This window comes from Schistocerca americana, chromosome 5, assembly GCF_021461395.2.
Source record: "Schistocerca americana isolate TAMUIC-IGC-003095 chromosome 5, iqSchAmer2.1, whole genome shotgun sequence".
Taxonomy (NCBI): Eukaryota; Metazoa; Arthropoda; class Insecta; order Orthoptera; family Acrididae; genus Schistocerca; species Schistocerca americana.
The window spans coordinates 175,334,658-175,478,836 of record NC_060123.1 but is presented as its reverse complement, the minus strand read 5'-3'; the positions used below and the strand labels follow the sequence as shown (position 1 = coordinate 175,478,836).

The 144,179-nt window shown below is 44.0% G+C and overlaps 1 pseudogene; it reads right to left on the bottom strand.

The window, feature by feature from the left end:
• Window positions 1–23,061: 23,061 nt before the first annotated feature.
• LOC124616956 lies at window positions 23,062–23,179 on the bottom strand (annotated as a pseudogene).
• Between the last annotated feature and the right edge of the window lie 121,000 nt (window positions 23,180–144,179).

Sequence of the window (144,179 nt, the reverse complement as noted above, 5' to 3'; positions counted from 1 at the left end):
AACAAGAAAGGACACACAAATGAAATCCTATAAAGTTATGCTTGTACCTACTCTTGTATATGGTTCCGAACTGTGGGGCGGCCGTGGTGGCCGAGCGGTTCTAGAAGCTACAGTCTGGAACCGCGCGACCGCTACGGTCGCAGGTTCGAATCCTGCCTCGGGCATGGATGTGTGTGATGTCCTTAGGTTAGTTAGGTTTACGTAGTTCTAATTTCTAGGGGACTGATGACCTCAGAAGTTAAGTCCCGTAGTGCTCAGAGCCATTTGAACCGAATTGTGGACGGTCACAAAAAAAGAAAAATCATGTACACTGGCGCAGAGGTTAAATTCATGAGACATATAAGGGGCTGTAATGAAATGGATAAAATAAGAAACAAAACAATAAGAGCAGATTTAAAAATCTTTTCAGTTAATGACTAGACGGAAGAGAATAGAAGTGAAATGGGAGGCGAATGTTGGTAGAATGGCAGAAACTAGATTGCCAAAAAGATAATGAATTCTGGGCCGACTGGGGAGAGAACTAGATAGACCTCGTAAGAAGTCTATGGATGATATAGACCGAAACAGGTGACAGTAACACCTCATCCTTGGAAGGAGATGACGATGCTGAAGAGGAGCTGATCTGGCTGGCCTATTATTATTATTAACCTGAGTCTTTTTCATAAACACAATGCTGTCTGAATATTTTTTGTCTGTTACAGAGCCATAAAGCTCCAGAGAGCACTTTTGGGCCATTGTGCACAATATGACATCTGAACAAATCGTTGTAAATGAGTGATGAAAATGATTTTTCTATTTGATGATGCGTAGGTACAATACCCTAATAGTTGTCATACGCACTTCACTGTATTAAACATTTACGTGTTTTGTGACAAGTTTGCTATTATCTTTTAAATGAAAATATGGCTAAAATTTCTTGACGTATTCCACATCCTTGGAGTCCATTTCATTTGGGATCTGTGGAAGGTACTTCAGCACATCTGTGTAGCTTTGCAAAAATGTATTGTGTATTCTAATTTTCTGGTATGTTGTACATTCTGGAGGATCTCCTCATAATTTATCTGTTAGAACGAAAAATACATCTAATCTAACTATGTATACACAAATAGATCTTCTTTGAGGGCAATGATTACTGTTTAAATTAAAAAACTCAGTTACTGAAATTCTGAAACTGACCTTTTCTCTGGCGCAGCATCGCTTCTTAAGGTAACTTTTCTGTACAACGGTGTCAGTACCAATACGGGCTCTTGCACTTAATGTAAATCGCTCCAGTTATTTAGAACCCTGGAGGAAAAGGAGAACCAGCATGAAGTAACCAGACTACAAAAATGATGAAATTCTGTTCGTAATCTGGCCTTGGGTCTCCTCAGTCACTACGCGGTAAGGCGCTGTATTGTGACTGCGTACGTGACTCACCTCATCTCTTCGCAGAACATGGAAGAAATGCTTTTTAACGTTCCGTTTTGTTTGTCTACGACACACACACCCACCCACACACACACACACACACACACACACTGCTTAGTTTGTCAAGGTTCACTAAGTTTACCTACGTTTAGCAACTGTCACGTTGCCTCGTTTTTGAAGATGGCTGTGAGGTGATCTGTTAACGCGGGGATGGTTTCACACGTCTCATTATAAGTTTTCAATCTGAACAGCATTGGACATATTGTATTACAACAATCGCTGCTACCGCTGCGGATCTAGTATAGTAAGAGACGATTTGCAATAGGTTGGTTGGTTGGTTGGTTTGGGGAAGGAGACCAGACAGCGTGGTCATCGGTCTCATCGGATTAGGGAAGGATGGGGAAGGAAGTCGGCCGTGCCCTTTCAGAGGAACCATCCCGGCATTTGCCTGGAGTGATTTAGGGAAATCACGGAAAACCTAAATCAGGATGGCCGGACCCGGGATTGAACCGTCGTCCTTCCGAATGCGAGTCCAGTGTCTAACCACTGCGCCACCTCGCTCGGTTGCAATAGGTAATCGCACTGTTATCTATCAGTAAAGTTCACTATAGTCCAGCAATTTTACGAATACGTGTTGTAATAACTTTGATAGGGGACAATCAACAGCCGTTGAGAATTTTCTAATGGTCAAGGTTTAATCTCGCAGATATATGTCAAGAAAATCTTCGTTAACATTTTCAGCTCTGGAATGCACGATTAACCGGTACTACCAAACGTGTGTGATGAGTACTTACGAGGGAGATTGACGTAATTTTCAGAGCTTGACGGTTTCAGGAATATTCACAACTGTTGTTTGTTGGCGGCCGCGGTGGTCTAGCGGTTCTAGGCGCTCAGTCCGGAACCGCGCGACTGCTACGGTCGCAGGTTCGAATCCTGCCTCGGGCATGGATGTGTGTGATGTCCTTAGGTTAGTTACGTTTCAGTAGTTCTAAGTTCTAGGGGACTGATGACCACAGATGTTAAGTCCCATAGTGCTCAGAGCATTAGAACCATTTTTTTGTTTGTTAGACAGAATAATTATCTAAAAAAAAAAACAACCAAGCGAAACACTGATACTTAACATAAAACACAAACTTGAAGGAATCAAAAACGAAGTACGGAAGATCATCAGGAAAAATTTAGGAGCAACCTATACCCAAGACGATTACAGGCTATAATCGATCAAAACAACAGAAGAATTTCCGAACGTCGAAACTGACATTAAGAAAAGCTGAATAGAATTCTTTGTTCGTTTTAATAGACTACCAGAAAAGCGATTGTCAAAAAGGATAATAGACTAGGTGACATTACTTAAGAGCTTAACATCTTTTGGATGAACGAATTTCGAAAGGACCTTAAAAACACGATCATAAAACCAACTGACGTTTTAGAAAGAGACACCTTCACACAGAAAGTAAGCAAATGGGTAATTACATCAGAGCAACCAAAACAAAAATAGTAGATATCCAAGTGACGGGAAGAACGTAAAGAAGCCTTCTCGGAATGAAAGAAAAACCTATTGGAACAACAAGAAGAACCTGAAGAGAAGTTGATTGACTTATTTGCTTAACGTCTTTCATTTACTGGGAGAACAGGAAAACCTATCTCGTCATTGCTCGGTGACGATACAAAACAGAATAAAAATTCAGTATTTCAAGCATTACTGGTAACATTTGACTAAACTCTGCTGAAGCTGACTTAAAAAGAATGAATGAAAATGAATTGGGAGCTTGGTAACATGGACGGTGAGCAACAAAACTATCATAAAGCGATCCACAGTGTCAGAGGTCAGCTGCACCAATGGCGCTCTGACCTCGCCAAATCTCTGTGGAATTCTAAACGAAGAAACGAAAGAAATTTCAAACTTCAAACCTCCTCAATACCGGAGTCATTTAGAGTTGGTTTTTGCTCAGGGTCGTCGTTTTGGCATAGCAACCATACCGGTATTCTCAGCTTATATTCCTATCATAATAACCTAGTCTTGGACGAGGGTGGAAACTCAGAATCTTTGTTCCCTTCAGGAAGGCCTAACGAGATTTTTAAATTTGCTGTTCCCAATTACCAGTCCAATGCCTGAACCAAGGCGCAGCTCGCTCCGTTCTCATCGATATGAATTCCATGACATCGGCGCAGTGAATCTTAGAGTCTATGAGTTCTAAATTAAACATCGTTCAGTAGGAATGAACAACACTGAGGGATGTGCACGTGAATGCAATCTGTATACGACAAAAGCAAAAGAACTGACTATCGCGCATTGTACGGATCCATAACAAAAATTTGTCGGTAACGCCATTGGTTTTTACCGCAAGAAATAACAAAACAGCTACAGCCAGGATAATGTACTTATGTAAGAATAGACAAAAGAGAAGTATCGAAGAGTAGCATGTAGCTTACTTGCTGTAACAAAAAATCAGTAAAACCTCTTTGTGGAAAGTGTTGTGTAGTTCACGTCATCAAGTAAACACTTCTTCGGTGCTGATCTCTCTCGCATTCTGATAGTTCCAAATTTTGTTTATTACTCTATCGGGTGATGGTAGCAATCGACTACTGATCACAATTTAACTAAGATATTTTACAGCAAACATTAGAGTAGTTTTGGTTGTTTTATGTTATGTTCATTCAGTTTTAACAAACTAGAAAATTTAAATGTTCAGTCGTCCACGGCCGTGAGATTTTAGGGCATAAAATAATTTTCTATCCAACTGCTTTTACACAAAAACGCAACATCGGACTCATTTCTCAAATTTAAGCACATAACATCGTAACATTAACTGGTGTAACTATAATTCTTTTTATGTAAGTAATAACTTTATCTTCATTATGTTCGTCGTGCATAGCACTCTCCATGTTATATTAGTAAATAAATTTATTAAATTATGAAATGCCAAAATTCACGAAATGGTTGAGGCATCCAATTGTTTTGAAACATCAACGTTAGCACACCATACATTCTAACATGGAATGACGAAATTGTGTAAAACGTGTAGCAGAGCATTTAGTTAACAATGCGAAGTCGATAGTTGTGGTTTGCACGATTGGATGCAACCTCGTTCAGATGTTCGTTATTCAAGTAAAATAGAAACCTATTTCGACTTTTATCGTATCACTTTGATAAAATCGACGCTTAAGTTTCTTGTTTTGGCCAAGTCCTAATGACTACAACCACCACTTGGAGGGCTGGTCGTGAACGCATCATGTTCCGTATTCGCTGACCATGAAGTCTCGTAGATTCTCGCGGCTATTTCTCCAAATGCGGTATTCACAATAGACTGGGACGCTGTATCCTGTTGCGGACTGTTAACAGCAGAGACAAGAGCCGTAATGCACGCGAACATTCGCCAATCCAGTGCTGGGCTACAACAAACTGTGAGTAGGCGTTCACCCCGCGTCACAAGCCATAGAGGCGGGGCGGCAAGGACACGGCAACACCGTCATTGTGCTTCTCTAAGACCTTTTCTGTACCAGGAGCCCGATCCTGGAATAATCACCCTCACTACATCATTAAATAACATCTCCAGCTTAAAAATACAGCACAACATTAAAACAATAATGTGTGCCTTTGTCCTGTATCAAACCTATATCCCATTAACACTAAAAACCCTTCATTTCCCAAAGTCCCTAGATGATACACTCTATTTGAATATAGCAATGTATATATCTTCCTTCGACTCGTCGTGTAATAAAATTTCACTTTTCTATACCCACCCACATATATATTTTTTATGTTCTAGTGTCACAATTTTTATCTTTGCTATCTCTGCTATTAGTTGTTAGTCAGTTCTCTTCTTCCAAAGCACATAAATATAAATCTTGTTTCGAACCCTTTTTAGTTCTGTTACCGACACTTCATTACTGTGTATCACATTAAATTTAGCAAAATGTTCCACAGATTATTTGAACGACTGTTTTATCGAAATGATGTGGAGGATTCGTTTACAAGATACGTCTGCATGATAACTGTTTTTTAGTCCTACTCGTGCAACTACATTAAAAATTTTTTTTTTTCACACGCTACATGTTTCTGGGCATATGATCAACATTTTTTGTTGATGCATACCGAACTCCTTTCTGCGCCAATATAGCTTTAATACTGGGTAATAAAGGTCACTTTTCCCCTATAGTGTTGCAGGTATGGACAACACTGTTCTCCTCAAATTGTGGTGGATTCTTAATGACGAATTTCATTAGCGAATATATGTACTGAGACGGTGCCGAACTCCTCGAAGACGTACCTGCGACTACTGGTGAACACCTAACTGTTCGCTGTTGTGCAGTCTATACTTTACAAGTGGTGGGTTGCCCTAGAAAATTATTCCACAAAACATTACTGAGTGGAAATTTGCAAAATATTTCGGGAGGTTGACTGCTTTCACGACTAGCAATTATACGAAGGGCAAAAGTAGCTGAACTTAGTTTGTAATGGAGAACCTCAGTAACACGTTTCTACCAGTTTTAGGCGCCGTCAATATTACATCCAAAAATATGGAGCATTCTACCCTACTTACCGAGTTCTGTTCATGTGCTACGTCAAATGTTGTGGTGAATATTTGTTGTAAAGAACTGAATTTAATGTGTTTTCTCGGAATTTAGGGACAGTCCATATCCGGAAAACCTTTTATTAATTCTTTGGAGAACTTCATTAAGAATCTCTTATGTGGCTTCCTTTCTAATGGATTTTATTGTAACACTAGTATCAAATGCAAAAAGTACCAAGTCTACTTGTTGAATGTTAAGTAGGTCATTTCCATATATAAGAAGTAGGAGTGGAACGAAAACTGAACCCTGTGGGACTCCTTTTGTGATTTCGACCCGGTCACTAAAATTTTCCATCCTTCCAACATCGTTTTAACTACTCAGCACAGCTCTTTGCATTCTATTAGTTAAATGTGATTCAAACCATCTGTGTATAAATCCACCGATTCTATAAAATTTTAACTTTTCTGAGAGTGTAACATGACCTACAGGATTAAATGCCTTTGGAAGATCACAAGAAAATACCAAGTGGCGATATGTTACTATTTGAGATTGTAATATTAGATTCTGAGTCGAGCATCCTGCCTGGAATCGAAACTGTGGCAGGCTAAATAAATTTTTCTACTTAAATGTGAGACTATTCTTAAGTATTGTATTTTGAAAAAAAAAGACAATAAGGAATTTGGACGATAATTGTTTAAGTCTTTGTTGTCACCTTTCGTATTGAGGAGGTTTATCAGTTACACATTTTAATCCGTCTGGAAAAATTGCCTGTGTCAGTGATGCATTACATGTCATTTTTAAGCAACCGGGGTGCAAAAACTATTATGTGCGCCCGCGCGAGTATGTGTGTGTGTGTGTGTGTGTGTGTGTGTGTGTGTGTGTGTGTGTGTTTGAAACCAAGACCGATGTATGAGAGGGCCTGAAGACAATAACCAGATCAGGTGAAATAAATAAATGAGGCTATTTATCTCGCAACATTCAGACACGTGGGACGTTTACATGCGATGAAATGGAATTCGTGACACAACTGCAATCTTATATCGCCAGTGAATAAGACAGAAAGCTATGTCTGATCACGTGCATACTCGTCGCCCCCGAGACTCTGGATCGTTCCGCAATCCACCTGTACCTTCAGTGAGACGATGGTCCACACCCATCGCTCCAAATCTGTTTCTCGATGATTTTGCGCGGGCCTGGCTTCGGTGTTGCGTATGCCCTCTGCGTGTTAGCACTTGTAACGTGTGTATCTCAGCATCTCTGGAGGAAGGCAAGAACACTAAGTACGTGCTGTCTCCTCTGTAACAGCAATGAGATATTTCGTATAAATATTGTGCCAAGAAGACAACAATCTAGCAGAACTATCCGTGAGAATATCATACGTTGTCATCGCCGGGAGTTTATGAATGTCGCGTCTCGTATACTGCGTATGTATATGTTGTTGTTTTTTTGCGTCCGTAGTGTTTGGCAATGAAACAAAGGCAAATTGTGTTTCGTCTTTCTCCAAATTTTCCTGATTGAAAATATGATCTGACAGGAGTCGGTTACGTAGATGGAACTCAACAGAGTTGACTGATCGATCGAAAGAGGAGAAACGTAGAGAGACGTGGGGTTGGAATACTTGTGCGGAGAGACTGGTTATGAGTTGGCGATGGAAACGAAAGGGAAAGCAAAAATATGGTTACGGTGACAGACTGATCCGTATATTTGTAAAAGGTCTGCGTTAGCTCGGAAGGCGAGAGTTCAGTTGTGAGTTGCTGGAGCCAATGAATGTAAAAATTAAAACATTTCATAAAGTGTCTTAGGCTCCGCAGAAATGTCAACATATTCCAACGCCGCACAAGTGTCAGAAAACCCAGAGAGGTAGTTGATGCGTATCCGGATTGACTGTTTCAGAATGGCTGTTCCACAATGACAGAGTGGTACCTCTCTTGTCCACCGTACGATGGCTTATGGACGACATATTCTAGATATGTGAGACCTGAGTTTCTCTTGGCGTATACAACTTTCAAATAACTTCCGGGAATTCAGCAAGGTAACACTTTCAGTGACCGCCGATCTGTCTGATTCGTTGCGGTTAATTGAGGCCAGGTATGGTGCTGAATTAACTAATCTGTTTCGGCAGGTGTTGATATCCACTTACTTTTTATTCAATGACCAGTATTACGAGCAGACAGATGGAGTTGCGATGGGTAGTCCGTTGTCTCCTGAGATCGCAAATTTGTTTATGGAAGACTTCGAGGAACGTGCATTGGAGTCGGCGCCTTTGAAACCCGCCTGTTTCTCTAGATATGTTGACGATACCTTTGTTGTTTGGCCTCATGGTAGGGAGAATTTGAATACCTTTCTAGAACATCTGAACTCGAGCCACCCGAACATTCGTTTTACGATGGAGGTGGAAGAGGATGGTTGCCTTCCCTTTCTTGAAGTGTCGGTTAGGAGGAAGGATGATGGATCATTGGTACATGCAGTCTACAGAAAACGTACTCACACTGACTTGTACTTACAGGCTAATAGTTGTCACCATCCGGCTCAGCGTGAAGGGGTACTTCGTACCTTGGTACACAGGGCACATGTCGTTCCTGACGCTGAGACTTTGTCAGCTGAGCTGTCCCATCTTGAAGTTACATTTCGTCGAAATGGTTATAGTGATATACAGATTGAACGTGCGTTGCTCTATAGACCAACTGTACATCGGGTGATTGATGATAATTCTGAGTCAACACCTAAGTCTACTGCCTTTTTGCCTTAGGTAGGAAACACTTCCAACAAGATCGGTCGTATTTTACGGAAATACGATGTGAAATGTGTTTTCCGACCTCCATCTAAAATTAGAGCGCTTTTGAGTTCCGTTAAGGATGATCTTGGTCTGCGTAAGGCGGGTGTATATCGTATTCCTTGTAGCTGCGGCATGGCATATATCGGTCAAACTATCAGGATCGTGGAGGACCGATGTACTGAGCATAAACGGCACACACGATTACAGCAGCCAAGTAGATCTGCTATTGCCGAACATTGCTTGGATACTGGTCACCCCATGTTATACAGGGTGTTACAAATAGGTACGGCCAAACTTTCAGGAAACGTTCCTCACACACAAAGAAAGAAAATATGTTATGTGGGCATGTGTCCGGAAACGCTTACTTTCCATGTTAGAGCTCATTTTATTACTTCTCTTCAAATCACATTAATCATGGAATGGAAACACACAGCAACAGAACGTACCAGCGTGGCTTCAAACACTTTGTTACAGGAAATGTTAAAAATGTCCTCCGTTAGCGAGGACACATGCATCCACCCTTCGTCGCATGGAATCCCTGATGCGCTGATGCAGCCCTGGAGAATGGCGTATTGTATCACAGCCGTCCACAATACGAGCACGAAGAGTCTCTACGTTTGGTACCGGGGTTGCGTAGACAAGAGCTTTCTAATGCCCCCCATAAATGAAAGTCGAGAAGGTTGAGGTCAGGAGAGCGTGGAGGCCATGGAATTGGTCCGCCTCTACCAATCCATCGGTCACCGAATCAGTTGTTGAGAAGCGTACGAACACTTCGACTGAAATGTGCAGGAGCTCCATCGTGCGTGAACCACATGTTGTGTCGTACTTGTAAAGGCACATGTTCTAGCAGCACAGGTAGAGTATCCCGTATGAAATCATGACAACGTGCTCCATTGTGCGTAGGTGGAAGGACATGGGGCCCAGTCATGACATCACCAACAATGCCTGCACAAACGTTCACAGAAAATCTGTGTTGATGACGTGATTGCACAATTGCGTGCGGATTCTCGTCAGCCCACACATGTTGATTGTGAAAATTTACAATTTGATCACGTTGGAAAGAAGCCTCATCCGTAAAGAGAACATTTGCACTGAAACACATTGTTGGATGAACCATTCGCAGAAGTGTACCCGTGGAGGCCAAACAGCTGCTGATAGTGCCTGCACAGGCCGTACATGATACGGAAACAACTGGTTCTCCCGTAGCACTCTCCATACAGTGACGTGGTCAACGTTACCTTGTACAGCAGCAACTTCTCTGACGCTGACATTAGGGTTATCGTCAGCTGCACGAAGAATTGCCTCGTCCATTGCAGGTGTCCTCGTCGTTCTGGGTCTTCCCCAGTCGCGAGCCATAGGCTGGAATGTTCCGTGCTCCCTAAGACGCTGATCAATTGCTTCGAACGTCTTCCTGCCGGGACACCTTCGTTCTGGAAATCTGTCTCGATACAAACGTAACGCGCCACGGCTATTGCCCCGTGCTTATCCATACATAAAATGGGCATCTGCCAACTCCGCATTTGTAAACATTGCACTGATTGCAAAACCACGTTCGTGATGAACACTAACCTGTTGATGCTACGTACTGATGTGCTTGATGCTAGTACTGTAAAGCAATGAGTCGCATGTAAACACGAGCACCGAGGTCAACATTACCTTCCTCAAATTGGGCCAACTGGTGGTGAATCGAGGAAGTACAGTACATACTGACGAAACTAAAATGAGCTCTAACATGGAAATTAAGCGTTTCCAGACACATGTCCACATAACATATTTTCTTTATTTGTGTGTGAGGAATGTTTCCTGAAAGTTTGGCCGTACATTTCAGTAACACCCTGTATAATAACACCGAGATACTGGCATGCACGTCCAGCTATTGGGACAGTGTCATTAAGGAGGCAATATTAGATTAGCGGGCAACCTCGTTAACAGGGATGGAGGTTTTTGTTTAAACTCTGTTTGGAATCCAGCTCTCTCCCCTATCAAAAAAACAGAGGGACAGAGTCAATGCTACCTCACCTGCGAATTCGTAGTCTCACTATCGATAGCTCTGACTTTGGTCATCTTTGGTGGCACTAGTGTTTAGTGTATGTGTTATCTTTCCTGCTTCAGTCCGAGAACCGAGGTTTTAAATTTGCATGTACGCCGCCTGTCCGTTGCAGTTTGCCTTGAAAATGGCGGAGTGTTCTCCCGCCGAAATATCGGCGGTCGCTGAAAGTGTTACCTGGCTGAATTCCCGCAAGTTATTTGAAATATTCCAGACATACTTGTAAGCTGTATTAAAATCAAATACTCAGCGGTATCTTTCGCTAACCTACGTTTCTAGCATTTGTAGACTTAAGAAAGTTTTGACAATGTTGACTGGAATACTCTCTTTCAAATTCTGAAGGTGGCAGGGGTAAAATACAGGGAGCGAAAGGCTGTTTACAATTTGTACAAAAACAAGATGGCAGTTATAAGAGTCGAGGGACATGAAAGGGAAGCAGTGGTTGGGAAGGGAGTGAGACAGAGCTGTAGCCTATCCCCGATGCTATTCAATCTGTATATTGAGCAAGCAGTAAAGGAAACAAAAGAAAAGTTCGGAGTAGGTATTAAAATCCATGGAGAAGAAATAAAAACTTTGAGGTTCGCCGATGACATTGTAATTCTGTCAGAGACAGCAAAGGACTTGGAAGAGCAGTTGAACGGAATGGACAGTGTCTTGAAAGGAAGGTATAAGATGAATATCAACAAAAGCAAAACGAGGATAATGGAATGGGGTCGAATTAAGTCAGGTGATGCTGAGGGAATTAGATTAGGAAATGAGACACTTAAAAGTAGTAAAGTGTTGTGGACTGGCAAGACAGCCAATCCACAGTGACGGGTAACCGAAAGGCACGCGCTTAAACTCACGCAGGCTGGCGTGAGGTCTGAAACAGGATACGTAATGAATGCTATAAAGAAAAGTACGTAGCTGCAGGAATACTTAACTTTAATCCACAATTGGTGAACATTGGTCTTGTTACTGTACATGCTTCATTAGATACATAGCAAAGGATAAATGGCGCCTTGCTAGGTCGTAGCAATTGACTTAGCTGAAGGCTATGCTAACTATCGTCTCCGCAATTGAGAGCGTAATTCTCAGTGAACCTTTCCTAGCATAGTCGGCTGTACAACTGGGGCGAGTGCTAGTAAGTCTCTCTAGACCTGCCGTGTGGTGGCGCTCGATCTGCAATCACTGATAGTGGCGACACGCGGGTCCGACGTATACTAATGGACCGCGGCCGATTTAAAGGCTACCACCTAGCAAGTGTGGTGTCTGGCGGTGACACCACATAAAGGAGTTTTGCTATTTGGGGAGCAAAATAACTGATGATGGTCGAAGTAGAGAGGATATAAAATGTAGACTGGCAATGGCAAGGAAAGCGTTTCTGAAGAAGAAAAATCTGTTAACATCGAGTATAGATTTAAATGTCATGAAGTCGTTTCTGAAGGTATTTGTATGGAGTGCAGCCATTTATGGAAGTAAAACATGGGAGATAAATAGTTTGGACAAGAAGAGAATAGAAGCTTCCGAAATGTGGTGCTACAGAAGAATGCTGAAGATTAGATGGGTAGATCACATAACTTATGAGGAGGTATTTAATCGGACTGGGGAGAAGAGACGTTTGTGGCACAACTTGACCAGAAGAAGGAATCGATTGGTAGGACATGTTCTGAGGCATCAAGGGATCAGAAATTCAGCGTTGGAGGGCAGCGTGGAGGGTAAAAGTCGTAGAGAGAGACCTAGAGTTGAATAAACTAATCAGATTCAGAAGGATGTAGGCTGCAGTAGGTACTGGGAGATGAAGAAGCTTGCACAGGCTAGAGTAGCATGGAGAGCTGCATCAAACCAGTCTGTGGACTGAAGACCACAACAACAACAACAACGCCTTTCGCGAATGTGGTTGCAAACACTACCTTTGTGTGAAGTACTTGGTCACGTCGCTATTGTTGACTGCGCTTCGGGAACAAGTCTGACAGCTGGCTACTGCGCAGTTCTGTGTACGTGACTGGCACTTCTCGGTCTCACAGCAGTGCAGCCCAGAAGACGCGATGACGCGGGGAGCGAGCGGCAGCGGCGAGAGCGCAACCTGCAGAGTAATGCAGGGCGGAGAGCGCCGCCGCGGACGACCAGCTGCGAAAAACTGGCAGGAAAATCAGAGTCAAGGCGATCCGGTGCTGGCGGCGGCGCGCACAGACAGCTAATGAGCGGACGGACGCGGACGAGCGTCCCAGCTGCGCGCGGATGCCAACTGGAGCGGCCGGCGCGCGGGAAAGCGCAGCCGCGGCCCACAGCATTGTGTGTGATCGGCACAGCAGGAGCCGTGCACTAGCGGTGGGAAGGCAGACGCAAGCAACCACTAACATCAATCTAGTACGGGGGTCACCCGGAAAGTACTGCACCGCATTATTTTTCTTCTTTTCTCTCAGCCGAAAACAATGCTACGAGTGCGAAACGATCACATTAAAATTGCTACACCAAGAAGAAACGCAGATGATAAATGAGTATTCGTTGGACAAATAGATTATACTAGAATTGACATGTGATTACATTTGCACGCAATTTGGGTGCATAGATCCTGAGAAACCAGTATGCAGAACAACCACCTCTGGCCGTAATAACGGCCTTCATACGCCTGGGCATTGAGTCAAACAGAGCTTCGATCGCGTGTACAGGTACAGCTGCCAATGCAGCTTCAACACGATACCACAGTTCACCAAGAATAGTGACTGGCGTATTGTGACGAGCCAGTTGCTCGGCCACCATTGACCAGACTTTTTCAGTTGGTGAGAGATCTGGAGAATGTGCAGGCCAGGGCAGCAGTCGAACATTTTCTATATCCAGAAAGGCCCGTACAGGACCTGCAACATGCGGTCCTGCATTATCCTGCTGAAATGTAGGGTTTCGCTGGGATCGAATGGAGGGTAGAGCCACGGGTCGAAACACATCTGAAATGTAGCGTGCACTGTTCAAAGTGCCGTCAATGCGAACAAGAGGTGACCGAGACGTGTAACCAATGGCACGCTGTACCACCACGGCGGGTGATACGTCAGTATGGCGATGACGAATACACGCTTCCAATGTGCGTTCACCGTATTGTCGCCAAACACGGATGCGACCATCATCATGCTGTAAACAGAACCTGGATTCATCCGAGAAACTGACGTTTTGCCATTTGTGCACCCAGGTTCGTCGTTGAGTACACCATCGCAGGCGCTCCTGTCTGTGATGCAGCGTCAAGGCTAACCGCAGCCATGGTCTCCGAGCTGATAGTCCATGCTGCTGCAAACGTCGTCGAACTGTTTCTTGCAGATGGTTGTTGTCTTGCAAACGTCCCCATCTGTTGACTCAGGGATCGAGACGTGGTTGCACGATCCGTTACAGCCATGCAGATAAGATGCCTGTCATCTCGACTGCTAGTGATACGAGGGCGTTGGGATCCAGCACGGCGTTCCGTATTACCCTCCTGAACCCACCTATTTCATGTTCTGCTAACAGTCTTTGGATCTCGACCAACGCGAGCAGCAATGTGGCGATACGATAAACCGCAATCGTGACAGGCTACAATCCGACCTTTATTAAAGTCGGAAACGTGGTAGTACGCATTTCTCCTCCTTACACGAGGCATCACAACAACGTTTTACCAGGCAACGCCGGTAAATTGCTGCCTGTGTATGAGAAATCGGTTGGAAACTTTCCTCATGTCAGCACGTTGTAGGTGTCGCCACCGGCACACACCTTGTGTGAATGCTCTGGAAAGCTAATCATTTGCATATCACAGCATGTTCTTCCTGTCGGTTAAATTTCGCATCTGTAGGACGTCATCTCCGTGGTGTAGCAATTTTAATGGCCAGTAGCGTATATGCATTGATGTGTGCAGGGTGTGTGCAGATCGTGAAGGATAAGACAAATACACTTAAGGAGGAAACTAACCTTCATATGATGTGCCGCTGCCAAGCAACACAGCTCGATAAAACTTGGACCGTGCACAGCAAGAACTGTTGCAGTATAGTACAGGAGGTAACTGAAAGAGATGCGGTACTTGCATTAGTACGGTGTGAGATCACCGCAGACAGCAATGCACGACCTGCAGATTGCTGCCATGCTGGCCAAGAGGTTGGCAGAGAGTTCTCGTGGCAGGCCGTTCCATTCTTCCACCAGCGTGGTGTCCGCCTCCGTAGCGTAGCGGTAACGTACCGCCTACCCCGGGGGGCCGGGTTCGATACGCAGCAGGGGACTGGGTGTTGTGTGTCCATTATCATTGACTCGCAAGTCGCTGATGTGGCGTCACCTAAAAAGGACTTGCAATACGGCGGCCGCACTCCCCGAATGGGGCCTCTCGTCCAACAATGCCATACGATTATTTCATTTCACCAGTGCGGTGGACATGCGATGTGGGTGATCCTTTGTACATGTGGACGTGCTGCAATACGTTTCCCCAACGGATTCCGCACGTGCTCCACGGAATTTAAGTCGGTGGATCGAGCGGACTAGTCCACTCACTCCGAGAGCTGCTCCACCTGCGCTGCTCATTACGGTCGCGCATTGTCGCCCGTAAAAATGAAGTCAGCGACGAATGCACCCCTGGAAACACGTGTATGAGGAAGCAGTACAGCGTGTCCTGTTCCTCTGTTTTCGAGAAGAACTACAGAGTTTGACTATTCATTATTGCTGACGTCCTTCAGAAATATTTCAGTTCCAATTTTCTTATTTTCCAGGTTTTTATTTGTCAGCGCCAACCTTAACTCATTGTTGACGCCTTTGTGAATAGTGTGCAGTTTTTTTTTCACAGATTGTCCATTATTTTCTTGGGTACCTGCTGCACTGAATTATTTGAAAGTATAATTTCAGATGGAAATGCCGTGTGGCTAGGGCCTCCCGTTGGGTAGACCGTTCGCCTGGTGCAAGTCTTTCGAGTTGACGCCACTTCGGCGACTTACGTGTCGATGGCAACGAAACGACGATGATAAAGATAACACAACACCCAGTCCCTCAGAGGAGAAAATCTCCGACCAAGCCGGGAATCGAAACTGGGCCATTAGGTATGACAGTCCGTCGTGCTGACCATTCAGCTACCAGAGGCGGACAATTTCAGATCATATAGGTAAAAAAAAAGTGACACCAGTAACCACATAAATGGACGTAGTATATAACAACGCTACAGTGCGTACTGTTTAAACCCAGAAACCACCTACAGAAATGGTATGTGAATAAGGGTACCTCTCCTTACGTATGCAAGAAGTTTCGTGCAACTCCTGTGCTAGGCCCATGACAGGTTTCCAAACTCACTGAGTGTTGCCGCTCTTCCCTTGATAAATATATGTGGACGCCCATACTTGTAGCGTTGTTGCCTAGCATAGAATTTGGAATCTATAGTTAAAGATCAGAGATTGTAGAATGTGCTCTGAAATATGCGACGGCTCGAAAAATTAGAGTAATAAAACTAAGTACTTCGTTCTGTTTATTAAGAGTGCAACAAATATAAAAAGCGACGTTAACATACAGCTACACCTTTCGACAGTAATAGAATAAAGTCATTTGCGCAAAAAATGTTCATTTTACTTTAAATTCGCCAACCGGTGACACTCCATCCTACCGCTCGTTGTTTCTTTCGCAGCGCCTCCCGCCGCGACGACTTCTCTTGTCACACCAGCTGACTTCTCGTACAAAGGCATGGCCAACTGCTTCCTTCCATTCCAAAGATAACATATGGCTCTAACTAATTTAAATATAGTGTTCAGCCTGAGCGTATGCTGATATTTTGAAATGGGAGGGAACAGTTGGCCTAGCTGTTGTACTACAAGACATCTGGTTTGAAAACAAGTGGACGTGGTCGGAGACACAGCGGAAGAAGAAACACTCTGGCGAGCTAGTGGTACTGTGACGGGACGCAAAAGACGGACACAGGCTGGCACATTAAAGTAAGACAAACATTTTGACCAAAAGTCCAAATATAGTGTAAATGCGTTGATGGTACGCTGCTTGCCTCCATCGTCCCAAATGGTTCAAATGGGATTTAACTTCTGAGGTCATCAGTCCCTTAGAACTTAGAACTACTTAAACCTAACTAACCTAAGGACATCACACACATCCATGCCCGAGGCAGGATTCGAACCTGTGACCGTAGCGGCTGCGCGGTTCCAGACTGAAGCGCCTAGAACCGCTCGGCCACAACGGACGGCTCCATCGTCCCGATTAAGAGTCCAGACGTAAAGTATCGACACGACGTGTAATGAAGCGAGCACAAATCTACACAGGGTCAGTTGTAGTGGAGGCGAACGGTCGACTACGGTTAACTGCAAGAGTTCTAGTAACGTGTAGCGCACTCATAAAGAAGATAGCGAAGAGAAAGCTTGTGCAATCCATTCATCTTCATTATTCAAGTTTTTGGATCCTCACCTAGTCACGTTCACGCAAGACATCGAAGCAATTCAAAAGCATGATGCTAGATTTGCTACCTGTCGGTCAGATCGTGATGGGAGTGTTACCGATGTTACCTTGAGCTAACTGCAAGAGTTCACTAGCCCCAGGAAAATCAGTTCTCAAAAGTGTCGAAGCGAAATTTTATTAGGATTTTCGAGTGTGCAGCTTTTGCTACCGTAACAGGTGAAAGTCGTAGCAAGGTCACGTTACTTAGCAGACGCGACTTGGGACTGGTGAAGTAGCCGAGGAAAGTCACGATATTTAGAAAAAAATATGAAGTAGGGTCGCTACAAGTTAGTTAATTTTCAGATTCAAACACGCTCAGAAAGCACAACAATGTGGCTACTTTAAGCGACTCAGCATCATATTCTGTGAAGATACTTTAAGGGCCCTCTACACACTCAGGTACGTGCACCGACTTGTCTGTACAGACAAATCGGTATGAGTGAGCGAATCACCGACTGAAAAAATTGTCTGTGCCTGTCTGTACGAAATCTTGTGGCGATTGAATGGACACAGACCGCATGTACAGACCAGATGAAATGCTTTAATACTTCATATGTGGCACTACATGTTTCTGGAATGATTTGGCTCAACGATAAGGGTGACGAAACAGCAGAAATTTGCAGATCAGCATACAGTAGCTTCTGCCAGTTGCCAAGTACCATACGGTGTAACATACTGCAAGAACACAAAGGTAGTTAAACCAGTCGTCTTTTTCAATATTTAGCTCCTTCACAAGATTTAGGTACGAAAGCCTTACACGTATTACAAGCCAGTCGTTTGTCTATCTTCTCTGCGCTGAACTTTTTCTTTTTATAACTTCCAAAATATTTGCATTAAATAGAATAAATATCCAACAAGCCATGGTCAGAAAATACTATGCACACTCAGATCACTGATTCAGGACTGTGCGGACACGTGGTTGGCAGGTGTAAATGCGAAATGAGTACCGCGGACAATCGATGCGAACATGACCGAAAAAACCTGAATGCGCAAAGGGGCCTTTACTCGTGTCTTGTCACTTTCCACTCTGACTCGTTGGTACTGAATGAATAAGTTGCATAGGAGCAGGAGAGAGCCAGCAAGGCCGTGCAGAGAAGCTGCTGCCGTAAACAGCAGATACGGCCCGGCGGGCTCGCCACAAAAGAACCGCGACAGACGACGCTGTGGGGCTTCGCACTTCCTGTCGCCCTAGTGACGTTACTCTCTCTCATACCCTCTTTCTCTCTCTCTCTCTCTCTCTCTCTCTCTCTCTCTCTCTCTCTTTCTCTTTCTCTCTTCTCTCTTTGTTGCCGTTCGGCCGGGTGTAACTCCCGAGAACAACGCCATCTCTGCCCTCCGCTGTCCTAAGGAACGTACTTGCAGTACCCGCCATATTCTAACAGGAGGGCGGCACGGTAAGGCTATTTGCTTTACAGTTAAAAGGAACGAAAGCTTATGTGCGTATCCATAATCTGCAAGTCACTGAAGAGCGTTCGGCGGAGGGTACTTTCGGTACCATTTCGTTTTCCCCTCTTTCCTGTCCCATTCGCGAAAGACGCGTGGGAGAAATAATGGTAGGCTAATCTTTGTTTAAGCTATAACTTTTGTGATTCTATTGTAGTGGTTATGACAAAATAGACGTTTCCGACTAAATCTTCGGAGCAGTACGTCCCGTAATGTGTCTCGCGCTCCGCTTAACGCTAAGACTGCGTGAATTCTGTCTGCAGCCTCGGGTGTGTTTTCTTGCGATCCAGTGGAAGCTCCGAGGATGGATCAAAGGAAAGTTTCAAAGGGAAGAACCATCCAGGCACTTACCTTAAGCTGCCAAACAGCGGAAAATGTTAGACAGGGAGCTGGGCGTCTCAATTGCCGCCCTCCCGAATTTGAATCCAGTGTCTAAACCGCTGCGCCCACTTGTTCGGCGCGAAGCCATCAAAGACGGAGGAAGGGCTCAGAATGCTCAACTTCGGCTTGAGTAGGCAGACGCTCGGCGCGTACTGCGGGTCTGCTTCGTGTATACACTTAGGTGGATGCCTTTCACAAGTTAAATGAAATGATAATTAAATCAAGACCCTAGGCTTCTGACAGGCGTTCATATACATCAACGGGGACAGTTGAAAATGTGTGCCCCGACCGGGACTCGAAGCCGGGATCTCCTGCTTACATGGGAGACGCTCTACCCATCTGAGCCAGCGAGGGGACAGAGGATAGCGCGACTGCTGGGATTTATCCCTTGCACGCTCCCTGTGAGACCCACATTCCAAACTTAATGTCCACACATTACATTCATAGTGCCCCAGCCCATTACACTCATTACTCGAGGCAGACAATCTTATCGAGTCGCGTAATTGTTCCGGCAATGCGTCTACATCCGCACAGAAGGAGGAGGTCAATGGCCGGTTAGACTTAACTATATGAAGATGGTACCTGTTCTTTCGGACATGTCCGAAAGAACGTATACCATCTTCATATCCCCCAGTTAATGTCGCGTCGGACCTCCTTTTGCCCGGCGTAGTGCACGAACTCTTGTCATAGACTCAACAAGTCGTTGGATGTCCCCTGCAGACATACTGAGCCGTGCTGCCTCTATAGCCGTCCATAACTGCGAAAGTGTTGCCGCTGCAGAATTCTGTGCACGAACTGACCACTCGATTATGTCTTATAGATAATAGACGGGATTCATGTAGGGCGATTTGAGTGGTCAATTCATTCGCTCGAATTGTCCAGAATGTTCTTGAAAGCAACTGCAAACAACTGTGGCCGAGAGCCAAGACGCACAGTCTTCCAAAACAATTCATCGACATTTGGCTACATGAAATCTATGGATTGCTCAAAGTAATTATTTACAGTCAGTTACCGGTTCACGTGGACAAGAGGATCCAGTCCATTAAATACAGCCCACACCGTTATGGAGCCACCACCAGCTTGCACAGTGCCTTGCTGACTTCTTGGGTCCATCTCTTCGTGGGGACTGCGCCACACTCGAACCTTGCCACTAGCTCTTACCAGCTGAGTCAGGCACTCGCCCGTCCTATTCTCTAAGGTCCAACCGGTATGGTCGCGAGCCCAGGAAGTGCGTTGCAGGCGATGTCGTGCTATCAGCAAAGGCACTCGCGTCGGTCGTCTGCTGCCATAGCCCACTAACGCCAAATTTCACTGCATTGTCCCAACGGATATGCTCATCATACACGTTCCACATTGATTTCCGCGGTTATTCCGCGCAGTGTTTCTTGTCTGTTAGGACTGACAGCTCTAAGCGGAAGCGATTGCTGTCGGTCGTTAAGTGAAGGCCGTCGGACACTGCGTTGTCCGAGGTTGTTGTTGTTGTTGTGGTCTTCAGTCCACAGACTGGTTTGATGCAGCTCTCCACGCTACTCTATCCTGTGCAAGCTTCTTCATCTCCCAGTACCTATTGCAACCTACATCCTTCTGAATCTGTTTAGTGTACTCATCCCTTTGTCTCCCTATACGATTTTTACCCTCCACGCTGCCCTCCAATACTAAATTGGTGATCCCTTGATGCCTCAGAATATGCCCTACCAACCGATCCCTTCTTCTAGTCAAGTTGTGCCATAAATTTCCCTTCTCTCCAATTCTATTCAATACCTCCTCATTCGTTATGTGGCCTACCCATCTAATCTTCAGCATTCTTCTGTAGCACCACATTTCGAAAGCTTCTATTCTCTTCTTGTCTAAACTATTTATCGTCCACGTTTCACTTCCATACATGGCTACACTATATACAAATAGTTTCAGAAACCACTTCCTGACATTTAAAACTATAATCGATGTTACCAAATTTCTCTTCTTCAGAAACGCTTTCCTTGCCATTGCCAGTCTACATTTTATATCCTCTCTACTTCGACCATCATCAGTTATTTTGCTCCACAAATAGCAAAACTCCTTTACTACTCTAAGTGTCTCCTTTCTAATCTAATTCCGGCAGCATCACCCGATTTAATTCGACTACATTCCATCATCCTACTTTTCTTTTTGTTGATGTTCATCTTATATCCTCCTTTCAAGACACTGTTCATTCCGTTCAACTGCTCTTCCAAGTCCTTCGCTGTGTCTGACATAACAATAATATCATCGGTGAACCTCAAAGTTTTTATTTGTTCTCCATGGATTTTAATACCTACTCCGTATTTTTCTTTTGTTTCCTTTACTGCTTGCTCAATAAAGAAATTGAATAACATCGGGGATACGCTACAACCCTGTCTCACTCCCTTCCCAACCACTGCTTCCCTTTCATGTCCCTCGACTCTTATAACTGCATCTGGTTTCTGTACAAATTGTAAATAGCCTTTCGCTCCCTGTATTTTACCCCTGACACCTTCAGAATTTGAAAAAGAGTATTCCACTCTACATTGTCAAGAGCTTTCTCTAAGTCTACAAATGCTAGAAACGTAGGTTTGCCTTTCCTTAATCTATTTTCTAAGAGAAGTCGTAGGGTCAGTATTGCCTCACGTGTTTCAACATTTCTGCGGAATCCAAACTGACTTTTCGCGAGGTCGGCTTCTACCAGTTTTTCCATTCCCCAGTAAAGAATTCGTGTTAGTATTTTGCAGCCGTGGCTTATTAAACTGATAGTTCAGTAATTTTCACATCTGTCCGAGGTAATGCCTGAGATTTGATATTCTTGGCACATTCTTGACACTGTGGATCGAGGAATATTGAATTCCCAAACGATTTCCGAATCTGAATGGTGCCTGCGTCTAGGCCAACTACCATTCCGTGTGAAAAGTGTATTAATTTCCGTCGTGCGGCCATACTGACATCTGGAACCTTTTACACGTATCACCTGAGTACAAATGACAGCTCCGCCAATGCAGTGCCCTTTTACACCTTGTGTACGCGATACTGCCGTCATCTGCATATGTGCATATCGCTGGCCACCTCAGTGTAGAACTGGGCACGGCTCTCCTCAGTGCGTAGCGGTGACATGCCAGGGCCTCCTCCAGACAGTCCGGTCGGACTCCGGCACAGCCTCTGGGCGAGGAAGACACGGCCCAGCCGCCGCAGCAGGCCGGCCGCGAGTGGGAGGCGCCGTGGAATGCCGCCCCCCGCCCACTGACGGCGCTCGCGGCTATCCAGAGGCAATTTACCGCACGGCGCGTCCGTCTCGTACCTCGCCTGCGGCCGCCTCGCCGCTTCATTAGAATGCAGACGCTCTTGCTTGTAGCGAAACACGTACGCGGAGGGCTGGAACAGCACGCGGGGAAAGCATTCGGGCGACTGTGTTCACAACTTCGCAGTCGAAGTGCACTGACGCAACGCCTGCTACGTGGAATTACATACTGTCGGCGAGACCGTCAATTACACCCATCCCAACATTGAGGATATCGAAATGATCCGACTGACGTACGAGGGGCGTTCAATAAGTAATGCAAAACTTTTTTTTCTGGAAGCAGGTTGGTTTTATACGGGTTTCCAATAAACCATATTATTCTCAACTCTTTTGGCTACGAAAGCCTGTTTTTTATCATAATCTCCGTTCAAAGCGTTCAGTGCGACGGCGTTACCCCACCCTGCTGCGAGGGACTATATGCCGCATGGTCGGCGTCGGAGTCAATGTCTCGTTGCATCAATAACCTCCCTTCTTGTTGCATCAGTAACCTCCCCGTCATTAATGTTGTGCTTCCAGCGGAGAGCATCCTTCACTGGGCCAAACAGATGGATGTCGCAAGGTGCGATATACAGGCTGCATGGCGGATGAGGAAGAGAACAGCAGTCCGTCTTCAGGCCACAAGTGGCCCATCGGGACCATCCGACCGCCGTGTCATACTCAGCTGAGGATGCAGATAGGAGGTACGTGTGGTCAGCACACCGCTCTCCCGGTCGTTATGATGGTTTTCTGTGACCGGAGCTGCTACTATTCGGTCGAGTAGCTCCTCAATTGGTATCACGAGGCTGAGTGCACCCCGAAGAATGGCAACAGCGCATGGCGGCCCGGATGGTCACCCATCCAAGTGCTGACCACGCCCGACAGCGCTTAACTTCGGTGATCTGGCGGGAACCGGTGTACCCACTGCGGCAAGGCCGTTGCCGGATGAGGGAGAACAGTCCAATAAAGTTCTGTGGGCTCCTCTCGTGTCCGCAGACTTGTGTGAGGCCTTGCGTTGTCGTGGTGAAGAAGTTCATTTGCATTTTTGTGGCGACGAACACGCTGAAGTCGTTTCTTATATTTCCTGATGGTAGCACAATACACTTGAGAGTTGATTAATACACCATGAGGGAGAACGTCAAACAGAATAACCCTTTCAGAGTCCCAGAAGACCGGCTGGGGGAGAGGGTTTGAACTTTTTCTTCGGAGGAGAGATGGTGTGGCATCAACCAATGGATTACCGTCTTGTTTCCTCTTCGAAGTGATGAACCGATGTTTCGTAGCCCTTGACGTCACTCGACAAAAAATTGTCACGATCAGCCTTGTAACGCACAAGCAATTCCGCACAAATGGTCTTTCGTTGCTCTTAATGGCCTTCTGTTAGGCAGCGAGGAACCGAGCAGTCACACATGTCTGAGTAGCTCAACTGGTGGACAAGTGTGTCAGCAATGCCGACAGAGACGCCCAGCTGAACAGCGATATGTGTGTTTGTGACCCATCGATCACATTCGAACACAGGTGTGTGCGGCCAGCCAGCACGCCGAATATCTGACGGTTTACGTGATAGTTTTGCGACGATGACACGCGCATCGCCCAACGACTCACCATGCTTTTGTTCACTGCCAGGTCTCCGCACACATTGCGCAAGCGCATATGAATATCTGTGATGCTCTGGCCTTACATCGAGAGAAACTCAGTGACAGCTTTCGGCTCGGAAAGCATCTCCCTTACAGACGCAATTTTGAAGGATATGGATAGCGCCGCCACCTATCGGAACTTAAGGAAACTGTAGGGGCTGAAGCGAGAATATTCAACGATGCCCCACAACAAATTAAGCATTTTTCAATTCAACCGAAACTGGCCGAGAAGAAGAAAAATGTGTTGCATTACTTACTGAACGCCTCTCGTATATTGCTTCCTCCTGCGTATCTTTCGCGATTCCGCATTTTTTCCACCGACATTTGCCGAGGGAAAAAATGTGTTGCATTACTTACTGAATGCCTGTTGTAGAATGGACGTCATTTTTAAGTCAACATGCAAAGGCTGCGCACTACGATTTCAGAAATAAGCAAGCTTACTCTCCACAGATGAACGAAGACTATGGCCACTACTCGATGCTGCCTTCTGGGGTTGTGGGCAAGTAAGGCAGTAATGCCACTACATAAGGGAGCAGAGACGAATGTGGAATCATGCTAACGACAATACGGGCCGCAAGTGGAGAAGTCCACAGACATAAGCGACAAATTGGTACGGTCCGGGGCCTCGGAACAAAATCCTCGAGAACGGCAGAGATACTCCGCTGTCGCACGCTGCTGTCGTCAGGACCTTTGAAAGTAGTTGAGGGACGGTGAAACGACGAGTAGCAGACAAGATGGAGGACGTCCACAACTCATCACAGAATGTGGAGGTCGGAGCCTTGACCATTCCTGTAAAGGAGCATAGGCAGCAACCTGTGGCAGGGTCTGACGACAGAGTACCAGGCTGGTGCAAGCAGGAGTGTTTGGAAGTAGACCGTTCAGTGCACATTGTTGAACTTCAGGCTGTGTGTTTCCTTGTTGACGGAATTGTCATTTGCGATTCTAGTGGGCACGGCATCTTCGAGATTGGACCTTGCATCGACGGACAGCTGTCGCCGAGTCCGATGTATCACGGTTCTTGTTACACCAGGCAGATGGTTCTACCCGGATACGCCGTCATTCCGGTGAACTGCTGCAGGAAACAGGCACAGCCGGCCGCTCTGGCCGAGCGGATCTAGGCGCCTCAGTCAGGAACCGCGCTGCTGCTACGGTCGTAGGTTCGAATCCTGCCTCGGGCATGGATGTCTGTGATTTCCTTAGGTTAGTTAGGTTTAATTAGTTCTAAGTCTAGGGACCTACTAGGATGACCTCAGATGTTAAGTCCCATAGTGCTTAGAGTCATTTGAACCATTTTTTGAAACAGGCACCGCGCAGAGAACGCTGGCCAGTGGGGTCATTCACTTGAGCTTCCAAGGGACCTGCCGTAGTAACAGAAAGCACCACTACAGCGGACCACCTGCATCCCATTTTGCTTGACGGCTTCCCCGAGCGCGATAGTCGTTCCCATTTTCAAGAAGGGTCATAAATCAGATGCGAATAATTATAGGCCTATTTCGCTTACGTCAATCTGTTGTAGAATAATGGAACATGTTTTGTGTTCTCGTATTATGACGTTCTTAGATAATACAAATCTCCTTCATCATAACCAACATGGATTCCGCAAACAGAGATCATGTGAAACTGAGCTCGCCCTATTTGCCCAAGAAATTCACAGTGCCGTAGACACTGGCGAGCAGATTGATGCCGTATTCCTGGACTTCAGGAAGGCATTTGATACGGTTCCGCACTTACGTTTAGTGAAAAAAATACGAGCTTACGGAATATCGGACCAGGTTTGTGATTGGATTCAGGATTTCCTAGAAGAAAGAACACAACATGTCATTCTTAACGGTTCAAAATCTGCAGATGTAGAGGTAATTTCGGGAGTACCGCAGGGAAGCGTGATAGGACCTTTATTGTTTACAATATACATAAATGACTTAGTTGACAACATCGGTAGCTCCGTGAGGCTATTTGCAGATGACACGGTTGTCTACAAGAAAGTAGCAACATCAGAAGACTCGTACGTACTCCAGGAGGACCTGCAGAGGATTAATGCATGGTGCGACAGCTGGCAGCTTTCCCTAAACGTAGATAAATGTAATATAATGCGCATACGTAGGGGCAGAAATCCATTCCAGTACGATTATGCCATAGGTGGTAAATTATTGGAAGCGGTAACGACCGTAAAATACTTAGGAGTTACTATCCGGAGCGATCTGAAGTGGAATGATCACATAAAACAAATAGTGGGAAAAGCAGGCGCCAGGTTGAGATTCATAGGAAGAATTCTAAGAAAATGTGACTCATCGACGAAAGAAGTAGCTTACAAAACGCTTGTTCGTCCGATTCTTGAGTATTGCTCATCAGTATGGGACCCTTACCAGGTTGGATTAATAGAAGAGATAGACATGATCCAGCGAAAAGCAGCGCGATTCGTCATGGGGAAATTTAGTCAGCGCGAGAGCGTTACGGAGATGCTGAACAAGCTCCAGTGGCGGACACTTCAAGAAAGGCGTTACGCAATACGGAGAGGTTTATTATCGAAATTACGAGAGAGCACATTCCGGGAAGAGATGGGCAACATATTACTACCGCCCACATATATCTCGCGTAATGATCACAACGAAAAGATCCGAGAAATTAGAGCAAATACGGAGACTTACAAGCAGTCGTTCTTCCCACGCACAATTCGTGAATGGAACAGGGAAGGGGGGATCAGATAGTGGTACAAGAAGTACCCTCCGCCACACACCGTAAGGTGGCTCGCGGAGTATAGATGTAGATGTAGATGTAGATTGGACCTTGCATCGACGGACAGCTGTCGCCGAGTCCGATGTATCACGGTTCTTGTTACACCAGGCAGATGGTTCTACCCGGATACGCCGTCATTCCGGTGAACTGCTGCAGGAAACAGGCACAGCCGGCAGTTCTGCCCGAGCGGCTCTAGGCGCCTCAGTCAGGAACCGCGCTGCTACTACGGTCGTAGGTTCGAATCCTGCCTCGGGCATGGATGTCTGTGATGTCCTTAGGTTAGTTAGGTTTAATTAGTTCTAAGTCTAGGGACCTACTAGGATGACCTCAGATGTTAAGTCCCATAGTGCTTAGAGTCATTTGAACCATTTTTTGAAACAGGCACCGCGCAGAGAACGCTGGCCAGTGGGGTCATTCACTTGAGCTTCCAAGGGACCTGCTGTAGTAACAGAAAGCACCACTACAGCGGACCACCTGCATCCCATTTTGCTTGACGGCTTCCCCGAGCGCGATAGTCGTCGTTTATTACGGCGTCGTCCACTTCTCCGTCTACCTTTGAAGAATGTAGAGAAACGTGCTAGACGGCATTTGTGTATGGAACGACGTCACTGGGGACAGGAATGGCACCATATAGTGTTTCGGACTAATCCAGGTGCTGTTTGTTTGAAACTGATGGCCGCATTTTGGTTCGCCGCAGACAGGGGGAGCGGCATCACAGTGACTGCATTCGCGTAACAGATACAGCGCCATCTCAAGGCCTTATGATGTGGGGCGCTATTAGGTAAAACCACAAATAGCAGAATGAGATTTTCACTCTGCAGCGGAGTGTGCGCTGATATGAAACTTCCTGGCAGATTAAAACTGTGTGCCCGACCGAGACTCGAACTCGGGACCTTTGCCTTTCGCGGGCAAGTGCTCTACCATCTGAGCTACCGAAGCACGACTCACGCCCGGTACTCACAGCTTTACTTCTGCCAGCAGGTGGTGCATGTCCAGGGCACTGTGACTAGTGTGACCTACGTGAATGACATCCTGCGACCCGTAGCCATAACGTTTCTGCACAACACCCCAGATGCCATTTTTCAGCAAGACAATGCACGACCACATGTTGCTGCACGACACGTGTCTTCATGGTGTCACAGTACTACAGCCTTTTGCCCTGGCACACGAGATCATCAGACCTGTCGCCAATCGAAAACGTGTGGGGCATGGTGAAACGAGGGGTGCAGCGCGTGACTGAGTACCAACCCCCATAGATGAACTTTGGAACCAGGTGAATGCAGGATGGATGGCTATACCAGAGACTGCCATTTGCGCCTTATACGCGTCGATTCCATCACGCTCGCAACAAGTTATCAGGACCCTTGGCGTACCCTGGGCCTACTAGGAAACAGGACACAAGCTGAAACTAGGTGACTGAAATGATAATCATTTCTGCAGAACGTACTAATATTCACGTTATGTGAATATGAACGTCCCATATCTAGTAGTTCGTGTTCTGTTTTTTCTAAACATGAATGTAGTTCAGACTAGTGCAGCGAATGTTGCAGACTACATTGTCCCAGAGGGGGCACGGCTTCTAGCTGAGTCCGATGTTCACGTACAGTGTCTACTGGAAGAGCAGTATCCTCCAGACTTTTTGTGGAAGTGTGCCAAAGAAAGGAACTGAGGTGCCATTTTAAGCGTTCTGTGCTACATGCCGAGGAACAATCTATTACTGAAAGGTAGCTGCAGAAAGGCAGCATTTCAGGGTCCAAAACTTCCTTGATGTTGCTCAGAAACAAACTAATTTACTTCACCTGCCCCATCTGAAATTAAAGACCCAGTCCACCCTCTTCCTGCGCAATAAATTCTGCTCAAGTCCTAAATCCCTACATGGCAACAGTTCTTCCTTACTTCTTACAATATCTGGAGGTACGCTTTCCCTCTCAAAAGTCCACATCTAACAATGAGGAAAAGTCATCTGAAGGTCTCGCGTGTTGCGTGGTTTCATCTGTATATCCAATGGTACCTTAAATGACCAATCTAGGCATTCCCACATTACGATACTGATTAATTATTTGGGAGAAAGCTGTCGCAGCGATCACTATATTCCAGACAGAAGTGGTACGTATTACAGAAGGAAATTTTTTTATCCGTTAGCGCACCAAGTGCGGTCTGCGGTAGCTACAGTCTAGCGTCATCAGTACTGTGCACAAAGTACTACAAACAACCAGACCACGTCCGGTTACAGCGCACCTTCGCAACCATTCACAGATCAGCCCATAGCTACTCGCAACACAAACACATTATTCGTGTTCTTTGACCTTTCACGCTACTGCACGGCGGAGGCCATGAAAAAGTATACGACTGACGTTTATCTTACCGGCCTGAAGTCAACAAAAACTGGATGTCCAGAGTGAAAGAAAATTATCGCGTCAGATAAACGTGCTATTAAAACTGAAGAATTATGTTTACGCGGATTTATCCCACTTGAATAGCATACTTCTAGCAGGGATATGGTTACTTCCAACAGACACGGTTTACATTGTACTGTCCTTGGACCGAGGACAGGAAATTCGATGAGATTTCAAAACAATGCATTATCCGTAGGTCCGTTATTCCCCATTTTGGCTCTAATATTGGGGCGTTACACACTATTTCACGGGCGTTAATTATTTTGGGGCATTGTACAAACGAAATCCCATATTACTTTTACGGAATATTACTTTAACGAATTTCCCACTGTATTTCCAGAAGAAGAGACTAGACGCAGTTCGCGTCCACATCTGTCGGTTGTACATTTGCAGCAATATTTACTGCATTTCTCTGTGGTGGAGGAAATGGGGATGTGACGTAGCTGTCTTTTAGAGGTTTACAGAAGACAAGGAAACAAGCATTTTTGAGGTTACTGCGCCTGTAAAACAATAACACGAAACCAACGAATAGTAGGCTCCTACATCGTAGTTGTCCACAATGTAGCTTCGTCAATAGAAGTATTCTGTGTCTCTAGCTATGTGTCGGAGATGTTCTTGTGTTTTGCCGACGGAAAGCACAGTTTTGTACTGGCTGTAATGACCTGCTGTATGAGCGAATGTCTACAAATATGTCGTTTGTGTGTGTCTGAGTGAGTGTGTGTGTGTGTGTGTGTGTGTGTGTGTGTGTGTGTGTGTGTGTGTGTGTGTGTGCGTGTGTCGACGGAAAACAGTGCTGCACGTAGAAACGCCACAATAACATGCATCAAACAAATTATAAAACAAAGGCTATAGAAAATGTGTATGTGATAATGTAGCATTAAAGGTCAAAACGCGTTGTAATGAAGACACTGCAATTTATACTGTTGTGGTACAACTAACAACGTTATATAATTAGAAGCGCGTCCTGATTTCCGTTCTAGATTTATGAAACGTACTTATCCTGGTGAATCAATGATAATAGTAAAGTTATGAAGTCGAACAATGATCCTTCAAAGGCTTGAGGCGAAAGGCGCCTGGTTCTGAAATCAAAGCTCAGTTTCGCTGTCGAGTGAGAAGAAACACCGGCAGAGCCTTCGGAAATACCTGAAACTATCAGGAACATTGCTGTAGGGAGCATCGGGTGCCTTCTAAATGCTAAGGTCCACGGCTGCACGAGGCAGGCAGCTTGCCCTCACTGCACTTCGCCAGAAGCGCGGCTTGTGATTGCAGACAGTTTTGATGCTGGAACTTTGTAAACATTTCTCATCTTAAATTTATTTGCGAAAAATTTTACTTCATAATGAAGACCCAAAAAATCTACCTTTTCCGATCGTATGGGTACATACAGGTGTTCCACAATTCGTTACACACTTCTGTAAGTTGTAGAGGGGAGTCAATAGATCAAGTTTTACATAGGGACCCATGCCCGGGAACATCATGCAGCGACGCTACAGAGCGTCGAAGTTACAGGCGCCGGCGCCTGCAGTGTTTCAGAAGTGATGCTCAATAACCCACACTTGGAAAGTACAGGCCAAATATAGCTAAAAAACTCCAATAAAAATGAGTCCCGCAAATCAACCGTTGCCGAGGTATCGCACTAATTCCAGTTGGGAACCAACTGTAAACGTCCCTGGATATCTTGGTATTTACGTTGGTATCTCAAGGTTTGGGATCGACTATCTGTTTGTTTCCACATGCGCAACTGCTTCCCTTCCCCCTCCGTTCACTGTGCCGTACCGACCTCACAATCAGTTACGAACGTGAAGGCACCACGGACGGAGGTCAAACCAATGAAGAGAACATTGACGTGCACTTCATGTGTGACAAAGCGAATGGCAGTGCCTTTGAAGTTGCACGGTTGTATGAAGAAGCTTTTCCTCTCCGCAGGCAGCCCGACAGGCGTAGGTTTAGCCAGGGACATCAGAGCCTTAGAGAAACCGGGAGTTTCGCAAGCCATGTACGAGAAGGTCGACCCAGATCCATTAACATCGGTTGTTGAAGAAAGGATGTTACGCTTTGTACACGAACGTCCGAGTACTTCAATAAGGAGGATTGCTACCCAAGAGCGTGTTCTAGGCTAGGACACGCTCTTGGGTATCCTCCTTACTGAAGAAATGCGTAAGATAAGTCGTGGAACACCCGGGGGAAGACATCTGCGATGAGAGTTAAGCTAAAACCTCACGAAAGGGTAACCGAAATGAAGTCACGCTTCCACCACATGTATGGGCATCTCTCAGGCATATGGGCGGCTGCTGCATTGTCGCGGCCAGGTAGGTGAAGACACCGGGTCTGGAAATTGTAATTTACTGGTTGATGGTCTGACCAGATAACAGAAGTTTGAGTGAAGAGGGTGCGTAAGCTCCTCCGATAAGGTTGTAGTTTTGTCAGAGACTGCAAAAGACTTCGTGAATCAGTTGAACAGGTTGGACAATGTCCTGAAAATGCGTCGGTCGTAAGATGAACGCCAAGAAAAGTAAAATAAAGAGCAGTGGCGTGAAGTCGAATCTAATTAGGCGTTGCGGGGGTAATTAGATTAGGAAATGCGACACTAGAAGCCCCTGACGAAATATGCTATTTTGGCAGCTAAGTAATGGAAGATAGCTGAAGTACATGGGATTTAAGTGTCAGCAGAGTATTTGTCTGAAGTGTGACCTTGTATGAAATCGAAACTTGGGCGATTAATAGTTCAAGACAAGACGAGAATAGCAGCGTTTGAAATTAGGAGCTAAAGCAGAATGTTTAAGATTAGATGGTTGACTGGATTAAGAAGTACTAAATCGAACTGGGGAAAAAAGTAATTTATGCACAACTACACAAAAGATAGGATCGGTTGATCAGACAGTTTCCGAGGCATCAAGGATCGGTAAGATTGTAGAGGGAGACGAAGGTCTGATTACAGCAAGCAGCTTCAATGGACAACTTTTGTGAATTTTTTTCTTTTTCATTCAAGTATCTGCCTAAGATATACCGGATTAAATTTGGGTTAGTGGGACATACAACAGTTCGTACACAGCACTAATTAACACCTCGTTGGTCGTAGTGTCGTATCTGTTCAGCTCCTTAGTGTCATATGTGTTTAGTTTCTCAGTTTGAATGTCAGTAATAATAAGGCTAAGCTATTGATGTAAGTTTAAGAAATCTAATTTCGTTTAAATAGTCCCTGTACTGAAAACAATCAAGCAAGGCAGTTACAATCCTAGTCTGCTTTCAATCACATAAGACCATTACGAGATTATATATACTCAAATACAAAAATGCTTCGCAACAGATATTCTTTTACTGTTCACAAATAGGTAAAATTTAATGGTCGCACTAAAGTCAATTTAACAGAGTCAAATTATTATAACAACATTCGCTGGTTAGTGAACATGCCCACCGCTTAACTACGGTCAGTTAACGTTATTTTCTATCTAGTTCGTTAATATCGGGATCGTTTAACTGGCGAGAGAGCGTTACGGAGATGCAAAACAAGCTCCACTGGCAGATGCTACAAGAGAGGCATTGTGCATCACGGAGACAGTTACTATTGAAGTTTCGGGACAGGAGGAGTCGGACAAGATATTACTTCCCCCCACGTACATCTCGCGTATTGACCACGAGGAGAAAATTCGAGAAATGAGACCCAATACAGATGCTTCCCACGCACTATTCGTGAGTGAAACGGAGTTGGAGGGATTAGATAGTGGTACCGCCACACCATTAGGTGGCTTCCGGAGTATGATGCAGATGTAGATCCATATAACTAGCACGAAATTTAAAGAACAGTTAAATATTCTCGGTATAATTTTATATCCATCCAACAGTTCCAAGCAAACATCTTTAGTAAATTCTCCTTTGTTCTGAGAGCAGCAGCGTGCTCCAGACATCCACCGTTCGAGTTCACCAACTTTTTCTTTCAGTGTGTTATCCAAGCGGACTTACTCGCAAGTGTCGCTCAGTATAAGGACCACGGACTGCGGCTCGGGATAAGAGGTTTTCATATATTCGTTATCTGCAAGTATGAAAAGATACAAACATCGTTAGTACACCAGTTCGTAGCTCCCGCCTATGGAAGTGTAATGTTGCACCGCCATCAGAGTCATACATGCGTACTAAACTATAATTTCATCAGATAATATGTTTCATATAATTACTTTATATTGCAAGGAAAACGTTTCTGAAGAAGAGAGTATAGATTTAAGTGTCAGGAAGTCGTTTCTGAAAGTATTTGCATGGAGTGTAGCCATGTATGGAAGTGAAACATGGACGATAAATAGTTTAGACACGAAGAGAATAGAAGCTTTCGAAATGTGTTGCTACAGAATAATGCTGAAGATTAGATGGGTAGATCACATAGATAATGAGGAGGTATTGAATAGAATTGGGGAGAAGAGGAATTTGTGGCACAACTTGACTAGAAGAAGGGATCGGTTGGTAGGACATGTTCTGAGGCATCAAGGGATCACCAATTTAGCACTGGAGGGCAGCATGGAGGGTAAAAATCGTAGAGGGAGAGCAAGAGATGAATACACTAAGCAGATTCAGAAGGATGTAGGCTGTAGCAGGTACTGGGATATGCTGAGGCTTGCACAGGATAGAGTAGCATGGAGAGCTGCATCAAACCAGTCCCTGGACTGAAGACCACAACAACAACAACAACAACAACAACTGTTCATAAGAATCAGCCATATACAATAACTTGCAGACTGGTGAAGCTAACTGATGTTTGTAAAAAATAACAGGGAAACGTGATAACTTTCCATAAGGGGAGAGGGGGGGGGGGGAGGGAGAAAAGATCCAAAAAAGTGTTACAGCGTCTGCGGTACTTGTTGTCTGAAAGGCGAATATTTCGTAAACGTCGAGAGATGTACGTAACTGAAAAGCGAACACGGGATAGGAATAAATGAAAGAACTGTTCATGACGTTATTCTGGAAAAGTATACTCTGGCAGAAAGCTTAAAATCAGTGAGCATTCCACTGCGGAGTGAAAATTCATTCTACAAACCATCCCCTTGGCTGTGGCTAACCCGTGTCCCCGCCATATCGTTTCTTCCGGGAGTGCTAGTTCCGCAAGGTGTACAGGAGAACTGCGGAGACTGGAAGCTAGAAGAAGAGGTACTGGAGGATATAAGGCTGTGAGGACAGGTCGTGAGTAGTGTTTGGATATCTAAGTCGGGAGAGCAATCGCTCATGAAAGGCAAAGGTCCCAGCTTCGAGTGTCAGTCCGCCATACAGTTGTGATCTACCAGGCAGTTCGAAGTGTAGAAAGTTTAGCTTGTCGTACTCAAGATTCCCTTCTCTCTGTCACATTAGACCCAATTATCTACATCTACATACATACGTAACATGACTTGGATGGGCAGCCATTGCCTCTGAGCATTGGGTATAACTCAGTCTACCCGAACCCCAATTACAGACATCGAATATGTGTGCACTCCACAAGAGTTTTTTTAAATCAAATTTCAGACCTAGCTATTTGAACGTGTTGCACCAGGGGATGCCTCTACCGTCGATATAGATTTGACAGTTTGGAGGTCTCGTGATTGTGAACATTATGGCATTGCACTTGGTCGGATTGATTTTAATTTTGTAGAAATTACATCACTGTGTAATCTAGTCGAGATATCGTTTGATACTCACGACTATGTAACTGGGGTTCCGAACGCTGTCTCGTATCTCGTAGAATGTCGTTCGTAAAGAATGCTGTACAGGGTGGACCCAGAACAGATCCCTGGGGGTTTTACAACTCAATTAACTTAACACTACTCTTAAGTCTATCTAGGTTAACATAAAATTTCCTATTGCGTGAAAATGAGTTCACCATATTCAAGAGATGTTGTGGGCAGTCGTACTGGTGGACACTGTAAATTAGTCAGTCGTGCCAGACACCGTCAAATGCGTTTTCTATGTCTGAAGACCGAAGTCCACCATTCGCCTTTCCCACTGCCGACCTTACGTGCCAATTCCAGTTCAAGTCGCTTTACAGCGTTACGCCTCGATATTTAACTGGTGTGACTTTGTCAAGCAGAACACCGCCATTACCGTATTCGAATATTGCAGGAATGTTTCTGCTACTCATCCGCATTAACTTCCAGTTTTCTACATTTAGAGCAATCTGTCATTCATCACATCAAACAGAAATCCCCCTGCAGTCACTCAGCTACCCCACTTCTTCCTACACTGCAGTGAAAGATACCCTTTACGGTACATTACAGAAAGTTTTTTCTGACTGTTAGCTGAAACGGCAAGAACTTGGATACAAGCATCGAAACACGCGTCCAACGCCCTATGAAAACAGGATTGGCGACCTACAAAATTACGGCGTATACGCTTTACAAATTGCCCGCTGATTTATATTGGAGAAAAGTCCACACAATAGCGCTTCGTGAATGAGAATAATTCCAGGGAGTAATTAATTGTGGCGAACAGCACAAAAGGTATTTACAGCGTACGCAAGCTTACGTCACGCGCAACGTGAGCGTTTTGGTTCCCCTATACATATATATGTTCCTGCAGCAGGCCGCGCTCCTTTCCCTCGCGTGGCGTGGGGAATAATTTTTCGACGGTAACGACTGTAGTTGTCAGCCGTTTGTGGCGGGCGATTACCGGCTGCCATAAAGTAGGAGAAAGCCCCGGCAGGGCAGCCTTCGAGGGATCGCCGCTCTAGCGAGTCACGGGCCGCAGGTGGCTCGGGCTTTCGACGGCGCACGGCGCACCGTGATCACGAGGGGCCTGCTTTGATTTGCCTGTCCAGCTGCCACGGGCCGAGGTCGCTCCGCGATACCAGTCACCTCGCCCTACAAGGGCCTACTGCCCGCTCCTTGCTGCTGCTGCTGCGTCTTTGCGTCTCGCCGGCGAGCGAGAGGTTCCTTTCGCCTCGCCTGGGCGTGAATGGTGCTCGCTTTGTGTACCTGTCGACCGCTACGCCTTCGGCTGTGGAATTCTCTCTGACAAGGCTGCAACCATTTCTGGAATCGCGATATGAACAGCGTGAAATTCGCTGTCACGTCAGATCATTATGACCGCGTCCGAGACACACACACACACACACACACACACACACACACACACACAAAATGTCTGCCGTGAGGAAGTGTTCCAACGAAGTGAGTATTGGGTTGGTGCATAAGTTTTTCCACATTTTAATAAACACGATAAACAAACATAACAGAAACTTTACAGTGAGAAGGGTACAAAGGTACATGTTACTAAGATCTGTGGGGGCTTATAGAACATCCCCAGGGGGAACCCTGTTAGTCATAATAGGACTCTGTCCGCTGGACATAAAAATAAGAGAGCAGGCCGCATGGTACTGGGCTAAGAAAGACAACATTACAAAAATAGAAGAAATTATGGGAGCACCAGTTAGGGATAAGGGTGAGATAAGGAGGAGGGGTGAAGATTTATGGCAGGAGTTATGGGAGATGGACGAAACTGGCACAAGGACTTTTCAGTTCCTACCAAATGTAAGGGAAAGAATGGGAATTAAATATTTTGAGCCGACCCGGGGATTGTTCACTTCCTCACTGGTCATGGCCCCTATCCGACATATCTATGTCGGTTTGGGAAGAGGGCGTCGCCCACGTGTGACTGTGGCGCATCAGAGGGTACTCCTGACCATGTGGTTTACGAGTGCCCTCTTTTCGTTGATGTAGCAGCTGCACTACAACAACTGCCGAGTAACAATACTTACTACGTACTGAGACAAGAAGAGACCTTTCAAACACTGAATACACTAGCCAACGAGGTATCACGAAAAGTATTGACAATATTCTTGAGAGACTTTCGTGACTAGTTGCTAATCACCAATCGAGCCCGGCACTCCGATTCCGTACCGCCTGTTCGTGGATAGGTCGACTAAACAGTTGGAATCCGCCACGTGCAGGACTAGGGGGACTGGGGTGATCTATTTCACGGACTTGACATATGCAACCATTATGACGTAGATTAGTTAGTAGTTTTAGTAGAATAGAATAGGATAGTAGATTAGGAAACTGCAGCGACAATAAACTCCTTTCCTGCCTCGTGCCAGGGGCACGCTCATAGGGTTTAGCTATATGAGCCAGGCACTCAAGTAGGTTTATACTGACACTGGCACACATGTAACGCTGCAGGCAGTTAACACAAATCACCAGTAGTTATTAGACAGTAATGCTAACACTAGAAATAGTCTGCCCATTAACCCAAGTAATACTGTCTGTAGTCTTGCAAATTTAATATGTAGTAGCTGCAATTATAAATAACACTGTAGAATATTAAGACCCACTAATCACTAAGGTGGTGGGTTATTCTTGTATAATTATTATGAATGGAAATAAAGAATTTAAAAGAAATTAAAATAAAAAAACTTCAGTCATCAATAACCTATTCTTCCTGTAATATTTCTGGCTTAGTCAGCCATCATATTAGGCTCCAAGAAGCTGTTCCCAGAGCATTGGAGATGCAAGAAGTATATAGATGACGAAATGTGGTGTGAGGTACCTCTGACAGATTCGGTACCATTCCCGTGAGAAAGACCGCCTGCATAATGCTACTGCTCTGTGATTGGCTGCTGTGTTCGGAGCAAGGGCGCCAAAACGTTAAAGTATAGTTATTATTATTAGTTAAACTACTCATTGGAATGACTTCACTTCTTAATATAAATATCTCTCAACAGCTGACTATCAATCAGTCATTTTAGAATTATTAAAAACAATTTAAATCAAAAACAAAAGACTGACGAAATTGCAGACGAAGCACTTCGGAAGCGTTCGGGTCACGCCTTTTCTGATATTGCGCGCGAAGTGTTTCGGGCTGTTCGTCACTCTGGATTAGGCAGTCGTGAAGAACAGACATGTTGTCTGTCGTAGGATGTGTTTCCAGTTTTTATTTAAGTTCCTGTTCGTCACTCTGAATTAGGCTGTCGAGATGTACAGTCATGTTGTCTGTGGCAGGATGTGTTTGCCAGTATTCAGTATTAAAAGATTCACTCCGGTAGTCATGAGGCACAGACACGTGCCACAAATAATGTAAAGATGCAGCCGACCGGAGTGGCCGTGCGGTTCTAGGCGCTACAGTCTGGAGCCGCGCAACCGCTACGGTCGCAGGTTCGAATCCTGCCTTAGGTTAGCTAGGTTTAAATAGTTCTAAGTCTAGGGGACTGATGACCTCAGCAGTTAAGTCCCATAGTGCTCAGAGCCATTTGAACCATTTGATCATAGTTCATCACCTTTGTCAGTTGTAGAGTACATTGTCGTGGATCTTTGTGCACTGATACGTTTAAACAATCTTCATCAAACACCGAATGTCTTCCTGAACGTGGAGAGTCATTAATGTCAAAACGATCCTCCTTAAAACGAGAAAACCATCTTCTTGTCGTGCTCCGTCCAGTGCCATCAAATGGTTCAAATGGCTCTGAGCACTATGGGACTTAACAGCTGTGGTCATCAGTCCCCTAGACTCAGAACTACTTAAACCTAACTAACCTAAGGACATCACACACATCCATGCCCGAGGCAGAATTCGAACCTGTGACCTTAGCGGTCTCGTGTCTCCAAACTGTAGCGCCTAGAACCGCACGGCCACGCCGGCCGGCCCAGTGGAATCATCCCCATGCATGTCGCAGATGTGTTTGGCTGTCTCTGCTGCTGTCACCGCTCTATTGGAATGAAACAGAAGAATATGTAGGAAATGTTCCGATGTCTCGACTTCGTTCTCATTCTATCGTCCACAGCTCCACTCACAATTTCCAAATGACAAAATGACAATATGTAAACTCAAGTAGCAACAGAGGGCTACAAATAAAAATTGCAATCTATAAATAAACCCGTAGCAACCTGAATAGCAACATGCAAAACAAGGACACTACTAACTTATGCACCAACCTAATAGACTGGATAGGCGGCAGGTTGTTTCGGGGTTGGGAGGTGTGGCGTGAGACTTCTGCGAGGAAACATTTTTGCAAAGCCGGCGGCTCATTCTGGCATAACCAGCTACTCGCTACAGTTACACAAAGAATTTGAGGAAGCTTGTTGTTATGGTTCCACATCGGTCATTGGTTACAGGTACTTACTCTATTTAATTTCGCACAGCTGGCCAATTTCGGAATTACAGGCCATTCTCAAGTGCTGTAGGCGCCAAGAGTTCCTGGATAAGAGGACGCAGCATGACGTTCTAAATGGAGAAAAGTCTTCCGAAGTAAGAGTGATTTCAGGTGCGCCGCAGGGGAGTGTCGTAGGACCGTTGCTATTCACTATATACAGAAATAACCTTGTGGATGACATCGGAAGTTCACTGAGGCTTTTTGCGGATGATGCTGTAGTATATCGAGAGGTTGTAACAATGGAAAATTGTACTGAAATGCAGGAGGATCTGCAACGAATTGACGCATGGTGCAGGGAATGGCAATTGAATCTCAATGTAGACAAGACTAATGTGCTGCGAATACATAGAAAGAAAGGTCCTTTATCATTTAGCTACAATATAGCAGGTCAGCAACTGGAAGCAGTTAATTCCATAAATTATCTGGGAGTACGCATTAGGAGTGATTTAAAATGGAATGAACATATAAAGTTGATCGTCGGTAAAGCAGATGCCAGACTAAGATTCATTGGAAGAATCCAGGGTAAATGCAATCCGAAAACAAAGGAAGTAGGTTACAGTACACTTATTCGCCCACTGCTTGAATATTGCTCAGCAGTGTGGGATCCGTACCACATAGGGTTGATAGATGAGATAGAGAATATCCAACGGAGAGCAGCGCGCTTCGTTACAGGATCATTTAGTAATCGCGAAAGCGTTACGGAGTTGATAGATAAACTCCAGTGGAAGACTCTGTAGGAGAGACGCTCAGTAGCTCGGTACGGGCTTTTGTTGAAGTTTTGAGAACATACATTCACCGAGGAGTCAAGCAGTATATTGCTCCCTCCTACGTATATCTTGCGAAGAGACCATGAGGATAAAATCAGAGAGATTAGAGCCCACACAGAAGCATACCGACAATCTTTCTTTCCACGAACAATACGAGACTGGAATAGAAGGGAGAACCGATAGAGGTACTCAAAGTACCCACCGCCACACACCGTCATGTGGCTTGCGGAGTATGGATGTAGATGTAGAATATGTAGTAATGTACCCGACTATTTAGCAGCTGACATAACAGCGAGCACGTATACGTGCATGCGTCAAATTTAAAACGGTATCCAGAACTAATTTTCACTCTGCAGCGGGATGTGCGCTGACGGTGTGCGGTGATATGAAACTTCTTGGCAGATTAAAACTAAGAGCCGGACAGGGACTCGAATCAAGGACCTTTGCCTTTCGAGGGCACGTGCTCCACCTCATGACTCCCGACCCGTCCTCACAGCTCTACTTCCACTAGCACGTCGTCTCCTATGTTCCAAACTTGAAGGAGGTTCTGCGAAACTAGGACTAGCACTCCTGGAAGAAAGAATATCGCGAATACTTGCCTTGGCCACCGCACAGTGGATTGTTTCCAGAATGAATTTTCACTCTACAGCGGAGTGTGTGCTGATATGAAATTTCCTACAAGACAAAGGTCTTGGGTTCGAGTCCCGGTCCAGCATACAGTTATAAGCTGCCAGAAAGTTTTAAAAAATGTTTACTGAATGCAGTAATAGATGTTGTAAATTTGCCCAATCATGTGAAATTAAATAAAGCAAATAGTTGTAAACAACAACCGATGTGGGACCGTTACAGTGTCCTTCAACACATATACGGTTTTGGTACCGCACATGAAGAAAAAGATGGCACAAAGAATTTGTTTCCTATCGAGCAGTGTAGCTCAGCGTGCTGTAGTGTACGACACGGGTTGCTGGGAATTATTTTTGATAAACTTTGAAAAGTTGAAAAAACTGCGTCCAATCACTCTTTTAAAGATAATTTATTTTGTCTTCGCCATCCTCAGGTTGGTCTACTCGTGCTTCATACGTGTTGTCTGGAATGTGACAGTCTATTTGTGAGTTAGTGGAGACGACGAATGTGAAAGTAAAAAGCGTTGTTGTTGTGAGACTGATCTGTAGCTTAGCTCGATGTCCAGGTTGCTGGACTAAGTTTGGTTGTGAGATGTTGAAGCCAACGGATATGAAAGCGAAAAACTGCCTCAAGTGTCTCGGCTTCCGCAGAAATATTTGCACCAGAAGTCACCTGCCACTGCTGTCATCGGGCAAAGGAATCGCTTTATAGGTAGTACGAAAAGGCTTGGATCGCTCTGGTTCAAATGGCTCTGAGCACAATGGGACTTAACTTCTGAGGTCATCAGTCCCCTAGAACTTAGAACTACTTAAACCTAACTAACCTAAGGACATCACACACGTCCATGCCCGAGGCAGGATTCGAACCTGCTACCGTAGCAGTCGCTCGGTTCCAGACTGTAGCGCCTAGAACCGCTCGGCCACTCCAGGCTTGGATGATCGTATTCTAAAAACGGGGGAGGGAGAGGTGGCGGTGGGGGGCGTCAACTGCTCACGTGGGTTTGTGGCCCATCGACTTGTCATTGACGTCGTATGTGGATGAAGATAATGGTGTTGCGAGCAGGCCAAGGTGAATCATGCCACTGAACAATTTAATCAAAACGGCGAAAAGACTATTGTCTCCGGAATGATTCTTTCGATCAGTAGCGTAGTGCCTGCTGTTTTGAAACTTGCTGGCAGATTAAAACTGTGTACTGGACCGATAGGAGAGCTCGTCTAGCAGAAGTAAAGCTGTGAAGTAGGGTGACAAGTCGTTCCCGGGTAGTTCAGTCAGAAGGGCATCGACCATGAAAAGGCAAGGTCCCGAGTTCGAGTTCTTGTCCGGCATGCAGCTTAAATCTGCTAGGAGGTTTCACAGCAGTGTCTGTCAGAATAATTCGTTGTTTAAAGTCTTCTTCAATGCAGTCACACCCGTGCACTACATGCTCGCAGACCTGACAAAAAAGGAGTACATATAATCAAGGAGCTTAATTGTCGCGGCATATTAGCGGCAGTAGACGAGCAGTTTACTTTCGACATATTCTGGTGGCCCATATTAAGACAAAATGGCGGAGTCTCTACCGGAAACAAAATGCAATAATATTTGTAGCAGTAGAAGAAACCGGTCCAAATGTGTGCAGATTCCAATGGATCCTACATTAAGACAACATGTGTATTTCGTAACTACTTAAATTGGCACCCTCTTTTTGCTTTGGGATCGGACTTTCTACATGACGTCTTACGGCGACATCCAAGAACTCTCGTCTGTAGCGCCCACGACCAAACATTACACTGATTTTGATAAAACTTGTTACTGTATGAGAACACTAATGCGCCGCAACAAATAATTTGTCAGTAACGTAAATCAGTCTTGTTTCTTTTGAGTCATGGTTGTACACACCATACAACTAGTGTGCGATTGTGACTGTAATAACGAAGACTTTGGTAAACGGTCTCTCGCGGTTTAACAAGTTGTGCTGTTTTGGTAACGATACATACCAGCTGATAGCAACAGTTCAATATTTTATTATCAAATCAGAAATGGCCTAATTCGGCCGAAACAATAAATAACAGTCAAGAAAATGTGATCCAACCTGTTTCGCTCATTAGAATGTGCTACAGTATTTGAAGCACCCTACCAAGAGGATGGCGCTTGCATTCATACGAAAACTCGGTGCTGTGAGGGGTAAGATTTGAATTTCCTTGGCAATGGAGAAAATGGCTGATATGATTGGCAAAGGATAGCGTTTCCAGGTTTTTCGATTCATATGACAGATGGGCGTTAGCGTGACTGGAGACAGAATAAGGACACCAGGGAAGACTGCTGGCTGAAACAAAGGCAGTGGCGTGGCGACTGCGTAATGGTCCAAGGACTGTTGTATATATCATTCGCTAGGAACATTAATCCGCATGCCGGCCGGTGTGGCCGAGCGGTTCTAGGCGCTTCAGTCTGGAACCGTGCGACCACTCCGGTCGCAGGTTCGTATCCTGCCTGGGGCGTAGATGTGTGTGATGTCCTTCGGTTAGCTAGGTTCAAGTAGTTCTAAGTTCTAGGGGACCGATGACCTCAGAAGTTCAGTCCCATAGTGCTCACAGCCATTTGAACCATTAATCAACATGGAAGGTATTCTTCACTGATCTGGTTACGATTTCAGCCTCAAAGGTCACACGAGTCCCTTACATTATGATATCTACTCGAAGTCGTGCTATTTCACCAAGATTATCTGGAAGAGCACGATCAGGTTTTCGAAGTACTGTTTGCCCCCCCTCTCTCATCCACAGCCCGCAGAATCGTTCTTAAATCTATTCCAGATATAACGGAGCACTTAGATAGTCCTTTTCGCTTTGTCAATTATCCACCACGCGCTCGACTACAGCTGTTGGAACCTCTGCTAATAGTATGGCCTCACAGACCCGAAAAAGCTACCAAAGCCAGACTGCTTCAGTTCCACAAGATGTAGCTGCAGTTTAGCCATCAACCTGGGATGCAGGGATCCCAATGGAGTGTAGGACTCTTTGTTTTGCTAAAGAGCATTTCTTTAGAATAAACATTACATGAAAAACGTTAACTGTCACAATGTTAAGTAGTACCGATGAGGGTTTGCACCCTCATTTTTAGATACATACTGTGCCCACAGTTCACGTGTATCAACTTTACAGTCAAAGAGTCCACAATTACGCATAATAAGTGCTATAGTTTGTAAGGCCAAATCATTTCGTACAAATGGGCAGGATACAAATTAATAATAAGCAGTCTGTCCCGGAGCCAAAGCTACTTAAGGAAGTGATGAGCAAGTGGGCAATACAGTTTCTGAGACTATTTGACGCTTTACCACACGCCATGATGCAACACCGATCCTGTCTCGTAGGTACAGCAAATTTTGCATGGCCAGTCGAAATTCCACCTCTACAAAATCACGATATAAAATGTCTGCTTTTGTCTGTGTTGTAGCAATAATAAGCGATCTACGCACGTATACATTTGGACTGTACTGCGGATAAACAAGTAACTCCACAAAACACTCTATTGCCCTAACTTTGCTATTTTGAGCAGTTTGTTGTCCCACGCTTTTCGTAGACTACGGCACATCGAAAAGGGAGTTTCTAATGAAATGGATCCACAGTCCACATTGCCGAGGATACAACGCAAGTCATAAGATGGATATTTGATCCCACATTCCGACGTTTTTTCTCGGCCCCCTATATTCAGCAGATTTTTCAGTACATTATATGGATTAGCTCACAAATCATGTACAGTAGAAGACAGCCGTTTGCGAATAAACTGTCAGGATAAACGCTGAGGGGGTCACTGTGGAGCTTTTACCTCCACTCTGACGTGAGTAGGAGATACCAGGGACTTACAAAAACCTCTCTCTTCCTTCGTAAACATAATTACAGGTATCGCCGTATACAGTGCGTTCTCTCCAAGAGATGTTCTCTTCCGCAGTTTTGGGTGACGTCAGCGTTTTTCTGTGGCCGGCTCGGATCGGCTGTAGCGGCAGAATGCGGGGGTTTAACGACCTTGGAGGGGCAAGACGCTTCTGGTAACGGCACGCTATACCACGCCCGAGTCCGCGAATTCACGGAACCAACTGCTGGGAGATGTTTGCTGGGAGCGCATTGGACAGGGAGAGGATTGTCGGACGAGGCGCTCGGGACTCAAACGAAAGACAAGGTGACGGTTGCTCTGGCGTTCTAACGGCGTGCCCTGAAGGCTGTGCACTCTACGAAATAGTCACTACGTTCGTGGAAAGTCGCGTAATATTGTGCCCCAAGTTGGGCGCCAAAATGCCGTGCCTTGCTTGATACCGAGCCCACGCTCGATGCTAAAGTGTGGTGAATGGGAATTTTTAACGGTTTTATAGGGAAAAATTAATTGAATTTTTTGTTTGTTGGCTGCCAGACATGATCATAGGTAATCAAACAGAATGTCACATCTTCTCTGCTTGTGTGCAAACCATTGGAATGACAGAGGTGAATACACGATTATGTTTATTTTCCTTCAATATGCATCACATTTACTTCAACAGTCATTTCTTTGTGGTGACTAGTTTTGGACAAACACGTCCCTATGCAGACCATGGCCTTAGACGTAAAGAAACTGCACGTGATTGTCCAAAACTTGTCACCCCAATGATTGAATTTTCTCATTTTAAGAAGACCGAAGGAGCGATCTGGTTTACTTGGTAAACACATTCAACAGCCAGGATCCCATAAAAATATCTTTATTTAAAGACAACCGGTTTAGACAGGCTTTACTGTCATCATCAGGTCCTAATAAGTCTTTTGTTATGAAACATGTTTATTTTACGTTTGACTATACGCCATTTGCACAAGATGCTTTATGTTTTCAAGTACTTCATTTATGACACAGCTTTTATAATGTGTTGATTTTTATCCACATCACAACCTGGCGTGAGGTTCAAAGTAAAATGAACACGTTCCATACCAAAGAATTTTTTTAAGACCTGAAGATGACAGCATAATCTGTCGAAGCTTGTTGTTTTATGTAAAGAAATATTTACGCGGTCTTAGCTGTGGAATGATTTTAGTTACCACAGAGAAATGGCTATTGTCGCAACTATGACGGATATTGAGGGAAAATAAAGATTTTAGTAACCCAAGTTTCTGGTCCTATCCTCCATGAGCATGTTAGAATACTGATAATCAAAACAGTTTATTAAAACAATAAAAAGCCGGCCGCTATGACCGAGCGGTTCTAGGCGCTTCAGTCTAGAATCGCGTGACCGCTACGGTCGCAGGTTCGAATCCTGCCTCGGGCTTGGATGTGTGTGATGTCTTTAGGTTAGTTAGGTTTAAGTAGTTCTAGTGGACTGATGACCTCAGATGTTAAGTCCCATAGCGCTCAGAGCCAAACCAATGAAAAACAAGAACCCTCGTTAAATAATCTCAGGGCGTTTGGACTGGACAGACAAGGCACAAGTGGGTGCACTGGGAGGAGATGGCGCTGGCGTGTTCGTCAGGTCTCACCAATGACTTGAACCGGCAAGCGGTAAACGGTTCATGGGATAAAGTATTTTTTCATTGCAGTTATTTTGTGAAGAAGGAGAGTTAAGTGAAACTAGGTCCATACTTTCAACATGTGAGTGCTCTTGTTGCTGTCTTCTGCTTCTGGAACACTGACGTTAAGATTTACCGAAATATTTTTTTGTAGTTTGTAGTACAAATTGTACAGAATATTTGTCTTTGCGAATAGTCTGGCTTGCTACAAATTAAGTGTATAATTCGTATTTAAATGATTATTTAGCGAGACGTAAAACGTGAAGTGCGGAAATCATGGTACCGTAACAGCAATGTCTGTTCTCTACTTTTGCACGAAGTTCATTATTACTCACTGTTTGGTGCGATCTTCGTCTGGACCGCTAAATTTACGAAAGTGCTAACGATTCGAACGGAGCTAAATGTTTCTGACAAGAAAGAATATAAATGTCACTGATGCGCGTTTCAGTCGCAGCATTTTAAGTTGTACAAATAAAACAGTATGTGCGTCAGTCAAAATGTTCGAATGTGTGTGAAATCTTATGGGACTTAACTGCTAAGGTCATCAGTCCCTAAGCTTACACACTACTTAACCTTAATTATCCTATGGACAAACACACACACCCATGCCGGAGGCAGGACTCGAACCTCCGCCGGGACCAGCCGCACAGTCCATGACTGCAGCTCCTCAGACCGCTCGGCTAATCCCGCGCAGCTGCGTCAGTCACTTGTTTGTTTTGCCACTACGCGTTTCGATGATTCACACCATCATCTTCAGGTGCAGAATTGTTTATTTACATGGCAGGTGTAGGTGAAGTGTACAGAGATCTTTTCACAAGCAAACCGAGGGCAGTGTTGGTTATTTTGTGTCTTTTGCTAATGATAAAAGTTTTAACTTCTTAAGTGCCATTTCTAAATCAATAATTTTTATCATTAGCGAAAGACGCAAAATAACCTGTACTGCTCTTGGTGTGCTACTGTGAAAAGATGTCTGTACTCTTCACCACCACCTGCCATGTGAATAAGCAATTCTCTACTTGAAGATGATTGTGTGAACCGTCGACAAGCCTGGTGACAAGTTAAACAAGTGACTGACGCAGAAACTGTTTTATTTGTATTGATCAAAAGTAGCAGCCCTCAAAATCCCGTTCCTTATGGACCAAATATCAATTTAAGCTGTGATCTTACGTTCCTTTCCAATCTTCCCCCCCTCCCCCGCCCCCCTCTGAGAACTTCCTACGATGCACTCAGAAAAAAGCATCAAGGAATTCGCACCGTTACGATCCTCAAAAAAGCGCAGGGTTACTGAAAGCATGTTTTCCTAGCGCAGAAAGACAGCTGGCATTGAGTCCCCTCGGTCAATCATAAGCCTTTTCACTGTAAGTCATCTCCACACATCCCCTTTGTTCGTCGCTCGCCCTTCGAGAAAGAATTTTCACGGAGCACCAACAAGCTGTTAGCGGTGCCTTCTGCGTGTTTGTGCAAGGCCGCTGCATCGCAGTCACATTCTCTCCGTTTTACTTTCGCATTCACTACAGTAAGTAACAGAAGATGGATCAGTGGCACACGTGCTTGAATAAATAACTAGGTATCTTCTCATCACTTCTGACGTATATTACGATAGCTACTGTCCTTTTAAAGAAAAGGAATTGAATAAGTATTACGATACCAAATACGGAGGCACTTTTTTCTATCGTCTGTATGACATGAAAAGTCACTGTTCTCCTTGATATATAAAGGAAATGGCTCTACTGATACATATCCATATTAAAAATAAATAAATTCAAACTGCATGTCAAGAAGTACTGCGAGGGAAAGAATTATAAGTTACCTCCTCCTTGTGTTTTGGAGTCCAGTGTGAACTGTCAGTGATCCTGTGAATTGTGAGGTCGTACTTAAGTTGGGTCAGTCGATTCAGAACAAACGGCACGGCGTTGTGTATGTGGGAATTTGTTTACTGCACACTACACATGAATCGTCGAGGTCTTCCAAGCTAGAATTTTCGCTACATCCATCGTGCAATACTGATCTCGGTCCAAGTGGTTCATTTGTTCAGCAACTTGATGGTCAGTAGAAGTTTCTAGACGGTGTGGTTTTCGAGAGGCATTAGTTAAAGCGGCGAACGTAACAGTTCTATTAGGCTTAAATAGAAATGGAAAAAAACAAGGTCAGAAAAGATAAGAAAAAGGTAGTGGAAAATGACACGATGCACAAGTATATGCGCAGCGGTAAGGATGAATCGAGGCGTGTGTGGACACAACACATTAACCAAGTACACAGATTTACAGCAGCAATCTCGAGTGAGTGAGTGTGTGTGTGTGTGTGTGTGTGTGTGTGTGTGTGTGTGTGTGTGTGCGCGCGCGCGTGTGTTTTTTTATCAAGAAAATACGCGAATGTCATGATGTCATGCACCCGAAATATGTTGTTTGGTTTGTGACTCCGACATTTGTTGATGCTGAGAAAAACTGTAAACATGATATTTATTTGCAATTGCGAACACGAACAACCATCAGCTGTGTAACGGAAAGGCGACAGTGAAGTTCTATGCCGGACCGGTACTCGAACCCGAGTTTCTATCTTTACGCAAAACTGTATGGATTTCTGATCTTACATTTATTTACGAAAAATTTTACTTCCCTGATGCAGACGCACCCATCCGTCTTTTTCTATTGTATTAGTAATCAGATCCTTTCTATCTGTACGGGTTTATCGATATCTATGATGAGCATCTTGGGAATAGCCCATGAAACAGTAACTAAATTGTAGGCACATTTTCATCTCATGTAGGCACATTCCTCATTGTTTGTATTCATTGCAAGCTCGGTTGCAGTAACATATTAAGGGCTACACGGCAAAAGATATCCTCGATAATTTCAGCCGAATCCTCCGGGCTTGTAAAATGAGGGCGAGTATCGATCTGTGTATTTGTGGTATGGCGCGAAGTTGGTGCTCCAAGAGAATACATTAATAGGCGGTCTGGGTTCTATGGACGCAAGTCTGTGAGTTTCGTTTTTAACTGTATAAAATCATTCCCCTGGTAATCATGGAGACAGATGTTTCTTTGTATTGTCACGCTTTGTGTTTCCTAGGGGACTGTTTTTCAGCGGTGGACTATAAGAGGCCTGCCCTCATACAGAACACTAACAGCATCGAAATCTTCTCACGAGAATTGGGACTATGTTCTAATTTTTCCCTCCGCAAGTCCAGGGCAGTTTTCGAAAACAACATTCGAAAAGTGTTCCCATAAATTTAAGACAATTCGGGCGAAAAGACACGATATTGTTTGATGTCATCATCTGCTATTAGTCAATGGATCCAGTAACGACTGTGAAATATCTAGGACTGATCACTCGGAAGTGGAACGACCACCTACTCCATTCAACGATTCTTTCTTAAAAACATCAACTTATTAGTCTATCGCTGCCTCTTTAACAAGATTAATCTTAACGTTTGCGTCATCTGCAAAAAGTACCAAACCTGCTTCATATTTTTCACCAGCGGTCATTCACATATACAAGGAATAAGAGAAGACCGTAAATTGAAATGTTTTTCACATCGTTGACTAATATTTTTCCCTTCCAGCACTATTTGAACACTACGTTTTGAAATAATTTTTTAAGCGTGTTTCAGACCAGTGGCTTATAATACCATAAATTCCATAAATCTTTAAGTTTTTGTAGCTTAGTACCATAATCTAAACAATCAAATGCTTGTAATAGACCAGAAAAAATATTAACCGATGAAATTTTGTTATTTAAAACTTATTACAAATTATTGGACTTTTATAAACAATCCTTTATTGGTTAATATTGCAAAACACAATTGTTTATAAGAATTTAACAACTTTTAAAATTCATAAGTCGCTTATCTCCAACCTGATTATGTCAGGAAGCAATATTAAAAATTACTGCTTTGTAAGTGTATAAATGGCATTTTGAATTGTTCTGTCCTCTTTTAACACCAGCTGTACAAAGTGTATTGTTACCACTTAAATGTGACACAAATAATGACTAAATCGTTTACGGATATAGAGTTTCAGTTCCTTACTGACGAAAATTATTGTAACTTGCTTGGTCACTGAAGAGATGCGGCATTTCGTCACGTTTACATTTCGCAATGAACATGGACTGAGATGAACTGATTCTTTGAGTTCAATGAGACTTTTATTATCTACTTTTTACACTTAAGCAATGAAGTATCATAACTCCAAGCCGAAATTCCGTGCATTCCATACGTTGACCAATCGTGTTCGTCTTTTCGTCCGCTTGCAACAGCGGGCGCAACCTGGATGATCCATGAGACAGGGGCCTTGGATGTGTTTTCAATGCTTCACTTCGCGTAGAAGCTGGATAACTTTGATCATAGAATTCATGTGGCGTACGTGGTCGACAAATATCTAGAATGTCCAGTAACTCAGGCCAAGCCGAGCTTCCTACGCCAATATTTGCAGCTTGTCCCTTTGAGGGTCCTAATGAGTCACGTTATCTGGTAAATAGGAGTCAGTTTAAAAGAGTAACAGAGCATAATGATGCCTGATGACGATTTACGAAGGTGGAAACGGGCACAATATATGTGGAACCGTCGATCGATGTACATTGGTGTCAAAAATTAACGCAACAAATCGCTATTTCCCCTTGCTATGTCTAATTCACGGTATAACCATACAATCTGTCCGTACGATCCTGTTCTGCACGGAAGATGGCATTCCGGTCAACGGACAACCATGCAAACGTGACGTCAGGGCACCTGTGAAACGAGTTAGTGTTTGCCGGATAGCCCCACATCCACAATCGCTGTGTACACAGCCACAGACGGTGCAGTATTGCACAGAGAAGATGCCTGCCAGACTCTCTGTGGTGGAGGGCCATAGAAAGAATGGAAGTAGGACAGGCGCAAACTGATTTGACCCGATGGCTTAATGTGGATCGTTCTGCAGTTTCTCGGATGCGCCGACAGTTTATAGGGACCGAAACTGTATCCCGGAGATCGGGACAGCGCCAACCACGTGTGACATCAAAAGAGAGGACCGTCATTTGGCTGTAAGGGCACTATATTACAGCCTTAGTACTGCACGCCAACTGGCATGTGAGCTCGCAGCATCCACTGTACGTGTTGTAGCGAGGCCAAAGGGTGTACAGAAGTATTCGGCAAAGTGACCTTTATTGTCAGAGACATGCTGCATGTCTACCTCCGATGCATCTTCACAAAAGCGAGTGTCTAGAGTGGAGTCATCAAAATGCCACCTGAACGGTCCAACAGTGGGCAAATGTTGTTTTCACAGATGAGTCCCGATTTAGTCTGAAGAGTGATTCGCGATGGATTCGCATCTGGAGGGAACGTGGTACACAATTTCGGGACCCATACATTGTGGAAAGACACCGAGATCGAGGAAGATCCCAAATGGTGTGTGTAGGGATTATGTTTACCACTTGGGCCGCGCGGGATCAGCCGAGCGGTCTCAGGCGCTACAGTCATGGACTGTGCGGCTGATCCCGGCGGAGGTTCGATTCCTCCCTCGGGCATGGGTATGTGTGTTTGTCCTCAGGATAATTTAGGTTAAGTAGTGTGTAAGCTTCGGGACTGATGACCTTAGCAGTTAAGTCCCATAAGATTTCACACACTTTTTTTGTTTACCACTTGAACCCCTCTTCATGAAATTGTACGGGTGAATCGGGAAGGTTTAACTGCTGTCAGGTGTCGTGACGAGATCTAGGGACCTCTTTTGCGCCTGTTGCGAGGTGCTGTGGACCCAGAGGTCGCATTGAGGGACGATAATGCTCGACCTCATAGAGCACGGGTGGTTGATGTTTTCTTGGAAGATATTGCACGCATGACGTGGCCTGCTCGCTCTTCAGACTTGAATCTCAGAGAGCATGTCTGGGATGCACCAGGGAGACGGGTTGTATCCCGTCAGCATCCACTAACCACTCTCCAAGACTGCGAGCAGTTCTGTAGGAAGAATGGTCATTACTGCCTCAACATGAGACTGATGACACCATTCACAGCATGCCCCGTCGTTGTCAGGCCCGTATTGCTGCCGGAGGTGGTCACACTCCGTACTGAGCACATTAACCAGTTGTCAGAATGTATGTGCAAATCCGTTACGTTGGAGAAAAAGAAGAACTTTTTGTCTACCCTTATGCATGTTGCAATCGTTTGCGTTCTGTATTCTTTACATCGTGTATGCTTCACTATTACCTGCTTCTACTGTTTTGTAGCAAAATAAACGCAACCTTGCAAAATTTGATTTTGTTAATTTTGTACACCAATAAATTTCATAAGATATGAAGCCTAGATACATTACAAATTCTGTTATTTTACGCGAAATTGGCTTTCTTTTGGAATGCGTTTCGTAACAAAATTAGAGAGAAATAATACTATCGTAACAAATATGCTAAAAATTCTTTTTTTCCAAGTTTGCTTTTGTAATACAGGATTAGTTGCCAACAAGATTTTTTGTAAGAAGCCCTTGCACGCTCATGTTTCCTGGTTGTTGTCGGCCTTCGTTTGACTTAATTACAGAAACAAATTTGATGTAAGGAGACATCCGCATCAAAGTCTATACGAAATATTCTCGGCTCTCCTGTGTAATGGAATTAAAATAAAGTGGTGATATTTTCTGTGTTCTGCAAAATCTTGCAAGTACTACTTCTTGAAATAGCTCTTCAGTTTATGCTTACGACTCCTGGTAATATGTGAGGGTTCGAAGGCTCATCCTCCAAGTGGCAGTCGAACACCCTGACGGTTCACCCGTCCACAGAGGCCGCCGGCCTGCTATTGATTTCTTACGGCGGACACCAATAACACTAACCAACTGTTTGCCGTGCTACATCAAGATATCAATTATTTCACAGGCGTCCACTGTAAAGCATTCAAGACGTTTCTTACGGGCGCTATCTGTTTCTTCATCAAACTGAGCGGTAAATTTGTATTTGCCGTGTGCCCTAATCAATACCAAAAGAAAACAAGTCACGAAACAGCTTCTCAATGGACGTGTGCGTTACGCTTTCAGGCACTTCCACATATTACACTAGTCCTCGCTAACGGTTTCTGACCTTAAGCTGCCGCAGTGCGAAAGCTTCGGATCGACAACTATTCTACGCAAAGCTACCGCGAGGTAAAAACTTCTTGTTTTCTTGACTTCTGCGGAAGTTCCACCTTCCTTCTTCCTCCGTCGGTAAAGTGAACATAATTCCTCCCACGAAGTAGTATTGACTTACCAAGGAACGGTTCCGAAGTTGGACTACTTACTTCCTGCCGCTAGAGCCTGAAGATCCCGCACGTGAACTTTGTGAGCTCTGAGGAGCATGGGACATACCTGTAAAACAGAAGAAGAAGGAAATTAGCTTATTCATTAGTAACATGAAATGCCATACAGTACTAATTACTGGCCATTCTCCATTAACTACGTAATATATGTAAACAGTTACTGCACGCAGTAATTGTTTACATAGGAGTCAATCATCGGATTTCCCTCAGTGACTGCAACCATACGTATGTTTATCTTCCAGTACAAGTAGTACAGTACAGTACAGTACAGTAGTGGGAACAGAGTATCAGACATTTTATGTAAACAAGAGACTTGTAAATAACTAGTTATTGGTGTTCTACTGAGCTACTACTGCTAATTAATGAAGACATTCCGAACTTATAATCAGTCACCATTTTCTCTCTCTCTCTCTCTCTCTCTCTCTCTCTCTCTCTCTCTCTCTCTCTCTCTGCATATTTTCAATCTTTCCTCTTCTTCCCATTTGTTGAATGTTGAATCAGATATTCTTCTTCCTACCTTAAAGTGCTATTTAGGCCATGGTGTTCACGCTGGAAGTTGTCTAAGTCAATATGTGAGCGTCTGGGATGGAATGAGAAGAGAAACATTCTTGCTCGGCCTTCTACTGAATTATATGTACCTTCTAGCTTGTTGGAACCACACGTCCAGTCTCCTGTATGCCGCGAAACACATGTCATTCCTACACTTAGGTGGAATTAGACGCAACTGAATACACAATACGACAGAAACAGCATATTAAATGCCGTTTACTTGACGTCTATCACGGCGCAACAACGACGAATATCGTCTAGATGCGGACACAGACTTTCAGGAACATGAAACAGATGCCTAGCTGACAAACAGGATGTCAAGGCGTCGAGGACTGAGGTCATAGACGTAAGTGGTAATCATCCGATGGAGGAACTTCTCGCGGCTGCTACGGTCGCAGGTTCGAATCCTGCCTCGGGTATGGATGTGTGTGATGTCCTTAGGTTAGTTAGGTTTAAGTAGTTCTAAGTTCTAGGGGACTGATGACCTAAGAAGTTAAGTCCCATAGTGCTCAGAGCCATTTGAACCATTTTTGAGGAACTTCTAGTGGAAGTTAGAATGATAATCAAACATTAAGACAATCACATGTCGAGGAAGAGTTCCCAGGGAATAATCTTGACAGACACAAGCTAACCAAACCCGTATTGCGCCATGCAGCTAACACCTAAGGAGAAAAAAAATGGTATAGGGAAACTGTGCCGGAACCCGACACCTGGTCCGCGACGGAAGTCGAACAAGTGTTCGTTAAACATCCCTTGAAGAATGTTTTACAAGTCGTTTGGATCACTGTTTTCAGTGGCACTGTCAGAGTCCGTTCTAACAGGGAAGTTACGCTCTATATTAGTAGGATGCAACTGCAGGAACACTTGTCTTTTAACTTCTGCCGGGAAGTACAGTAAGCTTCACGTATCGAAACGTCTCCTGCGAGGGCAGCAAATGATTCATCTTCTAACTTCCTTGACACACGGAAGAAAACAATGAACCCTTTCACAAAGTTCCTGGTTGTCCTGAAAACTCTGCCGTTTCTCCTCCATAAAGTGTCCTAGTACTCCATATTTGCTGCGAGCCTATCTGCGTTTCGTAATCGGACGATACTGCGTCCCCTCGTCCGTTCACATACAGTACTAAACGCATTAGGAACCTGCCAAATACTGTGATGTTTATTTACGCGTTTAATACTGTAGGCTGACAGATAATGCTGGTGGACGGGATGCCGAAGGGCAGAAAGTGAGACCTCCGAGGCAGCCACGTGTACTCGTGAGAAGCAACCTGTTTGCGTCTGTCTCGCTCAACAATCGACCGCGTACGCCGGCTCTTGGTAGGCCTGGTGCCGCGTAGCGAGCTAGGGCGCGCGTCCACGGTTTGCCTTCCGGCTCACCTCACAGGTCGATGACTTCCTGCGAGGACCCGGGCAGGTCGCCACTAAAGTGTCGCAATCGCCAATCGCTTCTCCACTACCCGCCGTCCCGCTACACTCGTGGCATCAAACTGCTTTCGTCATCTGGAAGTACGAACAACTCACTTTCTTCGCCCTCTATGAATCTGTCGATAAATCGAAATGGGAAGTGATTGTCTTACAGGGTTCTCGACTTTCTGCGCCACATAAAGACGAGGGACAACCACACTGAAGTTTATGTCAAGCTATGAATTTAATGCTTAAAACTTTTAAAACGTAAAGAACCGTCCTTAATGCAACAGATTCGATGCCGATCGAACAGAATGACGAGACAAGAAAAAGAAAAGCTATAACTTGTACATTAAGAACCTTTGACACCAGTGGCAATCGTTCCTCTTCATTATATTTCAGACTGATTCTCACAGGACCTGTATCAACAAATCTGTTTCTCCAGAATAATGACATAAGCTGGAGATCAAGTTACTAAGATCCGACCTTTGTCGGCCATCTTTTGTTGGAAATTACTCATACGATGTAGAACGTGAAGATATGCAATCTGTTAAGAAAAGTAGAAAGATGACACTACAAAACGTACGGAACTTCATCAAACAAAAGACGCAAATAAGTTTCCTTTAATTTACGTCTATGGTCACTAACTTTATGAAAACAGATTACCGGTTTCGGTCTTTAATGACCACCGTCAGATCTGTTTCATGATGATCAGTAAAGACCGAAAACGGTAATCTGTCAACAAAAAGTTTGTGACCATAGACGTAAATTAAAGGAAAGTTATTACATATACGAGTCACTGTTTATTTCGCGACGCTGTCGCAGCTTGTAAAAGACGCAAAATAGCAGCTTAGTATTAAATGACCATATTCAGTTTCCTTTTTCCTCTCTGAAAACCAAGTTTTAGTTACAAATACTAAATTAAAATTGTAAATTCAACTTTATTTTTCATCAGTTGTTAAAGGCGCATCCACGTAAAAAAGGGTTTCCTTTTTCAGTTAATGTAACTATATGTGAAAGTGAGGTAGCATTACAGGATCTGTTGAATGGAATGAACAGTCTAATGAATACAGAATATGGATTGTGCGTAAATAGAATAAAAACGAAAGTAATGAGAAGTAGGAAAAATGAGAGAAACTTAACATCAGGATTATTGATCACGAAGTAGATGAAGTTAAGGAATTCTGCTACCTAGGCAGTGAAATAACCCAAGACGGACGGAGCAAGGAGGACATAAAAAGCAGACTAGTACTAACAAAAACAACATTCGACCAAGAGCAGTCTATTAGTATCAATTATGGACCTTACTCTGAGGAAGAAATTTCGGAAAATGTACCTTTGGAATACAGCATTGTATGGTAATGAAACACAAGAGAATCGAAGCATCTGAGATGTAGTGCTACACAATAATGTTGAAAATTATGTGGACTGATAAAATAAGGAATGAGGAGGTTCTCCATAGAATCGGGGAGGAAAGGAATATGTGGAAAACACTGACAAGAAGAAGGGAGAGGACGTTAGCACACCTGTTAAGACAAGGGAATAACTTCGATGGTACGAGAGGGGGGGGGGGCTGAAGAGTGTAAGAACTGTAGAGGAAGACAGAAATTGGAATACAGCCAGCTAATAATTGAGGACGTAGGCTGCAAGTGCTGCTCTGAGATGAAGAGGTTGGCACAAGAGAGGAATTCGACGGGTGCAGCTCAAACCACTCAGAAAACTGATGCCCCCACTCCCCCCTCCCCCCCAAAAAAAAATTGTGCAGACAAAAAATGTAATGCTTTCCCTTGACATGACTCTACACGTCATTGTTTTTGTATCTTCTGTCTAAATAATAACTGTGTTACTTCATACGTCATTTTATCCGTGTTTGCCTCGGATGTTTTTGACATTCAGTGGTCGCCTGAAGATAGACTAAGAAGCTGACAGCCGGTTCGCGACCGAATAAATATAATTTTACTCAACATCAGGACGTGTTCCCTATTTAATATTATGATCATATCCTTCCAAGCACCGACGGAAAGTTCAGGCAAATAATTTTGCGTCTAAAATTTCTGTGAAGCACATGCTGAACAGTACCTGTATATTCTAACAGAAGGACACAAACGAGTGTCCCCGATATCGAAAATCCCTGACAAACCCTCTCCTCCCCCCCCCCCCTCTCCCACTCAAAAAAAGAGATAGCTTTCCTTTGGATGAAAGATGGTTCGTGCTCACTATGAAGTCCAAACGGAATTCCGTGTCATAAGAAATTCTTAAGTCATTGCTTTCAGCATAGCAAATGTTCATTAGTGTCCAAGGGACAACAGTGAGAAGCGGTTCGCTCGCCATAATTGTTATCTACTAGAAGATATTGCTTTGTCGGCGCTGCCACCTCATAGTGGTAATTAAGTTGGTCTGACTGTAGTTATAAAACTGAAACAGGTCACCAAATAGAAATAAATCGTGATGTCGGCAATTATAACGTAAATCATTATGAAAGTTCTGTTACCGACTGTGGAAACTATGACGCTGTTCTCTAGAACTGCAGGCGAAAGCCATTCTTACGCTCTAACTACAAATACTGGAACGAAATAGAAGAATACTAGTAGCAGACACACAGTGATTTGTGATAGGCATTTTAATAATACCAATGTAGTGCTACGGAATTTCAGCTATATCTGAGTTCAGTAATACTAAACATCCAAGTCCTGTGAAAAGGACATCACAGAGAAACGACCAGGTCCAATTCGAAAGTAAAAGCTGATACAAGTTATCTCACTGTGAGAGGAGCACACCGTAATTTCGTGAGTCACGAATAGATAAATAAATAATGCTAGTATAAGAATTTGAATTTTATCCCTGCCTGTTAAGTGGTAGCGATTGGTCATATCCCGCATCGCGGAAGGAAACCCGTATGTAGTGTAACCCTTTGTTCACAAATAATCATAAAAGACTCATACAAGTAGGACGTAAGTTTCCATCGTATTGGCTACGGAGATCCCCTCAATCAGAACCGGGTCTGAAGTACACTGAAAGCTTCCGCGACGCCTAAACAGGGTCCGAACAGGCCAGAGTTAGACGTACCCTACGCAACTAGGATATTGTCGGTACTCCTAGGTGTGACTGCGGAATAGGTCATGGAGCACATCGCCGAACGGAGCTGCTCGAAGAGGCATCCTGGAAGCTACGGTTCAAGTTGCTAACTGGATGTGTTAACACTGATATAAGCACTTTAATATGAAATGCCATGTCAAAATATCTTTTTTTCATTGTCTACCTTGTGATGAACTTTCAGATCTTATTTTGACAAATAATAAATAAAACACCTGTGTCATAAAATACTTTTCCGGGGTCTGCACGTCTAGGTAAACTGACGTCTAGTCTCTGTGGACTACAGGTACGGCCGCTTCCTCGCGAAGTCCAGGTTATGAGTTTGAGCTCCGCTTCGGGATGCGACGCGGAATTGCTAGAGTCGTAAAACTAGGCAACTGTAGACTATCGTAAGTGACTGTAGACTACCGTAGTTTTCCTAGCAGCTTTGATCAGTTGAGGTCGTAACCGCATTAGCTCTACGTTAGGTGTGATGCATATCTATCGGATGTTATCTAAAAATAATGGCTTTGAGCACTATGGGACTTAACTTCTCAGGTGATCAGTCCCCTAGAACTGAGAACTACTTAAACCTAACTAACCTAAGGACATCACACACATCCATGCCCGAGGCAGGATTCGAACCTGCGACCGTAGCGGTCGCGCGGTTCCAGACTGTGGCGCCTAGAACCGCTCGGTCACTCCGGGCGGCTGGATGTTATCTCATTTCGACTGCTTCGTTTGCGTATGTGACCAGTCTTTTAGTAGGTTCCCCTAGAAACCGAAATCTGTGAACCGTCTAGAAACTGAGTGAGGATATATACAGGGCCGCATAATCTACAGAACAGTTTTGTCTGCATAGTCATCCTGTTGTCTGTTGCTTAAAAATAAACATTATTTATAACAAAATTGAATTTATCAATGTTTAAGTCAGTTTCTATTAGAAAATTGTTGATTTTTAACGTGAAGCAGAGAGATGTTGTAGTAAAAATAGAAAAAAAATACAGATTTATCATATAGCGCCAGAAAACGCTGTTTCCAGAAAGGAAGGAAAAATTAAAAAAAAAAAACGCGAAAGAAAAACATATCACTCATAGCTTCAATACTTCGTCGAGTTCATATAAACATGTTTCTGTCAGAAGGAAGTTTCATGTTTCTGTGATTCATAAACAACCTTCGCACTTATCAATGGAAATGAGCGTTTGGCGCCATTGGCCGGGAGGCCCCTTACGGGGCAGGTCCGGCCGCCTTGGCGCAGGTCTTACTACATTCGACGCCACATTGGGCGACCTGCGCGCCGGATGGGGATGAAATGATGATGAAGACAACACCAGTCCCCGAGCGAAGAAAAGCCCCGACCCAGCCGGGAATCGAACCCGGGTCCGTAGGACGGCAATCCGTCACGCTTACCACTCAGCTATCGCCCAGTAGTAACAAGAAACTCTTGCCCTTGATTATAATGAACAACGTTCTGTTGCGTACAAAATAACAATTATATAGACATTTTTATGTCTGCGTATGTAAACTGTACCTGCAGGAAAGATAATTGCTTTTGTTACATAAAAGCCTACGTGATCAACTAATTTTTATTACTTACAAAATGCAATTTATATTTTGTAGGGATATAAAATACTCAATAGACTAACTCCAACAATATGCGGTTCTAATTATGTGCAAAACAAACAAATAAAAAACAAAGGGAAGTCGTCGGAAACCAATTTCCCTCTCGCACATTCATTCATGTTTCTTTCCCAACCAATATAAATAGTACCGGTGATCCTACCGTTTACTACATCATTTACGCACTGTACCAAAACTGCAGAACCACAGTTTTGGCAGAGTGGCACTCTAGAAATTACCGTTACTGTTGACAAACTAAATGAGGTATATGCTTTTGGCGCCTGACAACATCTCACTACTCGGGAGCGCCTCGCGCATTATATGATCCAGGAAGCAATCAAAATTACTTCGATGATACTACATCACTAGAGACGTCGTGGTCTTTTCTGACCTCCAAACTTTCACGCCGAGGCATGGCTGTCCCGAAAGGGAGACTGTTCCTGTGGGAGGTTACATGGCAGTGCGGAAGACTTACCACGGGGAGGTTACTGCGCCTGCGCACCGCAGAAGAGAAAACGTGGTTACCCACCGCCCAGCCGTACAATTTGCCAGTGACGCCCTCTGACCTCGACCCCGCTTCAAATTACGACAAGACCACGTCGCTCGTTACGCACGCCTGCTGACTGCTAAATCAACCGCAAAGACGCATGTCCCAGCTTATTACGTCTTGCGTATTGAGTCTGAGATGACGAAATAGCGGTAGCCAATCAGTCACTGTATGACCACACTGCTTTTACAATAAACCACGTATTTCGTACTAGTCAAGTGACTCATTGGAATGGATTTACTCCGTCTGAACGCCAAAAAGACGAGGAAATGAGCAACGTGCCGCATCAGCAGTGGGTGGGAACGGTAAACACGCACCACATCACTATCTCCCGTTTCGTAGCCTTTTGTTGCATTGCTGTTCAGGAGGAAGTCCGTGAGCCACTGGTGGAACGTGACTGACAGCTCAAAATAATAAAAAGTTAAAGCAGTTTATGGGAATGGTTCTAGCACGGCGTCATGGCTTCACTGACATAATGACATCGCCTTAAATAAGATTGCTCTGTGACATACGGCACCTCTCGCTGCGAGGGGTCGAGACATCAGTTTCTAGTCCTAAGCAGAAGGAAGGAAGCACAGTCATCACAGACGGAGCACAAGCTCCGATTATGGAAGGATGGTGAATGAAATTATCTGTGCCCTTTTCAAATGAACCATCGTGCCATTTGCCGGGAGAGATTTAGGGAAACCACGGGAAACCTAAATGTGAATGGCCAGTGCGACGGTTCATCTGAATACGACGAGTTACAGCTGTCCAGTTGAAACAGCGTTCAGGGAAGCACACGGCAGAAGTTCGCAGCGAAAAAGTTTACAGCCACAGGTTTCAGTTCCGTTCACTGCCTGAATATTTTGGTATCGTTCACTCTTCCTTCGTCCGTGATCTACAACGCGTCCCTCTCTTCATTTCCAGTTTTAGCACGTGGTTACTTATACCATTTCCTTTTAACGTAAATATCACACTAAGACAGTATCATTTTAGAAGCGCCGAAGTACATGCACGTGTGCCCTTGTCTGAAATTATTTACTTTTAATGTCCGATCATAGGTACATAACCCTGTAACAACATTCGCCTCTTATTTAGATGAGGACTAACTTCCGAGGTGTGGCCATGAAATTAAAAAATATTCTCGCAAAGAAGTAGTGAAACCAAGAGACGATTGTCAGAAATTGAAGTCTGAAAACCATAATTATTATAAGGGAACAATGGAATAAGTAAGACTAGATAAGTTGTTAAGATTATCTCCTTCTCGATGGAATAAGAGCAACGTTGGTAAAGAGTGGGAGAAGGAAATACAGGGCTATTACAAATGATTGAAGCGATTTCATTAATTCACTGTAGCTCCATTCATTGACATATGGTCACAACACACTACAGATACGTAGAAAAACTCATAAAGTTTTGTTCGGCTGAAGCCGCACTTCAGTTTTCTGCCGTCAGAGCGCTCGAGAGAGCAGTGAGACAAAATGGCGACAGGAGCCGAGAAAGCGTATTCGTGCTTGAAATGCACCCACATCAGTCAGTCATAACAGTGCAACGACACTTCAGGACGAAGTTCAACAAAGATCCACCAACTACTAACTACATTCGGCGATGGTATGCGCAGTTTAAAGCTTCTGGGTGCCTCAGTAAGGGGAAATCAACGGGTCGGCCTGCAGTGAGCGAAGAAACGATTGAACGCGTGCGGGCAAGTTTCACGCGTAGCCCGCGGAAGTCGACGAATAAAGCAAGCAGGGAGCTAAACGTACCACAGCCGACGGTTTGGAAAATCTTACGGAAAAGGCTAAAGCAGAAGCCTTACCGTTTACAATTGCTACAAGCCCTGACACCCGATGACAAAGTCAAACGCTTTGAATTTTCGACGCGGTTGCAACAGCTCATGGAAGATGATGCGTTCAGTGCGAAACTTGTTTTCAGTGATGAAGCAACATTTTTTCTTAATGGTGAAGTGAACAGACACAATGTGCGAATCTGGGCGGTAGAGAATCCTCACGCATTCGTGCAGCAAATTCGCAATTCACCAAAAGTTAACGTGTTTTGTGCAATCTCACGGTTTAAAGTTTACGGCCCCTTTTTCTTCTGCGAAAAAAACGTTACAGGACATGTGTATCTGGACATGCTGGAAAATTGGCTCATGCCACAACTGGAGACCGACAGCGCCGACTTCATCTTTCAACAGGATGGTGCTCCACCGCTCTTCCATCACGATGTTCGGCATTTCTTATACAGGAGATTGGAAAACCGATGGATCGGTCGTGGTGCAGATCACGATCAGCAATTCGTGTCATGGCCTCCACGCTCTCCCGACTTAACCCCATGCGATTTCTTTCTGTGGGGTTATGTGAAAGATTCAGTGTTTAAACCTCCTCTACCAAGAAACGTGCCAGAACTGCGAGCTCGCATTAACGATGCTTTCGAACTCATTGATGGGGACATGCTGCGCCGAGTGTGGGAGGAACTTGATTATCGGCTTGATGTCTGCTGAATCACTAAAGGGGCACATATCGAACATTTGTGAATGCCTAAAAAAACTTTTTGAGTTTTTGTATGTGTGTGCAAAGCATTGTGAAAATATCTCAGATAATAAAGTTATTGCAGAGCTGTGAAATCGCTTCAATCATTTGTAATAACCCTGAATATAATCTCCTTCTCCCACTCTTTAACAACGTTGCTCTTAACATCGTTGCTCTTTAACAACGTTGATCTTATTCCATCGTTCCCTTACAATAATTCTGGTTTTCAGACTTCATTTCTGACAATCGTCTCTTGGTTTCACTACTTATTTGCAAGAATATTTTTTTAATTTCATGGCCACACCTCGGTCGTTAGTCGGGTGTGTGTGTGTGTGTGTGTGTGTGTGTGTGTGTGTGTGTGTGTGTGGTGTCTGTTATTTCGAACATGTCCGAAAGATCTTCGGACATGTTCGGAATAACAGACACCATTTTCGATCCTACAGCCGCTTTCATTCCTTTTGTATCTTGATGACAAGAAAGTTGGAAGAGCGGCAGAGGATACGTAAACAACAAACTACACCGAATAGAAGTGGACTCTTCGGTCTTAATCGGCTGAACGAAGCCAATGACAGCGACAATAGTAGTAACCAAACATTAGTAACTTGCCGTGGCACGTGACTCGGATTAAGCGAGACGTTGGATTGGTTGTTGGAGTGACAGCCGCCCGTAGTGTGGGCAAACCGCTTGATGTCAGCGCAGTAGATCGCAAAAACATTGCTTCTGCTCGACGCGCGGCACATTCTATATCGGGGGTCATACAAACACTGCACCCGTCACGTGCCAGGACGTCGAAGGTGTAGCGTGAGTATTCAGATTCGCATAGAACCATCGCTGCCACAGTCAACTGTCGTGGACATACACATTCTGAAGACACACTGGAGTCGCCGTCGACCGTGGTTTATTGTTGACAGCGGATGCGTAAAAATCACTTGCCAGTTCAGGAAGCTGGACAACAGTCGATTAGTGGTCGTGTTGTTAATGTTCTCGCTGCTGAGGATGTTGCTGTTGCTGCTGCTACTACTGTTGTTGTCGTTATCAGTTCAACGACTGGCTCGACAAAAATATGGAAACACGATGATAAAACCATGCTTGAACATAAATGCAGATTCTGGCCAAGCCTGCTGGTTGCAGTCGCCTCTGCAATGTCCGCGATATGTCGGAAGTGTCAGTCGTGTTCAGAACAGTGTTCTGTTGAGCTGTGAATGCATTATTTCGGAGCTCAGCGAACTCGAGCTTGGGCAAATTGTTGGTGCTCGCAAAGTGCGTGCTGCCATAATCAAGAGAGCCGATGTGTTTCGTGTTTTCAAGGGGGACCGCATCGAAGATTTAAACCGCATACAGGGAAAGCGAGAAAACATCATCCGCTAAGTCACAATGCGGACGAAACTGTGAGTTGAGCGATCGAGACAGACGGTCATTGAAGAAGATTGTGTCGATAAATAAAAGAACGACAGCTGTAAAAGTCATCGCAGAACTAAACGTCTCTCTTTAGGTAGGATGTATCACAAAGCTCTCCCCCCCCCCCCTCCCCGACTCGATTCAGTACCTCTTCATTGCTTATCTTCTCTTCAGTACTCTTCTATTAAATAACATTTCAAAATCTCCTCTTGTCTGTACTAGTTGTCGTCCGTGTTGCACTTCCGTATAAGGCTACACTGCAGACAAATACTTTAAGAAAATACTTCCTGACAAATTTATTGCATTTCTCTTGTTCAGACGCTTCGGAAATAGCAAAACCGTTCTTCTGCTACCGTCCCCATTTCCTGATCTAATTTCCTCAGCATCATCTCATCTAGTTCGACTACTCTCTACCATCGCCGTTTTATTTTGGTTGATATCCATCTACTTCCTGTTATTTAATGTCTCCTTTTTTCGTCTGTTGATGACCAGAACGAAATTTTCACTCTGCAACGGAGTGTGCGCAGTTGCTGAATTTCTGGTCGGATTAAAACTGTGTGGCGGACCGAGACTCGAGTTCGAGTCTCGGTCCGGCATACCGTTTTAACCTTGCGACCTTGGAAGCCTACGGTGCATACGGTGGACCCATCGGTGACGCCGTGCCCTCCATAAAATCACGCGGCACAGTTGTAAATGAATCGCACGCGCTGAAAACCCCTTTTGTTGATATGTTGCCGTCATCCCGACACGACGCTCACTGGCTAATTAACGAGCGAGGGAGACCCCTAGCGACAACCACGTGAACCGGCAGGTTACAGCTGATGCCAAGATGAAATGTTAGTTACGATGCGTAGATTAAAATCTACCCCGAGTTACTCTCTCTACTCATATAGGCAAGGCCGGTTCGAGACTATTTTTCAGCACACAGCACAAGCGACATATCATTTTCCTTCTGTGCCACCACAGACCATAGCCTGCCTCTTCTTGGACTCTTAGTAAGACTTTCAAAAATAAATCTAAATCTGCTGAGACCTAGTAGATAGTGTCGGAAGTTCCATGCGGCTTTTCGCGGATGATGCTGTAGTATACTGAGAAGTTGCAGCATTAGAAAATTGTAGCGAAATGCAGGAAGATCTGCAGCGGATAGGCACTTGGTGCAGGGAGTGGCAACTGACCCTTAACATAGACAAATGTAATGTATTGCGAATACATAGAAAGAAGGATCCTTTATTGTATGATTATATGATAGCGGAACAAACACTGGTAGCAGTTACTTCTGTAAAATATCTGGGAGTATGCGTGCGGAACGATTTGAAGTGGAATGATCATATAAAATTAATTGTTGGTAAGGCGGGTACCAGGTTGAGATTCATTGGGAGAGTGCTTAGAAAATGTAGTCCATCAACAAAGGAGGTGGCTTACAAAACACTCGTTCGACCTATACTTGAGTATTGCTCATCAGTGTGGGATCCGTACCAGATCGGTCTGACGGAGGAGATAGAGAAGATCCAAAGAAGAGCGGCGCGTTTCGTCACAGGGTTATTTGGTAACCGAGATAGCGTTACGGAGACGTTTAATAAACTCAAGTGGCAGACTCTGCAAGAGAGGCGCTCTGCATCGCGGTGTAGCTTGCTGTCCAGGTTTCGAGAGGGTGCGTTTCTGGATGAGGTATCGAATATATTGCTTCCCCCTACTTATACCTCCCGAGGAGATCACGAATGTAAAATTAGAGAGATTAGAGCGCGCACGGAGGCTTTCAGACAGTCGTTCTTCCCCCGAACCATACGCGACTGGAACAGGAAAGGGAGGTAATGACAGTGGCACGTAAAGTGCCCTCCGCCACACACCGTTGGGTGGCTTGCGGAGTATAAATGAAGATGTAGATGAGTGTGGAAACGGGTTCCTTTGCTTTAAAATAATCACCATAGAGACGCTGCTATAAAACAGAAATAAATTTCCAAACCTTAATCGGCTGACAAATATGAAAAAAGCAATACAACTCCATTTAAGGTAATTCCTGAGATCTTTAGAAGTTTTTAGTGTAGTCAGAAAGAACTAAACCTTTTGTGCTGTTCTACCTCCAATAAAAACGTGCAAACTGTGGAACTGACACCCAAACCTCCGGATGTCAAGACACTCAGATCTGTACCAAACGTTGTATGTCGATAGAGTAGCAACCAAAACTCCGACATAGTTCGTGCTGTGTGCTGTCGACCAGCAGAACGGGCGTAAGCGTCGAGTAAAGGTAACACCGGAGTACGGAGCAGAGGAAAAGCATAACTGTGAGTAGCTAAAATACACAGCTTCTGCGGGGAAATTGGTAGAGCGTTGCATCTTTGTACAGAGAATCTTCGGTTCGAACCCAATGACGACCATTTTTTACTGCATTATGCATGAAAGTGTTACACGCGACAACATGTTTATACGCGTAAACGGGCTGCTTGGAGTTTACAGAAATTTTCTCTTGCCAGTCTGTTTTCGCTTCATTTCTTTGATAGTAGCAAACCTATACATTACATCTGCAGTTTCATAGAATATACAACCAGAAGAGAAAAATACAGAAACAACTGCATCACACATTCGGAAGTCATAATAATAACAGTAATAGAACTAGCAGTAGTAATAAATAAACAAATTAATAAGATCAATAATAAATACATAACGTTCAACTAACGAAGCAAAAGCAGACGCCAAAAGAACATTGCTACCAAACTCCGAAAAGTCCTTTTACATGTCAGGAACACGTTCTCCCATACAAGAGTTTCACGCGTAAACAGTTAAAAAAAATTGAACTCACGGGACATGATAAGAATTATGTTCCTGTAGATACGCATCATCTTATGGCAGCTTACGACACTGTGTTGAGGGAGGATCGATGTTGAAGTTCACTGAAATCATCGAACGCCAAAAGCTGGTACGACGACCCCACGCTCTACCTAATCACCCACGAGAGATTCATGAAACAGGCACTGACAGATACGGGTTTCATGTGCTCCGTACTTCCGGTGTTGCTTTTAATTACCTTTTATGTACGTTCTACTGAACAACAGTAAATAGCAGGAACTAAATCAGTAGGCGTTTTGGTTGATAAAACGTCTGGTACTGATCTCACTGTCTCACATTTGGGGGTTTCGGTAGAAACAACTAAAATATGAAATGTCTTATTTAGTTTAATAATGGAGCTGTTTAATTCTAAAATATCCAAATTATTTCATTTCCCTTCGAGAAAAGTGGGACAGAAATTAAAAAAATATAATCTAATTTTCTGCTGACATCCTAAACATAGAACACTGTTTAACTGCGTGAGATGAGTGTTGCACGTGACGAAATCTCACAAGTAACTAATTCAGTATCAGGGAAAGTAGTAGAAAATTGATAAACAAGATCAAAATTATTCAGATGTGCAACTGAAAGGAAACGCAAAAGCTTGTATGTGGTACGAAATAGAAGTGTTATTCAGTATATGTACTGACAATTTTCCCAGTGCACGAAAACCTTAGAGTGACATTTTCCTAGCCTTCAACTTAGCAAAGTCTTTCGAAACACACTCTGCACCTGATGACCCCAAGGTGTCCCTTTCGATGGCTAAAATTGACAGTGCATACAATGGCTCCTGAGTAACTGTTGCCCTAAAATATGCCTTGAGTTTTCAAACTCTCATTTTTTATCACTAGCTACAGATGTAAGTAAAGTCAAGGGGATTCAGAAGCTTACAAAAGTTCTGTGAAACGTGTCAATAAAATTGCTTTTTAATATAAAATGATAAGCTTTGCAGAGATCTTCCAGCAGGGAGAACGGGCACTAAGACCGAAACTTTTGCGTTCGGTGAAATTAAAGCCCAGTTAGATGGGGCCTTAATCGAAAAGTTTGCGTTTCAATTACATTTATAGTAACTAGTAGAGTAATTGATAGTGAAGTCAGTGGCGGCCCGGAAACGTCTCGCTAACGGCCCGTTTGCAGACCAGTGTTTTGTGAAACATTCTTGCTCTTCTCATAGTGTACTTGTCAGTTTTCGCCACTAACTGCGATACATCCCGAACGCAAATGTTGCCTCTCGCGTCCCCACCAGCTCGGCGCCCCAAGAGGTCGCTTGTGTCGCTTGGGCCTTAAACCGGTCCCGCGTATACACTGAAGCGCCAAAAAAACTGATATAGACATGCGTATTCAAATAGAGAGATATATATATAAACAGGCAGAACAAGGCGCCGCGGTCGGCAACGCCTATATAAAAGACAAGTGTATGTCGCAGTTGTTACATCGGTTACTGCTGCTACAACGGCGGTTTATCAAGATTTAAGTGAGTTTGAACGTGGTGTTGTATGGTTCAAATGGCTCTGAGCACTATGGGACTTAACATCTGAGGTCATCAATCCTCTAGACTTAGAACTACTTAAACCTAACTAACCTAAGGACATCACGCACATCCACGCCCGAGGCAGGATTCGAACCTGCGACCGTAGCAGCAGCGTGGTTCCGGACTGAAGCGCCTAGAATCGCTCGGCCACAGCCGTCAGCTACGTGGTATTATACTCGGTGCACGAGTGATGGAACGCCACATCTCCGAGGTACCGATGAAGTGGAAATTTTCCCGTACGACCATTTCACGAGTGTACCGTGAATATCAGGAATCCGGTAAAACATCAAATCTCCGACTTGTCTGAGGCTGGAAAAAGATCCTGCAAGAACGGGACATACGACGACTGAAGAGAATCGTTCAACGTGACAGAAGTGCAACCCGTCCGCAAATTGCTGCCGATTTCAATGCTGAGCCATTAACAAGAGCCAGCGTGCGAACCAGTCAACGAAACATCATCGATATGGGCTTTAGGAGCCGAAGGCCCACTGGTGTACCCTGGATGACTGCAAGACACAAAGCTTTACGCCTCAATTGGGCCCATCAACACTGACATTGGTCTGTTGATGAGTGGAAATATGTTACCTGGTCGGACGAGTCTCGTTTCAAATTGTATCGAGCGATGAACGTGTGTGCGTATGGAGACAACCTCATGAATCCGTGGACCCTGCATGTCAGCGGGGGACTGTTTAATCTGATGGAGGCTTTGTAATGGTGTAGGGCGTGTGCAGCTGGAGTAAGATGGGACCATTGATACGTCTAGATACGACTGTGACAGGTAAGCATCCTGTGTGATCACCTGCATTCATTCATGTCCATTGTGCATTCCTACGGGCTTGGGCAATTCCAGCAGAACAATGCGGCACCACACACGACCAGAATTGCTACAGAGTGGTTCCAGGAACACTCTTCTAAGTTTAAACACTACCGCTGGCTACCAAACTCCCCAGACATGAACATTATTGGGCATATCTGTGATGCCTTGCAAGAGATCTCCATCTACTCTTACGGATTTATGGACAGCCCTGCAGGATTCATGGTGTCACTTCCGCCAGCACTGCTCCCGGGAGCCCTACCTGATAATAGGCAGGTGTACCAGTTTCTTTGACTATTCAGTGTAGAAGTAACAATCTTGTGAAATCGCCCTGCATGTATCGTTATGTAGCGAGTTCCATTAAAAAATCCTGAGAGTGCGTGCATTTAAGACTGTAAAGTCTGGATTGAAAGATCCAGTGCCTACGCTGGCAGCAACAGATGTCCGTCTCCGCGTCGCCTCCTGACGTGACGTGGAGTAGGGCAGGTGTTTCCGCGACGTCTGCGCTGGGGGAAGAAACCAGGTAAACGACTGGCCGCTCTGTTAAGGCAGCGACCTCACGCAGCGAGACCGCTCCGCTCAGGCCAAAGACGGCGGCGGCGGCGAGGGAAAGGAGAGGCGCGACACAGATAACTTCTGCGGAAAGCCGGGCCGAGTCTCAGTCTCTGTCCGGAGTCTGCAGTCTCGAGTCTGGAGTACACCTACCGGTTTCTCGCGGCTGCCCGGCCGGCAGGTTTCACTCGCGTGGAACGCTTTTGCTGTTGCGGTTTGGCGGTGACCACTACGTCTGCTTCTTTTCCTTTCTTTCTATAGCCGCTGCCCTCCCCCCTTCACCCCATCACCCAAAAAAAAAAAACAAAAAAAAAACTCCCTCCTCGGTCGCTTGTCGAAAGTGCTCTTGTGGTGTCCGAAACGGGCCTCACCAGCTAGAAAAAAAAAGACCTTCAAATTTTATACGTGGTTGTCCACGTCTGAAACTCTTAAGGCGGGATTCTCAGAGCGGTCGGGAGGTGAATGTAATTAAATCCGATCGTCCAGAAAAAGTCAAAATTTCGTCTGCAACCTAGTTCTTGCTTAAAATTTGTGTTATTCGAATCAAGACAGGTATTGAGCGGTACTACTGGGAACAACAGATAATCACCTAGAATCTACAGGCCAATAACTGTAGCATGCTTTATAACTGTACAGCTTATTGGTTCCAGAACTCGAGTAATATTTCTGTGGCTATACTACTTGACATTTTCCACAGCCTATGAAATGAATCTTGGCTTAAGACTGCGTCATAATGTGTTGAGCTTCATCAAACATGCGAGTCCGTCCACCTACAGCACAGTCGATGGAATCAGTACTACAAGTAACAAGGAGGCAAAAGAAAAATTAAGAGTAGGTATTAAAATCCATGGAGAAGAAATAAAAACTTTGAGGTTCGCCGAGGACATTGTAATTCTGTCAGAGACAGCAAAGGACCTGGAAGAGCAGTTGAACGGAATGGACAGTGTCTCTAAAGGAGGATATAAGATGATCATCAACAAAAGCAAAACGAGGATAATGGAATGTAGTCGAATTAAATCGGATGATGCTGAGGGAATTAGATAAGGAAATGAGACAAAGTAGTATATGAGTTTTGCTAGTGGGGGAGCAAAGTAACTGATGATGGTCGAAGTAGAGAGGATATAAAATGTAGACTGACAACGGCAAGGAAAGCGTTTCTGAAGAAGAGAAATTTGTTAACATCGAGTATATATTTAAGTGTCACGAAGTCGTTTCTGAAAGTATTTGTATGGAGTGTAGCCATGTATGGAAATGAAACATGGACGATAAATAGTTTGGACAAGAAGAGAATAGAAGCTTTCGAAATGTGGTGCTACAGAAGAATGCTGAAGATTATATGGGTAGATCACATAACTAATGAGGTATTGAATAGAATTGGGGAGAAGAGGAGTTTGTGGCACAACTTGACAAGAAGTAGGGACCGGTTGGTAGGACATGTTCTGAGCCATCAAGGGATCACAAATTTAGCATTGGAGGGCAGCGTGGTGGGTAAAAATCGTAGAGGGAGACCAAGAGATGAATACACTAAGCAAATTCAGAAGGATGTAGGCTGCCGTACGAACTGGGAAATGAAGCAGCTTGCACAGGATAGAGTAGCATGGAGAGCTGCATCAAACCAGTCTCAGGACTGAAGACCACAACAACAACAACAACAACGAGTAACAATAATCTTCTCAGAGTTTTAAAGTCACTTGCTTTGGTCTAGAAAAGTGTCCACTATTCAATAAAACGTATTTTCAATAATTTCACAGCAACCAACAAAACTTTAGCTGGTTGTAAATTTTAGTTAAATGGGACCATATAGGATTTATTGATGGCCAACCTCTATCTCGTTGATGAATTCTTTAATAGAGCCGACTGATGTGTGTATGTCTGTGTGTATATTATTAATAATATCAAATAATGTATTATGTTAAATCCGATTTCAGTAGATCTTCAGTGCACCTATGCGGTCAATGTAAATGTGTTGTAAACTGATTTTGTCTTTGATGATGGGCAGCTACAACAACATAATTCTTATCACCCCGCGGGTCCAAAATGTATAGAGAATGGTTTTAATGCCTCAGGTGCTTTACACAGTCTCCTCCCACTTGACTTGAGTACAACGCACAGAAGGTCCATACAACCGTGTGAGACAGAGAAGTCCCGCTCTGGAATATTGTTCAACTAGCGCGTCACAGTAGCCCCAGTGTGAATTACACCGTCAAAGCGTTGATCCTTTATGTCAATTTTTGTGCTTTGTCATTTTGTGGCAGGTTCGTATTGATTGCACAAAGTCTCCTCACCCACGATTATTTTTTCCAGAAAAGAAGTGTCCACGTTTGTATTTTAAATTGCAACAGGTGTCTACACCTCGCTATTTTTGTCCGTGAGTAAAGGTGTGCGGGCGAAACTCTGCACACAATTTTCTCTCCTTCAAAACATTGTAGAGACTGTCTTAAAGGCTCGGTTGAGGTATGTTGCTATATTGCGATTTGACGCACTGTGGCCGCACGTCCACTACTCTTTTTTAATACTGCCCGCTCAAAACTCATAAGTCGAAAGCATAATTGTTGGTTGAAGCTGTTACCGTAGTTATCGAACTAACGTGGTTTGTACGCAAGGGATAAAATAAATGAGGAAAGTTGATGGACGGGTGATGTATGCTCGTTAAGGGGCTCCGGAAAGGCTCAAAATCATGAAAAGTTCAATTTTTACTTTTTTGCGTTTTCTGAATCTGCAGACAATTAACTTTTAATAGATATATAATTTATTCAGTTCCGAAGACTACAACTATTTTTAAATTTTTTTTGAAATGTGTTCTACATGGGCGTGACCCACTGTGGCGCTGTTAAACTGCTGTCAAATGGTGTTATTATTAACGTCCGTGTTCATCAGGTACATTTTAGTGATGTGAGATAAAGTATGTGTTTTGGCTAACCTGTGATGGTTCAGTATATATCGCTGGTGTGATTGTCGATTGTTTCATGTTTATTTACTCTGTCGTTATCTCGAAAATATTCGTAATTAATTCTGTTTCTTGAGTCTCTGTTTTGTTGAAGTATAATAATGAGTAAAAGTAAAGTTATTAGAAATCCTCTGAAGGCTTGTAAGAAAAGGAGAAATGTTGGAAAGCCAAAGGTATGTATTATTACTGTAAACAATAAAGACGATAACCAAGTGAGTGAACCTAACCTCTCAAGTACACCTGCCCATAGCAGTCAAAGTGGGAAAGAAAATACTTCACAGAAGAAGCTTGGTTCAATGAGTGAAAACTATGAATGTTTTATGGGCGAATCGGATGTGAATGAAATATTTGATATGTCGGTTCTCAAAGGAATTTTTTCAAACTGTGTAAGATGTATTCATTGTAGTGAAGTTGGTCTGGAACTCTCCATAATAAAGCACGTAGGACTTGCTAGTGAAATACAACTGAAATGTGATAAGTGTTCATACATGACCACCTTTTGGAACAGTGTTGCAGTAACTGCAACTGAAGAAAATGGTAGCAAAATCTACGAACACAACAACGAGCGATGCTTGCTTTAGACAAGGAACGCCTTCGGGCTGCAGACAGGGCTGTAAAGAGTCTAGAAATACAAGCAAGAGTAAACAGGAGGAGGAACAAGAGGAAGCTGGAGGAGGAGTTTGCAGAGGATGAAGATAATCATTCCTATGGACCTGGAAAGCACTAAAAAGTTAATCCAATCTTTGTCGCTCTATTCCCAAAACTTTTATTTTCTCATACTAATTACATGTTTTCTAAGGATCTTCCAAACATATTTGTTTCAAACTTTCAGTAAATGTTACACAGTACCTTCTGCATAATTTAACACAGCCTTTTTCCAAAAAACTGTATATTTTTGAATATATAAATAAAAAATTGCAAAAAAATGTTGTGAATTTTCATTACAATTGAAAAAAAATCATCTTTAATAACTGAACTAAAATTTTGTAAAATCCCTGTGTTAAGTTGTAGGCCATATTCCAATAAATAATCTGTAAAAAGTTCAACTTCCTACCTCAAATACTTTGTGAGGAAAGATGTAATTTATAAGCGTTATTTTAACATTGCAAGTATAGGGCGTTCCGGAGCCCCTTAAGAGTATTGTACATTGACAAATTTTGTGATATTTCTGTTATTATCTCCGAAATGTTTAATATTTTTTCACTTGTTCCTCATGCATGAGGACCATTTCACTTCCTGGATGTCAAATAAACACCTTCCACTCGTCAAACTTCCAACCTTATTCTATTTGACGACCAGTCTCAGCGTTTTACTACGCCGTCATCTAGCCCCTGACCGACGTGTAGGAAGAATCTACCTCTGTTGTGATCAAAATAGGGGCCACTGTAGTAAATATCTACTAATACCAGTGTTTAATTTGACATCCTCTATCGAACAGCTGATTCCCGCAACCATCTCTAAAAAGATGGACGTACAGAAATTCCATTTCCTGTCTGTGGCAGGTATAATACCATATCTCTGCTTATATGGAAATATGAGCGTTGGAACTTAAATAGTGGCAACTATTTATTCAAAACCGATACAAAAGAGTTACATGTTTGCACCTGTTGCTGTCCTCCAAAGTAGTCACCAGCGTTGTGTAGAACCGTTGCCAGCGATGTGGAAGGCGTATTTCGTCTCCTACCTTCTAAACTTTACAGAAGCTCTTCTGCGAACCTTGCAGAACTAGCACTCCTGAAAGAAAGGATATTGCGGAGCCACAGCCTGGGGGATGCTTCCAGAATGAGATTTTCACTCTGCGCTGATATGAACCTTCCTGGCAGATTAAAACTGTGTGCCGCATCGAGACTCGAACTCGTGACCTTTGCCTTTCACGGGCAAGTGCTCTACCATCTGACCTACCCAAAGCTATGAGGACGGGGCGTGAGTCGTGCTTGGGTAGCTCAGATTGCAGAGCACTTGCCCGCGAAAGGCAAAGGTCCCGAGTTCGATTCTCGGTCCGGCACACAGTTTTAATCTGCCAGGAAGTTTCAGACACTGTGTTGTCGGCCCTCACCGGTGGAGGTTCGAGTCCTCACTCGGGCAAGGGTGTGTGTTGTCCTTAGCGCTTAATTAAAGTAGTGTGTAAGTCTAGAGACCGATGACCTCAGCAGTTTGGTTCCTTAGGAGTTCACACACACACAAACAAACATTGTGTTGCACCTCTTTTCACTCTGAAATATTGCTAAGAAAAAAAGAAAATATTAAGTATCCTAGTAAGTAATAGCACGGAAGCAGTTAATACAGTATCTGAACTAACCAATCAAAGCGTAAATTCTAGGTAGCAGATTAAGCAACGACTAGTGAAAAATAAAATCCACAAACGCACGCGCGATCAAACGCTACTATATTCTGTCAGTATTTTTAAAGACAAATCGTAGAGAACTTAAATTTTATGCAACAGAATCACAAACAAAATTAAGTGTTCGCGAGAATCACGCGTTTAGCCTCTCAGGTCAACGTCGTACAAGTACGTGGTCTTCGGCGGCCGTAGTCAACAACACAAACTTCTTCTGGCTGTACGGCCGCGTCCTGTTTGTTGCTGGTCTTCAGTCGTCTTTCGATACATTGACGTGTTCTCACTGATTACCGCAGCCTCTTAGAACGCATGCAAAAGTACGGTTTGAGGTGTAAATCTGTATACAGACGACTACGTGCGGAATATGCTCTGGTACAGCAGTGTGCCCCTGCCTCCACTTCAGACAGTGCTGCGCGATGCCTTCTCGCAGGCTGCCCTGGTCTCGTGTCGCAACCGCAGGCTGTCCGCACACACGACGACACCGGCCAGCCTTGGAGACGCCAACAAGCCCGGCGTTCCTTCCACATACTTCCTCCAGCGGCGAGCAAACACACAACGCTCCAGCGGCATTCCGCGTTTCGTAACACATACGCCGCTGCACTTTCTAAAAAAAAGGAAAAAAACGAATAAGGCCGGTATTTTTTCTTCACATTACGGTTCTGATGCGAGAACGGCTTACTGGCCTTCGGTCAGGAGGCTGTCCATATCCGAAATATGTGCTGTACAGTGCGACGCTGCAAGGGTACTCAGAGGTACTGTCGTGCTGCATTGCTAATTTATGCTCGAACGAGCTTGCACGGTGTTCCTCGGTTGCTCATTTAAAATTTTTATTTCATGGAAAGATAATCAATTATATCTGTAATCCAAAATCAAGGGAATTTTATTTGCACGATTTTAATAGTATAACGTAGTATGCAAATTATAACAACTCCCTTTTCTTCCAACCCTCCGAAATGAATGCTAAAATATGTGTACAGCAGTATGAACGATTGTACGCAACAAAAGCTAGCACCCTTATTTCTTTGCGAAAGATTCTACAAAGTTTCACCGAATCATAAGCAACTGACGTCGGATTTAAACATATTCATAACTATCGGAAATAAGAAGTTTCCAAACAGAATTTTCCGGGTGGAGTAAGACAACGTATACATCCCACGAAATGATCAGGATGAGAAAATTCGAGAGATTATAGCTAAAAACAGAGGACTGCCGACAATTACTCTTCCCACGCTCCTTTCGAGAATGGAACAGGGAAGGGAGGGGGGGGGGGATTAGTTAATGGTACCAGAATTATAAGAAAGCACGTTTTAAGAAGAGTCAAGCGACACATTGGACACATTTACTTCCTGTCACTATATCTCGTGCAATAACCATGAGTGAAAAATAAGAGATATTACAATCATACGGACGGCTTACTGGCACGCACCATCCCATACTCGGACAGGGAAAGGGTGGGGGGGGGGGGGGGGTATCAGTGCCGTCCATCATTGTATTGTACGGATCTGGGGACCTAGAAATACCGTAGCCCGCAGTGGACCCACAACCCGACGATAGGTTACAGCAGTCCACTCACCCCACCGCCGCCCCCCACCGAATCCCGGGTTATTGTGCGGTTCGGTCCCCAGTGGACAGGTCAGGGTCAAAGACGCATACCTAAACAGACACAGTTTTTGCGCAGAGGAACTAATAGCAATATGGACATTCACAATGATACTGCGTCTGTTTTATTTAACAGTCATAATAGTAATACGTGAGCATCGAAAACTGAAGAACCCATTTTTAAAATTAATTGTACAAGAAGGCCAATGAAACTTATATAATCAGAAAGGAATTTTGCCATAGATGTGTACAAAAGAAAAAAAAAAACATGTATATACATAGCCATTAGGAGAGGTAAAAGGAAATAGACACACACATCAGAAACGTTTTCCTTCGTCTCTGACTTTGCTATCAACTTCTACCACGCTTAACGATCGGGTGCGCTATATTAGAAACGACACACGAAACTAACAACGTTTCGTGAAGTTGCATTCTAGGGACGTTCATGTTTAAATGTTGCAGATAGTTCATTTGCAGTAACAAACGCATACCGGGCAGCTACAATCCCGCAACTGCTACGTCGTTCATGTTGTCAACATCGGAAAACGAAACGTCGTAACGAAGCCGTCGGGGACAACAAACGTCATTTTTTCACTTACTTTGGTAATAACTCTATGTTCGTTTGCCAGCGTCACCACAAAATTTAGAGTGTTTATAATTTTCAGTATCTTCATTTTGAGTAGCTTCAGCATCCCTTATTATAAGGAAGCTATATTTGTTTTAGGCTATGCCTCAAAAACGAACATTAACGGGTCGGACTGAAAAACGAAGAACTAGAGAGAGACAATTTTTTTGTAGACAAAGTAATAGGAATAATGCAGATGTTGAGAAAGATAATTTTATTGTCGATCTGAAAGATACATTTAAATGTGTACTGAACCTAATACCAAATAACTTTGAGAACTGTAACTGTAGATTTCGTAATGCAGATCATTTCGCGTCTGAGGCGACTTCACGCCATACAACGGCATCCACACATTGTGTTGTCAGAAGGGAAACGTTAATTTGCTCCCTTTAACACAAAATTTATTTTTCAACGCAGTGTATCAAAGACTCCCTTCAAATGATCGAGCAATTAAAGAGAAATCAAAGAATTGTTTCAAGAATACCCGTAGCTACAATGCAGCATTTGCCACGGACAAGTTCCGCGGCTAAAATTTCAGGCACTTCAAGTTAAATCACATTTGCTGTCACAGATCAGGTCCACTGATGCAACTGATCGAATCTCGAACACAGGCGATAGTAGTTATCATTATTGTCTGATTTTACGTTGTCTGTCCACGTGGGCGCCCAGCTATGCTATGACTCAGGATCGACCGCATTTTTCGGTAAACGAGATAAGGAAATGCATTAGCTTGGTATGCATGCCTAATGAGCTATCCGTAACGACGTAGTCATCAGCCTCCGCTTTCCTGGAAAGACCCATAAGATACTGACAACAGAAGAGTCTGGTCCTAGGGATAGGTGCTTTACGAGAAGCTTGAATTCACAATTCATATTGCAATCTTCAGCGCATGTCATAGTCAGACGGAGGTGACGAACGTTCATTTGGAGAAGGATATGAGAACGTACTTTATATGAGCGATTGTTATCTTAACGCCCTAGACGGTAGCGTCGCTTCTTATTTCCGATGATGTCAACAGTTGGATTCCAGGGAAGTATTTTGAATTTTCAGGGTAATCTGTCCACGCGAGGTCAGTCGAATGGCTATTGGAATACCCGAGTTAGGTGTAGCTGACATTGAAACGAAAGACTTATAGCAGACAAGGAGCTACATAGAGCACTTTTTTCTGTCTTTACAGGAATCTAAAACAGTGCGCGCCGGTGAACGACATACTATATCATTTACCTAAACCAAATGATTGAATAGGTTACACACGCCAGAGTTCATATACACTACTGGCCATTAAAATTGCTACACCAAGAAGAAGTGCAGGTGATAAACGGGTATTCACTGGAAAAATACATTACACTAGAACTGACATGTGATTACATTTTCGCGCAATTTGGGTGCATAGATCCTGAGAAATCAGTACCCAGAACAACCACCTCTGGCCGTAATAACGGCATTGATACGCCTGGGCATCGAGTCAAACATAGCTTGGATGGCGTCTACAGGTACAGCTGCCAATGCAGCTTCAACACTATACCACAGCTCATCAAGAGTAGTGACTGGCGTATTGTGACAAGCCAGTTGCTCGGCCACCATTGACCAGACATTTTCAGTTGGAAAGAGATCTGGAGAATGTGCTGGCCAGGCCAGCAGTCGAACATTTTCTGTATCCAGAAAGGCCCGTACAGGACCTGCAACATGCGGTCGTGCATTATCCTGCTGAAATATAGTGTTTCGCAGGGATCGAATGAGGGGTAGAGCCACGGGTCGTAACACGTCTGAAATGTAACGTCCACTGTTCAAAGTGCCGTCAATGCGAACAAGAGGTGACCGAGACGTGTAACCAATGGCATCCCGTACCATCACGCCGGGTGATACGTCAGTATGGCGATAACGAATATACGCTTCCAATGTGCATTCACCGCGATGTCGCCAAATACGGATGCGACCATCATGATGCTGTAAACAGAACCTAGATTCATCCAAAAAAATGACGTTTTGCCATACGTGTACCCAGGTTCGTCGTTGAGTACACCATCACAGGCGCTCCTGTCTGTGATGCAGCGTCAAGGGTAACCGCAGCCATGGTCTCCGAGCTGATAGTCCATGCTGCTGCAAACGTCGGCGAACTGTTCGTGCAGATGGTTGTTGTCTTGCAGACGTCGCCATCTGTTAACTCAGGGATCGAGACGTGGCTGCACTATCCGTTAGAGCCATGCGGATAAGATGCCTGTCATCTCGACTGCTAGTGATACGAGACAGTTGGGATCCAGCACGGCGTTCCGTATTACCCTCCTGAACCCACTGATTCCTTATTCTGCTAACAGTCATTGGATCTCGACCAACGCGAACAGCAGTGGCGCGATACGATAAACCGCAATCGCGATAAGCTACGATCCCACCATTATTGAAGTCGTAAACGTGACGGTACGCATTTCTCCTCCTTACACGAGGCATCACAACAACGTTTCACCAGGCAATGCCGGCCAACTGCTGTTTGTGTATGAGAAATCGGTTGGAAACTTTCCTCATGTCAGCATGTTATAAATGTCGCCACCGGCGCCAAACCTTGTGTGAATGCACTGAAAAGCTAATCAGTTGTATATGACAGCATCTTCTTCCTGTCGGTTAAATTTCGCGTCTGTAGCACGACAGCTTCTTGGTGTAGCAATTTTAATGGCCAGTAGTGTATTTACCAGTCTACGCAATCATTCGCTACGGTTTTGCACAGTTATTAATCGGCTGTCTTCCCGTCAACGAAATCATCAGTTCGCCTAACCGAATGACCACCAAGCTGTCATTCACTTCACCTACGGACGTGTGTTGGCAGCACTGAACGTCCCTTTTTGGGACGACGCTAATTATCCAGATTCAGTAAGATCGCCTTGGAAACCGAGGTGCTCCTCAGACTAGACTGGAAAGTAAGATTTCCGCATTCTCTAAGTGGAAGAAATTTTCAGCACCTGCATCTGATCAGCAGGATGAAGAGCGGTGGCAATGTAATTACAGTGTCTGATGGCCACGCTATGCGTGAACACCCAGTGTTAAAAAAAGTTTCCAGCCATGTTACTCCTGAACTGAAGTCCGTATATCTTCATAGGTCACACGAAGTGACGCCATGCGGCACTATTGAAAATGCTAAGCCGATCACTGAGAGTAGCTTTCTCATCAACGGATTAATCAATCCGTTGATGAGAAAGCTACTCTCGGTGATCGGCTTAGCATTATTCAAGAAGAATTAGATACTTGCATCGGGTTTCATTCGCTTCCTTCTCTCATAATAACCGACTACACACTACACTGGGCACGTACTGTCCCAGTCGTAATGTGCGCTATAGAACAAGCTTGTCTTATTAGCTCAGAGAACAACCGCTCGGCGTCTTCCATCCATCAATGCCGTACGTCTCTTGCTTCTGTGTAGGAAAAACCTGCCTCCGACATTTCTCGAAATCTGGGAACGGTGCGCTGAGGATGAGGCGGATCATTGAAAGTTTCACATGTGGTCTCGGCATATAAGCCAAACGTTCTACCAGCTTAGGCTATTTAGAAAGGGGAATCAAGGACATTCGGGTGTTCTTTCTGAAATGCTACAGTGTGCCCTGCAAACACAGTGAGATAGTGGACGATGGGGACCGGAATACAGTAGACACTCCAGCAAAAGGGTGATTATTATTATGTCTGCTGAAGGAAAGGCTGCAAAGTTCCGCGCAGCTCATCTCAGTATCAGCGACACGGCTACAAAGAATGTCGGTAAGCAGAAGTTCTCCTAGCAGCTTCATGGGATGGAAAATTCTTGTTTTATCAACTAACTAAAAACTTCACGATGAGAAGTGTCTTTCAATTTGCGATAGGAAATCGCAGCCAGCGTTATAACCACTACATCATTACGTTCTTAGAAAGCATGCCAGTCAAGTTTCAAGCCCTTCGAACGTGTTGCCGGCAGCTGTGGCCGAGCGGTTCTAGGCGCTTCAGTCCGTAATCGCGCTGCTGCTTCGGTCACAGGTTCGAATCCTACCTCGGGCATGGATGTGTGACGTCCTTAGGTTAGTTAGGTTTAAGTAGTTCTAAGTCAAGCGGACTCATGACCTCAGATGTTAAGCCCCGTAGTGCTCAGAGCCATTTGAACCATTTCGAACGTGATGTTTCAAGTCGCACCTAACCACACATTTTGTGGAATTCAATTGCAATACACAAATAACTTTAATAAGTCTCTTCTTGTAGATTTCCACAACGCGTTTTGGAACTGATATTCTTCACAGTCACTTTTAGCCTTGACCTAAAACGTACGTATTCAGTGTTAATCAGCTCAGTCAGGCAATGACGGATACTTTAGAATATAAACACTCTTTAACACATATATTATATTAATTTCATATAAACCCACTTGATAAGGGAAGCATAATACTTCGACAGGTGTAGAGCAAACGTAAATAGTCACTGGTTACAGTTATGTGTGTGTCAAAATTCAAGAAAAATGGTTCAGATGGCTCTAAGCACTATGGGATTTAACATCTGAGGTCATTAGTCCCCTAGACTTAGAACTACTTTAAGCTAACTAACCTAAGGATATCACATACATCCATGCCCGAGGCAGGATTCGAACCTGCTACGTTCCGTACTAGAATCGGTCGATCACCACGGCCGGCTGTTGAAATTCATTTAAAACTATTATTTTTGCTAACTGATGTATGTATAGTTTTCTTATTCGGGTCTTGCGTGACATTTTCTCTTTCTCTTCAAAGCATTCTGTCGTTCTCTTTAACTGACATCGCCGGCTCGTACACTTTGCTGAGAGCTCGATTCCGCATCGACGCGTGGATCTAACTGATTCAATTGATTCATTTAACTGGAACGTTCTTTTCGTCTTCCTTCCTGTAAAGTCTTAAATGGATACTTTCCATTCAGCTAGTAAAAAAATTGCATTTTAGATAGAGAGCATTGAAAGAAAGGAAAGCAATGCGTATATTTCATCACAACAATGTATTTTTTTATACAGATAACTGCAATACAGCGTTTTTTCCAAGCAGAAAATAATGCTGTTTCATTCTGTTACAGCTTAAGATTTGTCATTTCAGTGGTTTTAACATGTCACTATGACCGAAGTGTTCTCACAATACGGATGCCTTTCTGCTTTCGTGGCTCCAGCATACCACACCGTGTCTTGTACGGTTCTACTTAGACGTCCACGGTACCTTGTCTGGGGGCAGGGCTGTGGTTTTGGACTTTCGCCGGCCAAGTCTTTTCCAGATTCCCAGTCTACCAAACTGAAAGTAAAGTCTACACCAGGTAACAGCCCACCATTCATCTTGAACACTATGCACATATTGTGTAGTATTGCACCAAACATGTAGCTTAGAACCTTCTGCGTAATCCATTTTCGCATTTCCTCGCACCATTTTCTAGCTTCTAAGCCTGCCACCACTCTTTTCCAACAACTCCGGGGCCGGCTGGAGTGGCCGTGCGGTTCTAGGCGCTACAGTCTGGAACCGAGCGACCGCTACGGTCGCACGTTCGAACCCTGCCTCGGGCATGGAAGTGTGTGATATCCTTAGGTTAGTTAGGTTTAATTAGTTCTAAGTTCTAGGCGACTGATGACCTCAGAAGTTAAGTCGCATAGTGCTCTGAGCCGTTTTTTGAACAACTCCGGCATGCCTTTAGTCTAACACGAGCATTCGCTTAGTATTCTGGCTTTTCTTTCACTCAACTCTACCATGACCTCACAAAATGCTTTCACCATTAGCGCCCCTCTTCTTTTTCCCACTTCTGATCGCTCGCCTCTCTCTGTCTACGCCACAACAGTCTTCTGTCTGTAGTTCCAAAAGAACTTTTACCAATGTTTGTCCTACAGGACCTCTTTGTTCAATGTAATGACAAAAATTCATTCTTATTCATATTTATTTGCGCATAGTGGTAAACTATCAGCCCAAAACTATTTCGTGGGCGGGATGTACTGTAAGCAGTTCAGGCTTCCTCTCCAAAGCACATAGGCTAGTCAACAATTTGTTCGTGGGCGTATGTTGAAGAAATTTTAATCTCATATTAACAAAAATTATTTTAATTATGGGCAGTTCCTTTTAATATAGAAGACACTCAAATTTGAAGTTACCCGCGAAATGAAGAAATTTTTGTAAGATTTTTTGATCTCTACTACAGCAGAACTTTTCTCAATTACAGCATAGTAACGACCTGCTTGGATAACAACTTGGGATTTTCAGACCTGTAGAACATGTTTCGTAAAACTAGCAATGTTCTATTCATTTTAATTGCTTTACATGTCTGTCAGTCCAGATTCTAAACCGAAGCCATGGTTTCATGACATAATGCGTTTCAAGGGGAGTGTCTAATGTTTACGTTTGTTCAGCAATCGATCTATCGATCGCCTGACCTTTGAATATTTCAAAATATTTCGCATCCTCTTCGTTTCTGACGTTCGCCTGCACGATGCCATTACTAAAGAAAGCCATAGTATTATTAATATTATCGTTAATAATTAATTTTAGTAGTCTACAGAGTTGAAAACTGCGGTAATAACCTTTATCTTCACCAATAAACACATCTGCAGCGTAATATTGCAGGTAGCTCATGTTTAAATGCAAGAGGAAAGATACTCAAAGATATATGTCATTTAGAAAAAAAGAAAACAGCAGAGCAATATACTGTCGCTAAAAATATTGCCGCAACTGCTAATGCAAAAAGCGATACATAACAACGAAATCACAAACAGTAACACATGGTTTGATTAAAGCCCTTAAGCATGACGTATCTTCGGCGAAGTGTGAGTGCAGCGACGCAAGTGCAACCGTTTAATATAGAAGACAATTCAGCGGGCGTAGTGCGCTTGTTGTAAGCTGAGATATTTTCTCCGATCAAGTAACAGAAATTACTCTTTAAAGCTCTGCTGCGCTGACCGAATTACTTGGAAAAATACACAAAGTGCAAGGTGGTATTGGGAAAAAAAAAAAACATTAGAGGGTCGTAGTTAATTCCCCCACTACGCGCTTGTAGTGACAGATATGTTTCAAACGTATAACATATAGGAGGCTGAATCACCTTTACGAGAACTGTTTACGAAATCCCTTCGTTTGCCCCTGTCGTAGCAGCAGCTGTCCAACATACAGGAGGCTGAATCACCTTTACGAGAACTGTTCACGAAACCCCTTCGTTTGCCCCTGTCGTAACAGCAGCTGTCCACGCCGATACAGAACCATGATACGTGCCATCGGCATTCCGACAGGGCACCTCTTTTTTTTTATAAAGAAGAAAACAACACGCTAATGAGTAGGACAGCTTACAGCTTGGCACGTCCATAAAATACCGCTTCCAGTTCCCTGGAGAGCCTGCCACCTAAGTGTAGTCTGGTGAAAGAAATTTATGTTCGCGCTTACTTTGTACTGATTAGCTAGTTTTTCCCACTAGATTCCGAAGCACCACACGAGGACAGTAACTTACCTGCAGCACACCGTAATCAACAGAAGACGGCTTAAGTCAGTCCAAAAGTCGGTAAATAAGTTTCACAATTTTAGTATCTAATTATAGAAGTCTTATCATATGATAGCTGGATAAAGTCGGATCCGATTACGACTGCATAATGATTCTATATAATTCATGGAGATGTGCAAATAACTCTTACAGCATGCATGTCACGAATGTCAACACCGTCGAATGCCTTGTGACGGAGATTTTCCTTTTATATCATTTCTACGTGTTAATTCGATAGTGGTCTTTGTGTTGTTTACTGTTTTCAAAGTAAACTGACTGCATATTTAGCGATTTTGTTAATACAAATTGGAAATGTGAATAAATATATCCGAATGTAAAAAATTTATTAATCAATGATTTCCTTTTATTGTACTTTATGTAATGTTAATGTATTGAATATATGTAATCAAATATTATACCCATTAGTTATACGTTAATATCCATATGTTACAGTCGATGTAGGAAGAAGGAAGACAGCTGAGACCGGAAAGATGGAGCGAGACATGGAACTATATTAGTGGAGGAACGGTCTGTGTAATGGGGAAGGAGGGAAGGAATATTTTGAAGCAATAGTGGGAATATGAAGTGTTGAGGAGGGTGCTGAAGGAATATTGCAATGTGAGGTGATGAAGTGATGCTGTTTTCGTTATCGGTGTAATGACAAATGTCGTCAGAGACTGAGTACGACATGCTGGCGGGCTTGAAGTAGTTCATTACGCATGTGAAGTATTCACAAGCTCTGAGGCAGATCAAGAAGGGAGAAGAAGCTGAGTTAATTTGATGTAGAAGACTTCAAGAAAGAAGAGAAGAACAGAAGAAATTGAGAATTATTTAACGGCGGACTTTTAGCTGTTTCGAGTTGGTTACAAACTGATTGGACTTCTATTGAAAGTGTGTGAATGGAAAGAGTGACGTAAACTTGTAACGAATTGAGCGGCCAAGATCACTTCTATGTTTGTCAGCAAAGTGGAAGATGTACTTACACTGTATCTTGTAGACAGACTGCAGCAAAGGAATGAACTGTGCTTACTAATAATTGACTTTTATTTTGTTTCACGTTCCGCAGACTATTTTTGGTAAGGGTAAGGGAAATTACATGTTTCGTGGAAAACGAAAGTTTAAATGAGCAGTTCGTCATCAAATGTTTAAATAGTGCGGTTGCTCACTGCTGAAAGATGTGTGTTAGTGAAAACACCCACGCCAAACTCTTTCAGGAACTGTCCTGTGACCTACGGAAAGCGTTTCCTGAACATTTAATTATCGCCTTGAGCGGAGTATTGGTTGTGTGGATTTTCAGCTAAATTTTATTAAATCTGAACTGGAAACTCCGCCTTTTTTGCAGCCATCTCATCCCAGCAGAGGCAGAACTGTCCAGCGATATGCTGCAGCAGTCAACGGCCAGAGGTAGGACAATCGCAGAATACATCTGGCAGCAAACGGGAAAATAAAAATAATATAAGTGTTTTTGCGACGACTCCGGATACTGCGAGTATCACTAAACTGATTTAGACAAGTGGATTAATTGAAACTCAGAATATATATATACAGTAATGAATGCAATAACAAAATTAAAATAAACTTTGAAAAATAGACTCAAGTTAACAGTAACCAGTCCAGCTTTAGTGTAACATGCAGACACTATAATTCCTCTTGCAGTCTAGTGCCATACAAATTCCATACATGTATAGTCAATTAAATTCGTCACTTGACAGAACTTTTAAAGATTTATTACAATAGAACTATAAACTGGATATTTTGTATCATAGATTTATATTAGAGACGACGAATTATTTGTTACTATTATTATTATTGTTGTTATTAAACATTAATCATTTGTTGTCTGGCTTGAGTGTGTGTTCATACGTGCATTATCTATAAGGAAAGAGGGAGGCGGTGCAAACTATGTATATGGTGGTCTGTTAACTGAACGAGAGCAAAGCAGCAACTATATTGATTGACGGCAATTTAGTTGAGCGGAATAAGTATTCAAATATTAAACAAGTTTCAATACAGAGAGAATACGACAGCTGTTTTTACAGTCAAAATCAGTAAAGCATTAGCAGTTGCTTTATATTTACTTGATGAGACGGTAGTCTAGACCTTTTCAATCGTTTTAGTCGGCTAACAGTGTTTTGGAACTAACACTGACGATACTTCTGCGTTTCTAGCGCAGGTAAGCTACCATCTGTTTCATAACGCCTGCCATGATCCGCATGAAAAAAGACAAAGAAACAAGGACTGTAAAAAGTTATTCTTTTCATTAAGAGTCTCTTATCATGCACTTTTAATTACTTTATGTAATACTCTGGTGTAATTTATCATTGATTACACGATGTTCATCTCTTACGACTTTTGCGGTTTATTGTTGGTGATTTCTTGTCACACTGATTCCTTTAAATGCTCAGCATTTACAAGGTAGATTTTTAGGAAAGACAAAAAATGGCTCTGAGCACTATGGGACTTAACATCTGAGGTCATCAGTACCATAGAACATAGAACTACTTAAACCTAACGAACTTAAGGACATCACACACATCCATGCCAGAGGCAGGATTCGAACCTGCGACCGTAGCGGTCGCGCGGTTCCAGATTGAAGCGCCTAGAACCGCTCGGCCACACTGGCCGGCCAGGAAAGAAAAGCTCGTATTGAGAAGAGTACTGTTGAAAACAATTGCATACCTGTTTAGAACATTATCTTGATCAAGGATAATACAAAGACAGAACTGATGCACGGTATTAGAAATTTAAGTGGCCTGCTCATCATAAGAATTTGGATTTACAGTTGCGGAAGAAGCGAAAGATATTTATTTAGGAAGTAAGATTACACACAGTGACCAAAGCAATGAATGAAAATTGGTAGAAAGGAAGCTTTCCTTGATCTATCGACTCGCCGAATCGTGGCTGTGTCCAGACAGAGTAAAACTCACCTATCAGCTTGTTGACAGTTGCGCTCGCATTCCACCAGACGCGCAACTTGTAGCAAACAGGAGACTTCGTGGAACCGTAGAATGGTGTCGTAAATGGAAACGTTCGTACGATTGCGATTGTGCGTGAGGAGATTGTTTTGAAAACAAGTAACTTTAAGGGAAAAGGGCCAGTTTATGGGTGGTCATTATCGAAGTAGTACCCTTGAATAATAGAGCCCTATCTGCAACAGCCTTGTACGTACTTACACGCAGCTTTGCAACGTTGTGTGAGATGGAAGAAACTTTTCCCACTTACTTTTGGGCAAGACTACTCAGACTTTGAGAGTGAGGGTAATGAACAAACTTAGCCAATGCCTTCATTTTTCTATAAATACATGTGTTGTGGACTTCAGTCCGGTTTGATGTAGCTCTCCACGCTACTCTAACCCGTGCAAGCCTCTTCATGTCCAAATAACTACTGGAACGTACATACTCGTACTTCTGAATCTGTCTGCTATATTCATCTCTTGGTCCCCCTGTACGACTTTTACCCCGCGCGTTTCCGTCCAGTACTAAATTCGTGATCGCTTGACGTCTCACAATGTGTCCTATGAACCGATCCCTTATTTTAGTCAAGTTGTGCCACAATTTTCTTGTCTATCCAATTCTATTCGGTATGGCCTTATTTGTTACGCGATGTACCCCTGTAATATTCAGCATTCTTCGGTAGCACCACATTTCAAATGCTTCTATTCTCTTCTTGTCAAAACTGCTTATCGTCCATGCTTTACTTCTGTACATGGCTACACAGTCAGGCGGCTCTCTCTTTCATTCCTTTCCCTCAGTTCATATGTATCAAGCATTTCAAAGTTTTTTTTTTTAAAGAAAATATTTAAGTATTCGGCTAAAGCTCATCAATACACTTCAATGGGACGAATGTGAATACATTCATCGACGGAAAAATTCCGTACAGTCTTTGTAAGTAGTCCACTGTTTTACATCAAATGTAGTTCAGACAAAATGACAGTATGTTCCACCTTGACTGTTACGGTATTTAAACGCCTGACAATTAGGAATCCGTCATGTTTCTGTTTTGGAGCGATAACATGAGATGTGTTTGTAGCGTCCACCTGTCTAATCATATACATACCTTTCACTCCACTTTACATGATAATTCCTATTCAGCTTAATGCAAAGATTGCGTTCTTGTCACCAGTCATACCTGGTGCATGTACAGTATTTGCATTTAAACCGACAGTAATTATTATATGAAGTCTTACGTCTCCAGTTAAAAGTACAGACGACGAAAAATTTATTTATATTTTTACACATGAAGTCAAATACATACACGGGATTGGACACAAGAGCAGCCGACCGCTGTGGCCGAGCGGCTCTAGGCGCTTCAGTCCGGAACTGCGCTGCTGATACGATCGCAGGTTCGAATCCTGCCTCGGGAATGGATGTGTGTGACGTCCTTAGGTTAGTTAGGTTTAAGTAGTTCTAAGTCTAGGGGACTGATGACCTCAGATGTTAAGTCCCATAGTGCTTAGAGCCATTTTTTGAACACAAGAGCAGTGTTTTCTCCACAGTAAAGAATTTATATGGACGAACTTCATGTCGACTTGTATGAGAATGAAGTCTTTCGCGACGGCACTGTTGAATAAAACATTCTTGGTCTTCTTGTCGCGCCAATTCAGGGTAAAACCTCGAGTTCTGGACGGCTACCTCCATCGCCTTCGTCAGGAGTAACTGACTGTCAAAATTGCTGCTGTGGTGGCCTTATATAGCCCACAGACGACTTCTGATTGGTCGGTTATTACGTCATGCTGTCGCAGATGGTGTCAACGTCTGCGCTGGTGGCGCCACCACACCCGCCTAGCGTAAACATTGCGATGAATATCTCTGGCTCTTCTCTGCTTCGAGAGCTCGCTAACAGGTACCGCTAAGATTGTATCCGTTGTCACGATTGAAGATTTTCTCACACATTCTTATTTCTACAGCCTCTTTAATTAATGCATCCCTGTATGACGGATCCAGGGACAAAACTTTTGTATCGTCAAACAGTAGTTTATGTTTGTTTGTGAAGCTGTGTTCAGCAACTCCAGATTCCCCTAGTCCTCGATTTTTTAATATGCCGTCAATGTTCTGCAAAGCGGTCGGAAACGGTGCGGATTGACTGACCGATGTAATTGAGTTATCACTTGAAAAAAGCAAACGCATCGAAGTCAAGATTGTAAAATAAATAAATTCAATGACAGTACTGACCGGAAATGTTTCTGAAATATGTGGGACTATGACAGCAAGTAAACAGAAAATAACAACATAGAGCGCACTACTGAATCATGGTAATACAGCTTCCCAAATGCACAGTCTGTCCGGTATTCCTGGTGTTTAAGGCGTGCTAGAGTAACTGGTAAGTTTCAAAGCAGAATAAGATAATAGTATGGAATCCCCATCTTTGTACAATACTAAGCAGCCAAACTAGTAACCTAGTTCTACGGCAGGACATCACAGTCTTGAAATGCTCTTCAAATGCGCAGCCTCTGTTGTTGGTATGTATGAGCTGTTGCGACCAAGCCTTACAAATGAGCAGCACTGTTTATCCAATGAGAAATTTCCCACCCTTTCACATTACCTTCAGAGTACGGAGTCCGTGCCATTTACAACCAGGCGGAGAATGGATATTACGCAAGAACCTGCGGGAGGAAGATGAAGTCAGCGGTAACTGGCAGTTAGCAGCCGCTGCGTGTCAGGTTAGAGCACGTAGACGCACTACCACAAAGCTGTTACGTGACGGTGTTTTTCTTTTTTGCTTTGAGTCATCAGTGTTCTGATTGATTTGACGCGTCCCGCCACAAATTCCTCTCCTGTGCCACAGTTTTCATCTGAGAGTAGCACTTGCAACCTACGTCCTCAATTATTTCATGGATGTATCCCAATCTTTGATTTCCTCTACTTTTTTTTATTCTATACAGCTCCCTCTAGTACCATGGAAGTTATTCTCTGATGTCTTAACAGATGTCCTATCATCCTGTCCCTTCTTCCTGTCAGTGTTTTCCATTTCTTCATTTTCTCCCCGACTCCGCGGAGAACCGCCTCTGTCCTTACCTTATCAGTCCACCTAATTATCAAGCTTCTTATGTAGCATCACAACTCAAATGCTTCTATTCTTTTCTGTTCTGATTTTTCCACAGTCCATCCCTCATTGCCACAAAATGCTGTGCCCAAAACGTACATTCTCAGATTATTCTTCGTGAAATTAAGGCCTACACTTGATACTACCAGCCTCTCGCTGTTCTCATTTCTGCTAATTATCATTATTTTCTTCGTCTTTCTTCGATTTACGCTCAATCCATAATCTTTACTCATTACACTGTTCATTCCATTCAGCAGCTCCTGTAAATCTTCTTCACTTTCACTGAGGTTTTAGACTATCACACAGAAATTAACGAGCATAAGTCGCTGATCGGACGTATTGCAAGAAACTGTTGAACAGATGGATTGAAGATATCAAGCAGCAGGTTAGTGAGGAAGAATACCAAACAATGTACTTAAGGAACTAAAGAACCTGAGTGGTTGGGGACGTCTTACTACACGACGCATCGCTGAAAAGAGTAACTGAGGGGTGGTGCGAGGATAGAATAACAAGAGTAGTCACAGAACGAGTACATAAGGCAGGCCGTCGATGATACTAAATGCAGCAATGATGCTCAGCTGGCAAGCAACGGGAGTGGAGACCACGAAATCAACCTTAGGGTTGATCGGTTTTATGACTGAAGCAGCAGCAGCAGCAACAACAACAACAACGACGTCAACAAGCAGTTCCTCTGATTCAGTATGTTGCCCGAGAATAAAGTGTTAAAGAGTTCTATTATATTGGTTCTATGACGCGTTACTGTACACTACAATTGCTGAAAATTACAGTAATGAATAAAATATTAAATATTGCTCTGACAATGATGTTCTCGAAGAAAATAGTTTGAAATATTAGACAAAATTAGGGAGAGAAGGAAACATAGTAGGTGAATATGGATTGGGGCTAAGAAATGAAAGAGGAACCCGCCTGGTAAAATTTTGCGCAGAGCATAATCATAGCTAACACTTGGTTCAAGAATCATGAAAGAGGGTTGTATACATGGAAGAACCCTGGAGATACTAAAAGGTATCAGATAGATTATATAATGTTAAGACAGAGATTTAGGAACCAGATTTTAAATTGTAAGACATTTCCAGGGGCAGATGTGGACTCTGACCACAATCTATTGGTTATGAACTGTAGACTAAAACTGAAGAAACTGCAGAAAGGTGGAAATTTAAGGAGATGGGACCTGAAAGAACCAGAGGTTGTTCAGAGTTTCAGGGAGAGCATAAGGGAACAATTGACAGTAATGGGGGAAAGGAATACAGTAGAAGAAGAATGGGTAGCTTTGAGGGATGAAATACTGAAGGTAGCAGAGGATCAAGTAGGTAAAAAGACGAGGGCCAGTGGAAACCCTTGGATAACAGAAGAAATATTGAATTTAATTTATGAAAGGAGAAAATATAAAAATGCAGTAAATGAAGCAAGCAAAAAGGAATACAAACATCTCAAAAATGAGATCGACAGGAAGTGCAAAATGGCTAAGCAGGGATGGCTAGAGAACAAATGTAAGGATGTAGAGGCTTATCTCAGTAGGGGTAAGATAGATACTGCCTACAGGAAAATTAAAGAGACCTTTGGAGAAAGGAGAACCACTTGTATGAGTGTCAAGAGCTTTGATGGAAACCCAGTTCTAAGCAAAGAAGGGAAAGCAGAAAGGTGGAAGGAGTATATAGAGGGTCTATACAAGGGCGATGTACTTGAGGACAATATTATGGAAATGGAAGAGGATGTAGATGAAGATGAAATGGGAGATATGATACTGCGTAAAGAGTTTGACAGAGCACTGAAAGACCTGAGTCGAAACAAGGCCTCAGGTGTAGACAACATTCCATTAGAACTACTGACAGCCTTGGGAGAGTCAGTACTGACAAAACTCTACCATCTGGTGAGCAAGATGTATGAGACAGGCGAAATTCCCTCAGACTTCAAGAAGAATATAATAATTCCAATCCCAAAGAAAGCAGGTGTTGACAGATGTGAAAATTACCGAACTATCAGTTTAATAAGTCACAGCTGCAAAATACTAACGCGAATTCTTTACAGACGAATGGAAAAACTGATAGAAGCCGACCTCGGGGAAGATCAGTTTGGATTCCGTAGAAATGTTGGAACACGTGAGGCAATATTGACCCTACGACTTATCTTAGAAGCTAGATTAGGGAAAGGCAAACCTACGTTTCTAGCATTTGTAGACTTAGAGAAAGCTTTTGACAATGTTGATTGGAATACTCTCTTTCAAATTTTGAAGGTGGCAGGGGTAAAATACAGGGAGCGAAAGGCTATTTATAGTTTGTACAGAAAGCAGATGGTAGTTATAAGAGTCGAGGGGTATGAAAGGGAAGCAGTGGTTGGGAAGGGAGTGAGACAGTGTTGTAGCCTATCCCCGATGTTATTCAATCTGTATATTGAGCAAGCAATAAAGGAAACAAAAGAAAAGTTCGGAGTAGGTATTAAAATCCATGGAGAAGAAATAAAAACTTTGAGGTTCGCCAATGACATTGTAATTCTGTCAGAGACAGCAAAGGACTTGGAAGAGCAGCTGAATGGAATGGACAGTGTCTTGAAAGGAGGGTACAAGATGAACATCAACAAAAGCAAAACGAGGATAATGGAATGTAGTCGAATTAAGTCGGGTGATGCTGAGGGAATTAGATTAGGAAATGAGACACTTAAAGTAGTAAAGGAGTTTTTCTATTTGGGGAGCAAAATAACTGACGATGGTCGAAGTAGAGAGGATATAAAATGTAGACTGGCAATGGCAAGGAAAGCGTTTCTGAAGAAGAAAAACTTGTTAACATCGAGTATAGATATAAATGTCAGGAAGTCGTTTCTGAAAGTATTTGTATGGAGTGTAGCCATGTATGGGAGTGAAACGTGGACGATAAATAATTTAGACAAGAAGAGAATAGAAGCTTTCGAAATGTGGTGCTACAGGAGAATGCTGAAGATTAGGTGGGTAGATCACATAACTAATGAGGAAGTATTGAATAGGATTGGGGAGAAGAGAAGTTTGTGGCACAACTTGACTAGATGAAGAGATCGGTTGGTAGGACATGTTCTGAGACATCAAGGAATCACCAATTTAGTATTGGAGGGCAGCGTGGAGGGTAAAAATCGTAGAGGGAGACCAAGAGATGAATACACTAAGCAGATTCAGAAGGATGTAGGCTGCAGTAGGATAGATTCGCATGGAGAGCTGCATCAAACCAGTCTCAGGACTGAAGACCACAACAACAACAACAACAGACAGAATTATTTACTGTTCTCTATGTAACTCTGGAAATAAGTAAGAAAAGTTTGAGCTAAATGTTCCTCTAGAGGTGAGGTAGATGACAGTGAACGAACTCACGTAGGAAATCCAATTGTCTACGCCATTGTTGAAGAAACCATCCCAGGCACTTGCCCGATTCATCTGACAGAACCACGAAAAATCGAAATCAAGATACCTGGACGAAAGTTGGAATTCTCAATGTGGTCTGACTGTCTTAAAAACTATACATTTCGTTTGGTGTTAGTTTCCTGATACATGATCACTGTCCGCATCTCGTGGTCGTGCGGTAGCGTTCTCGCTTCCCACGCCCGGGTTCCCGGGTTCGATTCCCGGCGGGGTCAGGGATTTTCTCTGCCTCGTGATGACTGATTGTTGTGTGACGTCCTTAGGTTAGTTAGGTTTAAGTAGTTCTAAGTTCTAGGGGACTGATGACCATAGATGTTAAGTCCCATTGTGCTCAGAGCCAGCCATGATCACTGGCGCTGGGATTAGTAAAATGTTCAAATGTGTGTGAATGTGTGAAATCATATGGGACTTAACTGCTAAGGTCATCAGTCCCTAAGCTTACACACTACTTAACCTAAATTATCCTAACGACAAACACACACACCCATGCCCGAGGGAGGACTCGAACCTCCGCCGGGACCAGCAGTGGTATTAGTATCTGTGGATCACTTATCATGAGCGATGTAGTCGTTTAGATAAAGCTTTACAGTGAACCAAGGAAGATGTCTGGTGTCCAGCGACATTCGAGCTGAGTGAGCCGAAAATAATGTTGTAGTGTCACCGCCAGACACCACAGTTGCTAGGTGGTAGCCTTTAAATCAGCCGCGGTCCGTTAGTATACGTCGGACCCGCGTGTCGCCACTATCAGTGATTGCAGACCGAGCGCCGCCACACGGCAGGTCTAGTCTAGAGAGATGGTTGGTTGGTTGGTTGGTTGGTTTTGAGGAAGGAGACCAGACAGCGAGGTCATCGGTATCATCGGGTTAGGGAAGGACGGGGAAGGAAGTCGGCCGTGCCCTTTGAAAGGAACCATCCCGGCATTTGTCTGGAGCGAGTTAGGGAAATCACGGAAAACCTAATTCAGGATGGCCGGACGCGGGATTGAACCGTCGTCCTCGCGAATGCGAGTCCAGTGTCTAACCACTGCGCCACCTCGCTGGGTAGTCTAGAGAGACTCACTAGCACTCGCCCCAGTTTTGTACAGCCGACTTTGCTAGCAATGGTTCACTGTCTACTTACGCTCTCATTTGCCGAGACGATAGTTTAGCATAGCCTTCAGCTACGTCATTTGCTACGACCTAGCAAGGCGCCATATTCAGTAATTAGAATGAATTCTGAACAGACAATATTGTGAATCATGTACCGTCAAGGGCGACGTTCATCATTAATGGATTAAAGTTAAGTATCAAACTACTTACGTCCGCTTTCTGAATTCTAATTCCTTGTCATGTTCCAGACCTCACGTCAGTATAGTTCTTCCCTCCTCACGCCAGCCTGCGTGAGCTAAAACGCGTGCATTTCGGCCTCCTCTCGTAATACGGTGTTGGTGCTTCCGCCAACACTACAAATGTATTATGTGTTTACTTTTCCGGAAACAAGGGAAACATACCCACTGCTGATTTTCTGAATATAATGACAAAATATTAGTCAAGTTAGACGTTCTGTCGGGTAAAGGTGAGTGACGTGTGGTGAGCTGATCTCAGCGCGCGCAGCGGCGTCTGGGTGTGGGGTTATGCAACAGAACAGGCGGCAACCAGGAACTGGCGCTGTGTGGGCCCAGCCGATCCGCGAGGAGGCGTCACGTGGGCGGTGGAAGCAGGAGCAGCGGCTTGGACGGAGGTTGGAAACTAGTCCGAGAACTGCAGTAGTTTGGCGTACAAATGGCCAACACTTAAACTGGATCTATAACAGGCTCCCAACAAAAGTCACCAACAACTTTTCAGAAAACATGTATTTAGGAAAAGTCTACAGGTAAAAGGCAAAGCTGTCATCAATGCAAAGCTTCGTTTGACTACCACAGCGCTTCACCAGGCACGGTAATATTGGAGGTTGTTTGTCCTCGCCATACTCCAGTCTCTGAACTGACATATACAACCATGTTTGCGGGAAAATACAATTTATTTAACGTGGACTCCAAACCACGAAGCAACTTGGCATTTCTCATGTCAATAAAAGAAGCGACTACTGACCAAAAAAATCTAGCATCAACTGGCTGGGATTGCATCCGGGACCTTCCGATTTACAGTCCGACATTTACCCACTCAACCACCGGCTCACACACTTCTACGACACTACAATTTGAAACGTAATTTTCATTTAACCCTTACGTTGTTCTTGGCACCATCAGTACGTAAGAGATAAGCTGTCAGTTACGAGCAACATTCCGAAGACAATCTTCACTGCTTCGTAGCAGGTGGTAGACAGTTCGAAACATGGTGGTGAAAGAAGGAAGCAAGGGGCAGCAAATTAGGAGACATGGTGACGTAAAGTTCCTCGATACTGAACTATGCGTCAGTATCCTCGGTTGAATCTCAGAACTCTTCACAGTGTTTCGTGGTCAGAGAAACAGTTGATCATTTCGCCGGACGAGTGCTTAAAAACCTGCAAAAGTTTTGCTAGCTACAGTGTCAATCGCGTAATACGTAAGAACCGTCCACCTAACAACATCTATCTACAGCTACACCGTACGAATCAGCAGAAAGTACTTTTACCCATGTCATGCATTTTTGTTTCTTCCCGATCCATTCACAGATGCAGCATGGAAAGAATGACTGCTTGTTCGCCTCTCTGCGAGATGTTAATTTTTTTCTGTATGAAGATTAGATTGGTAGATCACGTAACTTAACGTGAAGGTACTTAACAGAACTGGAGAGAAGAGAAATTTGTGGTACAACCTGAGTATAAGAAGGGATCGGTTGGTAGGACACATTCTGAGGTATTAAGGAATCACCAATTTTGTACTGGAGGGTAAAAATCGTAGAGGTAGACCGAGAGATGAATACAGTAGGCAGATTCAGAAGGATGTAGGTTGCAGTAGTTGCCAGGAGATGAAGAGGCTTGCACAGAACAGAGTAGCGCACAGAGCTTCATGAGACAGGTCTTTGGACTGAAGACCGGTACAACAACAACAATAATCTCAATGAGATACGTATGAAGAGGGCTGCAAAATATGCGTAGTTTTTGCCTCGAAAGACTTTCTGTACGGCGCACTTTTCGAGTGTCTATCAGTTAACACAGTTCAAAATTTCTTTTACACGCTGTCGTGCCAGTCTTCTTTGTATATTTTATGCTCGATGCCCATTTTGTTAAGACCTGATATGGGTCCCGTACACCTGATCAGTGGTCCGTATAAGTATTTAAGTGTTTTGTATGCAGTTTGTTGTGTAGGTAACTGCAAGTGCGCAATATCCTATCAATGAATCACAGTGTCATTTGTATTACCTATAAAGGGCGTGTGTGGTCTTTCATTTCTTATCGGTACACACGGCTAGTTTTAAACACCTATATGACACGACTGACTAGTTATGACCCATCAGTCTTGTAACTGGTACCTGTCAGCTTGAAGTGTCTGAAGGTGACTATATGATGTCAGTGTCAGTGTCACTTGCTGTTGTTCTCGGCCAGCTATGGCTAACTTAAAGGAAAGCTTTGCAGCTCTCTCGGTACCATTCGTGAGGACAGGCTATGTGACAGATCCGCGGTTCACCGCCATCCTTTTGTTCATCGTCATCAACTAATCGTACTCATGACAGTATCAAGACTAAACACACTGACGATATAACGTAGACACGTTGCAAGGAAGGGATCGACACGAACGGAGTAAGAAAGACTCTTACTGATTGGGTACCAGAATCAACCAACATCTGTGAGGGGATTCAACCAATATGCTATAACAACCAACCTTTTATCAAGGTAACAATCGAGGTTGCTTCTCCCAATTCTTTCGCCTTGCTTGTGAGTAAAGGTGTTGAATAACGCCTGCAACGGACCTTTTGCTGTGGTGCCTCTGTTGTCTTGAGTTTCCCGCAAAAAGTCTTTTGAGTTGGTGCTGAGCAGCTGTGGCGTTTCTGCCACATTCTTCGCCTACATTACGTATTTATGTTACTTCTGCTTGCTATCGGTCTGCAAGAACATTCTGTAGCAGTAAGGTAGTATAGTGCCGTGCACCGAGTTGCGCGGCATGCGATTTCACAGAGAGTGGGAAAGCGCTTGCTAGCGGTGACCATATCATATAGACAGCTGTGAATCACATGCTGAGCGTGGCCCGAAGCAGTCCAATGTTGCTAGTTAATATTTACTATTTGAACACTGCTCTGCTCCTTAGTCATATCGTCAACTGATAGAAAGTTAATAATAATTTCATAAAGTCATTTACTAAAGTAAAAACGCATATGAGAAGAACGTTTCAGCTTCGTCGTTATTGGTGGAAGACGAAGGACCAATCAGAAGCGCGCACTGAATAAGCAGGCGCCAAACTGTTGCTGTTTGCTGGGGTGGTCGAATGGAATACGATACCGATAATTACTTTTCGCAGTTGGCACTGCCTCAGAGAACGCTTGTGTGCAACAACACACTGGAAGTGTTATACCACATACGAACAAACGCAACATGCGCTTTAGACGGTATAATGTAAAGAGTTACCGAAAAATCATTTTTCGTGTCGAACGGTGCCTTACTGAACGGCCGTGTAAAATTTTGAACATTTTGTAATACGGTGAATCATTAGATTGTGTCCTATTGCGATGCTCTGAACACACCTAGCTTCAGCGGCATTTGGTTTAATGAATGAACGGAAGCAGCCTACACCTTGTGTTTCTTGATTACCGCTAAACGTTAACGAATGAAAAATCAGGTGTCATAGTATATTTTGATATATCTATTTCGTAACACTGGGTTTTCTCTCGTGCTGTCACTTCAGTTTAGTATAGTTTCGTGTCTGCACATCGAATCCTGCGCCTACATGGAGAAAAAGTCAATCGGGACGGGATCTACGAAATAACATTAGAAGCCGCGAGGTAAGCAAACCAAAGCAAGTGACTCCAGGAAAGTGGAAAAGCATACCCTCACAAACTACACTACCGGCCATTAAAATTGCTACACCACGAACATAACGTGATACAGACGCGAAATTTAACCGACAGGAAGAAGATGCTGTGATATACAAATCATTAGCTTAACAGAGCATTCACACAAGGCTGGCGCCGGTGGCGACACCTATAACGTGCTGACATGAGGATAGTTTCCAACTGATTTCTCGTACACAAACAGCAGATGACCGGCGTTGCCTGGTGAAACGTTGTTGTGATGCCTCGTGTAAGGAGGAGAAATGCGTACCATCACGTTTCCGACTTTGATCGGATTGTAGCCTATGGCGATTGCGGTTTATCGTATCGCGACATTGCTGCTCGCGTTGGTGGAGATCCAATGACTGTTAGCAGAATATGGAATCGGTGGGTTCAGGAGGGTAATACGGAACGCCGTGCTGGATCCCAACGGCCTCGTATCACTAGCAGTCGAGATGATAGGCATCTTATTCGCATGGCTGTAACGGATCGTGCAGCCACGTCTCGATCCTTGAGTCAACAGATGGTGACGTTTGCAAGACAACAACCGTCTGCACGAACAGTTCGACGACGTTTGAAGCAGCATGGACTATCAGTTCGGAGACCGTGGCTGCGGTTACCCTTGACGCTGCATCACATACAGGAGCGCCTGCGATGGTGTACTCAACGACGAACCTGGGTGCATGAATGGCAAAACATCATTTTCTCGGATGAATCGAGGTTCTGTTTACAGCATGATGATGGTCGCATCCGTGTTTGGCAACATCGCGGTGAACGCACATTGGAAGCGTGTATTCGTCATCGTCATACTGGCGTATCACAGGGCGTGAAGGTAGGGAGTGCCATTGGTTACACGTCTCGGTCAGCTCTTGTTCGCATTGACGGCACTTTGAACAGTGGACGTTACATTTCAGATGTGTTACGACCCGTGGCTCTACCCTTCATTCGATCCCAGCGGAACCGTACACTTCAGCAGGATAATGCACGATCGGCACGACGGGCCTTTCTGGATACAGAAAATGTTCGACTGCTGCCCTGGCCAGCACATTCTACAGATCTCTCACCAACTGAAAACGTCTGGTCAACAGTGGCCGAGCAACTGGCTCGTCACAATACGCCAGTCACTACTCTTGATGAACTGTGGTATCCTGTTGAAGGTGCATGGTCAGTTGTACCTGTACCTTGCAACCAATCTCTGTTTGACTCAATGCCCAGGCGTATCAAGGCCGTTATTACGGCCAGAGGTGGTTGTTCTGGGTACTGATTTCTCAGGATCTATGCACCCAAAATTGCGTGAAAATGTAATCACATGTCAATTCTAGTATAATATATTTGTCCAATGAATATCCGTTTATCATCTGCATTTCTTCTTGGTGTAGCAATTTTAATGGCCAGTAGTGTATACTATTGACAGAACCTGGCATTTCTGCAAGGTAGATAGGGCATTTTATGTAATCCACCGTGTAACGGATAGGCAGGCGAACATTATAGTTATAATAATAATCCACCGTCGCCGTTCTTCTGTTTTTCTTTAAACGTGACTCTGTGACGCAAACGCAGGCGCGCGCACAGCCAGAGCCGGCACACACGCCCCCCACAACCGCTGCTCTGCCGCCACGAGATGGCTTATCTCCGCGTATCGAGTGACCCCTCATCGACTGCGCGCTAGACCTTACGAGGTTCCCACATTTCGCGAACGGATGCAAGATATTTTCTACCTTTCACTTGTTCCCCCGGCCTTCCCGGGCAGGTCTTTCGGCCAGGCGCAGAGGTGGCTTTTCAGGACACTCTCGATTTGCATAAACCATGACGCACACGAGTCTGTCGTAATTATTCGCAGGAACTTCCCTTTCTCCTTTAACGACTGTACTGAAACATGACATTATTGTTATTGCTTTCCTCGCGTTTTAAACTCGAGGACGTACGCTTTGAAACGACTCTGGGAACGGAAACCGCATTTCCAGGTAATACCGCGATCGCAATCTCAAGTGTCGATACAGCTGCTTTCGTCTACGGCTATGACATACACCAGTCAAGTGTAGACTGAAAAACCACCTGATTTTTCATATTTACTCATTCTTAACTCCATATGACGAGCGTGCTGATTGTACATGAGTTTCTTCTCAGCGTACATACGAGATGTGATCAAAAAGTGACGGGAATTTTTTTAATTTCGCCGACTTTATAATTTGATTTTCAATTTGTTTTAATCTTGTTATACACAGGCTCCTGATGTGTGTTTGCATGTTTCAATATTTAGTTAATTGTTGACAGTCAAAAAGGGTGTACGTGTTTTCGAATGCTCGGCGAATGTTTACTTTAGAAAAAGATGGATCAAAGAATTTGCATTAAATTTTGCTTGCAATCAAGTGCAGCACCGCGTTCGAAATGTTGACTGTGCTTCTTTTTGGAGACTCTGCTATAAGTAAAACAAGAGTTTACGAGTGGTATAAACGTTTCAAGGACGGTCGAGAAGGCGTTGAAGACGACGACCGCCCCGGACGCCTTAGCACATGGATTACTGACGACAGTGTGGAAGAAGTAACAAAAATGGTTTTGGAAAATTGTCGAATCACCATCAGAGTGGCTGATGGTGTCGACATATCCTTTGGCTCATGCCAAGCAATTGTTTCGGATATTTTGGGCATGAAACCTGTAGTAGCAAAGTTTGTTCCAAAACATTTGAATTTCGATCAAAAACGACGTTGCGTGGACGTCACTCAGGAACTGCTGAATGAAGTCGACAACGATCCAGCTGAAGTTGATTATAACACGTGACCAAACATGGGTACAGGCGTACGACGTCGAAGCCAAGGCCCAATCGTCCCAATGGAAACTACAAGAAGAGCCAAGACCGAAAAAATTCGACAAGTAAAACGCCGGCAAGCCAGTCGGGAACGAAAGAGAAGAGAAGCCTGTGAGAAGAACTCAGCCAATCACACACTGACCGACCTCCCTTCCTTCCAGGACGACAACGCGACTCCCTTCCTTCCAGGACGACAACGCGACAGCAGCGGCCTCTAGATGAAGAGGACATAAGCGCTGCGCCCGACTGCTGGTGGCCAAGTTCGATAGCAGATTCAAGATTAGCCACTTGGACAGCAGCGTCAACGTTAAGCACTTCGATAGCAGTTCAGGAAAGACTTTCGTCACTTACGCATCAGCAGTCACTGCAAAGACGGACTATTTCGTATGTCGCCCATTGCTTGTGACACATCTGTGTAGTTGCCAAAAATAATTATCTGTAATTTTCTTTTTGTAATAAAAGTCATTAATACGAGTTGTTTGTTTGTTAGTTTGTTTGTCTAGCGAACCGGACAGGCAGGATTCCTAGACACAACAAGATTGACGACGAGGCTGGACGAAAGGCTTTAAGCTTAGGTGTAGCTATTAATTGAGTGCGGGGCTTGAACAGTACGCGGGCACGCTACACAAAGAGCTACATCTGTTATATATCCTCGCCTACGCGAAGTCAGATCACTTTACTTAATTCAAATCCAGTTGAGAGGTTTATGAAGACAGTTATTTTCCCTCTCAGTCTTTGTCGACAGGCACGTTAAAGTTCGTAAACGAAATATTTATTTTTTCCATCTAGCAAACAGTTACGTGAAACCAGAGATTCTTAACTACACGTTGCATTCAGTTCTCTTAAACAGTTGACTACTACATGGCGTAGTGCTCACTGTTTGAACACCCCGATGAGTAAAGCTGAAAATACTTACCTTAACTTCACACGATGTTATGTACTTTAAATATCACTGTTTTTATGTCTCTATATCTAGTCTAGAAAGCTCTCCTCGATATTCTTAAATGAATTTCAGTCTTTAGGGAAAGAATGTCTTTAGGGAAAGAATGTCTTTTGGGAAAGAATGTCTTTTGGGAAATGGAATTTGTATCTTAGCAAAGGATTTCACTTTCATAAATGATCGGGTACACAATTTAAATGAATCTGCTATATATTGTTATACACTTCTTCTTACACACAAATCACATAAGTAACCACTTACAGCGCACACTCAGCCGCAGAATGAAAATTTCATTCTGGATACTTCCCCCAGGCTGTGGCTTGGCCGTATCTCCGCAATATCCTCTCTTCTAGAAGTGCTAATCTTGCAAGGTTCGCAGGTGAGCTTCTGTGAAGTTTGGAAGTTAGGAGACAAGGTATTGGCGGAAGTACAGCCGTGAGGAGTGGTTCTGAGTCGTGCCTGGATGGTTCGGTCGGTAGAGCACTTGCCCGCGAATGGCAAAGATCCCGAGTTTAAGCCTGGCTTCGACACACAGTTTTAATCTGCTGAGAAATTTCGTATCAGCTCTCCGCTGCAGAGTGAAAATTTCATGCTGACTCCCTACGGAGCTTATATAGATAAGAGTGTGTCTAACACCGAACAAAACAGGACGGAAACGAGAGCGTACAATGACTGTCCCTGGCATACAAACTACGAAACAATATAAGGTAGGAAACTTTAGCTTCCTAAACTTTTGCGTTCTTTGCCTCTTTCCTTTACCTTTGCACTACGTTTATATTGAAAATCTGTAAATATTCTCTAGAAAACGTTTACTGAAGGAATTAAACAATTAACCTAAGCTTTATTTCACTCACCAAAAATGAGCGAGGCGTTAGAATGGGGACATATTGTTCCCATCGATGGATGACGTCGCGGTGACTTTACTCGTAGAAGTCTGCATTTTGGCTGTTCAAGAAATGTTCGACCTCGAAAATCACATCGTCGTAATTCAGGAAACCACGCAATGGTTTCTTTATACGAGTCATGCAGCAAACACAGCCTGATGGGCAGCTTCCTGCAAGGCATCGTTTTGACAGTCCCCGTAACCTCGCCAGGAGATTTCGGTAGTGTGCGCCTGTTGACAGTTTCATTTCTTACGATCATAAACAGTGGGCACTACATCACGGCACTTTTGAATTTACCCGATTATACACAGATGAAGCAAAAAGTTGTATCACCCTGATATCTCTTGCAGGTGTGTTGCTAAGGTGGTTGTGTCTGAAGTTATTTGTAAACACACGCACAGTTATCACGAGCGCGCTACCTGCGACTAGAATGCTGCACTCTTACGGACTGCAGAATTTCAGTTGAAGATAACGCATCTTTGATTAGAATAGAAGTAATGAATTAAAATTTGTGGCTAGGCGGGGTCTTGAACGCCGGTCTCCAGCTTACTAAGCAGCCTGGCATTAGCGAACACAACATCAAGATAGGCTGAGGTGGGAATTGCAGTTTGTGTTAGGGAGGGCGCTAGACTAGGGTAGTTGGGTTGGGTTGTTTGGGGGAGGAGACCAAACTGCGTGGTCATCGGTCTCATCGGATTAGGGAAGGACGGGGAAGGAAGTCGGCCGTGCCCTTTGAAAGGAACCATCGCCGCATTTGCCTGGAGCGATTTAGAACTGGGGTAGTCCAGGCAGCTATAAGACCAGAGTGGTGTAAAGGATAACATTTGCCAAGTAAGTAGGAGACTCGGGTTCTAGTGCCGATCCTGGCACAAACTTTTAATTCATTCCTTCAGCTTCTACCGTTATCGAAGATATAGTTGAGACTCTCAATATGTCTCCAGGAAAATGTAATTAGGTCAGAAAGTAAAGCACCTGTAGGGACGTGTTACAGATGTCTGTAGAACATTAGGATGAATGTCAATCACGGCACGGAGGACAATCGCGAGCAATGATCGGATCCGCATCATAAGTTACGGAAGCTACTCTACGGCCACCGGAGTCAAATGATGTGATGCGGATATGGAATCGGTTCTAACTGACAGTTGGTGTTGACGACGTACGCCGCATAGGCCGTCCAAGTTGAGCACAGCACGAGTTTGGAGTCAAAGGAACCACGGGGTGTGTCCTCCAGAACTGAATTTGGTCGTTCGAAGAGGCTACAGGACGTCGTATTCGCTTCAGACTCTTAGGAGACGACGACGTACACCACAACACTGTGCACTCCAGATGGCCACGAAATCATGCAGAGTGGACGCCCCAGGATTGGCGCCGTGTGTTGTTTGAGGACGAAAGTCTGATTTGCTTTTACCCTGATAATCTCAGACAACTTGCTTTGGTTCTTGAAACGCATCGCAGGTGCGAATATGGACAACCATCAGCTGTGTAATGGAATGATGTCAACGAAATTTTATGCTGATCCGGAACGCGAACCCTGATTTCCCGCTTACGGCGAGCAGTCGCCTTAGCATTAGGCTACCCGATCACGACTAACGGCCATACCCAAACTTCTCTAAGTCGTCAACCGTGTGTCTACATCCTGTACTCGTACATGCACGAATCTCCGAAGGAACACTGCATCGTAACTTAGAGTAACAATGGCACTACAGTATCGAAAAATGGTTCAAATGGCTCTGAGCACTATGGGACCTAACTTCTGAGGTCATCAGTCCCCTAGAACTCAGAACTACTTAAACCTAAATAACCTAAGGACATCACAGACATTCGCGCACGAGGCAGGATTCGAACCTGCGACCGTAGCGGTCGCGCGGTTCCAGACTGTAGCGCCTATAACCGCTCGGCCACTGCGGCCGGCCACTACAGTATCGTATAACTTGTTTGGAGGAAATCCGGTAATATCGAACGTCCCCAACGCTATGTCCCACGCGTGCAACAAGGTATAAGTGGAGATGTTCTGAGGTGGCATTACGTTTGCTCAAACTACACCTCTCGTGGTTGTTGAGGGCAATCTTACTGCTCTACGGTGTCGGGACGAGATTCTGCAGCCAATAGTGGATCGTATCACTAACATTTTGGTGATAATTTCATTTTGGTGGTGATAACTCGCGTTCTTTCAGCATACTAGGGTCAAAACTTTCCTATTCTTTTCATATCTGTGTGGAAAGCACCTGTTGTCGCCTCTAACACTGCTCGTTCGAGGGGAACGCCTTCCTATCCACAATAATAAGCGTACCCGCACTACCCACAGACATCGTGGGCAGCTGTGAGATAAGCCACACAGGCGAGTGGAGTGGCCTGGAGAACCACCATTGAAGAGTGGAACAATCTGGACCAGCGTTGGCTTGATGATCTCATCGATGGTAGGCCAGGACGATCCAAGCCTGTAGCCGAGCAAAGGGACTTTGTTCAGGAGTGCTGTGAACCCTCCCCGCGCCCTCCCCTGCCTTCCCCTCCCACGCCACCGTACGCTACTCCACTTCATCAGTGGGCTGCGTCATTTGTTTTAGCTACTCTAGCGACATGCTACGGTATTTTGGCGAGATGATTTCAATGAGTAGCAGGACGATAGTGATATTTTTGCAAACAATAATAATTAAGTAACTTTATTTTTTCGGTAAGATAAAACTATAACTAACGCTAGTATAGCTTTCATACGTTCGGCATGAAAAAGCCGTTTTCCAATCACGTAATCGAGACAATACTTTCCTATTGTTCTCAGATCTGTGTAGAAAGCACCTGTTGTAGAGGTCGCCTCTACCACTGCTCGTTCAAGGGGAACGCCTTCCTATCCACGATAATAAGCATACCGGCACTGCCCACAGACATCATGGGCAGCCGTGAGATAAGCCATACAGGCGGAAGGAGGCGTGGGTCTGGCGCAACGTGGACCCCGCAGAGGTCGCTTTCTCCGCGGCCGGTCCTCGCACTGGCCGCCGGCGTGGTTTCTCCGCGCCGCTTAATGAGGCCTTTTCTCGTGAGACAACACAGCACCTGTAGCTGCTCCTACCTAGGCGGGCCTCCAAAACACTCGGTTGCGCGAGACGCAGTGTTCCCTCTCTGGTGAACCTTTCGTGGTACCCCGTTACCTCCGCAGCCCACAGTGGGCAGGTGACGCAACGCCGAGACACGTTTCATAAAAGACAATTACTCTTACGTTTTTCGGTAGGCAGACAATGATCACTTTTATGTAAGAAATTTTCTGGAAATGTCACTCGCAATAATCTCGTTTTATGGCCAGGTTAAAAATCAGTGTAAGTTGTATGATAATTCACCTAAAGATAAATTTGCAGCTGAGAATGGTCTTAAAAAGTGATCAGAGCGATGAAGACATTCAACTGATGCCTCACACAGGTGATAGCACTGAGGTGTCAACGACATCAGGTAAACACGGCACCACTGGTCGGGATACCACGTCTGGGGCTGTTCGGACACTCTCACTCGAGGCGCGCGACGGATCACAGCTGAGCGTCCCGCTGCACAACTGGACCTCTCCATCGGCATTGCTGACACGCTCGTCCACCAATTGGGGTACTCAGAGATGTGTGCTTGCTTGGTTCCGCTTGGTTCCCTGCTCTCTAACAGAAGATTGTAAACACAACTAAGGACAAATTGATATCCTCCCTCATCGTGCAAGAATCAATGTGGAAGTGTTTTGTGCTATCGCTAAGAAACTGAAGAAACGACTTCGGCGTGTTGTCGCCACAAAAATAAAAACGAACTTCTCCTTCTCTGACAACGTAAGGCCTGCGTATCTGAGAGGAGCACACAGAACTTCATCACATTGCTCTTCCCCATCCACCCTACAGCCCCGATCTCGCACCTTCTGACTCCCACCTGTTTGACCCAATGAAGGATGCGCTACTCGGGGAGCGGTATGTCAATGATGGGAGCTTACTGATGCAGCACGGCGTTGGTTTCAATGTCGTACAACGGAGTGGTACTGTAACCTCCCTCTTACTAATCGGCCTATCCTGCTTGCGATGTAAAATATGACCGTGGATCGCGTGTATGCATAATGGATTAAGGTTATCTTCCCCGAAGAAATAATACCGATAAGTAGGAGGAAAGTGTACAACCAACCCTTCTGATGGAAAAGTCTACTAAAAATAAAAAGTAATTAAACTCAATGGGCTATAATTTGGAAAAATGAAAGTTATTTTGTGCATTCACTCACGAACATCACTGGACAGAAAAGGAGTACCACTGATCATGAATCCAAAAGTTACACTAATGAACGAAAAGGAAATCCACTGGGGCAATTTATATCCAAAGTCCTGTACAAGATGATGGGAAAGAAAGACATGTATTATTAAACACTGACGTGACAACTGAAGGTTGTCATGTTTTCTGACATTAATTATGAGTATGTAATGATAAAGAAAACTGGGAAGTCACTCTTACGTTATGTTTGGCATTAAATTTTGAAAAAGGCAATCGAGTAATGATTTGAAAATATGTAATTAAACTGTATGTTAGCATTGAATTTCGTTGCTTGAACAATGACTTTCAGTGACCTCAACATAAAGTCATCAAAGAAATTTAGAAAAAAAGCAAGCACTTTTTACTTTGCCGTTATTTATTTTGCAAATTGCATTTCATATTATTGTCTGAACAACTGAGCCTCTTTTACTGACTTGAAGAGAATTAAACACTAGAATACGAGACAAACCATAGAGCCATGTGCTCCAAGCTATACGTAAAATAAATAAAGCTTCCGCACTCTTAGTTTGTGCATTTCCTTAGATTTGGATTTTTTCCAGTGATTGGTTCTCAAACTTGAAAAAGGAATTGCTTTACTTTAGTCATATACTGAAGCCTCTGTTGTACAACAGTTAATTGAAAGTAGACTCAGGCAAAAATTCTTAAAAGTGAAATTACTCATTAATAAACTGGCTGTAACTATTAAATTTGTTTCTTATGACACTCAGTTAGCATATTAGGGAAAAAAAAAGGAACTAGGATCCTGGTTGGTAACAATGTCTGGGGGAAATGTGGACACAATCGCCCTAAGTTTAACTGATTATTATTTAAATAAATTTTATCAATCAAATCACATTCAGTTGTACTGCTGGGTTAGTCGTTAATACTTTCTACCGATGAACAGTCTTACTTCAGTGCTGTGCATACGACGAAACTCGCAGCCGACGACGAAACTGTGTTGTTGGAACTGCTGCTGTTGTTGAAGACGGTAGCATCTTGTGGAGTCACGGCTAATTACAGGAACGAGCAATCGTAATTAATACAGCCTCTTCCGCCCGTCCACTGTCCGTACTCCTGCTACTAGACATCTGGCCGGTGCGCGTACATGATGCCGCCAAAACGGTACTCTCTACTGCGAGAGCGTTAACACCACACTTCCGCGCCGGCCGGAGTGGCCGAGCGGTTGTAGGCGCTACAGTCTGGACCGCTACGGTCGCAGGTTCGAATCCTGCCTCAGGCATGGATGTGTGTGATGTCCTTAGGTTAGTTAGGTTTAAGTAGTTCTAAGTTCTAGGGGACTGATGACCTCAGAAGTTAAGTCCCATAGTGCTCAGAGCCATTTGGAACCACACATTATCGTTGCTAGTCGATGCAAATAACAATTCCTTTGGCTTTTTCCCAGAGCTTACAAGTTTCACAGTAAGACACAGATAAATACAATGAAACATCAACAGACTTCTAGCTAAATTTACCCATGCAGTGAAGCAATGTCCTTACTTATCAGAAGAAAGCATTTAAATTACAAATATTTACATGCAATTCAGAGAAAAATTATATAGCGGTAGCAGGTGCCATACATCCTGCATTTTCGGCGTTACAGTACTATTTAATGGAAATTATGTAGAGAAATAGGGTTTTGTAGCCAAAAGAGTGGGGAATAATATGGTGTATTGGAATCCTGAATAAAACCAACCTGCTGTGAAAAATGTGTAGCATTACTTATTGAACACCCCTCGTATGTTACAAACCGGCAAAAAAATCCTAGGCCTGATCGTGGATTGAGCCGAAGACCTCTGGACTGTCTGGCACTCGCCGCTGATCCCATTTGGTTAAGAAATCGTTGTTAAAATTCCAGAACACAAGGTGTTGGGTGTCTGCATCTGTCAGAAGCGCCACAGTGGGCACAGACGCGTTGCCGCCACGATTTAGTGCGCCCTTTGGAGCTACGCACGAGAAATAGGAACGCGTTTTGGCCTCGAGTGGCGGCAGCGAGTGCGGATGCTGGGCAGCTCGGTGTCGGGCCGTGGTGCGGCCCTGGAGCGGCCGGCGGCTGCAACGCGATCCGCCGCCCTGTGCCTACTGGAGCGGCTCCAGCACGCACCACCGGCCACGGCGCCGCTGCAGCCTCCGATGTCTGGCTCTCCCAGGACCCTGGGCGCCGCCTCCGGGCCGCAAGGCACCGCGGGGACTGCCGCGAGCATACGCAGATACTCGAAAACACAATGCGTTTCGGCGTCAAGTGTGTGGAATCCGCGCGGCTATTCGAGTAGACATGAAGAGCAAAGACGCAGAATGTTAATAGCGTTTATTTTATCAAAAACCTATAACAGTTTTTACATAAAAATGTTTCGGGGCATTACTTTTCAGCACATCCAAGTATTAAAGCAACACTCCAGTTTATCGTCATTGTCTTCATCAGGAGTAATTGTCTCTAGTCACTCTCAATAAACGGCCCGTGATTGGCCAATCTATGCTACCATGACGTCATGTTGCCTGAGATGTTGCCGAGGTGTACGATGGAAGAACGCCAGTGGCGCCATGCTCCCGTTGGAACGTAAAACACTGTATACTTATATGGATATGGTGTCTGTTCTTTCGGACACGTCGGAAATAAGACACCATTGATGACCTGCAGCCGGCTCGAATGTAATTAGAATTATATGTGTGTGCCCCGACCGGGACTCGAACACGGGATCTCCTGCGTACATTCAGACGCTCTGTGCGGCTGAGCCACCGAGGGCACAGAGGATAGTGCGACTACAGGAACGATCTTGCGCACGCCTCCCGCGAGACCCACATTCTCACCTTGTATGTCCACACACTACATTCGTAGTGTCCCTACCCAACACACTCATTACTCGTGGAAGACATTCTCACCGAGTCCCGTCAGAGTTCGGGTAATATGTGTACATCTTTCGGACATGTCCGAAAGAACAGACGCCATATCCATATAAGTATATAGTTCTGGCAATACCGGCCATGATCTTCTTCTGTACGGATGCACATATTACCCGAACTCTTACGGGACTCGGTAAAAATGTCTTCCACGAATAATGAGTGCGTTGGGTAGGCACGCTACGAATGTAGTGTGTGGACAAATAAGATGAGAATGTGGGTCTCGCGGGAGGCGTGCGCAAGATAGTCCCTGCAGTGGCGCTATCCTCTAGACCCTTGGTGGCTCAGATGGTCTGCCATATAAGCAGGAGATCCCGGGTTCGAGTCCCGGTCGGGGCACACATTTTCACCTGTCCCTGTTGATATATATCAAGTCCCGTCAGCAACTGAAGGTATTAATATATAATTCTAATTTCGTAAACCATTAGGTGAATTTCTCTCACGGCCACGACAATCAGTTGTACCTGAGGAAAACGTTAAAGGGAACCGCTACAAGCTCATCTCTTCTTGTAATATGACGGGAAAACTGAACATCTTACATTATTTATAGAAGGTCGGATGGCGAATTTAACCATTCTCCTGCTGAAAACGCCTCAACTACTGGAAACACTGCGCTGACTCCCTTCGTTCCCGACAGGAACGAACTGCACCTGCTGCTTCCACCGTCTGCTGCTGATGGCTCTCTGAATTTTATCAAAATAAACATGGATGTCTGATGGAGGCGGTATTGAGCTATCAATGTCCTCACCTCCTCCAAGGCGGTGCTTGAAATGTTTGGCCGTGCGATATCATATTGAAGGCACCTGTTCTTATTTTGCCACATTCGCATTCATATCTCCCACAATACTAGATGCACTCTCTAGCACTTCGTAATTCGCGTTTAAGCTTCTGTGATGATCATGTTAGGGATGGGAGCGATTTTATATTGCCTTACCACGATAAATTTGTCTTTTGCTTGCGGGGAAATGGTGTTAGCAACGTTGTACATCAATTTCGACCATTCTTCATTTATTAAATGTTCGTATTGTCGTTGTGTAGTCACTGTTAATTCCCTAATTTCATCATACGAGACAGTATGATCGGGAACCACCGTATAACGACAGTGTCACGTCTATGTCTTTCACATTGAACCTGCGAAGGTAAACTGCATTGGCCGTGTCCCTGATTGCTGTTTGCATGGCCAACAGGGAACAGTACGACGGGCCTCAGTTCTTAACCTTCAGTAAGGATATGTTGAACTTTTGTCGAATCCGATTTACGTAATCAGCAGAAAGTTGCACGATGTTTTACAGCAATGTCTACCGGGTAGACTCCGAGAATCAACAGTAAAGCATCGAGTGGATTCACCTGTCCCGCACGCACCGAAGTCTGTGCGCCCAGAGACTTGCTACGAAGCCTGAGATGGCAGTGAAAAGCAGCATCGTGACAGTTTCGCACCACATTCAGCGGTAGCTCTTAGCTGTTGAGCGGAAAATTTTGTGAATAATGTTGCTAGCGACTGTCTGAACGTGTTGTGCGAAGTTTCGCTTTTCAACCAGTTGGACTTCGAGATGTCGTACGACTGTCGATTGAGATGTTTTCTAATTTAACTGCAGGGTATCTACATAATGAAAGATTTCGAGACACAGTAGCCCTCCATATGCTAAATCTGATGGTAGGTCAGACTGGATCGGCCTGTTTCCTTCCGTTTCTACGAAAATTTTATCACATACACTGGGCCGACAAAAGCCATGGGATACCTCCTAATATCGTGTCCGACCTCTTTTTGCCCGCTGTAGTGCATCAGTTCTATATGGCTTGATTTCAACAAGTCGTTGTGAAACGTCCCCTTTGAACAATTATACATGACTGTGCTTAAACTGACACACAATATTTTGTTAGCGCAACGCAATCTGACTTTCAAAATTCCCTACAAAAGAATGGCCCTGACTAACATTAAACTATACCTTTCGCAAATCACTAAACCACTTACCTCACAATAATCTTCGTTTCTCCCACTACTGCAATACAGCAAGCGCCACTACTGCCAGCTAAATAAAAGATTCAAACTATGGAAGGCACTAACTACTGATAGGGATAGTTAGCAAATGAAAGATATTAATAGAGAACAAACAATGTATTTACCTTGATATCATCATATATAAATATAGCAGTTCATGACAAATTTCAAAACTCCGCCATCTCTCTCCCCACATCCACCACTGCTGGCGGCTCACCTCCAACTGCGCAACGCTACGCGCTGTTCACATCCAGCTGCCTAACACTACAATGGCGAGTATTACAACAATGCAAAGCAGCCACAGACTGCACACAGCACAGCCAGTGATTTTCACACAGAGGTGGCGTTACCAATAAAAAAACCTAAACAGCCTACTTACAGTTGGAAGTCACCTGCCGAAGTACTGAGCCATGCTGCCTACATACCCGTCCATAATTGCTAAAGTGTTACCGGTACAGGATTTTGTGTACGAACCGACCTCTCGATTATCTCCCATAATTTCGATGGGATTTGTGTCGGGCGAAATGGGTGGGCGAATCATTCGCTAAAATTGTCCAGAATGTTCTTCAAAGCAATCGCGAATAATTGTGGTCCGATGACATGGCGCATTTGTCATCCATAAAAATTCCGTACCATGAATAGCTGCAAATGGTCTCCAGGTAACCTAACATAACAATTTCCGGACAATGATTGGTTCAGTTGGAGCAGAGCACGCAGTCAATTCTATGTAAAAGCCGTCCACACCGTTATGGTCCCACCACCAGCTTGCACAGTAGCTTGTTGACTACTCGGGTCCTTCGCTTCGTGTGGTCTGCAACACGCTGCAAGCCTACCATCAGTTCTTGCCAACTGAAATCGGCACTCATCTGATCTGGCCACGGTTTTCCAGTCATCTATGAGGGTGAAGATTTGTCTGATGTGATAGAAGAAGAAACAGGAGTCGATTTAGAAGAGATAGGGGATCCAGTATTAGAATCGGAATTTAAAAGAGCTTTGGAGGACTTACAGTCAAATAAGGCAGAAGGGATAGATAACATTCCATTAGAATTTCTAAAATCAATGGGGGAAGTGGCAACAAAACGACTACTCACGTTGGTGTGTAGAATGTATGAGTCTGGCGACATACCATCTGACTTTCGGAAAAGCATCATCCACACAATTCCGAAGACGGCAAGAGCTGACAAGTGCGAGAATTATCGCACAATCAGCTTAACAGCTCATGCATCGAAGCTGCTTACAAGAATAATATACAGAAGAATGGAAAAGAAAATTGAGATTGCGCTAGGTGACAATCAGTTTGGCTTTAGGAAAAGTAAAGGGACGAGAGAGGCAATTCTGACGTTACGGCTAATAATGGAAGCAAGGCTAAAGAAAAATCGAGACACTTTCATAGGATTTGTCGACCTGGAAAAAGCGTTCGACAATATAAAATGGTGCAAGCTGTTCGAGATTCCGAAAAAAGTAGGGGTAAGCTATAGGGAGAGACGGGTCATACACAACATGTACAACAACCAAGAGGGAATAATAAGAGTGGACGATCAAGAACGAAGTGCTCGTATTAAGAAGGGTGTAGGACAAGGCTGTAGACTTTCGCCCCTACTCTTCAATCTGTACGTCGAGGAAGCAATGATGGAAATAAAAGAAAGGTTCAGGAGTGGAATTAAAATACAAGGTGAAAGGATATCAATGATACGATTTGCTGATGACATTGCTATCCTGAGTGAAAGTGAAGAAGAATTAAATGATCTGCTGAAAGGAATGAACAGTCTAATGAGTACACAGTATGGTTTGAGAGTAAATCGGAGAAAGACGAAGGTAATGAGAAGTAGTAGAAATGAGAACAGCGAGAAACTTAACATCAGGATTGATCGTCACGAAGTCAATGAAGTTAAGGAAATCTGCTACCTAGGCAGTAAAATAACCAATGAAGGACGGAGCAAGGAGGACATCAAAAGCAGACTCGCTATGGCAAAAAAGGGATTTCTGGCCAAGAGAAGTCTACTAATATCAAATACCGGCCTTAATTTGAGGAAGAAATTTCTGAGGACGGTTGTCTGGAGTACAGCATTGTATGGTAGTGAAACATGGACTGTGGGAAAACCGGAACAGAAGAGAATCGAAGCATTTGAGATGAGGTGCTATAGACGAATGTTGAAAATTAGGTGGACTGATAAGGTAAGGAATGAGGAGGTTCTATGCAGAATCGGAGAGGAAAGGAATATGTGGAAAACACTGATAAGGAGAAGGGACAGGATGATAGGACATCTGCTAAAACATGAGTGAATGACTTCCATGGTACTAGAGGGAGCTGTAGAGGGCAAAAACTGTAGAGGAAGACAGAGATTGGAATACGTCAAGCAAATAATTGAGGACGTAGGTTGCAAGTGCTACTCTGAGATGAAAAGAGGTTAGCACAGGAAAGGAATTCGTGGCGGGCCGCATCAAACCAGTCAGTACACTGATGACCAAAAAAAAAGGGTCCAAACGAAATGGTCAAAAGCCCAAGAGTGGCGCTGCAGGTTGATGAAGGCTCCTGCGTCGGTCATCTGCTGCCACGGGCCATTAGCGGCAAATCCTAACGGATAGGTTCGTCGTACTCCCACATTGATTTCTGCGGTTATTTCATGCAGTGTTGCTTGTCTGTTAGCACTGACAACTTTACGCAAACTCTGCTGCTTTCGGTGGTTAGATGAAGGCCCCCGCCACTGCGTTGTCCGAGGGGAGAGGTAACGCCCGAAATTTGGTATTCTCGGCACACTCTTGACACTGTGGATGTCGGAATATTGAACTCCCTAACGATTTCCGAAATGGAATGTGCCATACGTCTGGTTCCAACTACCATTCCGCGTTCAAAGTGTGTTAACTGCCGACGTGCGGTCATAATCATGACGGAAACCTTTTCACATGAATCACCTGAGGACAAATGACAGCTCCACCAATGCACTGCCCTTCTATACACTGAAGCGCCAAAGAAACTGGTATAGGCACGCGTATTCAAATACAGAAATATACAAACAGGCAGAATACGGCGCTGCGGTCGGCAAAGCCTATGGTAGACAAGAAGTGTCTGGCGCAGTTGTTAGATCAGTTACTGCTCCTACAACGACAGATTATCAAGATTTAAGTGAGTTTGAACGTGGTGTTACTGTCGGCCCACGAGCGATGAGACGCAGCAGCTCCGAGGTAGCGATGAAGTGGGGATTTTCCCGTACGACATTTCACGAGTGTAACGAGAATATCAGGAATGCGGTAAAACATCAGATTCCCGACATCGCCGCGGCTGGAAATGATCCTGCAAGAAAGGAACCAACGACGACTGAAGAGAATTGTTCAACGTGACAGAAGTGCAAATGCTGCAGATTTCAATTCTGTGCCATCAACAAGTGTCAGCGTGCGAACCATTCAATGAAACATCATGGATACGGGCTTTCAGAGCCGAGGGCCCATTCGTGTACCCTTGCCTCGCCTGGGCTCGTCAACACCGACATTGAACTGTTGATGACTAGAAACTTGTTGCCTGGTCGGACGAGTCTGATTTCAAATTGTATCGAGCGGATGGACGTGTACGGGTATGGAGACAATCTTATGAATCCATGGACACTAATGTCAGCAGGAGAATTTCAAGCTGCTGGAGGCTCTGTAATGGTGTGGAACATGTGCAGTTGGAGTGAGACTGGACCCCTGATAGTCTAGATATGACTCTTACATGTGACATGTACGTAAGGATCCTGTCTGATCACCTGCATCCATTCATTCCCATTGTGCATCCCGACGGACTTGGGCAATTCCAGCAGGACAATGTGACACCCCACACGTCCAGAATTGCTACAGAGTGGGTCCAGGAGTGTAAAACCTTCCGCTGGCCACCCATCTCTCCAGATATGAATATTGTTGAGCATATCTGGAACGCCTTGCAATGTACTGTCAGAAGAGATCTAAACCCCCTCGTACTCTTACGGATTTATAGGCTACCCTGCAGGATTCGCGGTGTCAATCCCCCTCAGCACTACCTCAGACATTAGTCGAGTCCATGCGATGTCGTGTTGCGTCTGTTCTGCGTGCTCGCGGGGGACCTACACGATATGAGGCAGGTGTGGCAGTTTCTTTGGCTCTTCATAGTACATTGTGTTCGCTACAGTACCGCCATTCTGTATCACCTCACAGTAAATGTTGAAAATAAAGTGTCTTGCAAATGTACGCAGTGATTTAACGAAGTCTCTTTTCACTCAGGTAAATTTCTACTCTCTCTCTCCCTCCCTTCCTCGTTCACGAGAGGCTTTCGTGCGTACGAGAGCCCGTTTGTCACGACGGCCTGGCACCGACAATCTCGCGCCGATTACGCAGAGCAACTACGCGCTGACGAGCCGCACAGACTTTTACAGCGGTCGGTGAAATTACCAGAGCGGCAGCGGGGCCGCTGCCCTGACGGCTCCGGCCCGAGCTAATAACACGGGCAGCGGTGTGGGGCGGCGGGCCGCAGCGTGTGAAATGCACGCACGTGCGTGAGCGCAGGGCAGCTCACGCACCTGCACGCACCCATTTACACAGTCTGGGGCGCCGCTCGCGCTGTTGGCTGGAACTGGCGCAGCGTTGTTCACGTCCTTATGTAGTCGCGTGCCACGAGACGGCAGCGAAGCGCTCAGCTACTCCTCTAACAAGCGAATCTCTCCATCGCACTCCCCTCAGATTTAGTGGGAAGAGGGCCAGTGGACAATCCGGCAAAAACTGAACACAGATCACACATGAAACCAGGAAGAAGATGTACTGTAACATGAAGAAAAAAATGTTCAGATGTGTGTGAAATCTTATGGGACTTATCTGCTAAGGTCATCAGTCCCTAAACTTACACACTACTTAACCTAAATTATCCTAAGGACAAACACACACACCCATGCTCGAGGGAGAACTCGAACCTCCGCCGGGACCAGCCGCACAGTCCATGACTGCAGCGCCTGAGACCGCTCGGCTAATCCCGCGCGGCAACATGAAGAAAAGCAAAATAGAAACTTCCACGGTGCATGCTCAAGAAGTGCAACACTATATGAATGGGCGATGGCGTCGTGGTTAAGCGGTCACGGTGTTGTGTATTCAAAGCTCCCTTGTGGCTTTTTTTCCACAAAATTATGAACCGTCTGTCCGATCACTAAAGCGTCTGTTCGCGGTATTCAAATTTGTGTTTGTGTCGATCTATAGCCTATTTACAATAGCGAGGTGTAAGGAAGATACTTGTGACGAAGATTGATTCTGCACAATTAATCTATTTGCAGCCGAAGGAAGTAGCTTTCGAATGGGAACTGCAAACGTCTGGTGATAAGCCGACAAATCAGCCGAATCCTCCAGCGGAAAAACAGGTCTGGTGTGTCATACACGGCATCAATGACAGTACGTGTATGATGGGAATCTCGTACCGACGCAGCTAACTTGTACGCCTAGTAAGTGAAGTATGGCTCCTTGACCGATTTAGGTGTTCGTATGAATACGATCACTCCCAAAGAAATGATGAAAACATACACAACTTGCAACAATGACACAGTTTTACATGTGCTCTGTCAAAGCACATGTTTTTAACGTTTTTGAAGTATCGTTCCGTTTTGGAAGCTTTGACTCTTTACTTCCTTTATTGTAACATAGTTCACACCCGTTTGTTTGTTGTTTTCATTTCTGTGTGATGGCTACGTGGTATTTCGCCTTCTCTCACTTTTACTTGCTTCGATACTGTACTCTTACCAAATCACCCATGTTCTACAACCAATGTATAATATGATAACTGCCAAGATTACAGAAGGAGAACAAACATTTCAATGACTTGACGCAAAGTTCATAATTTTGTGAAAATAAAGTTGGCAGTAGGGAGTTTTTGCACTCATCTCGCGCACGTATTAGTCCAACACCGTGACCACTTCCTTTTTTTAAATCTCATTTTGTTCGTCATTGTTCGTTGCATTTGTTCCGAGCGGACATCCCATGACACCTGTTGAAGTTCATCAGTGACGCATTCAGTCAGTTTTTTTCTTACAGGCGGCACCTGTCTTTCCGACCGAACACTCTGAGCTACTGTGCCGGCAGACCATTGAACCACTACGCCACTGCTCCTTCACATCCCTCAATGTTGTACTTCTTGAGCTTGGGCCGTTCACCATTTCTATTTGGCTTTTTCTTACAGTTCAGTACACCTTCTTCCCGTTTTCATGCTTGACCATTTTTGACGAGCTGCCCACTGGGCCCTCTTACCAATAATTCTGCGTGGGTTGCAGTCCGGGTTTGCCGTGTAAGTGACAACAGAGTACGATGAGGGTGACATTCCATTCAGGTGGCCGGCCGATGTGGCCGAGCGGTTCTAGGCGCTACAGTCCGGAACCGCGCTGCTGCTACGGTCGCAGGTTCGAAATCTGCTTCGGGCATGGATGTGTGTGATGTCCTTACGTTAGTCAGGTTTAAGTAGTTCTAAGTCTAGGGGACTGATGACTTCAGATGTTAAGTCCCATAGTGCTTAGAGCCATTTGAACCTTTCAGAAAAAATTGCTCTGAGCACTATGGGACTTAACTGCTGAGGTCATCAGTCCCCTAGAATTTAGAACTACTTAAACCTAACTAACCTAAGGACATCACACACGTCCATGCCTGAGGCAGGATTCGAACCTGCGACCGTAGCGGTCGCGCGGTTCCAGACTGTAGTGCCTAGAACCGCTCGGCCACCCCGGCCGGCTTGAACCTTTCAGGTGAGTGCCAGTGAAACCCTAAGCCGTCCCGACATGGGACGTGTTTCTCATCGTTAAGCGTACCAGACGTGATCGCCACCATCGTTGGTGCACACTCAGAAACGAGCTGGTGCATCACACGCGCTCCTCATCCCGATTTGCGACCACAGCGTTCTCAGGGACAGTTGACGGCTGTATATGGTTCGCAGGGCAAGCAGTTTATTTCCGAAAATTGATGAGTGTAATACTGCTACGTTAGTTATCTTAAAAAGGACATTTCCTCCCTTGTACATGTGCTACACTCCGATTAAAATTACTTGATAGTTTCCTTTTCACACGTTGGTGGTTTCCTCCAATCATAGCGCACAGTGTCACGTCCGAACCGTTCACCATCGCCAAACTGCACAACTGTTGAGGTGTTGAGATTAAAAAGTGGACATGTCATCATTTTAAAGGTATGAGTTACTAATGTAGTCATTATTTTCAAACGATTCTCCATCTGTTGGTTCTTAAATGCGACTTCTTCAGTGACTTTTCTCCCTGTCTGAGCCAGTGTTGAAACTTCATTTTGAGCAGAAATAGGACTTGTCACAGACAGAAGTCCCTATATTGCGCGAAAGAACTTGAGGAGAAGGAGGAGATTAATGTTTAACATCCCGTCGACAACGAGGTGATTAGAGACGAAGCACAGGCCCGGATTAGGGAAGGGTGAGGAAGGTAATCAGCCATGCCCTTTCAAAGCAACCATCCCGGCATTTGTCTGAAGCGATTTAGGGAAATCACGGAAAACCTAAATCAGACTGGCCGGACGCGAATTTGAACCGTCGTACCCCCGAATGCGAGACCATTGTGCTAACCACTGCGTCACCTCGCTCGGTGTGAAAGAACTTGAGGCGTGATGGCAGCACCGTAGCGGGATGCAGTAAACAAAATAGAGTACATTGTCCAGTCAAAATGCGTCTCTTTTTCACCCGGTAGCAGTGGAATGGTAAAATACGAATATCCTCTGGTTAAGACTGGAGCAGCACCTCATTTTCATAATATGCCGAGAGTCTACCTAGACGTCATTCTCTGAAACCTGAGAAACTACAGAATACTTCACGCGTGATTAATGTTATCCCTTTGCAGTTGTGTGAGTATTTCGATAATATTCTAAAGAAATGTGACAGTAATGAAGTGACTGTTGGGGCGGAAGACAACGAATCTGGAAGTTTGGGACAGTGATCAGGAGTGACAAGTTTATTAACATAACACTGATGAACGAAAACACCGCGATGAAAGACGGATGGGCAGTCATTACGGCGAAGATAAGGGCCACAAATGCAGAAATACACTGACATAAGCCGTTTTGACAATGCGCACATTGTTGCGACGCTGTGACAGAAAACGAGAATCTCTGAAACGATGAACCTGATCGCCTGTTGGCGTACTACTGTCGTGAGAACCTACGGGAAGCGTTTGAGGTATGATTAAATGACGAGTAGGCCGTGTGGTACTGGACGACAACGTCTCATAACAAAATGTGGAAGTCGAAGGAGCCACCACCGTGTAATCGAGGAGAAGCGCGATCTGTAGCAGATCTCACGACAAAGTATAGCCGGCCGAGGTGGCCGAGCGGTTCTAGGCGTTACAGTGTGGAACCGCGCGCCCGCTACAGTCGCACGTTCGAATCCTGTCTCGGGCATGGATGTCTGTGATGTCCTTAGGTTAGTTAGGTTTAAGTAGTTCTAAGTTCTAGGGGGCTGAAGACCTCAGAAGTTAAGTCCCATAGAGCTCAGAACCATTTGAACCATTTGACAAAGTATAATGCTGGTGTGAAACTTCCTGGTAGATTAAAACTGTGTGCCCGACCGAGACTCGAACTCGGGACCCTTGCCTTTCGCGGGCAAGTGCTCTACCAACTGAGCTACCGAAGCACGACTCACGCCCGGTACTCACAGCTTTACTTCTGCCAGTACCTCGTCTCCTACCTTCCAAACTTTACAGAAGCTCTCCTGCGAACCTTGCAGAACTAGCACTCCTGAAAGAAAGTTTTAATCTGTCAGGAAGTTTCATATCAGCGCACACTCCGCTGCAGAGTGAAAAATCTCATTCTATAATGCTGGTGCATGCACAACGGTTTCGGAGTACACCGCTCAAAGGCCATTGTTGAACACGAACTCCACATCACGCGACCCTTAAATGTTTGTGTGTTGACCCAACGAAATCGTCAATTACGACTGCAGTGGGGACAGCGTCACAGAGTTTTCACCGAGGATCGATAGAAACAGGTCGCCTGTTGAATGAATCGCATTTCTTGTTACACCAGATCGATGGCTGGGTCCTTACACGCCATCGTCCAGGAGAATGAGTTCAAGAAACATGCACCGCGCCACAGATGCAGGCCAGTGAGGCCAGAATTATGCTACGGGGAAGATTGACTTGGGATCCCATGGGATCTGTGGCAGCAATCGAAACCAACATGACAGCAGTCAACTGCGTGAACACAACTGCGAAGCACTTGCATCTCTTCATGCTTGAAGTCTGCCCCTACGGCGACGACATCTTCCAGCAGGATAAATGCCCATGTTGCAAGGTCAGAATCGTGCTACAGTGGTTTGAGGGTCGTTATAGTGAACTCATGTTGGTGTCTCGGCCAGAAAATGTACGTGATTCGTATCCACTGGAACACACATCGGGGCCACGTGCGGGCCCGTAAACCACCATCCCGTAATACAGAGAGGCATCTGGTGCCACACACTTCTGGAATACAGTCAAGGACTTGTAGAATTCATGTCAAGCAGAATCCGTGTTGTACTGTGTTTGGAAAGTGAAACACCACGCTATTAAATAGGTGGTCATAAAGTTTTGACTCATCGGAGTATGTGCCTGTCAAAATAAACAGGGTTGTTTAATAAGTAAAAAATATGGAATTAACTCTTCCATGTTACAAACCTAGGCACTAAAAAGGATATTGTCTTCCATTATATTATCTGTTTAGATACATATTACTTAATTATGAATCTTTATATAAATCATATTCATGTGCATGAACATGAAATTATTAGAAAAAATATTGTGCTTGAGAATATACTTTTTTTTTTTTAGTTACACGATATTCGTAAGTAAATGAGTGTTGTTTAAATCAGAAAGGGTATATGCCAGTTACTTTATATTACCATTTTGTATTATTTGCCTTATTCTATGATTAAAGATTTTGGTGTAAAATTGTATACTTCCTGATGAGCATTTGGGAGTAACTGTAAGGTCTGGGAATAATACTATTCAAGATTATACAGCTGTCTTTCAATATATCTCAAAACTACTGTTGAGTGGCATGTCCTTCTTTTGATCTCAATACCTCAGTTGGCCAGGTCACTCCCAAGTACTTGTCCGACTTTCTTTCTTGATATGTTTAGATCCTGGACCTTGCGTCTGGCTCTTTTATTTCGTATTTCATCACATGTTCTAACGATGCCCAAAACAATACACACACACACACAGACAGAAAGTTCTTTTGAATGAATGATTAAGTAAATACTGAATTACGATCGAATCAGGCGGTGATGTAGATAGGAGTCTTGAGTTCGTTGGTCTACATTCCCTGGAATTTTCACAAAATAGAACAAACTCATTCGTGAGAGACCGCGCTCTCATATGTACGAATATTGCTTAACAGCCTTCTATTAAAGTAATAAAAATCTCCCACAATCATTTAGAAAACACAAAACAAATAGAAAAAATAATTGAATCTAGTAGGGCGCTAATCAATCACATTTGTCTTCGTAATATCACGCCTCGATCCAGCACATTACAATAGAATTGTATAATATGCGATCGTGTCTTTCATGTTATGATGTCCAGAAGGCTTTAAGTCTGTAACTGATATTTATTAATAATAAATAGTACCAGAGAAAGACACGTTTCTGAGCAATCTTCAAAGTGCTGTTGCCTCAAACGGCGTACTTTAATCGTAACGTAAGTCATAATACGAAAACAACCAAATACGAATATTCTTTAACCAAACGTGTGACATTTCCTATCATTTAAACAAAAAGCTGTACCGACACTTCATTTTCGAGAAATTCTCGATGTGCTGATCGCTTTGAAGCAGCAAGTATTCATAGGAAGCAAGTTGTACATACATCAAAAAATGTTTTGCATCACCCCGGTTCCCAGAACTGCTAAGGATAGATGTTGGCTGTGAATATTGTATCACAGTCAAAGGCCCTTTGACTGTTCAAAGATGTCACTAAACCCGCCCAAAGATGTAACCAACAATGCATGAGGAGCGCCTATGAGAAGGAGGGAGTCCGACAGCCGATCCAGTCATTCCGCCAGGGAGGAGGTACACGACTCGTCTGTAGTTCAACCATGCCTAGAGGGTCAATAACGCGGTTCGTTGCGTCCGCATTGTTACTTTGTGCCAGGAAGGGCTCTCAACAAGGGAAGTGTCCAGGCGTCTCGCAGTGAACCAAAGCTATGTTGTTCGGACATGGAGGAGATACAGAGACAGCAACTGTCGATGACATGCCTCGCTCAGGCCGCCCAAGGGCTACTCCTGCAGTGGATGATCACTACCTACGGATTATTGCTCGGAGGAACCCTGACAGCAACGCCACTATGTTGAATAATGCTTCTCGTGCAGCCACAGGACGTCATGTTACGACTCAAACTGTGCGCAATAGGCTGCATGGCGCGCAACTTCATCCCCGACGTCCATGGCGAGGTCCATGTTTGCAACCACGACACCATGCAGCGCGGTATAGATGGGCCCCAGCAGCATGCCGAATGGACCGCTCAGGATTGGCAGCATGATCTCTTCACCGATGAATGTCGCATTTGCCTTCAATCAATCAGACAATCATCGGAGACGTGTTTGGAGGCAATCCGGTCAGGCGGAACGCCTTAGACACACTGTACAGCGAGTGCAGCAAGGTGAAGGTTCCCTGCTGTTATGGGGTGGCATTATATGGGGCCGACGTACGCCGCTGGTGGCCATGGAAGGCGCCGTAACGGTTGTACTACACGTGAATGCTATCCTCCGAGCGATAGTGCAAAGCATATCGGCAGCATATTGGCGAGGCATTCGTCTTCATGGACTACAATTCGCACCCCCATCGTGCACATCTTGTGAATAACTTTCTTCAGGATAACGACATCGCTCGACTAGAGTGGCCACCATGTTCTCCAGACATGAACCCTATCGAACATGCCTGGGAAAGATTGAAAAGGGCTGTTTGTGGACGACGTGACCCACCAAACATTCTGAGGGAGCTACACCGAATCGCCGTTGAAGAGTGGGCAATCTGGACCAACAGTGCCACGACGAATACAGGCATGCATCAATGCAAGAGGACGTGCTACTGGGTATTAGAGGTACTGGTATGTACAGCAATTTGGACCACCACCTCTGAAGGTCTCGCTGTATGGTAGTCCAACATGCAATATGTGGTTTTCATGAGCAAATAAAAGGGCGGAAATGATGTTTATGTTGATCTCTATTCCAATTTTCTGTACAGGTTCCGTAACTCTCGGAACTGAGGTGATGCAAAACTTTTTTTGAAGTGTGAAGTATAAAACCACCTACATGGACTTCAACTTAAAAAATGTTTTCGTGTAAACAATAGCATTGACAGAAAATCCTCTATGTGTTCCTCACACTGCTGGATCTGCGTATTGTACATAGCAGAACCAAGAGCGCTCCTGTAATGACATCCTGTGGTACACTAGACATTATTTGTGTTTCTCAAGTCTCTTTACTCGCCAAAAACTTTAGGACAGATCACTTTGTGTCCAACTCTGGCTTTACCTTAACACGACACTTGTCAGCGATGAGCGAAACCTAGAGCAACAACTGTCATTTTTTGGATCGGTAATATTTTTCGAAGTGATATTCTAGATTTTTTTCATTCCTTGCAATAGTCAGTTGTTCAGCTTCTGTCATTTCGATTTACTTATTAGTGTAGTTTACTATCTTAGCTTTCACAGTATTTATGTCCTACGAGATTGAATACGTGCGTCAGTAGCAAAAAGCACATCTGGAGCTTCAGCAATGGTTGCCAGAATGTCGCCCGTAGATTTTATTTGATTTTATCAGGAACGACAACTGGAAATAAGTCAGAATACTGCTTTCAGTTCGAACATAGAAGAACAACAGAATTAATGTTTTTACATGAACAAGGGTTTCTGCAGTGATTCAGATCGTTTCGTCTTCAATAAATTTAACCTTCAATTTCTAAACGACGCCTTATGACTGCGTTTCTCTATTTGCAATATCTCTCTTACAAACTAGAGAGCGAAAAGCGCAGTGGCCAAAGGAACTTGAGAAAGGGGGTGGGAGTGGGGGATCAATTAGTTAGTACTAGGCAGCAAAAGAACTTTCTTTTTAATTATAATACTTTAGTAGATGATACGATCAGTGCATTTTCGGCAGAACAGAATTCCAAGGTTTTTCCAGACTTTCCCCGCGCAATGGTGAGTCCGCAGTTCAGCTCTGTTGCGTGTTGCGTTCGCACTCGCGTTACGTGCGCCTTGTTTTTGAAGCACGCGGCGCGCTATGGGGGATTGGCGGCACGTCCCCGAAGGCCGGCGCGCCGTACCTGCCCCCGGTCCTGGAGTCGTGTGGAACCAGTTCTGGGTGTGCGCCACTTTGCGGCTGACCTTCTCCTTCGAACGCTGCCCAAGTCAGATGTGAAAGTGTGACCGGTGCCGACTCTGTTTTTCTCCGTTTTCATCTGCTGCTGACCGGAATGCCAATCTCAGAAAACAGTCACTGGCTGGCGGGCGCGCGTTACGCGACGAACGGCGAGAGCCATCCTTCGGAATGTCGTTAGATTTTTTTTTTTATGTCGTGTATCTGGCAAGTAGTTACTTTGCTAAAAAGGGCGTTTCTCAGTACGCACGATGTACTATTCAGTGCACCCAATATACATCAACAACAGCCGTGCCCAGTACCCGGACATCACCTCGCAACATTATCCTCGTACAAGTCCTATTAGGGTGCATATTGCACCTCCAGCATTCCTACCATTTTTGAACTGCATCTTCGTATCCTTTACTTAAGTCTACGTGTACGTCTACGTGATTACTCTGCCATTACAATAAAGCGCCTGGCAGAAGGTTCAATGAACCACCTTCGAGCTGTCTCTCTACCGTTCCATTCTCGAATGGCACGCGGTAAAAGCGAGCACTTTTTTTGTGCGAGCCCTGATTTCTCTTATTTTATCGCGATGATCATTTCTCCCTATGTAGGTGGTTGCCAACAGAATGTTTTTGCAATCGGAGAAGAAAACGTGATTGAAATTTCATGAAAAGATCCCGCCGCAACGAAAAACGCCTTTGTTTTAATGATTGCCACTCCAATTCACGTATCATGTGAGTGACACTATCTCCCCCATTTCGCGATAATACAAAACCCTTCTTTGCACTTTTTCAATGTCATCCGTCAGTCCCACCTGATGCGGATCCCACACCGCACAGCAATACTCCAGAACAGGGCGGACAAGCGTGGTGTAAACAGTCTCTTTAGTAGATCTGTTGCACCTTCTAAGTGTTCGGCCAATGAATCGCAGTCTTTGATTTGCTCTACCCACAATATTATCTATGCGATCGTTCCAATTTAGGTTATTTGTAATTGTAATCCCTAAGTATTTTGTTGAATTTATAGCCTTCAAATTTGTGTGACTTATCGCGTAATCGAAATTTAGCTGATTTATTTTAGTACTCGTGTGAAAAACTTCACACTTTTCCTTCTTCACGGTCAAAAAATGGTTCAAATGGCTCTGAGCACTATGGGACTTAACTTCTGAGGTCATCAGTCCCCTAGAACTTAGAACTACTTAAACCTAACTAACCTAAGGACATCACACACATCCATGCCCGAGGCAGGATTCGAACCTACGACCGTAGTGGTCGCGCGGTTCCAGACTGTAGCGCCTAGAGCCGCTCGGCCACCCGGCCGGCTATGAAACATGTTCATTTTACGTTTGACCTCACGCCATTTGCACAAGGCCACTCCGGCCGGCATTCAGGGTCAATTGCCCCTTTCCGCACCTTACAGATATCTTATCTAAATCATTTTGCAAGTCGTTTTCATCATCTGATGACTTTACAAGACGGTAAATGACAGCATCATCTGCAAACAATCTAAGACGACTACTCAGATTGTCTCCTGTGTCGTTAATATAGATCAGGAACAATAGAGGGCCTATAGCACCGTCTGTGTTTCTGCTTCCTGTTCTTGATCAGCTTCCAGTCTTTGTCCCTTTAATTTGATTTGCAACATGGGAAAGAGTAATAATTCGGTCGGCGCTAAGTTCCATCGTTAATGAAGCTGTCATCTAATTTTTAAGCATAACATCTTGCGTACTGTGCCCCATATCCGGTCACACGTCGTCATTATGCAGCAGCTAGCTGTTTTATGCTTTCTCTCTGCTTCTTCTATTTCTACTTCTTCTTCTTCCTCTTCTTCTTATTCTAGCGAGGCTCGCTTATTCATGATTTGGCAATTTCTTTCAACTCCATGGCCCAGTGGCTCTCCTGTCAGCATGCGCGTCATTCAACGTTTGATAAGAAAGTTCTTTGTGCCATCTGTCTCTGAGTTCATGAATTCTATAATATCTGCTACGTGTTACCTCGTGCTTTTACCATGTTTATCGTGCTCTCTGTGGCGCAGACTGGGATCCAGACCGGCATTTGCCTACGCACGCCCGAGACCAGACACTGACTGGCCAGTGCACTTGGCCAAAGGATTCCATCCGAATCTAGTCACCTCCTGTGTCTCACCATTTAGCGAGCTGCTGCCTTAGGCAGTACAATCAAATCTGTGCAGCTCCTCTGTTTTCATTCTTCTTCTTCCTCAGACCTTGGTCTCATAACACTATATCACCCTATTGTTCAGTTGGGATGAACTCGTTACAATGATGTTTAGTGCTAAAGCTTTTTTTTGGCCCGTCTAAGAATGTATCTACTATCACGACGAGACTTAGTATTTTAACGGTCTTAGTCATAAACCATACCTGCGCCACTAGTCTAAACCTTCACAGTAAGGTCAAAATCCTTTTGGAGCTGTTGCCGAAGTCTCTATCTCCCCTGGAAACTTGTAACCAGTATTGCTTCCGTTCATAGTGCACCAGGCTAACACATTTTGCTGCATTCTCCTCCATGTTAGGCAATCTGACCTCAGTGTGTTAAGAGACCTTGCACGACCAATCTACGATCTTGCAAAAGCAAAAACCTCGACTCTGAATTACGAAGGATGACTGTCGGTCGTTTTTCAACTTTTTCTTAAATGCCAATGCTGGTCGTTAAGTTAGTACTTTACCTAAAGCGCTCTCACGAAACGTTTTGGGTGTTTCTGCCAAGTGGTGTTATTTCATCTCTGCCACACAAAACTTACGGAAACACAGCAATGGACATACATTCATTGGTGGTAATGAAGCAATTCAATCAGTTTGTGACACTTTCTGTATTACAAGGGCCGTAAATTAGTAATGAAACTCATTTTTTTCTCTGGTCAGTTTCGGTTAAAAATATTAGGAATTATGAAATATTCCCTTTTCAGCTCCTATAGTTTCATGTAGTTCTGATAGGTGGCAACGCTATAAGTACCCTTCAAAATGGCGTCTGTAACAGAGGTGCTATTCAAGCAGACAGATGTGACTGAATTTCCCTTGGAGGAAAACCAGAGCATCGCAGATTGTCTGCGGAGACCTGAAAAGAACAAAACCGCGGTGAGTCGTTGGGAGAAGTGTCTGTCATCTTCGCAACAAGGTCGCACAGTCCGATCGCCCAAGTGCCGGCACGCCGCACACCTCTGTGTCGCCTGCAATGTTGGAACGTGCGGACACTCTCATTCGAGGTGGCGGGTTGCATTCAGACGCCTCGCTGTGCAACTGCACGTATCTGATGACAGTGCAGTCACTCAATGAACACCCCTCGTAATTTACGTAGCGAATGGAACAACGTACCAGCAGGGTTTCGCTGGGGTACGCTTTATTGATAACCACATGTGTACGAATTTCAAATTTCAGAAACTTATGGATAATACTTCATATATTTTCCCTTCCACCGAAAGCGGTTGCTTCACAGCGATGAATTTTTAAAGGTTCTGCAGCAGCTGTCTGGTGAAGATCTTACTGCCGTATATCTGATGACAGTGCAGTCACTCAATGAACACCCCTCGTAATTTACGTAGCGAATGGAACAACGTACCAGCAGGGTTTCGCTGGGGTACGCTTTATTGATAACCACATGTGTACGAATTTCAAATTTCAGAAACTTATGGATAATACTTCATATATTTTCCCTTCCACCGAAAGCGGTTGCTTCACAGCGATGAATTTTTAAAGGTTCTGCAGCAGCTGTCTGGTGAAGATCTTACTGCCGTATAGTACAGACCTAAACGTCTGTGACTTTTTTGCTCTTTGAACGTCTGGAGACTTTTCTATTATAATGTGTAAGATCACCAACAAGTTTAATTTTGCCGCAATTTCCTCCGCCTTTAACGTACACACAGGCAGACTCGCTTTCACCTATATTACAATGATTCCTTGTGAGTAGAACCACAGCAGTTGATGCCATAAAACATGTGTTTGCTTTTGTCCTATCATAGAACTCACTTATTTCAAAAGTACGGTAAGCAGTAATGTCCCTTTCATTAAAGCTCTCAAGTCTTCCAACTGATGCCACTTTGTCTCCAGGATACAGCACTATAGCTACAGTCACCCAACCATTTCCATGATCATTGTCAGCAATATAATCCACAGTAAAATTGAACACAGCTCCACAAAACACTCATGGGCCGTGTAAAAACACTTGACCGCTTACAGGTTGAGCATTTAATTCAAGCTGGCCGGTGTGGCCGAGCGGTTCTGGGCGGTACAGTCTGGAACCGCGCGCCCGCTACGGTCGCAGGTTCGAATCCTGCCTCGGGCATGGATGTGTGTGATGTCCTTAGGTTAGTTAGGTTTAAGTAGTTCTAAGTTCTTGGGGACTGATGACCTCAGAAGTTAAGTCCTGTAGTGCTCAGAGCCATTTGAACCATTTAACTCAATATCATCTACAGCTTTATAAAGGACATTATTGCTTACCGTACTTTTCAAATAAGTGAGTTCTATGATAGGACAAAAGCAAACACATGTTTTATGGCATCAACTGCTATGGTTCACAAGGAATCATCGTAAAATAAGTGAAAGAGAGTCTGCCTGTGTGTATGTTAAAGGCGGAGGCAATTGTGCCAAAATTGCTTGTTGGTAATCTTACACATTATTATAGAAATTTAATGAAGTTCCATTCCTTATCTCCTTCCTTTATATCCCATCACGTCTGGAGACTTTTGAAAGAATACGAGATGTACAATTTTTGAAAGTTAGGTGATCTGCTGCATATACTAAAGAATCCCCCATTAAGTGCAAAATAAAAGCAGTAACTCTTTCCTGGCGTAAACACTTAAGTGATTAAGCCGTTTTTTGCAAACTGGGAATAAACATCTTGCGTCAACACACTGACACTACACTAAAGACGTTGACTTACAATCAAGCCAACCGAGCTGCATGCACGCACGAGAAATTTATCTCGTGCGACATAAAAGTAGAGAAAATGGACGTGCCGAAGCACATCGTGTGCGAATGTAGTGGGAAAGAGCTGTACCTCACGCACTCTTGGCCGTAAGTAATGCGGCGACTTACGGAGTACAGGCGTCCTAAATGTAGCTATGATACCGGAGGGGAACTCTAATGACGTGAAATGTACTTGGCACGAAGCGGTCACATTTCCACGCAGCGAGAGTTGCGGTGTTCCGCAGTCTGTTACACTCCTCCGCCAACTTCCGCCGTCTCATTAGCCGCATTAATGAAAGAGAAAGTGAGCTCATGTCAGCCACATCATCCATCCAGTAATTGCCAGCACCTCTTCTCACCAAGTCGCTGCAGAGTTCCGACGTGACTGCGTGATGAATTAGCGGTTACTGTAACGACACAGCTGTCTTTGTACAACGTTTATGGCCAAGAGGCGCCGGTAATAGGCCAAGGAAGCCGGGAGCTGGTTCATACCCTAATAAGTATAATTTGGCAGAATACTAGGAAGCGTTTCCTATTTTATATTATAAGGGGCAATCAAAAAGTTACCGTTCGATGGCCGTACAGTCCAGAATCGGTATGCCAATCAGGCTACGAGCCGTGAACATTGAGGCAATAATTCTACCAACGTACCACGTTGGCGATACCTGTTTGGTAAAACACGGTATGCTGCTCCGTGAAGAAGTCAGTAACTGTCTTATGCACATCATCGTCTGACGGGAATAATCGACCCTTAAAGGTCTTCTTTAAGGGGCCGAAGGTGGGATAATCTCGCGGGGAGAGATCAGGACTATAGGGCAGGTGCTCGAGGGCCTCTCACTGAACTCTTGCAGACTTGATTTTTTTCTGGATGAAGGAAAATTTTCGTGTATGCCCCACTGTTCTTAGGTGAATGGTTTTAGATGCAAGATATACACAAAAATATGTAACCATTTTCGAAACACCGGCTTCATTTTATGGACTGAAATAATTACGAAACATTCTCTATTGTAATAAACAGTAAAATGATCATTCAGTAATTACCATGCAGAATAACAATAACAATATTCAATTATACAATGGAATATAGTGAGCCTCAATCTGTATATTGAGCAATCAGTAAAGGAAACAAAAGAAAAATTCGGAGTAGGTATTAAAATGGAGAAGAAATAAAAACTTTGAGGTTCGCCGATGACATTGTGATCCTGTCAGAGACAGAAAAGGACTTGGAAGACCAGTTGAACGGAATGGACAGTGTCTTGAAAGGGGGGTATAAGATAAACATCAACAAAAGCAAAACGAGGATAATGAAATGTAGTCGAATTAAGTCGGGTGATGCTGAGGGAATTAGGTTAGGAAATGAGACACTTAAAGCAGTAAATGAGTTATTATGTGGGGAGAAAAATAACTGATGATGGTCGAAATGGATGGGATATTAAATGTAGACTGGCTATGGTAAGATAGGCGTTTCTAAAGAAGAGAAATTTGTTAACATCGAGTATAGATTTAAGTGTCAGGAAGTCGTTTCTGAAAGTATTTGCATGGAGTGTAGCCATGTATGGAAGTGAAACATGGACAATAAATACTTTGGACAAGAAGAGAATAGAAGCTTTCGAAATATGGTGCTTCAGAAGAATCCTGAAGATTAGATGGGTAGATCACATAACTAATGAGGAGGTATTGAACAGAATTGGAGAGAAGAGAAATTTCTGGCACAACTTGACTAGAAGAAGGGATCAGTTGGTAGGACATGTTCTGAAGCATCAAGGGATCACCAGTTTAGTATTGGAGGGCAGCGTGAAGGGTAAAAATCGTAGAGGGAGACCAAGAGATGAATATACTAAGCAGATTCAGAAGGATGTGGGTTGCAGTAGGTACTGGGAGGGACGTGTGTCATCATGAAGCAGCAGCAATTCTTGTCGCATTATTCCACAGCGGTAGTTTTCTCCCCATACACATTCTTCGTTCTCCCCATGAACGTCAACCGATGTTTGCCCTTCGATAGCTAAGAGAAGAATAACAGCACTTTCGTAGTGTTTCGAGGCGGTTGTTAATAATATCGCCACAGTCCACCTTTCCACATTTACCGCACGTACAATGCGACAGTAATCCTTTGTCTACATATCGGTGCTGATACACCCGAATCACAGTCCCCCTACGTTGCAGCAGCGGCCTTAAACGGGAAATTTTTGATCGCCCCTTACACTGTTCAAGTCTTTGTCTTCCTCTACAACTTTTATCCCCGACAGTTGCATCTATCAAGAAAGTGACGATTCCTTCATGGCTAAAGAGGCGTCCTACCAACCGATAGCTTCTTTTACTTAGGCTGTTCCACTGATTTCTTTTCTCTCCGATTTAATACTTCATTAGTCATCCTGTCTACCTTTGTGATCTTCGGCATTCTTCTATATAAATGCATTTCAGAAGCCACTACTCTCTTTCTGTCTGTATTGCTTACCGTCCAACGTATCACTTCCGTAAGAGGCTGCACTGCAGACGAACTATCAGAAACGGCATCCTAACACTTCACTTTATATCACGTTTTAATATCTCCATGCTACCGCCAGTCTCCATTGACATGCTCTCTACTTCAGCCATCATCAGTTATTTCTCTACCTGAATAGCAAAATTCTTCTACTGCTCTCTTCCTAATTTAATTCAGTGAGCACAGGTTCATTCAATTTTTCTACACTTCATTAATCTTGTTATATTTCTGTTACAGACATTGCTAAGTAGTTTGGAGTTTAACGTAGGACATCGATGGAAAAGTGATTTACGTCACCAAATCACTTTCCCTTCTCGGCCAAATACTCACGACGAAAATTTTTCCCGCCACTAGGATTCAAACCCGCTTCCTCTGAGTCGTGCGCCAGCACACAAGCGTAGAGTAGAGATGTCGTCTTCGAACGCGGCGCCTGTCTCAGATTGGCATTAGAAGCAATGAAATGTTTGTCTTTTATGTTCATAAGTAGTTTGTAAAAACTTAAAACAGCCGTTAACTTGACTTGCAGAATTGTTTTGTTTCTATAGCGCTATAAGGCAGTATTACATATGTATCGTTCAACTGGTATAGCGTGCCAACATAAAGTTATGTCTTTTGGATAATTCATAAACATGAATTCATCCAAAATTGATGAAAGTTTTAAGAAATCTACTCCTTCAGTTCCAGCGATTAATAAATTCACCTCTGACTTCAAACGTGGTCCTGTTTCTGCTGGAGACGTTGCAGTTGGTGCGCGTCCCGAAACTGCAGTCGTGGATAAAAGCAGAAAGGCCACAATCTTTTATTGCGCGATCGGCGATTAACGATGTATAAAATAGCTAACGCTATAAAGGTATCAGAGCTACGTATAAAATTAATTATGAAATAGCTTTATGGAAGTTGGTTGCGGTATTTGTTGAATATTGACTAAAAACGAATGATAAAACGAATCTCTTTAAAAAAGAAATTAATTGCTTTTCACGTCAAAAGCAAGGGCCCAACAGTTGAAGCCGCAAACCTAACACCTATAAAAGTTCTGGCAGGAATTTTGTGGTTCTGTACGGAAAGGGCTACGTCGATTTCTTCCCACTCAAAACGACGTACTGAGTATAGTTAGTTGAAAACGCATTTATTTCAAACACGTATCTATTCTAATCCTGAGTCAGTCACTTTCCAACCCTACCGTATGAACTTTAAGGACATCCTTTACTGCATCTGCAATATTTCTTTTCGTGAGACTAATCACATGCACTTTGCTTGGATGATATATGAAAAATTCAGACAACAGAAGAAACAAGATAAATACATCGACGGCAACTCTGCTGATTACGAACGTTCTCCAGAGCAAAAGGGTACTCGGAAATTACTTAGGGAGAATAAGACTTCCGTATATAACGCATGTAACTCAGCAAGACTTGCCTCTTACATAATATTATCTTTAATGTTTCATAAGCTTATATTTGTGTTTTAGCTGCACAATAGGATAGAGTAATTTTCTAGCCCAGAGGAGTCTTTGGCACAAGCTACGTTATACGTTAAGTAAATCTGTTGCCACTTTAAGCAACTAAAACTGTATGACACATTTTCGTAGTTTTTGTGAACACGGTGTATAGAAACATCGCTTGATTGACGTCACGAACGAAATAAAAGTAAAACAGCATGACCTTCACTTCGTCGACACACGTCTCTCCCTGTGCTTCCTTCTTTCCTCTAACTCGGTCTATCCGGCTTCACTAGAAGTAGGCGTTACCGAAGACGGCGACGGATTTTATTGCGACAGCGGTAACGGTATCAGTTTTAACGACTAGGTAACGTCCCGTGCACGGAAGTTAAACTGACGTGGCTCGATGAAGCCTTAAGTTTACTGTCACTCAGCCAACTAGCCTTTGACACGTCATGTCACTTGAGCATTCGTTTAATAATAAACATGTAGAAGCAGCAGCTACAGCTGAATACTAACGAACGGTATAAAAATAACGAATTCGAAGAATTTTCTGGATGATACTGTTACCAGGCAATAAAACTGTTATGTGTTCCAGCGTCCTGAGTATGCCATGTATTTCGCGTCAGACCAAGCAAAAACGCTCATGAAACAGATGACTACTGACAAAAATTATACAAAAATGAAGACGCAACTGAAGTAACCTATTACGTTTATGATAACTGCCAAACTAAACGCTACACCAGTTTCCAAATACAATTGTACTCCGACTTTGGTTGGATGAGTGATCTGTTTGTCAAATCAGCGGATGAAAGGGCATAAAACCTTCCAAACGTAGTAAAGAAGTGAGAGGCACTGATCGCTCTTCGGGCGAGCGCTTTACTTTAACGATTATCATACCTGACAGCCGCAATCTTCGCCATTTACCATTTGACAATGAAACAATAGGAAATAACTTAGCGGCTGCCTGGAAAGAAAGTAAAAAAAAAGGAAGACAGATGCAACCGAGAAAGGAAGTGCCGCTAGAGAGGCACTTCTAATCGGTTTCTGCGGTGTTAAAGACACGGCGCCGTAGCATCCAAGGACCGTCGCCTCCCTGCGCGCTGCGCCGTAGACACGACAGCAGTTCTTCAGGCCACAGCCAATCAACCCCCACAGCCAATCGCTTGGCTCCACTGGATCGGATAATTCGTTTGCAAACGCTGCAGGCGGAGAGGCGCTTAGTTTCGGCTACCGACACGCTTTCGTTTCGATTCCGCAGGGCCGCTCATTTCGTGAGAGACGTCTACACCATTAGTCACGCAAAGACGACGTCAGGCAAAGTGTCCTGCTTCCATCAGTTGACAGAACGTACCGAACGTACTAGCAAACGTATTTACTCGCAGTAGATAAATTTTTCCTTCCGCTTTAGTACCCGTAAATTACACTACTGGCCATTAAAATTGCTACACCAAGAAGAAATGCAGATGATAAACGGGTATTCATTGGACAAATATATTATACTAGAACTCACGTGTGATTACATTTTCACGCAATTTGGGTGCATAGATCCTGAGAAATCAGTACCCAGGACAACCACCTCTGGCCGTAATAACGGCCTTGATACGCCTGGGCAGAGTCAAACAGAGCTTGGATGGCGTGTGCACGTACAACTGCCCATGCAGCTTCAACACGATACCACAGTTCATCAAGAGTAGTGACTGGCGTATTGTGATAAGCCAGTTGCTCGGCCACCATTGACCAGACGTTTTCAATTGGTGAAAGATCTGGAGAATGTGCTGCCCAGGGCACCAGTCTAACATTTTCTGTATTCAGGAGACTTGCAACATGCGGTCGTGCATTATCCTTTTGAAATGTAGCGTTTCGCAGGGATCGAATGAAGGGTAGAGCCACGGGTCGTAACACATCAGAAATGTAACGTCCACTGTTCAAAGTGCCGTCCATGCGAATAAGAGGTGACCGAGACGTGTAACCAATGGCACCCCATACCATCACGCCGGGTGATACGTCAGTATGGCGATGACGAATACACGCCTCCAATGTGCGTTCACCGCGATGTCGCCAAACACGAATGCGACCATCATGATGCTGTAAACAGAACCTGGATTCATCCGAAAAAATAACATTTTGCTATTCGTGCACCCAGTTCCGTCGTTGAGTACACCATCGCAGGCGCTCCTGTCTGTGATGCAGCGTCAAGGGTGACCGCAGCCATGGTCTCCGAGCTGGTAGTCCATGCTGCTACAAACGTCGTCGAACTGTTCGTGTATATGGTTGTTGTCTTGCAAACGTCCCCATCTGTAGACTCAGGGATCGAGACGTGGCTGCACGATCCGTTACAGCCATGCGGATAAGATGCCTGTCATCTCGACTGCTAGTGATACGAGGCCGTTGGCATCCAGCACGGCGTTCCGTATTAAACCTCCTGAACCCACCGATTCCTTATTCTGCTAACAGTCATTGGATCTCCACCAACGCGAGCAGCAATGTCGCGATACGATAAACCGCAATCGCGATAGGCTACAATCCGACCTTTATCAAAGTTGGAAACGCGATGGTATGCATTTCTCCTCCTTACACGAGGCATCACAACAACGTTTCACCAGGCAATGCCGGTCAACTGCTGTTTGTGTATGAGAAATCGGTTGGAAACTTTCCTCGTGTCAGTACGTTGTAGGTGTCGCCACCGGATCCAACCTTGTGTGAATGCTCTGTTAAGCTAATGATTTGCATATCACAACATCTTCTTCCTGTCGGTTAAATTTCGATTCTGTAGCGCGTCATCTTCGTGGTGTAGCAATTTTAATGGCTAGTAGTGTATTTTTAACTCAAATTACGAAGCAGAAATCAAAATATAACTATTTATGCAGCATCGATACCAATTCTGTTAGAATTATAACGGAAAATGTATCGATCAGCGAAACGGTCAGTGTCCGCAGATCGAGAGGCAATGATAAGTTTCAACGGTATGATGGTTGTTTCTTCTTCGTCGTCGTCTTCTTCTTTTTCTTCTTTAGCACTACAGCCAAAAATGGTTCAAATGGCTCTGAGTACTACGGGACTTAACATCTGTGGTCATCAGTCCCCTAGAACTTAGAACTACTTAAACCTAACTAACCTAAGGACATAACACACATCCATGCCCGAGGCAGGATTTGAACCTGCGACCGTAGCGGTCATGCGGTTCCGGACTGAAGCGCCTAGAACCACACGGCCACATCGGCCGGCGCACTACAGCCCTTGGTCCTATTTGGGCATCCTGCCTTCTGCAATCCTCGCCACGTGTCCTAATCAGCAATTGAAATGCCCGCGCTACGTACATTCGCTATATGATTCAAAACAAAATAGTACAGCCCCTCAATGAAGTGGGTTATTGTGCGGTAATTCATTTTCGACAGCAGCAGAAAAGTTGCATCTGTTTCAGGCCAGCCCAGATGACTTCTTTGACCCTCTCCATGAATGTGGTCTATCGAACGGTGAAAATGCCGCATTGTAGCGGCGTCTGATGATACTGAAAAAAGGACGTACTACTTTTTTTTTGATAGAATACTCTATTAGGGAAAACCAAGACTCTTTTAGTTATAATGCGGTCGTAAACAGGTAGATAAATGCGTGTGACTATAGTCTTTTGCCGTCTGGACTACAGCAAAGGCTGAATACGCCTGAGGCGTTAAAGCGGGGAAGCCATTTCTGTGGTCGCAGTTAACAGCGCAAAACCAGGAAGCCGGAATGGCTGCCTTCCTTCACGTGATCCTTACTGGTGCATTAGAGCAGGTGTCACTGAGAATTCTTTAAAAATCTTACCCACGTGACAGATACCACTTCCTCTGTCGCTTACCCATTCGTCTGACTTGACACTTGTGACGTTCTTCGTCTTCAGCTGCACTTCGTATGCGTAGTTTATCTGGAATAGGGACTCATTCCAACACTAAATTAACTGCAGACAAATGGACTAATTGAAATATAGAGAGACCGGTAAACTGAAGAAATTTCAACCTCAGAATTACGTCCACCCACTGTTCAGGAAAAAACCCTCAAAACAAAAAACATGGTGATCACCTAACAAGAATGCAGGTAAATACCAAATGGATCATATTGCGATTTCCACTCCACATCACAAGGAGATTTTAAACTTTAAAGTTTGCAAAGAAGCAAACATTTACACAGACCACTACCTAGGCCAAGTCAAACTAAATTTAAAGCCCCAATAATTCAGCAAAAGAAGGTCGACAATTTCTAATCTGACACTAGTAAAAATTAACCACTACTATTAGAGAAGTGACTCTTGTACAGAACGTTAGCACAGAACTGAAAACAACTCAAACAAGTTTTGAGAACCTGCCAAAACCAAATCTTCTAAAAAGGTGGAAAAAGGCTACTTGGTAGGGTGAAGACTGTGAAGAGGCAGTAATGTCTCGACAGACGTCATTCTAAACATGAAATAGTAACAAATCAGAAAATGCACAAAACACTTTGCTGTCAAACAGAAAAATGTTCAAAATTATACAAACAAAAACACAATATGAGAACAATCAACTCCGTGAAACTAAAGAATACTTTTAAAAAATCGTTCCTTTTTATAGAACATTTCAAACAAAGGTAAATGGATAGCAACCACAAAATCTCTGGCTCAAGAAACAAAATCGACAATTGGCACTTAATAACTAAGTAAACTGCAGAGAACTTCGCAATTTTTCTTAAAAAAAGTTCTAAATTGCACTGAGGGCACAGAAAGATGTCCACCATAAATTCCTTCTAAAAGTAGTTACGATTCACAAGCACCAAATGCTTTGCTGGGCAAAGTAAAAGGTTAAAAAATAACCAAGCATATGGTAAAGACATCACTGTCGAAGAACTCTTGAAATCATTTGGCCAATAAACCTTAAAAGAAATTGCATTGTTCATTCTTTGTCAAACAAAGATAATTCCGGTTGATTGGGAAACTGCATTGATACATCCACTAGAGCACACAATAAGGGACACAGAGGAATTTCCTCCTGCCTGTCCCACACAGCTTAAGTGCAAAATTTGAGAATATCAAGCAGGTTTCAGACTAAATACGTCTTTCCCAGCACAAATTTTAGTTCCAAGACTAATTTCCAGAAATCAAAAAAACTAGCTTGGACCTTTTTACTCTACAAAAGCTTATGACTTAGTGAAACGTAAGTCTCTCTTCCTAATTCGTAAAGAACCAGGACTCGCTCTCAAAACTACTGCAGTTATTGGTGCAATACTAAATGGTACAAAATCAAAGGTAAAATCGCGGGAGAAATTTTGGAACACTTTGAAAACAAAGCACAAGTGACACAATGTAATGGGCTCCCTCCATTACTTTCCAAAAGTGTCTTGGAAAAAGAGTGACGAAAACTAAAAGTAGACGAAGAAATCAAATTAGGGAGAAGCAATAGTAGGACAGTCTGCTTACCTTTAGCAGATGACCAGACGATTCTATGTCAGGACATTCAAGCAGCAAGGGAACAATTAGAAATTCTTAAAAAACAGAAGAAAGACTTCTAATTTTTTGAAGAACCAAAACACACGTCTAGGAACAACCTGCCAGAGAACATTCTAAAAAATAAATACGGAAAAATCGATAGAGATTCTTAGTTGAAATTTTTTAAGTGAAACAATTTAGGAACATGCCTGGTAAAGATTGTTAGCGAAATTCATTGTCACAAAACGGAAACAGATTTAAGGTTTACAAAAAAAATATATTTTTAAAAAATGCATCTCAAAATACACAAAATTGAGACACTACTTCACAGTTATCGAACCAGAGTGTGTTACGAGACTGAATCAGTCTGTAACGTCCCCACAGAAAATACCCTCTACCACGCACCAATTAATCATTGTCAATCAAACCATCCACATTCATTCACTTTGGAAAAGTATCTGATCTGGTTTTCTCGTAACATATGCGGCGACAGCTAGACGACGCCAAAGTATTTTCTAGCGCGTTTATTCTTTGAAACAACAGAATGCATATATGCATTGTCCATGGTTGTTAGAGTGGTAACTAGGACAGCTTCTGGAGTAGGGATTGAGGGATTGACGTATTTCTGAGAGATACATATTCTGATTTTCTTCTCGCTAAATCGAGCGAATTAACTTGTGTGCCACTAGCGGTTTGTTTGAATAGAAAGAGAGTGTAAACGGAAAATAATTAAGACGTGGAATCACTGGAGATCTGGACATGTAATGGAGATGGATTTAATACACAGTTTCCTTCATAAATAAGGTTTGTGACTTTTTGTTCCGGAGTGAATGAACGAATGAGTTTTTTTCTGAACCATTTGATGATCACGTTGGCCCTGTAATTAGTGGGGAAGTTTCAGCTGTGTCGAAGAGAGCCTGCAATCACTGAGTCTGTGTTAAATCGCCCAAAAAGGCTTCGTACACATCTGGAATTCGGAATCTTTCGTAAAAAGAACAAATTGTCCACACGATTGATTCTCCCGACTGAATACAGTGTTTAACAGTAATAATAAATGTAAAGATCTTTTACAGCAAGCCAGCCGCTGATTACCAAGACGAAGGACTCCACCAAAGATCCTATTTGGCTGATTTCACGTAATAAAATATTATAATAAAAACTGTAGATAGATAAAGGAGAGAAAGAGAGAGAGCGAATGAAAATAGAGATAATACTAATAACCCTCCATTAGTATAACTTTTCGCCTGTCGTATCACGTATCAGCCAAGACACGGGAGGCCCTTACATTACTGTATAGATTTATGTGTGAAGGTGAAAGGGTCTTAAAGACAACAGATACACGTCTATACAGACAAGACTTTACACAAAGTTAGCGGCTAACTGCATTCATCATCTATTCATAGAGGAAGAGACAACTTAATATTACTAGCTTGTTAAAAGTCGTTTTAAAAAGAAATCCAAAAAAGAAAACTAAAAGTAAACGGGAATATTTTAGGACCAAATTATGCCGAAGAAAGAACAACATTTATTCCTATATGAAAATAAACAGGCTAAAACTCTAAAGACATTTTAGAAGACTGGAACCAACCAGGTTAACTAGTCAAGTTATGGAACTGGACGAAACTCGGAGTAATGCCAAAATCGAAACAATACAATGAATCGGTTCAGTAAAAGAAGACCCGGAGGGAGCAGAAGACACGGGGGAAGCAGCAATAATACAACTAGAGTACCAGACAGAAAAAAAAATTTGGAAGAAAATTGACGGCTAGCCAGCTGGCCTGCAGGAAAACGCAACAACGAAAGAACTTGCTCCGTTGGGTGCAAAAGAACCCCTTCTGGGGGAGTGAAAGTAAGATGAGCAAAAAGAAAAGCTGCAACAAGAATTGAAAATTTCCCTTGTACATCGCATGGTCCAGAAGGATACAAACGAGAATAACAAATATCTTTGGTGTTGTTGCTAGCCCGGTGCGAGCCATTCGATTTCACACCACGTCGGCCATTTGCGTGTCAGTTCCGATACATCTTTTATCGAGCAGCTTCTCATATGGCAGAGACGAGCCTGCTCCGCACCTTTCCACCACAGAAAAATCTGATGTCACCACCGGGCAACGAATAGGCAGTTCGATTACTGATTCGAGGTTACAGCTTGTGGACGCTCTTTCGTTAGCTTCGTTAATTAATAAATTTGGACACGAAAAACTAGTTTAGTGGTTTGTCTATTTAAAACTTTTTCGTTTCACCTTTTCTTTTTCTTTTGCACTCCACAGATTAGGCAACGTTGCCTGTTCCGGCTTCAAAATTTATCTCACCATAGTTTCCTTGGTCTTCACGGATATCTTGTTCCCTTAGGCCTACAGTACAACACTTTGCTGGAGGTCCTCTTTCTCGGCATTTTGTCAATACGCTTCCTCCTGTCATCTCTCTTATTTGTTCATTTTTAGATTTCCTTTTATTGTGCTTAAGAATCTCATTTCGGCAGCCTATATCTTGTTTCTATTAGCTTTTGTCAACGTCCATAATATAGATCCGTACAGAAAAGCAGGCACAGCCACTACTTTGTAGAACTTCATTTGTGCTTCTTTTCAGGTTTTGGTTTCTACGTTTCTATTTATTGTACCGGATGTTTGCTGGAACGTGGGTAATTTATTTTTAAAATCCGTTTCATATTTATAAGTGACATATGTTCCCAAGTAATTACAACACAGGACGTTTTCTAATATACACTACTGACCATTAAAATTGCTACACCACAAAGATGACGTGCTACAGACGCGAAATTTAACCGACAGGAGAAAGATACTGTGATCTGCAAATCATTAGCTTTTCAGAGCATTCACACCAGGATGGCGCCGGTGGCGACACATTACAACGTGCTGACATGAGGAAAGTTTCCAACCGATTTCTCATACCCAAACAGCAGTTGACCGGCGTTACCTGGTGAATATTGTTGTGATGCCTCGTCTAAGGAGGAAAAATGCGCACCGTCACGTTTCCGACTTTTATAAAGGTCGTATTGTAGCCTATCGCGATTGCAATTTATCGTATCGCGACATTGCTGCTCCCGTTGGTCGAGGTCCAATGACTGTTAGCAGAATATGGAATCGGTGGGTTCAGGAGGGTAATACGGAACGCCGTGATGGATCCCAACGGCCTCGTATCACTAGCAGTCGAGATGACGAGCATCTTATCCGCATGGCTATAACGGATCGTGCAACCACGTCTCGATCCCTGAGTCAACAGATGGGGACGTTTGCGAGACGACAAACATCTGCACGAACAGTTCGACGACGTTTGCAACAGTATGAACTATCAGCTCGGAGAACATGGCTGCGGTTAGCCTTGACGCTGCATCACATACAGGAGCGCCTGCGATGGTGTACTCAGC